We start from the raw sequence: 144179 nt of genomic DNA, 5'->3' as shown, positions 1-144179 counted from the left end.
TTAGGTATGTTCAGAATATTTGGAGAGTAAGAAGTGACTATGTCTGTAAGTTTTGTTTGATTGTTTCCTCATATATCTGTATATAGAATCTCTAAAGCTCGCTAGCAGTCGCATTTGTTTTCTGGTCTGACATATTACTAGAAACTGTTTCTGCCACATTATTTAAACCTGAAAACTAAAAGCAGTTATCTTCTGAGTAACTGCCTGTTTGTTGGGCATGTATATGTAGCCCAATTTTAATGATTTGTAAATTCTGTTTTTCAAAAGCTGTTTCTGTTTTAAAAAGGTCTTATGTCCAAAAGAAAGGAAGTTTCTTTTAACTGCTTTTGATGTATGTTAAATATGTTTGCTATGATATTTTAGAAGAAAATAATCAACTAAAGATGTTAAATATAAGACATATCGAAATGTAAGTACTATTTCAGAAGTCATTGAAGGTGTCGTGGAAGAACACTTGTTAGGCTGTTAAACTATTCAGTTGCATATTCTTAAAGGGAATAAGGAGAAAAAATTTAATAACACATAAGACAAAATGGTTTTTTTTTCTTTATAGGACTTAAGGCAGCTTTTACTCTAAAAATTCAAAGCTATGATATTTTATTTTATAACTGTCAAGAAAATACCATATATGGGAAATCTACATGTGAAAAGACTAGGGATCCACACTAAGAAAGAAAAGCTGCTGTTTGCCTACTCGAGTCTGGTGTGGCGTACTACAGTCTCACTAGCTTTCCTGTATTGACCCATCTTCACACATGTTTGAGCCGGCTTGTATTTAAGTGTAGCCTTTATTGAAAGTACTTTGATGAATTAATTAGTTGGGATTCACACTGCAGATATGGTAAATTTTCTTTGGTCTTTGTGTTAAAATGAGTATCTACTTTTCTCTAATTAAATGTTATTTAGAGGATAATTTTTCATAAGTTTTTTTTTTCATTGCTTGACTCATCCTTGTGGGATCAGATCCACCAGTCTTTTAGATTATGTTCACTGTATCATTTATCCTTTTTTTTTTCTCTATGAATATCAGCCTTTTCTTCAGGCCAGTTTGTTTTAGGAGCATACCGAGGTATTTATCATTTAGTTCCTACTGAGACATAACAATGCTCTGTTGCTCGGCTTTTGCAAACTGCTCTGTGGAACACTTTGCTATTTCAGTGGTGAAGACGAGCGGCTTACAGGTGGCACTTCTAAACTCAGCTTTGGAATAGAAATCCTTTAAATGTGGACATGCCTCAAAGATCAGTTTTGGTCCTGTTTCACCGTCTCTTCTTTTCCTCAGAGATCTCGTTCACTTCACACCTTCATTTATCACCTTTCTGCATTGGATTCCCAAGGTCAGCAGCAGCCTGGACGTCTCTCCTGAGCTCTGGTGGTGCTCTCCTTTGACCTGTCAGACATTTCCACTTGGATGTTCTACAGACGCTCTATGGCTGGAACAGAATTCACATCTGCTGAAACCAGCTCGCTCTCCTAACCTCCCTTTTTCTGTTCATTGTACCGTTGCCCACGCTCAAAACTCTGGTGTCATCTTTGATTCCTTGAGCTCCCCGGGTCCCCAATCCAATCAGGCAGCAAACCTCATCCATTCTTTCTTAACAATGTCTCTTGCAGCTGTCCCCTTCCGTTTCTGCTGCCAGTGTGCTCATTTACACCCTTATCAACTCACACAGGACCACTACAACAGCCTAATTAATCTCACAGCTTCCTAATTGTTGCCACGCTTCCAGACTTTCCAATTCATCCCGCACATTCTCTTCAAATTCATCTTCCTAAAACACCTGTTTGATTATTTCAGTCCCCTGATCAATTCCTTAGCCCGACATTTCAAGCCCCCCACAATCTGGCCCCGAGCTAGCCTTACCCTTGCGGATCTTGGCACCAGCCAGAGCAGGCTGGCCCGGCCCAGCTCTCCGGGAACCACAGTCCTGCTTGGCCTGATTGCCCCCTGGGGAAGCCCCTCCCCCGCCACAGGCTGCCCCTGCCTGGAGACTTCGCTCTGATTAAACCTGCCATTTTTTGGAGCTAGTCCTGACCACTCCAGCTGGCAGTCATTTCTCCCCCAGGGTGATTGGATCTGTGCCCCTTTTCTGGCACTCAGCAGCCATGTGAATGGATTCAGAAGTGACTTTCCGTCCAACAGTGCATCCTCATACCTTTTCTCATCCTAAGAGAACGGGGTTTTTTATGAGTCCGAGCTGTCCTACTGTTCAAGAGGACTTGACGATGGCTAAAGCTATGTTTTGGAAAAGGCTTACATTCTCCTCTTCAAAGGACACCTTTCAAGCACTGGCTTTCCTCCCGTGCTGAGACCTGGGGAGGAGGAAGCAGGCCCAGGACCCAGACAGCAGCAAGGGGCCTGCCTGAGGGGGCGTGTGAGGGAAATGACCCAGCCCATTCCCTGTCCCTGGGGGGTGACTTCTGTGTGAGCTGGGGTGAGGCTGCTGCGCTTAGCACATTGTTCCAAATGCCATGGGGTCCAGCCATCCCTCAGGGTGGGGTGGCTTCAACCTCAGCTGCCCCAGACCATGGGTAGCGGGTAGCCAGTGGCGGGCAAAAGTGTTTGAGGGTGAGCGGCAGAGGGCTGGGCTCTCCGGCCAGAAAGCTTTGGAAAAGGGCCGGTCTGTGGAGAACTCATCTGCCCCCTTGTAATGAGAGGGTTTCGCACTTCCAGCCCCCATGCTTCCTGGGCCCTGGTGACATTGCCACATCTCCCTGGGTATGCCGGTGGCTTTCTGCAGAGTTGAGAGGATTGTTGGGTGTTAGTTTGGAGCCGCAACTCTAACTTGATCCCTGGAAGATCAGCAGGCATTCCATTTCAGCACTGACCGAGCTGTCCTGACCTGGGGAACAGGTTGTGGGTTCTCAGTCAGGATCAGGAAAAAGACTCTGGTACAGCAGGACAGGTATGGAGAGCAGACTGGCATGCCCCCAGGGACCTGCCAACCCTGGGGTGGTTCACAGCAGAGCCACAAGCAGTCAGTCCCAAGCACGGCTGTGGCTGCTAGCATTTCCACAGAAAGCTGTAGTTAAATCCTTTTGTGCCCCCGAAGCAAAATGAATATTTCAGAGTCACTCTGGCGGGATGAGCCAGTAGCCTGAATGGGCTGAGGCTTGGAAGGACTGAGCTCTGTCCCTGAGTGGGGCAGGGCAATTCCCATTTCCACGGATTCTGATTCTGATTCTGATTCAGAGATCACGGAGAAGCTAAATTGAAAATAATGATGACAGTGGTTTTGGGTAAGGAAAAAATACGGCTTTAAAAAGTCTCAAAATCGGGGTGTCTGGGTGGTACAGTTGGTTGGGTGTCCCCCTCCTGGTTTTGGCTCAGGTCATGATCTCTAGGTGGTGAGATCAAGACCCACACTTAGTGTGGAGTCCACTTGAGATTCTCCCTCTCCCTCTGCCACTCCCACTTGTGTTCACTCACACACGTGTGTGCTCTTTAAAATAAATTTTTTAAAATTATTTATCTATTTATTTGATAGAGATCACAAGTAGGCAAACACAGGCACAGAGAGAGAGAGGAAGAAGCAGGCTCCCTGCTGAGCAGTGAGCCCTATGCGGGGCTCAATCCCAGGACCCTGAGATCATGACCTGAGCCGAGGGCAGAGGCTTAACCCACTGAGCCACCCAGGTGCCCTAAAATAATTTTTTTTTAAGTCTCAAAACATCACATTATTATAAAAGTAGGAAATGGCCCATTTGGCCTTGCAAAGCAACTATCTCGTTTATGGGCCATGCGGTCTTCATGGTCTTGACACACCCTCGCCCCACTGCCTTCGCCTAGCTGGATGTGCCTCCTGCTCCCACTTCCCTTCCCCAAACGCAGATTTGGCCATTCCCCAGCACAGACAGTGCTGCCCTTGTACCCTTGAAACCCGGGCTTTCTGGTCTACCAAGAAAACACTCTCCTTCCTTTCCCATTTCTAAACTAGAAGGAAAAAATAACAACCCTGAATCAGACTCTGCTTTCATGACCTGCATCCCATAGGGAGGAAAGTCAGAAGGTGGTGATCTGCTCTGTTGGGGGCAAAACTTGTTTTCTCAGGAGTAGCGGCCAGGCGTGATTGTTTCTCAAACACACGGTGTGTAGACTGGAATCAGGCAGCTCTGTGATAGTTTTGGCCCGGACTACAGGCATTAGCTTACTGAGCTCCAGCTCCACAGAAAGGCCTCTTGTTTTCCAAATGAGGAGGGGTATCATCCCTGGCCAGCCTGAGGGGCAGAACTGTTGCCTGGCTAACTCATGGACCTGAGACTTGGCAGAAGGAAGGCTGAACTAAAGCCATCAGCCCCCAAACCTGGGAGTTGGAAAAGGTGTTACGTGGCTTCCATCTCGAGTTAACTACTCCTAAAAGTAAACTCAGTACAGTGCTCTGCTTCCAGTTAAATGTTCAACATGAGTTCTTTAAAGTCTTTTTTTCTTAAGCCATCTTGAAAATTCCTGGAACTAACTACCTTAATGTTAGCGATTAGACTGCGCTTAGGTCAAGTGCCCTGGATAGAACTTGAAGACAAAGTCTACATCCTAGAATTATGGATTCTCTTAAAGTGAGACACTACATACTTTCTACATAGCTAGAGAGAGCATTTTTTCATTGAAACTACTGTGTTTCTACAGTATACTACTATTTCCTGCCTCAAAACTCATACCCCTCCCCACCCACCCGCCCCCCGATAGTTTCTGTTGGTGAGGAATCCGAAGCTCTCACTGGCTCGCCCTCCCGACCCTGTCCCGGTAGGTATGACAGTGGGGCAGTGCTGGAACAAATACCCGAGGAAAACCAGATCTTGGACAGCTGCAACTCCTGCAGGTGGTGGAGCTGCTGTTAGACGGCGGCTTCCTTGAGGTCCTTGGGGGCAGGTGCATCTCTGAGATGCTGAGGAAGTATTTTTGGATTAACAATTGGATTAAGTAGACAATTTACTTGAAAAGCAATCCTTTCCTTCTTTTGGACTGGACTTTGCAATGTGCTTTCCATGCTGAAGACCGTAGAGAGCTCTGTGGCTAGTTAAGTAGAAGGTGGCAGAGAAGAAAAGCAGTAAGGAGTTGGCAGTTGGCAGTTAGATCTAAACTTGTAGAAAGGAAGGCCAGAGGGCCCTCTCTACATTTCCGTGCATTCCTTTTTGTTGGGCTCTATGGAAATGGATTCAACAGTAAAGAGTATATGTATGTGCCCTCTCCATGGGGGGGTGGTGGAGAGGGGTATCTAGATGCACATGGACCAGGAGTTGAGTTGGATGCAAAATCGGTGGCATCTTACAAACTGACAAGGCTGGAGCTGTATAAGGGTAGATGCGAGGTATGAGGGCTGGGGAAACTATGTTCAGTCACAGATGCCATCATCCTGTTTCCTGACACACTGCGGACTTTCCTCCAAGTATGTGTCTAATTGGACTAGAGGATGTGTCTTCTCTGATGAAACCACGCTAGCCTCAGCCTATTCCACAGTGAGAGTCCGTGCCTCCTGGCCACACCAGGCTCTGTCACACTCCTCCACAGCGGGTGGCACTACGAATTGGTACAGCCCTTTCCAAACACAACATGGGGCTGTGTGTGTGTCTCCGGCACTCCTGAGGCATAATTAAGTATCCCCAGACAAAAAAAGTCACTTAGTATCTCTCTCCATGGGGGCTGGATCGTCTTGGGGCTCGTTCATTCACATGTCTAGTGGTTGAGGTTGGCTATTGACTGGGAAGGTGAGCAGAATGCCCACACAGGGCTTCCACATGCGGCCTGGGCCCCCTCATGACATGGTGGCTGAGGGGCCCCTGGGTGGCTTTAGTCCATTAAGTGGCTGCCTTCGGCTCAGGTCATGATCCCAGGGTCCTGGGATGGAGGCCCATGTCTGGCCCTCTGCTCGGCGGGAAGCCTGTTTCTCCCTCTCCCTGCCTGCCGCTCCCCCTGTGTGTTCTCTCTCTCTCTCAGAAATAAAATCTTTAAAAAAAAAAAAAAAATGGTGGCTGCATTCCGAAAGCAAGTATCTTGAGAAAGAGGCGGAGATAGATAGGGACAAAAGCATATTACAACCTTTTAGAACCTAGACTTGGAAGTTCTGCATTTCTCCCACTGCCCCTTGTTGATCAAGGCAGCTACGGAGAACTATTCTCAAAGGAAGCCTAAACCCTGACTCTCCATGGAAAGATGTCCTACGTCACAGCATGTAGGATGCGTCATACATTGATGTGGCCATTTTGGAAAAATAAACGTGCGCCAGTGGGTAGCAGCCACCCCTCATGATGTGAGCACTCTGGCTCATCGATCCCAGGAAGATCTATCCTAGGAAAATATTCACCAGGAAAAAAAAAATAAGTTCTGCCTAAAGATGTTCACTGTGTACATTCATTTATTGGTTTATCCATCCACCCAGTAAATATTATTTGAGGGATTTTGCTGGGTGCTAGGAATACAGAGAAGACTCAGCATTCCCTTTTTCCCCTCACAAAGTTTCTCGTCCACAAGAGCTAAGAACAAAACCCACCCAAACGTTTAATGATAGAATGGTTTAATAAATTACAGTACCTCAACACTCTGAGATGCATCTTTGAATGAGATACCCACAGACTTATTTTTGACCCCTTTTAAAAAGTCCTACAACTTTAAAAAGACTACATAAAAAGATGGGGGAAATGTTGCATAGAAGGGAAAACAAATCAAAGTTGTACGTCTACTGTGATTACAATTATGTAAAAATATGCACGCAGATCGCCAACTAGAACAGAATATCCAAATGTGAACTCACTTGTTGAGTGGGAATGTGGATGATTATTTTTCCATTTTCAATTCCCTCTCAATGTTATGGTGCTTTTACAATCGAAAAACTCTGGGCAGAGGTGGGGGGTGGGGGGAGGGGATGGGGTGCAAATAGAATTTTAGAATTCTACAGGTCAACGGAAGAGAAGTCTCCGCTGAGTGAGAAGCTCAGGTGGGAGAGGCCGCAACTGAATTTCAGGAGGGGGAGGAAAGCAGCGGGACTCGAGTCCTGAAGACAGGAGAGGAGGAGCTGTCTTGGGAAAAGTGCCGAGAGTCCAAACCCAGATGTGTTCAGAGGAGCGTGGGAAGACGGGGCTTGGAGGAAAGGTGCACCTGCGCTACGGGGCTAAGGACTGCAGACTTTATAGCAGAGACTCCGAAATTTTTTGAGCAGAGAATAAAGTCACAGGTGTGTTTACGGAAAGGGCCTCTGACCACAACGCCGAGGATGACAGGCTGGAGCTGTCACAGGCAGGGAGGCCCGTGGGGAGGCCGGACTCCAGATGTGGCTAAGACACACGGAGCTTTGGTAATGATCAGAGAGCATTTGTGGAAGAAAAGTGGTCACAACTGGTAACCGGGCACGCACAGACACAGCTCCAAGACTTCAATGGAGGTGATTAGGCAGACGGTGGCACTAATAACAGAAAGAGGAGGAAGAACCGGTTTGCAGCGGAAGAGAAATTCTAGACAATGTTGAGTGTGAGCTGCTGTTAGGGCCTCCAGATGGAGATGACAACAGATCGCTAGAAACAGGAGTGTGAATCTGACGGGAGAGATCCCCATTTTTGGGAAAACAGTTTGAACCTACCCCTCTTCCTAGAATGCTCTTCCCCCAGCTTTCTGGAACGGCTGCTTCCCATCTTTCGTTAAGATCTCTGTTCAAATACCACCACCTGGGCCCTTTCCTGCCCCCTGAAAATGGCAGCCCTGTCGCTCACCATCCCCCTTACCCTGCTCAGCTCTTCATCCCACATACGTGAGGTTCTACTTACCCCACCGGCATCCCTTTTAGAGATGGGACACTGGTGTCCTCTTCTATCTGAAGAAGGGAACGTGATGGGCGACTGTGTGCCAATTCACTCTTCTGTCAATTTCTATTGTGAAATAACAACAAATAGCATATATTTTTTCTGACTCCAGATCTTCATCTAAAGATTTAAAACTCCTCTGCTGTGTTACAGATCAAACATACAACTTAGGGGGGCACCTGGGTGGCTCAGTCGGTTAAGCATCTGCCTTGGGCTCGGGACCTACACGGTTCCTTGCTCAGCAGGGAGCCTGCTTCTCCCTCTCCCTCTGCCCCTCCCCCTGCTGTGCGCGCTCGCGCGCTCTCTCTCTCTCTCACTGTCAAATAAATAAAATCTTTAAAATATATATAACACTTAGCAGGGCGCCTGGGTGGCTCAGTGGGTTAAGCCTCTGCCTTCGGCTCAAGTCATGATCTCAGAGTCCTGGGATCGAGCCCCACATCGGGCTCTCTGCTCAGCAGGGAGCCTGCTTCCCCCTCTCTCTCTGCCTGCTTGTGACCTCTGTCGGTCAAATAAATAAGTAAAATCTTTAAAAAAATAGGCATTTATTTAAATAAATAATATAATAAAATATATATAACACTTAGAAGAAAGGACACACCAACGATTTCTTAAGGAAAGCTCCTGGAAGGTGGCCGACTCGTCCAGGCACATCCACCCATCAGCCAGCTACTTCATTTCATGGATACATCAAGCTACACAAGAATCTGGGAAAAGCAGTGTGTGTTCACCAGGATCCTGGCCATGGTCAGCTAATAACCCCAGCACTACAGAAGAAGGAGGGGTTGGACACTGGACAACAGCAGCAGCCTGTCCCCGCAGGAGATGTCCACACAAAGCCCCAGAGCCATACCTGTGTCTGACTCCAAGGACAGCAACTGGATATAGGACTCATCGTCCCCTTGAACAATTTAACTCTCATCAAGTGCTTCTTAACTGTCTCGCCCTCTCCCTGGTCCCCAGGCACGGAAATAAGGCCATGGAACACATTTCTGAATTCCAGATGCCAGGATCTGTAGAGCAAAACATGGCAGGGACAGCTGCAAATGCTTCTCCTTGACCAACATTCTGACTATTTTTGGCATGCACCAGCTACATAACTCATGGGACCCAGGGTACATGAAAATGTGGTGGGCGTCCCTTGTTAAAAATTGCCAAGAATTTCAAGACAACCACAACAGAGCATTAAGCCAATCACAGGGCCCTTCTGACTGCAGGGTCCTGTGCGACCCTCCAGGTGGCAGGCCTGGGAAGCCAGTTCTGTATTCAGCTGCCCAGGAGAAGGAGCTCCTTCCATTGTGACACACCACCTTCGCCCATACCACGTGCGCCCGTGTTTGCTTTGGGGCTGCTTCAGCCTTTAGGTGAGATATTTTTTCCCTTGTCACGGCTTAGAAAACTTGGAATTGGTCTTGCGGACCAAGCAGCTGGACTGTCTAATTTTACAGAAGACCCGGAAGCCCAAAGAGGGCCTGCCCCTGCCGGGGGTCCAGCGTGGCGCTGGTGTCAGAGCCCACTCTAGAGTCCCAGCCCTCAGACTGCTGGGCGGCAGGACAGAGTCGTTTGTCCCCAGCAGGCTGGCTCTGCGATGCCAGGCCACTGACACTCCTGGGACCTCCCACTGCCTACCTGAGCTACAGAGACAAACCCCGGGGCCACTCTGTTCTTGGCCCCTTTTAGGGGATGTGCCACAGGTCACAGCTGAACGATGGCTCAAAGAGCTTGGCCACTGCGCTCTGATACTTCCTCTCCGAAGATGCCTCCAGACTGGGGGTCTGTGCCCTTCCCTGTGCAGGTGGCCAGAGAGGCTATGCCGGACAGACAGCTGGACACACAGCCTAGCCGCCAGGTGCGGCGCGGGAGGGGGTAGGGGACCACCGAGCTGTCCCACGCGGAAGCTGGAGCAGGAGGCGGCAGGCTGGGGAGAGCGGTGTGGGAGCTGCGTGGAGCAGGGGCAGCCGCAAGGGCAGATGACTGTGTCCCGGGGAGCGGGCGGGCGAGGCGTCAGATGGGCACGCTTTTCTCCAGGGGGAGGCGGGCTGTGCGAGACGCGAGGCGGAGGAGAGGGGAGTGATTAGCAAGCAGGCGTGAGTCACGCAGCCGGTCCCCAGGCAGCGGCGTGCTCCGCGGGCTCCCCTGGGTGCGGACCTGGTGCCAGGCGGCGCAGCTGGCGCGGGGAAAGGTGCCAGGTTTCCTGCGGAGGCCTCGCGAGGTGGGGGCTGGAGCCGGGGATCTCAGGGCCACCTGCTCCTGGCGTGAATCCAGGGTCCGCCGGTCTCTGCGCCTGTGAGCCCGGCCGGGGGATCGCCCCGACTCCGCGGCCTGCCTCCCCCCGCCCCGCGCCCCGCCTCCCCCCGCCCCGCGCCCCCTGCGCCCCTAACCCCCCCGCACCCCGCAGGCTCCGGGCCGCCCCCTCCCGCCGCGGGGGGACGAAGCCCGGCCGCCCGCCGGGCCGCCGCACAGGGACGGGCTCCACCGCGGGAGAGAAGGGCGCCCGGCCTGCGCGCCCCCAGAGGCCCTCCCGACCCAGACAGCTGCTGTCCCGGCCTCGCCGCGACGCCTAAGCCGGGGGACCGCTGGCTCTCCGCTGCCCTGGGGCGTCGTGGGCAAAATGCATGCAAGTGCTTTTCGCCCCCACAGTAGGCCGCAGGGCTTCGAGTAGCTCACCCAGCCGCCGGGCCCCTCATGCTGCAGGCACCTGGGTCCCCACGACCGCCGGAACAGGCGCGCTCCGTGGCCCGAGCTTCTAGAAGATTCTTTTCAGAGTCGACTGCGTCTCCCTCCCCGACGTGGGCGCTGAGGAGGCTGGCCCGGGGTGCGAGGGAGCCAGCCCTTAGAAGAGGCCCAGGGCAGCCCTACTCGGAGCGGCAGGAGGCCGAGGAGCGGGTGTTCCTAACCTCGCCCTCTGCCCCCACCGCTGCTGATCCCACTGCTGCTGACCCCACTGCTGCTGACCCGGCGAGGGAGGACGGCAGACGGGGCCTCCGCTCCTTAAGTCCACGTGGCTCCTCAAGCCCCAGCCCCACCGGCTCTTCGAGCTTCTCTCTGCCTCCAGGTGGCCACTCGCGGGGTTACATGCTGGATGTTAGCCTTCCCACAGCTGTACCCGGGGCTCCGAGGGTTCCTCACACCCTTGTGGACACTCGTGTTTGCCCCTTTCCCGAGAAGCTTCTCTTCCCTAGTTGGGGGGTGGGGGAGAGTGGACACACTGGCACGTGTCCTGAAAGCCCAAAGCCACTCTGCCTGGCCAGACCTAGGAGAGGGAGGGGCCAGGCGGGTGTTACCCTGGCCCCCTGGCCGTGGCCCTGGCCCTGGCCCTGACCAGCACACAAGGCCTCTGGAAGAAGGGATCCAGCTTCTTGAGTGTCATTTCCCTGCCTTAGACATCAGTCAGCAAATTTATTGAACACTTAATACGCTCAGCTCAGTGCCTCGCTGCTTTCACTGATCACTTCCCCGTATCCATTTTCTCTGTCTGCAAAAATGAGATCAATAAATCTCAGCTGAGAGGAAAGAGGTTCTTTCACGGCAGAGCTGGTAAAGGAACAACAGCCGGAGGCCTTCACCTCTCTGCGCAGGCATGACCACCGCGAGTGAGCCAATGACGCAGTTAGTCTCTGGTGACAAAAACGTGCAGTGGGACGGTCGTTCAAACCCTCGCCTGCCGGCTGCCTCGCTTACGTGGGTGGCCAGCTTGCCCTGCCTTGAGTCACTGAGGACAGGCCCCTGCCCGGGACTCGGGCTCAAGAGAGGAATGTGGGGTGCGGCGTGTGTCGGGGTGTGTGCGTAGCTTGTGGTGTGTGGTATGGTGTGGTGCATGTGGTGGGGGGTGCGCTATGGCTTGTGTGAGTGTGGAAGAGTGAGAGTGGTGTGTTTGCCATGAGCGTGTGGGCGTTACGTGGGTGGTGTGTGGTCACTGTGAGTGGAGGCTTTGGGAGTGGAAGGTGCTGCCCCATAGGAGTCCTGAAACCCTGGAGAATCTCTTCCTTAATGTTCCCTTCCTGAGGCTGGTCCAGGGGAAGGCCTTGGTTTGAGGTCGTAAAGGACCGATTTCCAAAGTGTGGTTCCCTGGGGCTCTAGCAACAGAACCATCTGCGGACCTTTTGAAAAATGCAGATTTGGTCCCACCCCAAGTTACTGAAGCAGAACCTCTAGGGTTGCTGGGGCTTCATACTCTGCACTTTTAAACAAGGCTGTCTTAAAATTCTTCTGCCCCCTCAAGTCTGAGAGCCACTGTTCCAGCCGGGTGAGCGCCCCCGAAAACCCTGAGCGTAGGGAGCACCAGGAGCACAGGCCACCTTCACACGTGCGAGGCGCACATGTGTGCGAAGGTATGGCCAATCTTGACGCGTGGTCGCAAACATCTCCCCAGGTCACAGTCCTCCCCTACGTGCCAGTGTTTCTGAGCTTTTCATGTCCCCTCTGATTTGCCTCCTCTGCCCCCAGCTTTTCAAGCTTCCTGGTTTATGTACCATGAATAGGCCCTGCCGCTGGGCCGGGTTTGTCCTCAGGCCATTTTGTGGGGGAGATTTGTGTTTCCTGACCTTTTTAGGATATCCTTGAGAACAGACACATTTCCTGTTCCTTTTGTGTCCTTTTGGTGCCCCGGGGTCTAATCGGGGGGCTCGGGACACAGCTGGTGCTAAACTGCTTGCTAAATAAAATGGCGACAGCTTCCTGAGGGTCTGGAGAGGCTCTTGGAGGCCCATGGGGGTTACGGGGGTTACGGGAGAGCTCCGCAAGGCCCCGCCTTCTCAGCACCCTCACCCGGCCTGGCCTGCCCACCCTCTCTCACCCCCTTCACTATGTGAATGTGAGGTAGGGCAGCAGGTGGCCATCTTGCCTCCGCAGGGTTGAGATCCAGGTCGGATGGGCTCAGGCCCTTCGATCCCAGCAGAACGGGGTGTGCCCTGCTGCTGCTGGGCTGCTCAAAGCTCTTCTGAAGAGAGCAGGACCTGACGCTGCACCTCCTCATTGGCAGCAAGACTTAGGGAAGGGCCCAACACATCTTCGGTGCCCCCTCCATACTCCTATGCCAAGCAGCCTCAGGTGGGACTTGGGGGCTTTAAGGGTCAAGTGTCGTGGCAGGCTTCTTGGTCTCATCCCGCTCCCCCTCCTCCAAGCTGAGTCAAATTTTAACTGAAGCCTGTGAAGCGCAAAGTCCTACAGAAACCATTACGAGAGTCTTCTGGAAAATAGGGACTGACAACAGGGAAGAGGATCAAAGAAATCACGGCGCAGCAAGGCCTCTGGACAGCCAGTCCCAGGGCACCCGGCAGACGGCTTCTCCCTCTCTGTCCTACCCGAGGACTCACCCAACCCTGATCTCATTAGAAGGAAACCAAAAGAGCTATATTATTTGGCTTCCATCTGGCCTCTTGAGATTTAAGGACTTTAATCAGTAAAATGTTAAAGAATAAAATAACTCTACAATAACAAGAAAGCCGCCAGCTGGCCCTTCCAGTGACCTTGCCAGAGTGCCTGGGAAACGGATCACGCCATCTGGGCTTGACTTCCCTCCTGGGGAAGAGTGAGCAATTACGCCATTTTAGGATCCAAGTTTACAAAAAATTTACTTCCCCAAATAAGAAAATTTGTTCCCCCAAAACAGCTTGTATCTAATATATCATCTGCTTCCTGCATCCCCCTGCCTCCACCCTAAACCAGCCCTCCTCTCGTCCCTATTCCAAAGGCCCAGAATTCCAACATGGCATCTTTGGGAACGGCTGACAGTTCAAGGCACCACGGAAGGGTCCCAGTGGAGAAACGTGGGAAAGCCTAAGAGCAGGAAATAAATTACACTGTTGAAAAGACAAGAGAAATGGTTGAATTCCTCCTCCAGGTCCAAGTCTAGGACTTACTGTCCTCTTCCTGGAGCCATCTTGCTCTCATGGGGAGAATCTAAACTTAAATCTTTGAAGGAAAGACACAGAGCAGGCAAGGTGCCCAACAGGTGACGGTTGGGGAGAGGGGAGAGAAGAGCCTTGGTGGCACAGGCTGGATTTCCCTTTTTCAAGGAGCCACTGAGAGGGAGCTTAAGTGTGTCGACCTGGGAGGCAGCCCCTACATTCCCACACGGCCTCCTCTGGCAATGGCCGACTAGCTCTTGCCAGCTGTGTCCCTGGGAAACAGAGGCAAAGGGGAGTGGGAAAGACGCTGCAGTAGGCAGGGTAGAACCTGGACCTGGGGCTTGGGCTTTGCAGGTGCTGTGAGGCAGGGGCTCAGGCTCTTCCTCGCCAAGAGGGACGTGGAAGGAGAGGCAGTCTGAGGTAAATCTCCCCATTGAAGGATACATTTGTAGCCTCTAGCCACTTGGCTGGCTCCCCCTCTCACCTCCCTGCCCTCCTCAGACTCCTTTTCCACAGCCTGTGGAAGCCTGTAGAATCTTCTTTCATAGCCATGGAAGTTCTGTCCCTTTCTAATGGCTGGACACCTCAAGCAGACTCGGCAGGTCATTGGCATCTTGGCCATTAGTCCCCTTTCTGAAAGAACTGGCCATCATCCTCCTAGGAGCACCCCAGGCTACAGGGGTTAGGGTGGCCAGACGGTGGTGAGAAGAAGCAGTAGTAAGGAAGATCATCCTCCCTGAAGGGCAAGAAGCAGACCCCCAGAGAGACACCCTCGGAAGGTCAGTAAGAGGCTTTGGGGGTGAATAGAGTGAGTGGCACCTGGGTGGGTGGCGGGCGTAGCTCTCGAGTCTAGGATCAGAACTTCTTCCAGGCTGTTAAGTGGGATGTCAATTGCCCAGGAAGTTTCTAACCATACAGCTATCAATGTTCTGGCACTTTCCAGGTCACCCCAAGTCTCATCTTCACAAGTTTGGGGGTGGATTTTTCTCATTTTAATTAATTAATTAATTTTTTCTCATTTTAGAGGGGAGGAAGGCAAGGCCCAGCAGACCACATTCTAAGCAGAGTCACTTGAGCTCCAAAACCATGTATTGTTTAAAGCTCACGTGACTAACGTACCCTGGCCAGCTGGGTCCAGGTACGCACAGGGCATCAGAGCCCCCCAGGGGGCTGCCAGCTTGTTCTCTTCTGATGAAGTTCTAGAACCTAGGTGAGGTTCAGTGGGCTGAGGTCTGGAGCCGATGACCAAGAAAGAATTCTTGAGACATCTTTGGTCCAAAATGGTGGTTTATTCAAGCACGGGGACAGGACCCATGGGCAGGAAGTGCTGCTGCCCCGGGGATGTGAGGAGTGGCTGGTTATATACACAGGAGTTGGGTAGGTAAGGACAAAGGGGATGATGTTAGTCTCTAAGGAATTTTGGAAGCAAGGTCTCCAGGACATTTGTAAACCAAGGGAGACTCCTGTCTTGCAGGATTGTGATCTCTGCAAGATAACTATTTGTTTCTCATTTATGGCAGTCAGGGGTGCCTGAGGAATGTCACACATATTACCCAGGGGAGTGGGTGGAGAGGGGGTGCAAGGTGCCAGCTTTTCCTTTGTCCTCAGCCAGCCTCCTGCTCCCTCATCATTTCCACGCAGGCTCTCCTCAACCCGAGGCCACTGGCCCCCGTGGCTCCAGGCTCAGAGCCGATCTGGTCAGCAGCCCCAGGAAAAAGGACCTGAGTCTTTTTCATTCTTTAAAATATTGTAGTACCTACTGCCCGGATTTGTCATATCTTTATATTCTGTCCTGAGCTGGTGCTTTAAAAAAAATGTTTCTTTAAAGAAAAAAAGTGGAGGAAATGGATAAATTGTGGTATATCCAGACAATGGACTGTTATTCAGCACTAAAAAGAAATGAGCTATCAAACCATGAAAGGACATGGGAGAAACCTCAACACGTATTAAGTGAAAGAAGCCAGTCTGAAAAGGCTACGGACTGTAGTAATTCCAACTCTATGGCATTCTGGAAAGTGGAAAACTATGGAGGCAGTAAAAAAAAAACCTGTGGCCGCGGGGGTTGGAAGGAGGGGAGGAGGAGGAGGTGGGACACAGCATTTTGAGTGAAGAGACCCCGCAGGAGATCACACCACAGCGGTAGACATGTGTCTTCAGACATCTGTCCAAAGCCACGGAACGCACACCCCTGAGAGCGAGCCTGAAGGGAAACCACGGACTCTGGGTGGTGACCGTGTTTCCATGTAGGTTCATCCATTGTAACAAAGGTACAGCTCTCGTGCCGACGTGGATGGTGGAAAAGGCTGAGGGGGGCACCTGTGGGAAATCTCTGTACCTTCTCAATTTTACCGTGCTCCTAAAACTGCTCTAAAAGAGCAAAGTCTTTTAAAAACACACAAAAACACAGGAATCTTCTTCTTTTTTTTTTTTTTTAAGATTTTATTTATTTATTTGACACAGAGAGAGATATCACAAGTAGGCAGAGAGGCAGGCAGAGGGAGAGGGGGAAGCAGGCTCCCCGCTGAGCAGAGAGCCCCATGCGGGGCTCGATCCCAGGACCCTGAGATCATGACCTGAGCCGAAGGCAGAGGCTCAACCCACTGAGCCACCCAGGCACCCTATAGGAATCTTCTTAAGAATGATGACACCCAAGTCTCCATGATGCCCTGCTGAATTATTTACTAATTCAGCCATAACAAAGTACCACAGACTAAGTGGCTTAAACAAGAGAAGTTTATTACCACGCAGTTCCGGAGGCTAGAAGTCCGAAATCCAGGAAGGTGTCAGCAGTGCCTTCCCAGGCTGTGAGGGGGAATCCGTTCCCTGCTCGCCCACCCCCCCCCCACCTCTGGTGGTTGGCTGGCAATCCTCGGTGTTCTAGAAGCATCACCCCAATATCTGCCTGCACGTTCACGTGCCATTCTCCCTGCATGTGCGTGGGTGGGTTTTCAGATACGCTCTTTTTTTTTAAGATTATTTATTTATTTATTTGAGAGAGAGACAGACAGTAAGAGGGAGAACACAAGCAGGGGGAGTGGGAGAGGGAGAAGCAGGCTTCCTCCGAGCAGGGAGCCTAAAGCCGGGCTCGATCCCAGGACCCTGAGATCATGACCTGAGCTGAAGGCAGACGCTTAACGACTGAGCCACCCAGGTACCCCCAGATACTCTTTTTATAAGGATATCAGTCATACTGGACTGGGACCTATGCCAGTGAGCTCGTTTTTAACTTGATGACCTCTGTAGAGACCCTGTCTCTGAATGTGATCACGTTCTGAGGTATGAGGGATTAGGACCACAGCATATTTGGGGGGAGGGCGGGGGGGACAAATGTAACCCATAACACCCACTGAAGACACAGCCTTGCCCCGACATGTGGCGGCTGACTGAGGGCTTCATCGCGATGGAACCGTTGACTGCCATGACAATGGCCCAGCCGCGCTGATTATGTTCTGTCCCCGAGTTCTCACAGGTAATTTCACAGGCCGGCTGCAAGTCACACCCGGCTCTCCCTCCAGAGCAGCCTGTCAACGCACGGCGTGGTTAGACACATTTTCCAGGTGTCACAGGACAATTCAACACGTGGCGGGGCAGCCTCACTCAGCAGGTGTAGACCAGCCTCCACCAGCAGGTCTCAGGGAGACTTGGGCCCTCCTAGAGATTTTCTCCTCTTGTTATGTCTCTGAGCCACAGAAGCCACCCCAGACACTGCACGGGGTAATTCCGACAAGGATTCTCTCAAGATCTATTGCCCAAAACACACTTACTGTCTGACACAGCCATTTTTATTCCTCTTAGAGTCCCTTTTTGCCTTGCTGACTCCAAGAAAGCTAATTAATTATTTGAGACACCAACTATTAAATTGACACAGTGATTAATCTGATAATCCTTTCTATGAAATTACCTCTGAAATGCTAACTTTTCCATCTTTTGAAACTCACTGTGTAAATTACTCTGAAGATTACACTGTACCAGCTTTTGGCTCTGTAAATCTTAATGGCAGTTTTTTGCCAAAAGCAATAAAAGCTGTCCTGAATTTATCAGGTCAATCAGGAAAGAGGCAGGCAGGCAGGAAATTGAAGGTGACACGCCGCAAGTGGGGGGTTTGTCTGATGGACTGTTAGGACCTGCTCTTGTCCCTTCACTCTAGAAGACTGAACGGCAGGAGCCTCATGAGGCAGAAGGACAGGAGCTCCTGGTTGCAGGACAGAAGAGCCTGTGTGGTTCTAAGAGGTGGGTCCCTTCCCACCTTGTCCCCACCGCCATCCCATCTCCTCCCAGTGCACCTCCTGAGCATCTCAGCAGTGGTGGAGACCTCCCAGCACAGGACAGAGACAACACCTGCCCTCCTGGTGCTTCCATTCTAATAAATAAAGTCGGACAACAAACAAGAGAAATGACAAGCGAGAGGGTGTCTCATTCTGTGGGGAGAGGATGAGGGAGAACGAGTGGGGTAGCAATATACAATTTTGAACCAAGGGGTCAGGGAAGACCGTGTTGCCTCTCTCACCTCACTCACCCCTGCCCTGGCTCTGCCTTGTTGAGAGGGTGACTTTTTTTTTTTTTTTTTTTAAGATTATGTATTTATTTATTTGACACAGAGAGAGATCACAGGTAGGCAGAGTGGCAGGCAGAGAGAGGGGGAAGCAGGCTCTCCGCTGAGCAAGGAGCCCGATGCGGAACTTGATCCCAGGACCCTGGGATCATGACCTGAGCCGAAGGCAGAGGTCCAACCTACTGAGCCACCCAGGCGCCCGAGAGGGTGACATTTGAGTAAAGAATTGCAGGTGTGAGATCGGCCACATGGATACTGGAGAAAGAGACTTCCAGGGCACAGCCAGTGCCACAGACCTGATGTGGGAGCCTGCCCGGTCAAGGAACAGCAAAGGGGAGCTGGAATAGAATGAGCAAAGCGGCAGTGGTGGCAGCTAAGGCTACAGAAGTTTGGAACCTATAGGCCATGGAAAGAGCTGAGTAAACCTGGCACTTCTGGGTGTTTTGCAAGGGAAAAGCACGTCTGTCAAGTCTGTCTTCCGCGGGTGTTCCCTCCCACCCCTGGGTCCTGTCCTGAAGGCGTCTCCCACGCAGACCACAACATCTGAGGGCTTGTGCTAAGAGAAGGGTGTGGGCTGCACAACGTGTGGGTGAGCATTTACTGGGCCTGTAGCCCCACCGACAGGATTCCCTATAGGGCTGCAGGGGGAAACCGAGGCACCTCCCTCCAGTTTCCCAAAAATCATTGCTGTTGCTGCTGCTTCTCCGGGCTGAAGCCATCCAGGTTCTTTCTGCTTTGTGGGAACGGGAAGCTTACCACCTCCCACCTCCCTCTGTCCCAGATTTTCTCCCATCCCTGCCTGGACAAGTGAGAGGACTCCCCCCCCCCCAAACCTTCAGGCCAATTCCTGAGGTAGAGCAAGTTTCTCACGAATCCAATATGAAGCCTAGAAAACAGAAGAGGTTTCTGATGCCCACAGGTTGCTCCTGAGAAACGTCCTCAGTGCGAGGGAGAGTTGTAGTCAGCAGCAGGACAGTGACGTGGTGAAAATGGACAGCCCTTGTCCTCTGAAAGGGTGAGGGGGGCACCCCTGGAGCCACCTTGCCCGTAATCCTGTGAAGCTGTTCTGTTATTCCATCACACGCACCCCTTCACCAAAAAGATGACTTTTCCACAGTCATGAGGCCTCATTGAGGTGCCAGCCTCCCAGGAGTCTGAGGGAGGTTCAGGGAGAGACTGGGAGGTCTCTGAGGGGAGCACAGATGGGGCAGCAGTGCTCCCCCCAGCTCTGCAGCTGGAGAACAGTGGGCTTCTCTGCTTCAGACAAAACCTGTCTTTGGCCTTGAGGCTCTGGGTCCAACCTCTGTGGCTGCCCTTTGGCTGACTGGCCTGCCCCATGGAAGGATTTTCTGGAAAGGGACAGCTGGGTGTGCATCTGGGGGAGGTTCTGAGATCTCTGCCATCTCTGTTTTGTGCTCCCTGGGTGTGAGGATTGAGCCAGTGATGGACAGCTGTTGCAATAGCGTGCGTGGCTGCTTTTTTGGTGTCCCCTAGCCCTTCTGTTCCTCTGCCACTGCACTGATGGCGCGTGACTCCTCTCAAACCCTCCTCCTTTCAGTCAGGCCCTCACCGTGTTCCAGAACAATCCCCCACCGTGTGCATGGTGAAGGGGCCCCTCTCCCCGTTGCTTTTCTAGTGAGCCTTTTCTTCCCCTGAAGCACATCCCAGAGAGCCATATCGACTGCCCTCTGGGTTGCCATGGAAACAGAGCATTCTTCCCTCTTTCCTCTTCTGTTTACCTTGGTCAGGGACTGCGGCAAAAACCAGCCAGTCGCTGAAGGAGAGGGAGGGCGCCGGTGGGGGAGAGGGAGGAGGGAAAGGCAGCCGCTCTAAACCAGATCATTCTGGTTCGGAGCGGTTCCCGCTTCACTCCCCGAGAGGCTCTCGAATTAGGCGTGGGCTGCGGAAGCAGGCTCTGGGCCTTCGGATGAGTGGGGAGGGTCTGGAAGCTACTGTGCAAATGCCCCCCCCCCCGCGCCCCGCCCCAGGTTCCACCTGAGCCTGCTCTCCTCTCCTGCCCCAGCTGCCTCCCTGCCGGGGCGGGCTGTTAGCAAAGCCTTTCTCCTACCGCCTGGGCTTGCTGGGCCTCTGCTCACTACCCAAGGGCGCTGGCCCAGGGTGAGCAGTGGCGGGAGCTGAGATCCAGCCCTGCTCTGTGTCCTGGCCCAAAGCACCCTCCCCCTGCCCGGACCCCTGCCAGGTCCTCGTAGCAGAGGGCCCTGCTTCCTCCTGCACCCTCCCCGCCGAAGCCCGAGGGGCCGCTTCGTCCCGTCTCTGGCTTCCAGCTTCCAGGTGTTCTTAGGATAAAACCCGGACTCTCTGTCCAGCTCTTTATCATCCGCCCAGCCTGCCTCCCCTTCCTTGCCTCCCACGCCTCTTCCCCTGGGTCCCTGTTCTGCTGCCACCTGGCTTCTGCCCCTTCCAGAAGACTCCAGGAGCTGGGTTTGGGCTCTGTCTGGAATGCCCGGCCCCGGTGTAGTGACAGTGTGCCTCGCGCGCTTTCTAGCTCCTGGTGCATGTTCACTGCGGCCTCTGAGAGGCTCTCCCTAACTTTTCTGTGTCCAGCAGCTCGGAGTCACTCCCCCAGCTTCGCTAGCGGCCTTTCCCGGGACGGTCTCCCCGCTCCCCACAGCCCTCGGAAGCTGCCTGCAGTCAGGCGTGCTCCCCGCCGCCGCGCCGGCTCCGCGCAGGCCGCGGGCGCCTACTAGGTGCTCAGTTAGTCGGGGGTGCGAGCGGGCGCGCACCGGCCCGGGCCCCGGCCTTCGCCCCGCGCGCTCCCTTCTTTGGGTCGGGGGCCGAGCGCCCCCTCCCGGCCGAGCTCCGCCGCCGCCCGCCGCCCGCCGCCCGCCAGGGGTAGGCCGAGAAGGCGCTGGGTCGGGGCCGTTGGCGTCGCGGGGTCGCAAGGCACGAGGCTGTTCCGGCCGGGGCCTGGCTCGCGGAGGGGAGGCGGCGGGGGGCGCTCCCGCACGGCTCGCCCCGCCAGCCGGGGGCTCCACAGCCCCCAGGGTGGCCGTTCTGCGGGGGGCGATTACAGGCAGGGCCAGCCTCCGGTGGGCTTCGCGGAGGTGGGGAACTCCGTCGGCGCGGGAGTCAGCCCGCCAGGCTTGCCCGCCAGGCTTACCCTGCAGTCCCTGTGTGCGGAGGAGGGAGGCGCGTGAGAAGGTGCGGTGGAGCCCGCGGGGAGCCCGACGCTGGGCTCTGAGGTTGGGGATGGAGGGAGCAGGGTGCCTCGCAGGTGCAGGCCGCTCTGAGCGACCTCCAAGTTGCCGTTTTTAGGGATCCCGTGGTTGTGGGCGGGAGGTCGGCCTCCTTTCCAGGGAGTCGGCCGTGCAGGGGGAGCTAGGGGCAGGGGCCAGCGCTGACTCGTGATGGGATCCTGGCTGCCCCAGGGCACACTCTGCCTTGTCCTCCAGCGTGAGGCTCAGGGAGGAACCAAGACCCGGGAGGGCTGCACGTATTCCTGTGCGGTCGCCAGAGCACGGAAGTTTGCTCACGTCCGGTGGGGGACATGTTGTCGACATTGTTGGCAGTCACCGGGAGGGCCACCTCAGCCACAACAGCCAGGATGAACTGACCAGTCCGTCCTCTCTGAGGCGACACAGAACCTTAGCTGCTTTTTCTTCCTTTCGCAGCTGCCACTTGCACTAGGGCTGTACAGCTCGCGGCCTGCGGTGGGCTCCAAAATAGTAAGTGGCCAGAGCTCCCATCTGTCCCTGTCCTTCTGTCCTCCATAGCCCGGGTTACTGCCCTGCCTGCATGTGCCGTGCTGCTGCTGCCTTCCTTCCTACCAGAGCTGCCCGGCCGTCCTGGAGGCTGGCTGCTGGGCAGGAGCTCAGACATGCTCAGATACTTGAGAATCAGAAAAGCATCTCACTGCTCCACTGGAGACTTTGGGGCCAGACCCCGAGGCCTGTGCAGGATGGGCGGATTTGCCGGCTCTGCTCTGTGTACCGCTCAGAAGCCCTCGGTCTCCTCTCACCTCACTGTGGAATATAGAAAGAAAAAGCCTCCAAAGTAATGTTCTTGCTTGATTCTATGAATGGACAGCATGGTGAGGAAGGGACTTTGGGCAACCGAATAAAATCACATCTAAACCTTGAGAGATTGGTGTTTTGTTTTTAAATTCTCTCCCTCCCCTGCCTTTTTTCCTCCTACTAGCTCCCAAGATTGGCTTTTAAATCAAAGATTTCCAAATACTAGTCAAGCTATGACTTAATCAATAAAGAACTTAAAAACACTAATACTCCTGAGGCACCTGGATGGCTCAGTCCATTAAGCGCCTGACTTTTGATTGGCTCAGGTCATGATCTCAGGGTCATGAGATCAAGCCCTGTGGAGCCTGCTTGAGATTCTCTCCCTCCCTTTGCCCGCCTCCCCATCGTGTACAGCTGCACTCACTCTCTTTAAAAATAAAAAATACGAATACTCCAGCCCTACCTTTGGAATTACCCAGTTTTTTACAGCCTGATTTGGTCAGAAGGGACCCAGAAGCACAGTATCCTGAAGAAGGCCTCAATCCAAAGAGCTGTGAAGGGTTGGGCTTTATAAAGGAGAAAAAGGGAAAAAATGAACAAAAAACCATGAACGTACTTTAAAAATCCAGCAGTCCCTGCTTTGGCCCGTCACACCTCCTAGGCCATCTTGCTCCTGTTAGCTCTATGGGCTGTTTTTTGTTTTGTTTGTGATACCTTCCTTTATGCCTCTAATTAATACGCTTTTCTGGTTATTGCTTAATTTGAGACATTCTATGTATTACGTTCCTGTTATGGAAGATGAGGATTTAGCTCACTTATATCACCACTGAACCTCCCGTCTCATCCTCTTCGTTTCTTTACTGGTTAACTTTGTAACTTTGAGTAAATACTTCATCTTCATTTCTTATGACAGCAGCTAGAGAGCAGTAGCAGTAAACACCTAATCGCGCTTCCTATGTGCCAGGCATTCTTCAAAGCACTTCACATGTGAGTTAAGCCACACAGTAACACTGACTGAGCCCAGAGCTAAGCTTCGGTCCCCCAACTCTCCAGATCACCTCCTTCTACAGCTGTGCTGCGGTAGCCACTAGCCGTGTGTGACTGTTCACGTTTAAGTAAGTTAAAATTAAATAGAATTAAAAATTTAGTTCTTCACATGAACCACATGGAAACTGGATGGTTTTATCAATGTTCTCTCCCCTCAAGCAATTACTGCAGAAGATTAACCATAAGAGAACTGTTCAGTTATAATGGCTTAGTGACAGCATTTTGACAAACTAGAATTTTATCCATGGAACTGGAAGAAGAAAACCCCCCAAACCAACTAAGCCACTGAAACCTCATCCCACCCAACCCAAGCTGGGGCTTAACTAAGAACCAAATCAGATACAAACAAAAGAGTTCATTTCAAAACTCTGGCTGGTCGGAAGTCGAAAAGGTATAAGGTCCATTTCTTATTCCTGGTAGGTTTCAGGGGAGTAGACCTCAGAAGAGGTAGGAGAAAGAAAGCAGGGGAAACAAGACTGCTCTGCCTAGTAAGTGTATTAACTGTACCTTATACACTAAGGGGTAGAAATTACATGTTTTCCTCTTGTTGGTTTATATTGTAATATCTAAGATTATTAGTCCCCAGAGGGTATATTTAATCCAATGGTTTGTCGATGGAAACACTGAAAGCTAAGAGGCATGTGTGCAGTTCTGGATGGGAGACCTTACAAGTGACCAGCCTTGGAGTGTCCACACCGATGCCAGACTGCAGAGCTCGCAGAAAAGCACTGCTGGGAGAGGGATCCTAGTAGACGGTGAAGCGACACAAAGCAGAGGTTTTGGATAAAGAAGCATCTGGAAGACCAAGGCCAGAACTGGGAACTGTGGTTTCATCGCTAAGGGACCCCTGAGAAGGGCTCAGCTCCTCCTGGGTCTCTTCCCTTGAATCGTAAACAGTTGTGACTCCCTATGTATTGATTCACATTTTCCCTTTGAATTTCCTTATAGCTCCCCAGCTCTTCAGAAATGTCCTGACACATCCACACAAATTCGGTTAGTGGTAGTTCGGGGAGTACGCAGGGTGGGACAGGGAAAGGAAAAGGGAGCATGACCTGCCCCCATGGTCACTCACTCTTCTGCTGATGTCCTGAGGGGAACAGCGTTCTGTTGAGGGGGCGGCTGTGTGTCCACGAGTTCCAGACCGTAAGCAGAGGGAAGGAGCCACAGCAGGCAGGGGTGGAAGGCAGATGACTCACAGGTATTACAAAGAAAAGTGGGCCCTGCTGGGTCGGGAAAGGAGCGGCCGAGGTGGGTGGACCGAGGCTTCCGTCCCAGTGGTGAGCTCACATACACGCAAATGACCGTCAATCAAGGTAGCCTTGCGCCAAATCGATTTGGATAAGATTTATTGATCAGATTGTTTTTAGAAAACCAACAGCAAAACACTGACAAGGTACATAAATACAGATTGGACATTTTAGGGTAAATTCACTATTTTTCCTACTTGCCTGTAGGAAACCAGGTAAGGTGGAGAAGCTGTCCTGATCATATGGCATGCACACCAGACTGCAAAAGGACTTCCACACTATTGAACAGGACTGTGGCAAATAGCTTGAAAAGTAAGGCAAGCATCGTGTGTGGCCTAAGCGCACCCTGTACGGAGAGCCAAGCCCAGGCCTGCCCTCAGAGACTGCGTGACAGGTTTCCCTTTCTTGCCTAGGTTCTTCAAATCCTCATCAGCAGGTGCCTTTACAGGGAGATGCCTGGTGCTGTCCCTGCTCAGACTCTGTGTACAAGGAAGTGGCTCTGGAGAAAGTCAGTGTGTTTCTGATGCCTCCTTTGTATTCTAAATGTGCAACTAGTAAAACAGCAATTACTACACCTTGGTGAACCTGCCTCTGACTCACCCTGTACACTGACTGAGCAGGGCCTTTAAAAAACTTCTAGCAAGTGGAAAAAAAAAAAAAAAAGATAGAATCATGAAAATTAGACTAAAAAGATGGTACCACTTTTGAAGCACACCTCAGAACTTCTTTTTGTAACCCCAGGTAAGAGAAGAGGTCGCTTTCTGGCAAATCCAGTGACCTCGAAAGGGAAACGCCGTCGCCAGCACGGTCTGCACAACACACACGGAGAGTACGGAGCCCTGCCGAGCCCGCCTCAGGCACTGCCAACACTCCGGGGGGCCCCGAGGAATCCTCGGAACCAAAGCACTTGAAGCTAACAGAGACCAGTCTGGGGAGCTCATGATCACGGGACCATAAACCCTCATCCATCCTGGAGCTCAATGCCAGAACAATGAAGAGAAGGAAAATGGCTTTTTGTGCTACATCAGAGTGCTGGCAGCTAGACAAATGAATAACGGTGCCACTTTCTAAACATCTGTAAGACCACATAAAAACAAACCGCTTTTACAGAATGAAGACCAACACAGACTTCCAGGATAATTCAACCTTTCCTACATGCCAAGCTATATGGCTGGAAAGGGTATTTCCAAAGGGAAAATAAGGCTCCTGCAAGAACAGAGGAAATGCAAGTATTTGTCAAGAGCCAAAGAAATGTGTTCAAATAATGGGATTTCCTCTGCTTCACACACAGTAGCTGCTTCTTCCCATAGGCGCTGAGAGCTCTTTGGTGGTTAGAGGAGAGACAGCCTAGAACTCAGGGCAGGAACACTACGCCGAAGCAGAGGAGTGAAGAGTTAACATCTCAACTCAGGATTACCACCCATGGGTCCTAATTTCAGCGTTCAACAGCTGTCATCAAATTGACAATTACGGCTAATAGGGCTGCTTATATGCTTGCTGGTTTCTAGCCCTCCATGATTCTTCTTTTTCATTTCTAACTACTTATTAGCCCCACTCCACTAAAAAGGAGGTGCTTGTGGGAGAGGGCTAGGGAGGAAGAATATAAATGAATCAATTGTTTGATAGAAAAGTTGAAACACTGATTAATTATGAATTTCAATTATCTGTGCTTTACCCTAGCTACCCTGGGTAACCAAAGGTCACTGTTAATAAACCTTTTGCTTAGAAAAGTTAATGTTTATTATTATACGTTTAAATCTAGCTATGTAATGGAAATGAATAATTTAGACCAAATTTTTACGCCAAGTCACTAGGGCCCTGAAAAAAAAAATTCTGCCAGTGGAAAGGATTTCAGTTTGGCCCCTGAAGAAGAGTTAAAATTTCCATCTATTCTATATTGGTTTATAGATTTTCCAGAATGTGGAAAATATTTTATTAAATGAAGAAAGCATCATTGTCTTCATTTAATAACGTATTATGTTCACAGATAAATTAGTATATACATGGGAGAACTGATAGTATTAAATATTAGGCTTTAATTCTCCATTTAGGAAATTCCTTACAGGTAGACTTCCCTTTTTGTGGGCAAAGAAATGTAGGAAGATACGCACACATGAGATAGTACAAAGATGACTGGGGAAAAGTCTCAACTCTAACGAGCCCAAGAAATAAAAAGTCTTTAAGAGTTGGAGTAAGAAAACACAGACTTGAAGATCCAGACTGACCAAGAGTTGGTTTATGCTAGCTGATCACATCTCACATTCTTGATATAAGTTGACTCTAAAGCAATGAGCTGGCTTCCCCAAGGTAGATCAAAAAGAAAAAAAAAAAAAGTAGTCTACCTGCTTTATAGTTACACCCTATATATAATCTGTATATATTCATATGTGTTTCTATATATTGCACTTTAATTTACAAGACTGCAGTAAGATGGCAGGGAGTGCCTCAAAGAGGCAGAGAAGCAGCAGGCATAAACTTTCCTAAACCAAGTAACAGTGTCAGGAATTCAGGGCGCTGGTTACAGGTATACTAAATGGCTGGGGACCCCCCTATATAAAATTCTAGTCATGTACATTTAAGTCATCATACACACAGTCTCATTTGGCATCCAGAACATGTGCATATGTGCGGTTCTATAGCACTCTGAGCTGGTCACACCACATCCTTTTCACTAGTATTATATTAAAAGAAGACACTTTAGACCAAGGATATGTACTTTTATAAAAACATCACATACAAGGTCTTGGATGTCAGGCCTCCAAAAGTCTACCTCAAAGAAGACTGCCCTCAGAAGGCTTAAATCCTTTTTTGCTAGCAAGTGTGGATTGAACTAGACCCTCTTTCTAGCTCTCCAGTGTAGCAAAGCTAGAGATCTGTTTATTTCCCAAGGAGCACGGGAAGATAAGAACAGAGGCTGAGCATTCAGGCTTTGGTCCCTATATAAATTCATGACAAAAATCCTTTTACCACCCTAGACAGCACAGCTTATTGAACTGGATATATTCCACCAAATATCCAGAGACCAGGCTGGAGTCATGCAGCAAAGCCTTGTCTTGAACTCATGGCGCTGCTCAAACTGACTTGCTCTGGAGAGAGCTCCTCACTGGAGTAAGCTAAGCAGTGGGTGGTAAGAGGCTAAATGTCAAACAGACTTGGTCATGGCAAGATGGGGGGGGACCTCTAGAGGAGTTGCTCCTTCTCCTCCTCTGGCCCTTACCCCTCAGTCCCCCCAAAAGGACCCAAACTCACAGGGGAGTGGTATTCTAAGACCTTGCAGACTATGGGCACCATGAACTCAACCCAACATGGGTGGGATGTTCTAATAAGGCATGGAAGTTGAAAGTCCAAGTCTAGAGACCACAGTTTTCTCTTCCCCGGAACTCAACAATGGATGGTAACTTTAGCTACAACTCAAAAGTGATTTCAAATCCACACATGAGCCAAAGAGATCCTTCTGGGATGAAGGAAAAAAGAAGAGTAACTTTAAAAGCTAAGTGGAAAAGAGGCACTTAAAGGAAAAAATGTGTCCCAAATCTCCCATCTGAGTCTCCTGTTGTGAGGTGACCGATGGGATGATCAGCACTGTGCCTTCTTGTACACCTGCAGCACCTGGCGAACACCTGAGGACTTCCAAATGCTCACATCTCAGTGACTTGCTCAACTATCTAGCAGCCTGATGGCAAAGAAGTGAAAATTTAGGTCACTCCTTTCTTAGAGTTAAAATACAAAACAAAACAAAACAAAACAAAACAAAACAAAACAAAACAAAAAAACCAGAACTAAAACTTCACACCAAAAAACTAATGATCCTCAGTTTCATTCCTTCCTCATGCTAGCTTTTAAAATGATACTTAGTTCATCGGGAAGGATGACTTGTGGCTTCCCCCACCCCACCAAGACCTTTTATCCAATAACTAGACAATTACTCACAGCACCATGCACATTAAAAGCAGACAAAAAAGGGAGACAATAAACTAAGGGGAAAATCAAGGACCAGTTGGCTTTCCAGAGATAAAACCTATTGCCTGAGCAAATGGCAGGTGTGTGGCCCAGTGTCAGAAAAGAAACGGCTGTGAAAGGGAAGTGGCCAATATGAACGCTGGGCCTCACAGTCTGGCGCCGAGGCCCTCCCTGCCCTGCTCTTCTCTGGCCTCTTACAAGCTTCTTTATGTCCCATGGCATTTATGCCACACATTTAGGGTCTACAAGTCCCCCCATGAAGAAGTCAAAGAGATACTTGAAACCAGGAATAAGCACAGGAGAATTTTGAAACTGCCCAGAACGAAGAACTTTGACCACCATAAATTCCTTGATTCGAAACGTTGTTGGTGCCATAATTTCTAAGAGCCACAATAAACCACACAACTACAACACACACATGAGCCTTGTGACGAGCCAAATCTAATCATTGCTGGCACCATAAGGATGAGAAAAGAAATCACTAATCCAGAGTTGCTGAGCTGCTTGACTTTCCTCCAAAGTCAAAGGATGGGTTGGGGTATCTATGCAGCAAGACATCAACCAGTGCTGCCACCAGACCCAGCTACTCAATTCGCAGCATCTTGGAAAACAGTAAGTTAAACATCTAGGTTTGCATATAATCCGCACGATTCTCAAGGTTAGCCTTCTTGTTCTATCCTGAAACTTCTCATTGTTGTGGCTAAACTTAAATATTTAAAAATTTTATTTTTTTTGTCAATGATGCTTCTTTAATTTGTAGAGCATTGGCTAACATGGTCATAGTTTCAGAGTTCCTTTAAAAAATTATCCTATCTTGATTCACAACATTATTAAGGTACCTTCAGACTTTCCCTCAACTCCATCAAGGAAGAGGGAGTATGTGAGTATGTGTGTGTGTGTGTTGGGGCAGGAGGGAGAGAAGCAAAGAAAGAAGCACAAGGGAAAGTGAGATTTCCATAAACTTAAAACCAATTTACAGAAAGGCATCTGATGTATTTTCTGAATAAGGCCTTGATCAGGGTAACCAATCCTCTTTGTAGCACATTCTACACTGCCCATAAATAAAGGAGTCTCTTTAAATTAACATTTCCAGTATCAATGAACAGTCCAGAAATCCTCATTTCAAGCGCTCGATGAGTCCCTGTGTGAGTCCAAGGTGCAGAAGCTGTGTTCGGGAGAGGTTTGCTAGGTTAGGGAAGGCCGCAAGCAGCTTCTCCCATGCCAGTTCCAGCAGGCTAGGTACCACCAGCCAGATCTTAAACAATGACCCAGTCCGTTTGTTTTCATGGATGTTCACCACTCCTCCATGAATGTACATGCAACCAGCCTGTGAACAAATGGCAGTCAAAAGAGGATAAATTCAAATGGGAAAGAAACAGATACTGAGGCTGAAGAGTCAGCAAAAAATTGCCCATTAGGCCAAAGTGAGATGAGGTGAAGCAAAAAAGAATTTCTCACCGATCCCAACACAGAGATCAAGAAGGGTTTAAATAATAAAAGAGTTACTAGGAGAAAACGGTAGCTTTTTTCTTTTTCTTCCTTTTTCCTTTTTTTTTTTTTTAACCTCAGCAGACATTAAACTAACATTATATGAAGTATTCACAGTTTTTAACTTCAGCAGACATTAAACTAACATTATATGAAATATTCACAGTGACAAATACTGGGAATACAAAGATGAAAATAAAGGCCCCTGCCTTCGTGAAACTAGTGGGATCTTTAACAACAGGCTTTGTGGGGATAGAGCTATTCTGTCCTCCCAGAAGACAGCCTTTCTGTCCCTGCCAGGGCCTGAATGCCACACACAGCCTTCCTTTCACATTTCTGCTGCTTTTAAACTGTGTATATGGTTTCTCTCCCCTTTTCTCAGAGGGAGAGCTAGCTTTGTCTTGAAGAAACTTGTAGAAACCCATTCTTAACCCAAGATTGCTAACTGCAGAATCTTTTTCTCTTGCTAACTTTGCTGAAAAGATTTCCTTATCACCTGCAACTATGTAAGGAAGGTAAGAAAACAGAAACTTACCGGTGTAACAGCTGCACAGTGGAAATAAACTGGCTCGGGCATGGTAGCCGGGAGCTTCACCCACTGAAAAGTCTGCAGATTCAACTTCCAGATATCTCCCAGGATCACTTCTCCGTTATAGCCCCCACAAATAAACACATCTATCAAGAAAAGAGAGACGCCAGATCACACAAAAGAAAAGAGACACGGGAACAGCATGTTTCGTAGTAGATCACCCGGCAAGCTGACAGCTGTGGCTGGGTGGTCCTCTCCGGCTGCTATCTTGTCCCTCAGTAAAGTACGGACACTGTGCTGGGATCTTTGCTAGGACTAGGGATGCAAGTCTCTAAGCAGGCTTCATGTCTGGGTCCTCAGATCCAAATACCTATAGGTGGCAGGCACGGGAAGTGAATGAACAAGAAGGTCCAGGGAAAATAAGCCAACAAGAGAGCACACACTCTAAAGGGGGAGATGGTGATGCAGCGCCAGCTGACCGATACCATGTGGAACTTAAGGCCCACAACTGCCAGATCTTCTGATTTTTCCACAGAAGTTGGAAATCTGGATTTTTTTTTCTAAGGGAAATATTTTGATTTTTAAGTGTTATCCGCTAATCCAAAAAATTTTAAGACACATACGAGCCAGACAAAACATAACTACAGGCCACCAGTTTGCAAATTCTTCTTTCAAATAATGTTCTAGAAAGGATGGATATTTGTCTGCCCATAAAGACAAACGTCCTCTATGCAGACATTTAACCTGAGGAGAAACATTCACTGCAATGTTCAATTCGGGGGCATAAAAGTGGTTCTTCCAAGCTTTCTTTAGCCAAAGGAGGACAGTGTGAAGCCCCATTTGATCTACACAGTTCTTTCTTTCAACCTTCCCAAAAATCAAAGGTTTTTCATCATTGTTGTCATTTTGTTTCTGTAAAGTTAGATAGTTATAACTGGTCAGCTTGTAACATTCAAACGAAATGCCCCAAACTGAGACTGAATTCCACTGGTACGGTATCCGGCCTCAACGGATCAAATGAGGAGATGTCTTCATTCAGGTCTAGATCAAGCTCAAGCCAATACTTAATTAAACTATAAAACACACTGGAAACTTTTTTGGCTAAGATTCAAGAAAAGTTTGGCGCCAAGGCAATACTTTGAGAGGCAAAGCTGAACAACGCCACGATCTACACATCTTATCCAGAAAACAGAAGCATCATAAAAAGCAGCTCTGTACTGGAGATGGCAGCATAATCCTAGTTAAATCCCAACTAAACTGCTGAAAGGATATGGGCTCTCAAACTCACTTATACACACCTTCCCCCCAGGAAAAATGGAAGGGGGTGTACCAAGCTATAAAATAAGCTGTAAACTAGAAGACAGGAGGGTTGTCCAAAGAGGAGTCATTTATCACACTCGGACGAGGTAGGCACAGCTGCTTTGGGAAGCCATACAATGCCTCTGTTGTAATACAGCCAAAGAATGAGCTAAGAGTCCTATTTGCCATCAGACAGAGCACAGAATAAACTTTATGAAATACCACTCTCAAGGAGTTACTGTAATTTTAATACTATGTCCACCAAGGTCTCAATTACATGTCAAGATTATCAGTATTACCCACCATAACCACAGACAGCTTTGGGGTGGGGTGCTGAAAGGTCAGCCCGTATAAGAAAAACTTATTTATTGCCAGTCTTTGAGTTCTCTGGTAACTGAGGGAACCCAGACACCCCACTCATGTACCTGATGAAAACCACTAAAAGAAGCAAATCTTTATGGATTTCCCTTAAGTTTAAACTATAAGAAATAGACTCTTCTCAAAATTATGCCCTTTATATACACATAAAGACATTCTCAGCTCATACAATTATAAAAATGGAACTAGAATGTTCTTTAGAAAACTTACCATTTTTTATTTGAACACAACTGTGACATCTTCGGGCTGCAGGAAAACCTGCCAAACACATAATAAACACAGGAATTCCATTATTCACAGAAAAATTAAGACTAACGCTGAAGTGCCATGGTGAAAGACACACTAGGAATAACTCTTAAATACTTAAAACAATCCCATTGTTGCATTAAGCAAACACTGACTAGTCCTTCCAATCCTTCCTTATTTCACACTAAAATAAAGCCATCCAAGTCTCACTGTAACCATACAGCATTCAGGTGCCAGGGGAACAAAACGGGATGGTAGGGGAAGGAGTTACTAGCGGCTTTTCCAAGTCCTTTTACCCACAAAAAGATGGGTGGATCTTGATTCAAGTGTCTGCTTCCTAACCCACCCACGTTTCCCTTCTTCCACAGAATGCAACAATCCCCATTAAAAGTCTCTGCACAATTACAGAGGAAGAATAATAACTGGACCAGCATAATATATTTTACTTGTCATATAACTCAATAGGAGTACTTCCCCCCCTTCAAAACAAGTAAAAATTAAAATATATTTATTAAAGATAAGTGAATCAATATTTTAAATTTACCTATTTTTTCATGGGGTTTTGTGGCAATTTCCTCCCATGCATTCGTTTCAAGGTTGTATGCATGGATCTTGGGGAGAAAAAAAAAAGAAAGAAGAATCACACACGTAATTTTAGCTAGCCTGAAAACCGGATTTTTTAATAACAGCCTATACAAACACGTATTCTTAGTTGGAAAGTCTTCATTTCTTTTGCCTTTCTCCAATCTTCCCTAATTCTAAAAGAAGGCAAAACATTAAATGATACAGTTGAAAGTTAAACAGATATAGGATTCCAATTTTTTTTTAATCACAGAAAAAAAAGAAAACAGTGGGAATTCTGCAATTGTCACATTTTTTACAATGAACATTTATCATTTTTATACCAGAAAGAAAGTAAGTATTGGTAAGAAAATCTGAGAATGCAGTTTTGACAAAACTTGAAAAAGACCAATAAAGTGCCAAAACAGCCCAGGGGCTCTGTAGCCTAATCTAGATTTCTCCTGGGAGATGTTGATTTAGCAACGCCACAGGAGTGGATGAATAAAAACCCGTCAGAGTGCAGCTTCCTACAGATGCATAGTCCTAGACCTGCAAAGTTCTTTCTAGATACACAGCACTGACGATGACAGAGCTGTGACATCCTGAGCATCATGGTTCCAGTTCTCATTAGTTTCTCCATACGAGCTACTATCTCTTCCTTTTAGTCACTTCCCCCATCCAGCTTATGCCGGGGATAATTCTCATGTATTTTCAGAGTGTGATCGATACAATGGTCAACTGGAAAGCTTATCGGGGACAGAGTTTGGCCATATGTTATAAAGAGCATGTAACATAAAACAGGTTTTAAGGGGCACCTGGGTGGCTCAGTGGGTTAAGCCTCTGCCTTCGGCTCAGGTCGTGATCTCAGGGTCCTGGGATCGAGTCCTGCATTGGGCTCTCTGCTTGGCAGGGAGCCTGCTTCCTCCTCTCTCTCTCTGCCTGCCTCTCTGCCTACTTGTGATCTCTCTTTGTTAAATAAATAAATAAAATCTTAAAAAACAAACAAACAAACAGGTGTTAAGAAACTGTTCCAAAATTCAAGTATCTATAGTCACAGAATTATCTTACTTAGTATGAAACATGCCTCTCTCTGTCCTTTTCTCTCTCATTATTATTATTTTTAAATATACCTTGTTTAAGGAATAAGCTGTCCAGGAAGTACCACCTCCCAAGATGTAAATCCTCTGCCCATCATGTGCAATTTCATGTCTGTATCTGAAAACATACACAAAATCTGTTTATAATGAAGTGAAAAATGATCTACCTAAGATTTTGCCATAAGGCTTTTGTTGGATAATTATTCATAGTAATAAATTGTTAGAAATAATCTGTTTAACAATAGTGAATTGGTTAAATGAATTACAGAATAGACATAAAATGGATTAGCGTGCAACCAATAAGAATGTAGGCAGAGAGGACAGTTAATATATCAAGAACTTCTTTCCATGTCATTAACTGGAAAAAAAAAAAAGTTATGTAAAAGCAGATAGGCTCTAATCCCATGAAAAATTTATACATACACAAATATGCACAGAAAATGACTACAGAGATAGATCCAAAATGTTAACCCTGGCTATCTCTAGATTTACATTTTATTTTTTCATTTTCTTCATTTTACTTATTTGTATTTTCCAGATTTTCTAAAATCTTTTTGTGATAACTTTGTATAAGGTGGGAAATTATTACAGAATTTTTAAAAAGTGATCTGTCTACATTTCATTAGAAACCCCACAGTATGGACTTTCAAATTAAGATACTTATTTAATAGATATAAAAATATCAGAAAAATTCTGCCACATAGAACTGTGATTATAATGTGAAACACCTACCAGGACTTTTATCCAAGCAGTCTAGCTAGAAGCTGAAACAATTTATAATATGTCCATAAAATGATTCAAGAAGGCAACCATGTGAAAATGCTTTGAAAACTTAATCTATTTCCTCCTTTCCCTGAAGGCCCTGGTGCTGATAAAATAAATTACATCAAAATTATTCCAGCAGCAGCCCACCCCCCTGAGTCCTCACATGGTAGCTCTGCAAACATCAGCCCACTGGCATACTACAACAAAGATAAAGCCTTCCTTAGAACCTCTAGGCCATTTTGTTTAAAGGAAACGAAGAGATAACTGGATTCATCTAAACAAAGTGAATAAAAAAGTATTTACTGTCTTTGCTTTTAAACTGGAGAGGAAAGAAGTATTTCACAGAGTTTAATTCTAAGAGGCAAGTCCTAGTAGGAAAGAAAAGCGAAAGGCATAGGACTGCTCCCAGAAGGTGGCTAGGAGCATCCTGTGATGTCTGCATGCTTAACAGGGCACTTGAAATGAATGTCCTCCCTTCCTCTCATCCACCCATCCAACCACCACGCCCACTCCCCCCCCCCCCCGCCCCCAGCAATCAATATTCACTGAGTACCACTATGGGAATTGAGTGCCACAGGCTCTCTGGGTATACAGCTGCGAGCAAATGAGCCAAAGAATCCCAATACGCAAGTTAAGAAGGCAAATCAAAAAGTAACTAGAAAGTGATTGTTTTGTCTGTAATATGGTATTTAATTACATTTGCTACCACTGGTTTCTTCTTCAAAGTGTTACTATCTTCCTAATGCAGGAAAAAATGAGATATTAAAGGAAATACTATGAGAAAAAAATCTATGGGGAAATATCATTCCTTAACCAGACGACCTTTCTTTAATGCTGAACTGGGATCTACCAGCCAGTTGGCTATTTTAACCAGGCTGTAAGAGTCTTCGTCAAACCATATTAGCAGTATTCAGAAAAAAGTCAAACTTAGCAAGAAAGAATAAATATGCTTTGATCCTAGAACCTCACCTCTCTTCTGGCAGATCACAGGACAGGTTGTTTGGTTTTAGTTGTGTCCACTCTCTTGTATTGAGATCTAGTTTGTGCAGATCTGTGCTGTAAATGTAGCCAGTTGTCCCTCCAAAAACATAGAGGGAGCCATTGATGATCGCCATGGCCTGGAGGGCAAGGAAAGGTGAATACCATTGATTCACTAACGCCTGATTAAAGAATACAAATGTATTCAATACCCCAAAATGAGACTTCATGAAATTCTCTTCTACTTTTTAACCTTCTAAAATAGCAGACCTTTAAAAGATTATAGATTTGGGGGGAACCGAGGTGGCTCAGTCAGTTGAGCATCTGACTCTTGATTTAGGCTTAGGTCACGTCACGGTCCTGGGATCAAGCTCCATGTCAACGTGCTCCCTGCTCAGTGGGGAGTCTGCTTGTCCTTCTCCCTCTGCTCCTCCCCCAACTCGGGCTCTTTCCCGCTCTCACTCAAATAAATGAATAAAAAATAAAAATTTTTAATAGATTTTATTTATTTATTTCACAAAGAGAGACACAGTGAGAGAGGGAACACAAGCAGGGGGAGTGGGAGAGGGAGAAACAGGCTTCCTGCCAAGCAGGGAGCCCAACGCGGGGCTTGATCCCAGGACCCTGGGATCATGCCCTGAGCCGAAGGCAGACACTTAACGACTAAGCCACCCAGGTGCCCCTAAAAAATAAAATCTTTTAAAAATATACCTAAAAATAAACAAATAAATAAAAGATTAAAGATTTTTAGAGAACCCAGGGATTATTTTTAGAAGGGTAAAGCTTTGGGGTGCCTAGGTGGTACAGTTGGTTAAGTGTCCCGCTCTTGGTTTTGGCTGAGGTCATGATCTCAGGGTTGTTAGAGCAAGGCCTGCATCGGGCTGCTCAGCATGGAGTCTGCTTATGACTCTCTCTCCCTCTTCCTCTGCCCCTTCCCCACCATATGCACTCTAATACATAAATAAACAAATCTTTAAAAAGAAAGAAAGGTAAAGCTTTGCTCAACTACGAAGCAGTTCTACCTAGATAGGCAAGAGGACTGGATATCATTTAGGGGTCCTGGCCAACCAAAGAATGTATATATCAAGGACATGAACATTTCCACGCAAAGCTGCTTCTCTTTCTAAGCAGTGTTAAGAAAGACGCTCTCAGGAAGAAGTAGCAGATATGAAAATAAGGCACCAGAACCCCTTAAGTAAAATGTCTAAAGTTGGTAGTCCTAAAAATGTCACATTTTCCACCAGACTCCCTTCAGCATAAATTCCGCTTTTGTTATGGTCATTTCTCAGAGTTTTAATACCTCCTCCAGTGGAATAGAGTTATCCAGTATGTACCTCTTACACATAGCTCAGGAGGTATTTATTATCAGCACTAACGTTGCCCAGCTGAAAAAGAAGCTAAAAATGCTTTTAAGTTTAGCCCATTACTCTCCAAGGGTCGCTGATGTTGGAGGGTTGCTCCCTATCTTTTTGGATAGAACTTTTCAGACCTAAGGTTTGAAGCACTGGAATCTAACTAGAAACTAATGTCCACATAATCTGTGTTTTAGCTCAGATTAGCCTGTATTAAGTCCCTTCCAAGTACAGATATTATCTACTCTACTACTTAGGTCAGAAAGCTCTCCAAAGAATCATATCATTTTAGGGATGACAGCACCTTGACCATATGTAGAGCCCAAACTCATTGGGGGTGGGAGTGGAGGCAGGGTACGTACTGACATTTAAAATACTTCTGTAGAGGGGTGCCCAGATGGCTCAGTCAGTTAAGCGGCTGCCTTTGGATCAGTTCATGATCCCAGGGTCCTGGGATCGAATCCTGAATCCGGCTCCCTGCTCAGCAGGGAGTTTGCTTCTCTCTCTGCCCCTCTCCCTGCTCATGCTTTCTCCGTCTCTCTCTCTCTCAAATAAATAAATAAAATCTTTAAAAAAAAATACTTTGTATAGATCAAGGTCATGATCCCAAATTGGATTAGAAATAAAGAGTGAGGAAAAAAAGGAAAGGAGGTAAACAACCAGATTTGCAAATTATGACTTCACATCAGAACTGAAAAATCAGGGGGCGCCTGAGTGGCTCAGTCAGTTGAGCACCTGATTCTTGGTTTCAACTCAGGCCATGATCTCAGGGTCTTGAGATCAAGCCCTGTGTGGTGTTGCGTTCAGTGGGGAATCTGCTGGAGGATTCTCTCTCTCCCTCTGCTCTCACCCCACTCATGTGTGTGCTCTCTCTCTTTCAAATAAATAAATTAAGGAAAACAGAAACAAAAACAAAAACCCTAGGGACCTGGGTGGCTCAGTCAGTCATGGGATCCTGGGATCGAGCCCCTTGCTGGGGAGACTGCTTCTCCCTCTGCCTCTTCCCCTCCCCACAGACTCATGCTCTCTCTCATCTCTCAAATAAATAAATAAAATCTTCTTGAAAAAATGAACTGAAAAATCAAATATTAAACAGTGAATTCATTCTCTGTTTTAAAAAAAAGTGGTAACAAATATTCTGACATTGTCCCTAGAACTAGAAAGATCTGCACTAATACATCCACCATGATTGGCCACAGATTGGTACCTGTCCATATATACGGCTGGGTTTCTTCCCCCGACAGCTGAGTAAAGCCCATCTCTTATACTTCACGTTACACACATGGACGTCATTGCCGTTGCTCTCACCGAACGGGATGCCTGTACCTCCAAACACCAACAGGTTGTTTCCATGCAGCACAACTGGGGAAAGAGACGCACATGTCCATTATGTACTGGCTACCTGCAGTATGTTCCCACGTAAACCCAGAATAACAGAGAGACTAAAAAAATGTCTGCTTTAATGCTCTCTCAGAAGGTAACTCAAACCACTGACATCTAACTACTATAAAGTTCTGCAGGAAAAGGCTTACTTCAAACTGTACGGACTAAACCATAAGGCCAGCTCGTTGTTAGGTATGTGACATGTATTCAGTACGTGTTTGTGGAGTTCCTGAAATACTGTGTCTAACACTACTAAAGGACATGAACTATGGCACACCACTGTCACTGAAGACAGTTCAAGTATGCAGCGAAGCAGAGGAAATGAAGTATCATCTTTGCCTCAGCAAAGACCCAGCAGGACTCTGGATGAAGGGATAAAAGGATCATTCTGTTTTTGCCAGGGGAATGAATGATCTCTACATTTTAAATTATGCTTCTGTCACCTTAATCCTTCACCAGATAAAAAGAAACACCAATATCCTGCTGGTAACTTTGGTGTTCTCTATATTTCTTCTGTTCCTGCCACCACATGCACACACGCACGCACACACACACACACACACATGCACACACATTCTTTCTCTCTCTCACGACAAGTACTCCCCAAATCGTGCTACTATTTTACTTCAATGACATTTTAAGAAATCAGTTGTTCAGCTGATATAGTTTGAGAGCCAGCATGGCTCTGGAGCTGCAAGAGCCAGGTTTCAATTCTTGTATGACCTCAGTAAAGTCCCTTAAGGCCTCTCTAACATCCTGTTTTCCATTTGTACAACGGCAATAATTCTAGTAAGTGCATCACAGAGATGCTGTGAGGTAAATGGATACTACGTGTGCAGTACTTTGCTCAGAAGCTACTATCGTCATTATAAACCCCCTCTGTTGATCCTCTACTACATTTTACTTTGCCTATATCTGCTACTTTCTATTGAACCCTCTGAAATATTACTAATCCCATTTTACAAGTAAGGAACTTGAACCTAAGAATCATCAAGCAAGGAAATGGTATACAGCTAGATTCAAACTCAGGACTAGCCTCCCAGGTGATTTTGAATCACCATGCTGCATTACTACCACAGTAGCAAGTCTATCCTTAACAGGGTTTAATCGTATGACAGTATTATTACAAATTATTAACAAGAACCATGTGACACTGACCTGTCCTCATAGACATTTCATAAAGTCAAAAGTTCAGAACTGCTTGCACTCACGTGACATAGATGCCAATTCCCGGGGCATGTAGCCATCTGTGCCCATCTGGTGCCATACTCCTGTAGCAAAATGATACCTCCAAAGCTCCCTGAAGAGAGGATAGTCTTCATTATCTGGCCCTCCAGATTCATCATAATCTGGGTTATAACCTCCAAACACATAGAGGTTGGTATTATCTGCCACACAACGATGTCCACTTCGTGCTGGTGGAGGTCTGTGGCCTAGGAGAGAAGAAGACGGTTTTCCACAGATGGCCAAGCAGATTGAAAGCACAAACAAATTCGGTCACAATCATTTTAGCTTTAAAAGGGAATCAGGGAAAATTTATAACATTGATTTACTTTTTATTTGCTTAGGTTATTTTTTACATTCACACACGACTACTTAAGTTTTTAAGGAGCTAGTCTCCATTTCTATTTCATACGACTAACTTTCAGATTTTGGTAACTGTGAGAAGTTTTTTTTTCCATGGGAGGTAAAATAGCATTATAAACTCAAAAAAATGGCTGACAACTTGAAATTTTCAAGAAGGAGGAGGGGTTTAATAAGCAAAAAGCTAACAGGACAAATTTTCTTATTTCCTTAGTGGAGAACAAAAACACAGGCCAACTAAATTAAACTGAAAATATTAGAGAACTACATAAATATAATCACAAATGTGAATGAGTCATGTATAAATAAAAATACACACACATAAAACCTATGATTTGTCCACACTATATAATTACACACTTAAAAAACTGGCTTTCAAAGAGTTATAGAAAGATTTAGAATTAAATACCACTCCAGACAATACGGCAGTTAACAAAAAATATCCTTATAGTTATCTCAAAGAGCATCTTTCATCCTACTGAGAGCTTTACTAAGAAAAGCTATTTCTACAGTTTATATTTGGGCTATCTGAAGTTTAAATTGCATCAACTAGTTCACTAAAAACTACATCAAGATTAGAGTAAAAAACCCTAAATTTTTAGATTATTTCTATTATCCTTACAATTTTTCATACCAGTCTACACAAACCCTTACATACCTACAGAACCAAAGACGCTTAAATCCATAGTGGATGGAATAAGAAGGCATAACAGTTGTCTGTCACCCTAAAGACTTACCTACTTTCCTATATTAGGAATAGATACTAGTATAATGTTAATTAATATTTAGGATGATGTTGGACACCTAACAAACATGTTATATTAAGAAAAAAGCACTTATTACCAACCTAACATAGGCCTTATGTATTTTGTTAATCAAAATCTCACTTCCTAGGGTATAACTTCAAATAAGAACAGAAAAGAAGTTGCACCTATCTAGAGAAACTAAAAAACAAATAAACCACGAATCAATCACTGAATCCCTCAACTCTGACCTATCAGTCCTGTCTGAGAATCTTTGATGACTCCTTCCTGTTCAAGTACAGTTTTCAACCCACAATTTAGAGCCTTTCACAACACAACTTTGGCCTGATGGCTCACACTTCTGCCTAAGTTTATCTCTCTGCTTATAAAGCCAAGTCCTTCCCTTAGCCCTTGGCCTGGTCTCCTACCCTTCAATGCCTACTTGTGGAAATGCCTCCGAATCCAGCCCTTACAGCTTTCTCATCAGTTAAACCCTAGGGCCCTTAAAGTTCAATACCCTGCAATTCAAATAATAGGATATACACACACAGCAAGATTATTATACTGTATCTATATAAATACATGAATATAATATTAGGCAAACTATAACCAGTTAGAAAATTTATTCAGGGACGCCTGGGTGGCTCAGTTGGTTAAGCAGCTGCCTTCGGCTCAGGTCATGATCCCAGCGTCCTGGGATCGAGTCCCGCATCGGGCTCCTTGCTCAGCAGGGAGCCTGCTTCTCCCTCTGCCTCTGCCTGCCACTCTGCCTGCCTGTGCTTGTTCGCTCTCTCTCCCTCTCTCTCTCTCTGACAAATAAATAAATAAAATCTTAAAAAAAAAAAAAAAAAAAAAAAAAAAAAAAAAGAAAATTTATTCATAAGCTGTGATTTACCTCAACTGAAGAACTAAATTTCTCTTTCTAGGAATCTCGAAACACAGAAAGTGTGGTGTGGAAGAAAAAGCAAAAGCTCCTACAAATATCTAGATTTGAATCCAGGTTTCTAACTGCTACCTTGAGCAAGTCACTGACCCTCACTGTATCTCAGATTCCTCGTCTGTATAAGGGGATATTATGCCTATACCTCACAGATTTTTCATACTTCTATTAAAATGCTTATTGGCTTATATATTAATCTTTCCAAGTGTGTGAACTATTTGAAGAAAGAGGAATGTACTTGCATTCACCTTTTTAGTACCAAGCCCAAGGCACACAAAAAACACTAAACAAAAATTTACAAATTTTTCTCTACTCATTTTGTTAACATTTGTTTTTCTTCTCCAAATAGGTCAGAAGCTCCTCAAAGGCAAAGATCATGTATAACAATTGTCCTGTATTACCCATAACACCTGAAACCAGTGGAGCGATATAAAAGACACTAGGAGACAGGGCATCTGGGTGGCTCAGTTGGTTAAGTGACTGCCTTCGGCTCAGGTCATGATCCCGGAGTCCCAGGATCGAGTCCCGCATCGGGCTCCCAGCTTCAAGGGGAGTCTGCTTCTCCCTCTGATCTTCTCCCTTCTCATGCTCTCTCTCACTCCCTCTCTCAAATAAAAATAAATAAAATCTTAAAAAAAGAAAAAAGACACTAGGAGTTTCATGATTCTAGTTTCAGCTTAAAGTAAACAGTGACAGGGATGATCAAAATAGTGTACAGCTCCCAATGGACTTTGATATCATTATACTTCAGAGATATACAATTTCAGGGGCAGGAGCTGGATTATGCAATGGTCTTCTCAAAACAGAAATGCTTGGGACGCCTGGGTGGCTCAGTTGGTTGAGCGGCTTCCTTCGGCTCAGGTCATGATCCCAGCGTCCTGGGATCGAGTCCCACATCGGGCTCCTTGCTCGGCGGGGAGCCTGCTTCTCCCTCTGCCTCTGCCTGCCACTCTGTCTGCCTGTGCTCGCTCGCTCTCTCTCTCTAACAAATAAATAAATTTAAAAAAAAATGCTTCTAAAAATTAGTGAGACAAATTTAAGGAAAAAACAAAACAGAGTTGTTGTGGTTAACAGATGGGAACTTTGAGAATCTTTATAACGTCATTTGCTTTCCTCCCTGAAGTCAACAGATACTTTTCTAAAACTGCTTTTGGACAAATATTTGAAAAGACATCACTATATTCTAGGATTTTCTCTCTATAATTTTCCACTATGAGTTACTTGACAACTATTTTTGTGACAAATGTAACTCAAATGGATTAAAGGTTGAGGAGTTAGTGAAAAGACCGTTTCATATTTATTCACTCATTCATTCACTCATTAAGCCAAAAATATTATTGGATACTTGCTATGTACCAGGTACTGCCTAAGATGCTGGGGATACAGTGATAAGACCATTGCCATTTCTGTCCTCTAGAGCTTAAAGTCTAGTCCTGCACTTTCAATGCAGTAGCCACTAACCATGTATTAATGCTGAGCACTTGAAATGAGGATGGTCCAGAATGAGATATGATTTCAATGTAAAATACCCACTGGATTTCAAAGACTTAGTATCCAAAAATGAATATAGAATTACTAATTTTTGTATTGAATGTATGTTGAAATGTATTTTTGATGTCCTGAGTTAAACAGAAGTATTAAAATTAATGCCACCTTTTACTTTTTTAATGTGACCACTGGAAATTTTTCAATTTGTGGCTCATGTAACATTTCTATTGAACAGGGCTGGTCTGACTCAATTGCTGGCTTTTGTAATTCCATTATCTATGCAAATTAAACTGCTGGGTAAAGAGAATCTGATCAATGTTTGATAAATATTAAACGTGCTGCTGTTAGGAAGTCTGATAGCTGGAAGTAAAGAGGTAACTCTTCTTTCTCTTCAGTTGGTAACTAGAGATTTCTTTGTACATATTTATAGCCCAAGAGTGACTAACATATCAGAAAGTCAAATTTTACTTTGAATAAATCATGGGAATTTGTCAGGGCTAATGCCATGGAGACTAAGCACTTATTTTCATCATGTGGGATATAGCACAGGTTCATCAGCCTTGACCAAAATAAAATTGGGTTTTAGATTGTTAAATAGTTCTCTGAATCCTCCCCCAAACTCTCCATGTGCAAATCCCACTTTCCTAAAAATGACTTGCTACTAATAAAATTACCCTTTGAATTAGATTACCTGATTCAGAAACTTCCACTAGAAAATGTAAAAAACTGAAGCGTAAAAAAGTCAAAAATTAAAACTGAACTAGTATGCAGAGTTGACTCCCAATATCCACAAGGCAACATCCAGCTAAGGGAGTGTGTACCTATGACGTCTGAACCATATTCTCTTCCATGGGCTCACCTCATCACAAACACTTGCTCTTTAACCCAGGGCAGAAGCAAGAGCTCATGGTAAGCAGGGAAATGGGCTTTAGTTTCTACTCCAGCCCAAAGGAAGAGAGAAGCTAGCTGCCCAACATTAAGGTGACAGATGATTAGCCAGATTAGTCAATGTTTTCACCATTACAATATTTTAACAAAGCTTCCTTTACATATGTTCACATGCAAATGTCTGAGTACTTCTGCGTCAAAGGAATATATGCTTTAAAGTGTTACAGATGGCAATGTGATAGAGCCATATTGCTCTCCAAAGAGTCTGGAACAATTACACTCCCAACCATCGGAAGGGTACAAATTAGGGTCAGGTATCTGTATTTCTCCGATTTTTCACTAGTGTACATGTTAACCAGCCCATTTATATTTCTTCTGTGGGGAGCTGCCTGATCATACCCCTTGCTGACTTCTCTATCTACCTAGTTGTTATCTTATAGATTTGTAGAAATTATTTATTTATAACACTTCTTTCATCCAATCTGCTACTTGTCTTAATTTTATCTTTTAATGTATGTAAGTTTTTGTGTTACCAAATCTCTCAATCTTTTAATAAAGGTTCCTTTGCAAAAAAAAAAAAAAGAAAGAAAAGAAAAGAAAAGGTGCTTTATATCTCATTTATCTCTGAATCATAAAATTACAAAAATATTTTCATTTAGTTCTAGTAATTTTACAGGTTTTTTTTTAATACTCAGAAACTGAATATATCCAGAACTTATTTTTGTGTATTATATGAGGTAGGGCTCTAATTTTCCTCCCAAAATGGATAGGCTTTTGCCATCAAACCACTTCTGGAAAGCCATCTCTTCTATACTGAGTTGAAACGCCAACTTTATCACACACTAAACTAACATGTTCTAGAGTAGAATTAGGAAAATCCCAATATCCAGATCTAATCACAAACTTGGATACAAAATCTATTACTCTTTAAGAATGCACACAACTGGGGCACCTGGGTGGCACAGTTGGTTAAGCATCCAACCCTTGATTTTGGCTCAGGTCCTGATCTTAGGGTTGTGAGATCGAGCCCCGTGACCGGCTCCATGCTCAGCACAGAATCTGCTTGGGAATCTTCCTCTCTCTTTCTCGCTCAAATAAATAAATAAATCTTAAAAAAAAAAAAAAAAAGAGTGCACACAATCAATATAAAGCAAAATCACAGAATCTTAAATGCAAAAGCTTGCAAGTAAAATAACATATAACATTTATTACTTAGTAAATCTATTACTTACAAGATGTAGCCACCTCTAAATGTTATATTAATTTGTGGGGAGGCCATTAAAAAAAATAAAAACCTTTACTGCTGAAAGTATTAGCTAGTTATAAATATCAAATAGCCTAAAGGATAGATTTAACTGGTCACTTTTTTCCAAATATAAAGCTTTCCATTACCTCTACCAGAGAAGACAGGTCTTCTATTTTACATCTGGAAAACTGGACAGGAAAGCCAAGGAGGACTGAGCCAGCTGGCTCCCGCCCCTGACCAGCAAGCAGACCTTTTTACTACTCCCAGAGTCCAAGCTGTTCAGGCAAAAGCAATCTATTCATACCAGCAAGCATTATTATACAGTTATATATGCATTTCCTACCAGAGGAACTCCATACCCTGTATGAGATGCATATGTAAAGATCTGGCTTCTCAGGGCAGATAATCTTAGTGTTGAAGATAGCAGCAATAAAATAAATCTGCTTTGACAGACCCTGGTGTTATGATGAGTTGATTTCAAGTACTGAACACAGCATACTTGAGGTAGTTGTTACACTGTACCTAGTTATATATCATCATTGGCTTCTGGGCTCTATTCAGTTCCACCAGCTCTGCTATTTGTCAACTCCTATACCATTATCACACTGTTTTAATTATGATAGCTTTGAAGTATCTTCTCAATATCCAGGAGAACAAATTCCCCTTTCTGTTACTTTTTCAAAGAACTTCTGGGCTGTTTTTCTCCATCTACGCTTGCAATCAATTTTGGAGTCAGTTTGTTAAAAACAAAACAAAACAAAACAAAAAAAAACCCCCACAAATGTAAAAGTCCCTTGAGGGATGCCGGGGTGGCTCAGTTTGTTAAGTGTCTGCCTTCGCTCAGGTCATGATCCCAGAATCCTGGGATTGAGTCCCACATGGGGCTCCCTGCTCAGCAGGGAGTCTGCTTCTCCCTCTGCCTGCCACTCCCCCTGCTTGTGCTCGCTTGCTCACCTGCTCTCTGACAAATAAATAAATGAAATCTTAAAAAAAAAAAAAAGTCCCTTGATATAAGACATTATCTTATCCAGGTGATCAAAATTAACATCATCATAACGGGAAAAATCAACACCATCTGCAAGGGACATGAACACAACATTACTTCAGGATGGGCACTGTGGGGTGGCTCAGTCAGCTAAGCATCCAACTCTTTGCTTTTTGGCTCAGGTCATGATCTCAGGGTTGTGAGATCGAGCCCTGGGTGGGGATCCACGCTGGCCGTGGAGCCTGCTTAAGATTCCTGCTCTCCTTCTCTCTCTGCCCCTCCTTGCTTGCTCTTTCTCTAAAAAAAAAAAAAGAAAAAACAAAAACAAAAACAAAACGACTTCAGCATTCCTACCAAAAATGCATAAGCTGAATGTAATCATGAAAAAACATGAGACAAACACAAACTAAGGGATATGCCACAATATAACTAGTCTATAATGTTGAAAATATCAATGTCAAAGCTAAAAATACATGAAAACTGAATGCAACACATGATTTGGCATTTTCTTTTACTACAAAGGACATCATTGGAGTAATTGGCAAAATCTAAAGGTAAGGTCTGTAAATCAGATACTAGTGTTAATTTTATCCATTCCTTATAGTGTTAATAGTGGTAATTTCCTATTTTGGATACTTGTTCTGCAGTCAAAGAGAATATTTGTTTTCCAGGGACACTAAAGTATTTAGGGGTAACAGGGCATCATGTCTATAGCTTACCCTCAAACAGTTCAAACAAAAACAATATACATATGTATACATATACATGTGTCATACATGCATAGAAAGAGGGGGTGAAAGGGGAGAGGAGAGGGAAGAGAAGAGAGGGACCAGGATCAAGCAAATGTAATCAAATGTTAATATTTAGAGAATCTGGGTAAATGGTATAGAATTTTTTACCATTCTTGTTGCTTCTCTGTTGAGTCTGAAATTATGTCATGAAGGAACATAGTCTCTAGCCATTTATCCTCATCTTTTTTGATAGCCATCAGTATAGATTGTTTTCTTGTTTTTTATTTCTAAGTACTTTATAATTTTCCACACAATGGTGAATGGTATCTCTTTTGTTCTATTTTTTAACTGGTTGTTGTTAATATATACAGAAATAATTTATCTTTGCAAGTTCAAATTTTATCCAGTCAACTGTCTGAATTCTGGTATTAGTTATCATTAATTATCTCAGATTTTACAGTAGACAATCATGTACATGTTATTAATGACAACTTTCAGCTCTTTCTTTCCAATACATGTACTTTCATGTTTTTCCTTGTCTTCTCTGGTATTGGTTGAAACCTCTAGAACAAGGTTGAAGAGTGGAGATGATACTGGGCATTTTGTCTTTTTTTTTTTTTTTTTTAAAGATTTTATTTATTTGACAGACAGAGATCACAAGTAGGCAGAGAGGCAGGCAGAGCGGGTGGGGGCGGGGGGAGAAGCAGGCTCCCTGCTGAGCAGAGAGCCTGATGCGGGGCTCAATCCCAGGACCTGAGATTATGACCTGAGCAAAAGGCAGAGGCTTTAACCCACTGAGCCACCCAGGCAGTGGGCATTTTGTCTTATTTTCATTTTAAATTGGTAATGTTTCACCATAATGTATATTTGCGATTGGTTTCTTATACATAGCCTATACAATAAAATAAATTTTCCTTTATTCTTGGCTGTGTGCCAATTTTTTCCTTACCAGGAATGGGTATGGTTTTTTAAAAATTAAATTTTTATTGAAATGGAAAATACAGAAAACCGCATATAAGAGTCTAGCTTGGTGCATTTTAACAAAATGAACACACTGAGAACCAAATTTTATTAAGCTTTTTTGATATCAAGAAAATCTTATTGGTTTTCTACTTTTCTGATTTTGCTGAAATAATTAAGCTTTCTTATTTTTCTTTCCTTTTCTCCTAGGAAGATCTACATCCCATTACCTCTAATATTTTTTTAAAACCAATAAACTTGTGGCACCTGGGTGGCTCAGTCAGTTAAACAGCCAACTCTTCATTTCAGCTCAGGTTATGATCTCAGGGCCCTGGGATCAAGCCCTGGCTTCCCAGCTCCTCACTCAGCAGGGAGTCCACCTGAGGATTCTCTCTCTCCCTCTGCTCCTCTGCCACTCGCAAGCACACGTAACTTCCCTCTCTTTCTCTCTTTAATAAATCTTTTTAAAAACCATAAACTTTTGTTTTCCTAACAATATTAAGAATAAACCACATATAGGGACAACCAGGTGGGTCAGTCGGTTAAGCGACTGACTTGTGATTTCTGCTCAGGTCATGACCTCACGGTGTTGCAATCAATCCCCTCATGGGACTCCATGCTGGGCTGTGGAGCCTGCTGAAGATTCTCTCTCTCCCTCTACCCCTCTCCACCTTCCCCCCAGGCTCCCAAGCTCATATTTTCTCTCTCTCAAAAAATAAACAAATGAACAAGTCAACCAACAAACCAACTACATACGGAAAGAAACTTGGCTATTAACAGTGATTACTTCTGGAGAGGGGAATAAAGTGAAGAGTAAAGATGTGAAGGAGGTCCTTTGTTTTTTTAATTTAACATTGTTGTGAAATATAACACATGTACAGGAACACATATAACTATAAACGTATAGCTGAACAAATTACAAAAAAGGCAATCGTCACTCAGGTCAAAATAATGAATACTGCCAGCACCCAGATGCCCCCTTACCTGCTCCTTTTGGCCACAACTCCCTGCAACCCACCTCTTTCACTTCTAGAGGAAGAACACATTCCCTATTTTTATGGCAATCATAAAACTTGCTTTCTTTTAATAGCTCTATCATACCTAAGTCTGCATCCCTAAACAGTATTGTTTATTTTGGCCTAGTTTTGAAGTGTATTTTAGTAGAATGATATAGTATATATATTCTTTCTGGGCTCTTTCATTCATAATTATGTTTGTGAGATTCATTCATGTTGTTGGGAGTGAAGTGGTCTGTTCATTTCCATATTTCCATTGTCAAATAGTATTTCTTTGTATGAATATATACCACAATTTATCCATTCTACGTTGCATGAATAGACATTTGGGCTGTTTCAAATTAGTGACTCTTAATGCTGCTATAAATATTTTTGTACATGTTTTCAGGTGCACAGGGACCCACATTTGTTGGCTATAAAATCCAGAAAGGTAATTTGTGAGTTACAATATATGGAAATCTTTACCTTTGCTAGAAAAGTTCAAACTGTTTACAAAATACTTATTATTGGTATTGTCAATCTTTTTAATTTAGCAATTCCTCTCCGTTTGTTTACCTATTTCATTGTGGTTTTAATAGGCATTTGTCTCATTACTAATGAGACAGGGCACCTTTTCCTGTTTACTGGTCAACTAGATTTTTTTCTTTTGAGAAATATCTCCTCAAGCCTTTAATACATTCTTCTATTGAGATGTCTTTTTCTTACTAATCTGTTCAAGTTTGTTATATACAGATAAGGACATTCATTTTTCACTCTATGTATTTCCATATTATTTGAATTTAAATAAGCCCATATTACACTTGTAAATTCTGAAACAATAAGATGATCTTAAGCAGTTTTACTTTCTCCCTACCCTCAATTTGTTTAAATCATCTGAAATGCTATAGAATGTTACTTGTATCTATATATACACACATATAAATACACACACATATGTATTTATATTATTCTGTATTTTTAGTTACAGAATGTTATATATATAAAGTAGACATATACACACATTTATTTCTGTATTTTTATAAATCTTTTCTTAACAATTAAACTTGGGCTTCCTAGTCCCTCTACTTGGATGCAACTCTTAGAGTTTTACTGGTTTCTTTCCACACCGTAGCTTCCTATATCCCAATCTCCTCTTTCTTGGATTTGTTTTCATTTCACTGGGAGTATCTCTTCAAAGTAATTTTCTCAAAAAGGATATGTGTTGTAAACTTTCAGAGTTCTCATTTATTTTAATTTATTTTTTTTTTTAATTTATTTATTTGTTAGAGAGAGAGAGAGAGAGCGAGCACAGGCAGACAGAGTGGTAGGCAGAGGCAGAGGGAGAAGCAGGCTCCCCGCCGAGCAAGGAGCCCGATGTGGGACTCGATCCCAGGACGCTGGGATCATGACCTGAGCCGAAGGCAGCCGCCCAACCAACTGAGCCACCCAGGCGTCCCGAGTTCTCATTTATTTTCACCCCCACTTAAACACTAGTGAGGGTGGGTACAGAGTTCTGTTCAAAATAATTTTCTCTCAGAAGACGCCTGGGTGGCTCAGTCGTTAAGCGTCTGCCTTAGGCTCAGGTCACAATCCCGGGGTCCTGGGATTGAGCCCTGCATCTGGCTTCCTGCTCGGAGGGAAGCCTGATTCTCCCTTTCCCACTCCCCCTGCTTGTGTTCCCTTTCTCGCTGTGTCTCTGTCAAATAAAAAAATAAAATCTTTAAAAAATAATAATTTTCTCTCAGAACACTGAAGGTACTTATCTTCTAGCAAATCGTGTTGCAGCTGAGAAATCCAATACCAGTCTGATTCTTAGTCTTGGTCTAAGACTAAGAAAATGTAAACAATTTTCTGTCCCCGGAATCATAAAGAGTTCACCAACGTATAGATAGATGCTTTTGTTTTTGTGTTCTTCCTGCCTGTTCCTTGGTGGGTCCCTTATACTTGAAAAGTTAGTCTTTCTTCAGTATAGGGAAATATTCTGTGTTTCCTTATTTCTCCCTTCCACTATCCTTCTGTAATTCCATGATATGGACAGTGGAACACTTAGATTTATCCTCAAAGTATGAATTTCTCTCATGTATTTTCTCTTTTGGTGGTCTTGCCTTATGGTCTCTATATTGCCTCTTTCTTATTTTCCTTAGAATTGGTCTTAAGCTTGTCTTTTAATACTCAAACTACATTTTTATGTCAGCAATCAAGACTTCAACACAGAAATAATTCTTTTTTTTTTTTTAAAGATTTTATTTATTTATTTGACAGAGAGGTCACAAGCAGGCAGAGAGGAAGGCAGAGAGAGAAGGGGAAGCAGGCTCCCTGCTGAGCAGAGAGCCCGATGCGGGGCTCGATCCCAGGACCCTGAGATCATAACCTGAGCCGAAGGCAGAGGCTTAACCCACTGAGCCACCCAGGCACCCCCAGAAATAATTATTTAATCATTCACTTTTCTCCACGGCAGTTGGTTTTTTATTTATGGATCCAATTCACTCTTGATTCTGAGGCAATCTCCTATGATCAGATCTTCTTAAAGTTCCATCCTACTTCCTCCTGTTGTTTCCCCCATGGTCAGGTATTTCATTTGTTCATCTTAGTCATCCCTTTTTCAAATCTAATCTCCCTCAGATATCTGATGGGCCTCGATCACCTATTTATATTAATAAATGAAGGACTACATTGGTTGGTAATTGTGAGAGACAAGGATTTCCTCAATAGTTTTAGTACTTTGTCTCCAAACCTCCAAATGGGAGGTCCCTCTCATGGTGGGCCTCTGCAGGTAGGTGGCAGACTGACAGACAGGTTGCCCTTTAGAAGGAGAGAAAAGGTGAGTAGCTTTGCCTTGGTATTGCGCGAATGAGAAAGGCTGTGGGGTTTTTTTTTGTTTTGTTTTTTTTGAAGATTTTATTTATTTGACAGACAGATCACAAGTAGGCAGAGAGGCAGGCAGAGAGAGAAGGGAGGAAGCAGGCTCCCTGCTGAGCAGAGAGCCCGATGCGGGGCTCCATCCCAGGACGCTGGGATCATGACCTGAGCCAAAGGCAGCGGCTTTAACCCACTGAGCCACCCAGGGGCCCCAAGAAAGGCTGTGTTTTGATGGTATGGTCCTTTAATGTACATCACACCTTGATGGAGCTCCCTTTCTTTTCCTGTCCCTGTTCCACCTCCCTCATCCAAAGTTCTGCTTTGCGCCCCCACTCTCTCTCCAATTCCAGTCCATGTGAACATAGCTGCTCAACCTTCCCCAGAGCAAATCCCTTAACTCTGCCTGAGCAGCTGTCCTCATAGCTTTATCCTAGGAACTACTGCTCTTGCCAAAGCTCTGTATGTGAAGAGAGAGAAGTAAGGGAAATAAGTGTTTTGGAGGAAGACCCTTAATTATTTGCCTTGATGTTCCACTTTTCCTACACCTGCTCCCTATTCCCATACTTGCTGACACCGTACCTGGAGTTTCAGGAAAGAGGCCCTACTAAGAATTCTCTGCAGCATGCGGCAGGAACACCTACTTTGGCTTCCACTTTGTTCTGTTCTGGTTTCTCAATCAATATAATTCCAACTGCTTTCTATTGTCCTGAAATTCCTTAGACTTTCTGGCATTATAAAATAATAATGAAAGTAGCTAAGATTAATTCAATGTTGGCTAAATGTAAAAACTCAAAGTGCTTTGCACATAATATCTCTCTTGATCTCACAGTAACCCTAGGAGGCAGGTACTACCATCATCATCCTTATTTTACAGATGAAGAAATTGAAGACAAAAAAAAAAAAAAAAAAAGAGTAAGGAACTTGCCCGAAGTCACACAGCTGGTAAACGGTAGAGCCTGGATTCAGACATAGATAATCTGGCTTCAAAGCTTTCCTTTTCTACAATTATGATTTGTTATTTTTCTTATGTCTATTTTGTCTTTTACAACGATATTAAGAAGCATGGAAACATAAATGGGTACATTTAGGCCACCATTTTGTAATGGAAACCCATTCTTTTTATTATACCAGTATTGTTTCACACCACACTTTTCATTGCTTTATGAGAAATGAGAAATAGCTTTAAGAGAAAATGCAGGATCTAGTGAAGGAATCCAGTGACAGAAAATGAGCCCTTTGAAACTATTTAAATCAGAATCAACAGAGGTAATGCACTGGATTCCCAAAATGAGAGTCTTAAAAGTGGCAATTTCAAAAGCACAGATTCTTTTTAATCTAAGAAAACAATAAACACCAGCATTTTCGTGTTCTCAACAACTCATTAGCTTACTGTCACACCACCAGAGAGAAGTTGAGAACATATGAAAATTTTAGTTCCATCCTATTCCCTGACAGTGGCCTTTTAAGTAATTGAGTTGGGGGATGCCTGGGTGGCTCAGTAGGTTAAGCAACTGCCTTCAGCTCAGGTCATGATCCTGGAGTCCCAGGATCGAGTCCCACATCAGGCTTCCCTGCTCAGTAGGGAGTCTGCTTCTCACTCTGACCTCTCCCTTCTCTTTTTTTTTTTTTTTTGACCTCTCCCTTCTCATGTGCTCTCTCTCTTTCAACCTCTCTCTCAAATAAATAAATAAATCTTTAAAAAAAAAATAATTCAGTTGGACTGAAATAGACATGATATACCTACCACAGGTACTGTGCTACAGACTGGAGATAAAGAAATGAAAGGCACTGTCCCACTACCCCTGCCCTTACAGAGCTTACAGTCTAACGGCAGGCACAGACAAGGAAACCAACAACTATAATTCAGTGTGATAAGTGCTATGATACAGGCAGGTACACCAAGAGTGGTATCAGAACAGAGACAGGCCTTCCAAGGAGATTTTCCTGGAAATAACTCTTACACTGAGGGTTCAAGGATACATTATTATTGGTTTGAGGAGATTGTAAACTGAATGTATCATGTTTTCTCTCAAATCTGCCCCACTATCCACCTATATAACACATTTAAAGAGCACAACAGTCCACACAGAACGCTCCTCCTCTTTAGTATTAGCCAAATCAATCAAGTCTCATCAAATTATTCTCTCTTATGTTTAAAATCAATTCCCTACCCTCTGCCTTCACTGCAGCCTCTATCACTGCTCACCTTGATAACTAAAATAACCTCATAGCTGGTCTTTCAGTTAAATCTCTTCACTGGTTAAAAAAACAAAATGATTCTGAAAAGTTCCCTTGGGTGGTACCCCCACTTGATCTGGGCCTTCTCCAGCTTCTTCTCTCCATATTCTTTCCCACTATGCTGAACTCCCTACAGTTCTCTGAGAGTCTGTGCTCCATTTTGCCTAACTGCCTTTACTTAAGCTGTGTGGTCCCTATGACTGAGATGTTCTAACCCTCCCTTGCTCATTAACACCTACTCAGCCTTTAAGTACATCTCCTCTGAAGTCATCCTGCTGGCCAATCCTTTCCTTGCTCCCCACAAGTTGAGTCAGGTACCTCTTTCATGTAATCCCATACCATACTACCTCATCAGGACACTTATCACAAAGAATTACACTCAAATTATTTTCTATAATTGCTCCTTTATCTGATTCTCTATTATCTAGATATTGAGCTAGTACACTGCCTGTTGCACAGGAGGCAATCAAGAAATACTAAAAGAATGAAAGAATGAACGAACGAACGAAGAGAATTAAGTCTGTGAAAGCTGATGAGAGAACCAAAGGAGATAATGGAGAGAAGGACAGAACGTTGGAGGAATACCCACCTCTAGTGGGTAGGAAGTAAGAAGCTAGTGAGGGAAACAGAATGAACAATCAAAGAGAAGAAGAAAACATCTAGGATTGTACAGTAAAGTAACCCAAAAGAAGAAGGAAATTTAAGAGGTGTAGGTGGTCAACAGCATCAAACACTACAAACAGGTCAAAGAAGGCGAGAACTAAGACAAGACCACTGACTTAGAGGCAGTCACTGGTGACTGATGATGGTGATGCTGGGTTTACCCCCGCCTCCCTCCGCACTGGCAGAGACATCTGCCTCAGCCATTGTTGGAGGCAAGTTAGGGCTTACAAAATAATAAAAGCTGTGCAACTTACCTGTGCTAATCTCTTTTTTCCATTATTAAAAAATTGAAAAACAGAATATTCAAAAGAAAATAAAATCTCACATCCAGATAATGATGCTATTTCACTGCTTCCTTTGTTTTTTTACATTTATAATTGTACAAAATTGGTACTATACTAAATTCTACATCCTAATTAAACAATTTCTTAATTGTACTTAAATTTAGTCAGCCTGAGTTAGCTTTCTCACTGTAAAACAATAAATTAGCATTCTAGTTCATAAATGGAAAAAAAATGTTATAGAATTTGATGTGCCTGCTTGGCCATGGATGCACAATGGTTCATGTCACATAATACTAAAATTATATCTTCTTAATTTGTATCAATAAAATTATTATTTATTCTAAAAGATAGCACACCACCCTAAGTATCTTATCCTGACCCATTCAGTCTAGATTTTATTCTTTCCATGCTGTGGAACATGGCGCTAGAAATAGATTAGGTACTAGATATAGAAAATCTCTAGCAGCTGAAGACTTTTTTAAAAATAATCTTCAGTTAAAATTAGACATAGTGGCTTATAATTTAATGAAGTCTAAAGCACATTAAGCATACTTGTCTGACAATTTGTTATACCTAGAAAAAATAGTGTGAACCAGTTCTCAACCCTCTTTTCAGATTTTTTTTTCCCAGTGTACAGTATGTTTTGGTGGAAAAAATAAGAAATAGAAGGAATGCAACATTTCTAAAAGTAAGAATTACTAGGTCAAAGGATGTCACCATTTTTAGGGTTTTTTTACATTATATTGCCAAATTGAATCCAGATAGGCTGTGCTAAATGTTCACTTCCCTCAGCATATGAGCTTCATGTCCCCATACCCTTGCCAACACTGGGGTATTCTTATTTTTAGTCTTCAGCAACCTCATAGGTGAAAATGATATCTTATTATTTTAAGTATCATGTTTATATAATAGTAAAACTAAATATTTGCTCATAGTTATTGACCTTTCCTTTTTATGAATTGATTATTCATGTCCTTTTACCTATTTTTCTAGTGGGCATTTGCTTTTTAAACTATCGATTTATAAGAGCTCTTTGTATATTCATGATAGTAACCATTTGTTAAAAATAGTACCCTCTTTAATTTATCTTGTTATTTATTTATTTAAAGTTTATTGAATATACTGCAAGGGAATGGTGGGCAGGACAGCAAAGGAGAGATTGTCTGCCATTATTTATAGCTTTTGACATAAGAGGTTTTAAATTCTATAAAATCAAACAAATTAATCTTTATTTCTTCCTCAGAATATTTAGAAAATTCTTTCCCACACCCATATTTTACAGAATATTCACTCAAAGTTCTTTCTCATATGGTTACAGTAGAATAATACTGATGTCCGTTAGATGATTTATTTCCACCATCTACAATCTAATACACATTGACTCTAACTCCCTAAAGCTTATAATTATAATTCCAACAGTGGTCAATATGAAACACAAGTTTAAAATTAAGTTCTAGACTTTTCTTACTCCAATTTTAGCTGTTTAGACAATTTTTTAAAACCAGATATTTGAGTTTAGAAAATTCAAAGCTCCCTTTACCCCATCCACACGAAGCAGAGATCTCTTGCTAGTTATCACCCACCTCTCAAAAACCTGTTAGGGATCCTTATGATGGGACAGGACTGAATGAAGCGCCTCCTAACTGGGTCCCATCGTATTTTCTTCTTACCTGTCACCACAATTATCAGCAATCAGTCAGACACATACAACACATGGCAAATAATACATAGTTACTGTAGTTATAAAGACAGAAAAACAGGAAACAAAACAATACTTGAATACAGAAAGAAGTGATGTAAAGTCTCATTTAACCCTGTTTTGGAAGTCAAAACAAAATTAAATTAATATATAAGCAGTGATGAAGGTATTAAACTCATCCCCAAAGGATACGAACAACATGTACACCATTTTTCAGAATTCTGGTTCAATAGTACATGCATTCAATAATCACCAATGCCATCTTGTGGCAAAAATTCACCAGGAGCTTTACAAACAGATTAGGAATTATGACATTTTTAAAAACCAGTGAATGTCAAAAAAGCAGCTCTGGTTAAAATTAATTTGGCATAATGTAGGCTTCTGTTTTCTTCCAGGTTTGGTATTCTTTTATCAGTTAAATGGTTAAGAGGGTAAAGCAAGGGGCACCATTCTTTGCATATGAAATAAGCTGATTAAAATGTTATGGTGACAACCAAATAAAGCAAACATTTAATATCTCGGCACTTCCACTGGGGGAGACAAAAAAGGAAATTCATCTGCCTTCCCAGGAAGCAAATCAGCTCCATATTAATCCCAATTAAAATTTGCTTTCTTATAATATAGTAGAAAAATATAAAGCATTATTGAACTGGTAAATGGGATAATTTTGTCTCTTCCCGAAGTTTGATAGCTCCCAAAGATAGCTTTACCTGGCAATACAATTAACGTATGTATAGAGTTAAAAGTTTACAAAAGAGCTTCCACACATATTACCTCATTTGATCCTCACAACAATCCTATATGGATTCAACAGTCATTTCATTAAGCATCTGCTATGCCTTGAACCCTAGCCTAGGCCTTAGGGTAGTGCAAGAAGGAGATGACTCCTACCCTCAACAGCTCTTCGTCTTGTGAGGAAGGCAGATGTCTAAACAAATAATTATATTACAGTGAAGTAACTGCCGTAACAGTAGCCATAAAAACACTTTGAGGAAGATATTATCATCTTCATTTTACAAGTCAGGAAGCCAAAGGAAAATTAAGTGACTTAATGCTCGACCCAGCATCCAAGCTCAGCTTGCCTGACTTTAAAACCAGCCTTCTATTGACTTTAAAAACAAAAACAAAAACAAAAACCAGCCTTTTATCCACTATACTATACCACACTTACCCTGTCTCAAATTCCTTAGAAAGTGTACAGTTTTTGGGTTTGGCAACTGAAAATACATTTAGATGTTTATCAGCAAGGTCTGGTTTGTTTACTGTGGTACTTGTACATAGAGACACACAAACAGTGTGTAATGAAATCGCATTACTGGTGCATATGTACTTATTATTGTGGAGAAGACAGACTCCTTGGCAAGGGAAAGAAGTATTCATTTTTGCAAAAGGGTTATCTTTTAATCGTCCAAGTCTTTTAAATCAGCAATGCCCAAATGTTGGTCTACAGACCATTGCTAGGCTAAGATAAAGACTGACCAGCCCAAAACAAAATGAGAAAAAAGTGGACAAGGCAGTGTTTTGTTTTGTTTTTTTAAAGGTAAAATGTTCCATTTAAAGGCCTGTCCTTTTTTTCAGGGATTGGGAATTTTGTGTTATTAAATATGCTTTACTTTATGAAATGAAGGTGATAGGAAATGCATAGTTGGTTTTGGTTTTATCATTCTTTCTTGGAAAAATAGAAAATTTACAAGTCTATGTGTAGCCCCAAAATACATATATTTTTTAAATTACAAGTTAATGACATCCAAAAGTCTGAAGAACCACAGCTTTAAATCAACACAATTTTTGTTGAATAACTCCTAAGTCCAACATTGTAAACCATACTGTCAAAGGATACATAAAATATATGAAAAACTTCCCCTGACCTCAAGAAGCTTATATTCGAATTAGGGAGACAAGACAGACACATAAAACAGTTAGATAGCAATACAAGACAGAATATAACAAGTGATTAGCTTAAAATTTGACATTTTTATGTATCAAAAGTGTTAAAATGTACATACCCTTTGACCCAGCTATTCCACTTCTAGGAATTTATTCCTAAAGAAACAATCACAGATGCATGGAAAGATGTATGGACAAAGATACTCACTATGATATTATTTATAATGGTAAAAAATTAGAAACACTTTCAATGTCCAACGACAGGGAGATGGCTAAGTAAGTATGCTAAATAAACATACTTAAATATGTTCAAATTCCATACACTAAGAAGTATATACAAGAAATTTATTAACGTGAGAAAACATTCATAATATATTGCAAACAAAAAATGCAAATACAAAATAGTACCAAAGTATGATACCATATTAGTAAAGAAAAAAGTGCTTATATAGATCCGTGAAAAATACAGGTAGCATATACATAAAATTTTAATTGTGGTTATCTTTGGGTGGTTATTATGAGTGAGTTTTGGATTTTTCTCCTTAATGCTGGTCTTTATTTTCCAAGCTTTCCCATTGAGTAGGCATTACTTTTGGACTGGAAGAAAAATAATATCATATTACTTTTTTTTTAACTGTGTTAAAAAAAATACTGTAAAGAAACATACCAAAGTGTTAACAGTGGTTATGATTAGGGTTGAGGATTATTGCCTCTTTTATAGTATCCAAAAATTTCATGATTTATTTTATAAAGAAAAAGATATAGAAATTTAGAATAGCACTAAAGGAATAATATTGAAAATTACTGAACCAAAGTTACAATAAAAAAATCTTTTTGATGTTTTCTCAGAGCTCTGTCAAACATCTTTGGCCTGTTTCTCTCTCAGCCACCAACATACGTCTGTCATAGGCACAAGCTAATGTTGACTCTACAGAGGTTAGGCACTGGCTTCAGAACCCACGTTTTCTTCCTTCACCCGAAGACTAGAAACAGAGAGAAAACTAGCAACAGAGCAACTATATGCCTTTCTAATTGCACATAGGTACATTCCTGGTCTGAAGTTTTGTTCAATAAAGCATTGATTTTTTATACATTCAAACTGCCAATCTTCATTTGTGATTGCTTCTACCCTTCAAAACAAAAACAAAAAGCATAATTTCTTCAATATTTATGTTTTGCTAACGTTTATAATTTTTTTAAAGAAATCTCTATGCCCGACATGGAGCTCGAACTCAGGACCTGGAGATCAAGAGTCACATGCTCTACCAACTGAGCCAGCCAGGCACCCCTATTTTTTGCTAACTTTTAATTTTTTTTCCTTTCTATTAAATTTACTTCTTTATAAATATGACATAGGCATTAACAGAAATGGGGGATAGGCTGAGCACACTCCCCTTTCTCCAAAGCCCAGCAAATAACACAGAAGCTATTTTTTTAAAAAAAAATCCATAATCAAAAGAAGAAATGTTTTTTGGTGGACTAACACTATGAGGAATCACTGAAATAGAAAAACATGGTCCTATACACCTAGAGTAGAGGGCTACTGCAAGTGGTCGGAGCAGCCCCACAGTAAAATAATCCCAGAGGTGGAAAACAGCAGGAAGAACTGAAACAATTTACAGAATTTACAGGTTGGGGGGGTAGCACAGAAGTTACAAAGCAGATCAGCCTCTCCCCCATTTACCTCTTTGGGATAAGCATTGTAGAATACAGAGAGGTATTCCCAGATGGGAATAGTGGCAATCAAACAAGACTGGTGTCCCTCCCCAGGTAGGACCACGGAGTATAAACACGATCAGAGAGATAAGACAGAACCCTGGATGGATACTAACTTCCAGGTAGAAGAGGAGACACTACTACAAAGAAGACTGGCAATGGTACACACCATCCCATTCCATCTCTACCCACTATCAGCGGAGACCTGCTGCAGTAATAGATGTAACACTTACTGGAAGGCTAACAAGGACTCTGAAACAAAGATAAATGAGTATAAAACCAAGATTCCAACATGAAAAGGAGGCATGAATGTGACAAACAGAAGAACTCACACCCAAAGAGAGTTGACAGGTTAAATAGGGTAAGACCTTAGATCAAGTACAATTAATATCCTCAGAGGTATGCAAGATAATAATACTTTTAAAAAGAAATCAATTGGAGCCCTCAGAAATTAATTTTTGATCACTTACCTAAAACACCTAAGAACTGAAAAGATATAGTTAATGAACAAACTAAATTGGTACAATGAAAGATGGAGCCAATAAATTCACAATAGAGTACAGAAGGAAAAAGAAGTAGAAAGCATTTCACAAAGTTAAGATATAAAAGATTTAAGCAATTTCAACCAAAATTCCAATTGCCTTTTTTCCAGAAATGGACAAGCTAATCATAAACTTCATATGGTAATTCAAGGAACCCAGAAAACCAAAGCAATCTCGAAAAAGAACTAAATTGGAAGACTCACACTTTCTGACTTCAAAACTTACTACAAAGATACAGTATTCAAACCAGTTTAGTGCTGGCATAAGGATGGACATATAGATCAATGGAATATAATTTTTTTAAAAGATTTTATTTATTTATTTGACAGGGAGAGACACAGAGAGAGAGGGAACACAAGCAGGGGGAGTGGGAGAGGGAGGAGCAAGCTTCCCGCTGAGCAGGGAGCCCAACGTGGGGCTCAATCCCAGGACCCTGGGATCATAACCTGAGCTGAAGGCAGACGCTTAACAACTGAGCCACCCAGGCACCCCAATGGAATAGAATTTTTGACAAAGGTGATAAGACTACTCAATGGGGAAGAACAGTCTTTTCAACTGATGGTCCAGATACCTACTCAAACTCTCAATTGTGAGAGTGAAATTAAGACACTTTTTAATGTACAAGGACACAAAAATTTTGTTTCCCTCAGATTTCTGGTGAAAGAATTACTCAAAGATATATACCCGGAGCTAAAAAAAACTAATCCAGAAACAATAAACAAGGTATAAGAAAAGGGTAAGGAGAGAAACCAGTAAGGCCTTAAAGTTAAATGCTGATTGGAAAAAGAACAAAACACGGTTTACTAATTTTCAAAAAACTACAATCTCAGATGATATTGACAGGAATAATTGTGAGGATAAGAAGGGGATTGAGGGAAGGGAAGCAGAAGAATGATGAAGTCTTTCCCTTGTTCAGAAGAAAGATATAGAAAGTGATTAATATAGACATTGATAGAAAAATACAAATTTGGGCATTGTGCAAAAAATTTAAGAGTACTATATGGCTTCACTCCAAACACTGAAGGAAGATATAATACTTATCTTACACAAATGCTTTCAGAGAAAAGAGAAACTCATGTGTGAGACTAATAGAAACTTGATATCCAAATCTGATAAAGACATTAAAAATAACTACAGGTCAACATCCCTTATAAACGGGCACAAAAATTCGAAACAAAAGGTTACCAAATAAAATCAAAGTTATATAAAAAGGATAATACATCATGATCTAGTGAAATTTATTCCAAGAATATAAGACCAATTTAACGTTAAAAAATCAGTATAATTCACCACACTAACAGAATAAGGAGAAAAACCATATGATCATATCAATCAATGTAGAAAAAGCATTTGATAAAATTCAACATCCAGCAAACTGGAAAAAAAGAAACTTAGGCTCACACAAAAACCTGTACACAAATGTTCATAGTAGCTTCATCAAGAATAACCAACATCTGGAAACAACCTTTCAATGAATGAGTGGTGTAACTGTGGTATATGCATGCCATGGCATAATGCTCAGTATTAATGAGCTACTGATCTGTGTAACAACTTGGATGGCTCCCGAGGGAATTGTGGTGAATGAAAAAAGTCAATGACAAAAGGTTACATATTGTAGGATTCCGTTTACATTACATTCTTGAAGTGACAAAATTTAGAGATGGAAAACACATTAGTGGTTGCCAGGGGTTTACCAGGGGAAGTAGCTGTGGCTATAAAAGGATGATTCAAGGGATCATTGTGACAGATTTGTTCTATATCTTGACTAGATGGTCACACAAACCTACATACGTGATAAAATTGCCTAGAACTCAATACAAACATACATACAAATAAATGCATTAAAACTAATGAAATCAAAGTAAGGTCAGTGGGTGGTATCAATGTTAACTTTCTGGTTGCATTACATACAATAGTAACAAGATGTTATTATTTGGGCAAACTAGATCAAAGGTAAATGGAGCATTCTATATTATTTCTTATAACTACATGTGAGTCTACAATATCTCAAAGTAAAAAGCATAAAAAATTTAAAATATGAAAAAAACTAAAAAAAATATGAAAAAAACTGTGTTTATATGAGACAGACTACATTCAAAATGATATGTCTGAAACAATTACAAATATTCTAACAAACAGAACTATTCAACATGACCTAAAAATTCTGATTTAGATGACTATGCCACACGGTATGGTCCTAATGCTTTATACAATTCAGTGTCATTTCAAAAGAGAAGCAAATTAATACTGTATTCAGAATCACAGTTGTGTAGATTGCTTACTTCATAAGAGCTTCAGGCCAAGTGACTAAGTGGGGCTAAAATCCAGCCTCCATTCTACTCTCCAACGCACCCAAAGGACTATGTTTACCCAAAAGAGGCATTTTTACTTATTTACTTATTCTTAAGATTTTTTTTTTATTATTTGTAAGTAATCTCTACACCCAATGTGACGCTCGAACTCACAACCCCATGATCAAGAGTCACATGCTCCACCGACTAAGCCAGCCAGGCATGCCTGGAAGAGGCATTTTTAAATAATTTGCACAATGGCACACTTTGGGCTAGCAGCAACCTACCCGGTAAGTAAATCACTTTCTTTTGCACTTCACGAAAATTACTGAGAATCTATTCCTAGCACTTTAAGTTTTTGCCTTTCAAAGCAAGAAGATCTGAAACCATATCTTAGTTCTGTTGTTTTGGTGGAATATAGAGTGTTCTTTAGGAGGTTTTGGTTCTGTCTCAAATCCTTTTTGAAACAAAGTGGTATATAAATCAATACAAACCAAAATATGAATTAGAGTGCTATACTATACTGTGTTACGGCTTAATTAGGTAATCATAGCATTTTACACATATATACGTATACATACATATGTATGTTTGTGTGTGGTATAAAAACAACTGCACTCCCTTAATAATAATACTATTCCAAGAACTCATTTAATCCTTACCACAACTCTGAGATAGATAATATTATGACTCCCAATTTATAGATGAGGAAACCAAGAAACGGAGAGATTAATTTTCCCAAGGTCACTTAGCTAAGCAAATGAAAAATCTGGGATGCAAACCCATACAGTTTAGATCCAAATCACTCTTTAAATTTTTAAAAGGATTTTATTTATTTATTTGAGAGAGAGAGAGAGTGCACTCATGAGACAGGAGAAGGTCAGAAGGAAAAGCAGACTCCCCACGGAGCTAGGAGCCTGATGCAGGACTCGATCCCAAGTCTCCGGGATCATGACCTGAGCCAAAGGCAGTCATTTAACCAACTGAGCCATCCAGCAGGTGCCCTCTTTAAATGTTTTTTTACATTTTATTTATTTAAGTAATCTCTATACCCAATGTGGGGCCCATACTCATAACCCTGAGATCAAGTGTCCTATGGCTTCCAACTGAGCCAGCCAGGTGCCGCTAGATCGAAATCATTCTTAACCACTCTATATTAATGCCCTTAGTCATAATTCAATTCAGCACCCGAGAAATGTGTCTAATAGAGGCACTTGATAAATACTTGTTGAATGAATGAATGAACATTAAGGCAACGATTCTCAACTAAAAGTACATTCTCCCAACCTTCCAAAGAATTTGTTCTCCTTTCCCAAGACTTTGGTATTCTCTCCCATTATCTCATCATATTGCCACCTTATTAAAATAAAAACCACAGTAAATCACTTTAATGAATGAAATAACTAGTGTTTCCCAACCCTTAGGTTTTTAGGAGTCAAACAGTTATGTATGAAACTGTATGAAACATGTAGTCTGATTCTTTTAAGGGCGTGAGCAGCTATTGACTACTTACTGGCTTACACAAGAATGTATCTTTACAGAGGAGAGAGAGCAAGCACAGGAGGGACAGAGGGAAGAGAGAGAATCTCAAGCAGACTCCCCGCTAGCACAGATCTGATGTGGGGCTCACTCCCAGGACCCTGAGATCCAGACCTGAGCTAAACCCAAGAGTTGGACCCTTAACAGACTGTGCCACCCAGGCACCTAAGGGGAGTTGCAATATTGAGGCAAAAGCAGCTATATATTCCCCCAGATATCAGATATGTTATATTGCCTGTCTTTAAACCATTTACTTATTTATCTATTTATTCAAAGCATTCTTTTTTCCTCAGATTTTTTTAAAGTTTTATTTATTTAATCTCTACACCCAATGCGGGACTTGAACTCTGGACCTCAAGATCAAGAGTCATACATTCCACCAACTAAGCCAGCCTGGAGCCCCTTTTTATTTAAAACATTCTGTTTTCATATATATCTCTGTCTATATATAAGCCAACACTAAGAGAGGAATAAATGGTTAAATGAATGAAAATCCTGGTTCTTGGGGAGCTTGGGTGGCTCAGTGGGTTAAAGCCTCTGCCTTTGGCTCAGGTCAAGATCCCAGGGTCCTGGTATCGAGCCCTGCATCGGGCTCTCTGCTGAGCAGGGAGCCTGTTTCCCTATCTTTCTCTCTCTCTGCCTGCCTCTCTGCCACTTGTGATCTCTATCAAATAAATAAATAAAATCTTAAAAAAGAAAAGAAAAGAAAATCCTGGTTCTTGCCATCTCTGTTGCTCACCATTTCTGTTGTTTATTAAAACATGTTCATTTTCCCCTGCTGCATCTTCATTATTCTGTTTTCTTTCACAGTAGTCTCTTGTCTCTTCTGACTTTACTCCTCTGACATTTATAGCAAAATGTGTGCCTATCATAGACTTCTATAAAAGTGAAGTAATCACAGCACATTGAGAGACATCTTCAAATCTTAAGAGGCTTTTTGTCATTTGGTTTATGTTGTTAGTTATTCAACTAAACAAAAGCGTTGTTGGTTGAGGAGTTTTGTCTTTGGGGAAGGGGGGCAGGCACAGGAGGCTCAAACTGTTCCAAAATCTAGATGAGATATTGAAACCAGTGTTCATAAATGACTGAATGCTAAGCCATAGTGTCCTTCCTTAGGATTCATAAAAACCAAATAGGCTAAAAATTTTACAGATTAAAAGTTAATAAAAAAGAATAATTCATAAACTTTGTTAGATTAAAATATTAAATATAACAAAAAAAATCTTGAGAACACTTCTGATTTAAAACAGCAACACCACATTCTTAATGTTAATGAATGCTGCCAAGACTTTGAAATACATTTTTTAAAGATTTTACTTATTTATTTGATAGAGACACAGTGAGAGAGGGAACACAAGCAGGGAGAGTGGGAGAGGGAGAAGCAGGCTTCCTGCCGAGCAAGGAGCCTGATGTGGGGCTCAATCTCAGGACCCTACAATCATGACCCAAGCCAAAGGCAGATGCCCAATGACTGAGCCACCCAGGCGCCCCTGAAATACATTTTTAAATAAAAACTTCACCCTTTTGGATCAGCTTAATCTTTTGATAGAAAGAAGTAACTACAGTATGTATATTAGATGGTCTCTAACGCTCTAAAAATTCTACAATTCTCAATGGAATCAGAAATGCTCCAAGAATCTCAGAAAGTACCTAGAGCAATAGTTCTTGAGGTGCTGGACTTGCTGGCTCACTGCAAACTTATTACAAACAATAAAAATAAAGACAAAAACAAAAAGCAGATTACCAGGTCCATCCAGGTATGTCTGGCATATTAATTTTGGTGGGGAATCAGGTACTATTGAGACTAATAAAAATTATTGGCTCTCTTCCCCAAAAATGCACATATATACTCACAATTTTACATCTGATACAACTCCGTGAAGACCAGCCACAGACTCCAGGTTAAACTGTAAACCCCAGGTTAAAAAGTAAAAAAAAAAAAAAAAAAATTCAGCCCCAGAATGTTATAAATGTTTTTTCTAAAGGGTGGTCAAATGGAAGAAGAAATAGATTTACTCTATACTCCAGAAGAAGACACAACTGGAGAAAGTCATAGAACTTGCAGGTGAATTAAAAGCAAGTCTTTGTAATAATTAGAGTCAACAAATAATCTGACAGCTTTCTCCACAACACAATGAGCAGCCCATTAATCTAGGAGGTCAAAATAAGTAGACCTCTTTAAAATAGAGATTTAGGGGCACCTGGCTGGTTCAGTTCCTAGAACATGCAACTCTCGATCTTGGGGTGTGAGTTTAAGTTTCATGTTGTACACAGAGTTTGCTTTTTTAAAAACCCAATACAGTAAAATAGAGATTTTTTTTAAAGTTTAGAGCTATTACAGTAAGGATTCCCACATTGGATAGAAGACAGGGTAAAATAATTTCTAAGATCTTTTTCAATGTTAACATTTTATGGTTCTAAAAAGTTCTAGAAAAGGGGAAAAGGAAAAAAAAGTTAATTTTAAAACTTTTTTTTTTTTACTGCTTAAAAGGTGTTTTCTGTGTTTAAGATTTAAAAAAACAAAACAAAACAAAACAAAAAACTGCCTGCATTTGACTCTGCGTATCTGTGTCAATGTGCCTGTCTTGAAATGAAAGCCATAGCTAGAGGGCCTTTTCTTTTTAATTTAATATCACTTTTTTTTTTTTTAACCCCAACAAAATTTTGTTTAAAAAAACAATGACCTGGGGCACCTAGGTGGCTCAGTCATTAAGCATCTGCCTTTGGCTCAGGTCATGATCCCAGGGACCTGGGATTGAGTCCCACATCAGGATCCTGCTCAGCAGGAAGCCTGCTTCTCCCTCTCCCACTCCCCCTGCTTGTATTCCCTCTCTCACTGTGTCTCTCTCTGTGAAATAAGTAAAATATTTAAAATATATATATGAATAAGTAAATAAATAATTAAAAATTTTTTTTTTACTGAGCTGAAATCAGTATTAAACTGTATGTCGGAGCACCTGGGTGGCTCAGTCATTAAAGTGGCTGTCTTCAGCTCAGGTCATGATCCCAGTGTTCGGGGATCGAGCCCTGCATCAGGCTCTCTGCTCTGCAGGAAGCCTGCTTCTCCCTCTCCCACTCCCCCTGCTTGTGTTCCCTCTCTTGCTGTGTCTTCGTCAAATAAATAAATAAAAATCTTTTTTTAAAAAATTGAACTGTATGTCAACTAACTAGAATGTAAATTAAATAATTAATTAAAAAATAAAAACAATGAGTATGACATATATCCTACAACCCTAGAAAACAATCAGTTTCTTTATGTATAGTAATAACCCACTTAGGAGTCAGAGTATATGACTTGGTCTTTTCCTGGATTTCCTGCACTTAATGAGTACCCAGTACCCAGAGAATGATCCCTCTTCCCAAAAATTATCCTTGAGGGATAACGAGAAAGACTATGCATTGGGGGCATGTAGATATAAGAGACTAAATATGAAAAACAGATTTGTTTTTAATCAACACACTGTGACAATTATGAACTAAAATTTTGCAACCTACCTCCTTTAAGGACCACCAAAGATAGGTAGCTCTTTAGAAACACTGAATCCTCCCTATTTCTGCAAGTGAAACTGAGGAACCAAGCAGATAGAAATTTGCAAATTTCTCATTTGCAAATGAGTCTATCCAGAAATGTCATTTATCACTTTGCTACTGATTCTGTTCCCTGATTAAAATTAGAAAAGTAATCAATTTTGAAGTGAAGATACAACTGCTCTTTATGAACTCACTTTCCCTTCTCTTGGGTTACCATTTTCTATTGGCAAATGCAGTGTGTTCAAAGAAAATACCCAGACTTGACCAAAGGCAATAAAAGCTGTGTTGAACCAAATCTGGCAAAAAGCAACAAAATATTCACCAAATAACAAAATTTTAATGTCTTCTATCTAATTTAAAACTGTGTTTAGGGATGCCTGGGAGGCTCGGTCAGCTGAGTGTCCTACCCTTGATTTGGGCTCCAGTCATGACCTCAGGGTTCTGACATCAAGCCCCGTGTTGGGCTCCATGCTAAGAGTGGAGCCTGCTTTGGATTCTCCCTTTCCTGATCCCTCTGCCCCTCCCTGCTCGCTCGCTCGCACTCTCTCTCTCTCAAATAAATAAATATATATTTTTTAAACCTGTTAAGAGTTTAGGGCACCTGGGTGGCTCAGTTCGTTAAGCAACTGCCTTCAGCTCAGGTCATGATCCCAGAATCCTGGAAGGGAATCCCACATCAGGCTCCCAGCTCCATGCGGAGTCTGCTTCTCCCTTTAATCTCCCCTCTCAGGCTCTCTCACTCTGTCTCTCTCTCGAGTAAATAAATAAAATCTTAAAAAAAAAAACAAACCTGTTAAAAGTTTAACATTTAAAATCAAGCTATTTTGGGACACCTGGAAGGCTCAATCATTAAGCATCTGCCTTTGGATCAGGTCATGAACCCAGGGTCCTGGGATGGAGCCCCATCCCACTCCTCCTGCTTGTGTTCTTTCTCTCACTGTGTCTCTGTCAAATAAATAAATAAAATCTTTTTAAAAAATAAAAATATAAATAAATAAATAAAATAAAGCTATTTTGAAACACTGGTAACAATCCTATTATGTAACAAGCAGAGAGCCAATAAGAAAAACTTCAGTGCAGAAGTAAAAAATATATATGAATACTGCCAAAGTAGACATGACTGCCAGTAAGATACCTGCCTGAAGCATTATATTAAAAAAAAAAACAGCTATTCTAAAAAACAAAATAAAATGTTATTTTTTACTCAGAAATAAAAATTTCAAGATACCTTTTTTTCCAAAAGATACCTTTTTAAAAAAAAAAGATACCATTTCACAAGAACGTTTGCATTGTAGCATTTATTTATTTCCATAAATGCACAGTGAAGTTTCATACATAAAATTGAGTATAAAAATTTTTGATGTAGCTTTAAAAAGTTATTTTTCTTCCTAAATGGTTTTCTCAATGGTTAGTTTCGTATATGCATGCGTATTTAAAGCTCAATATGTTACCTCTTTCTAAAGTATCCAGTTTGGAATGCACATTAGAAATTCCATATTTCTGGGGCACCTCATGGGTTAGTTGGTTATGTGGTTGACTCTTGGCTTGGGCTCAGGTCATGATTTCAGTGGGGAGTCTGTTTGAGATTCTCTCTCCTTATCCCTCTGCCTCTCCCCCTGCTCTTGAAATAAATAAATCTTAAAAAAAAATTCCATATTCTTGCATGAGGTTTATGTGTTTGTATGTGTTTTAAGGAATTGGTCTTATGTGACATCAAGATGTTGGCATTTTTTGACCAATTACACATCTGATTCAAATTAACTGAGCTGACAGTTTGTTGATGAAACTATATGACAGGACCTACTGTGGGTGAAAAGGCAAATAAGAATAAGCTCCAAGTTCCAATCAACTCCAAAGACTATTTGTCTCATTTTTTGTTAGTCATCATACTTCTAATTTCCCTATCTATTAGACAACTCAGTGCTAGTATCTTAGATAAAACTTGGAGTAAATTCGCCTCTACAGTGTAGCGAATACGAAAACGAGGAGCATGGGATCAGGTTGAATTCTAATGCAGCAGGAAGCCACTGAAGGATTCTGATCTGGGAAGCACATCCTAAATAACCAGTTGTGCTTGAGGAAGATTAACTTAATTCAGTATATAGGTTAGAATAGGAGAAGACAAGAAATGACAAAACCAGTATTAGCATAGTCCAGTTTAAGGCAGTAAAGGCCTGAATTACATTAGTAACACATAGAACTGGGGAGGACAGGCAGCACAGAACACACTATGGGGTTACGAGCATGGACCTGGCTCTGTCCCTTGCTAGCTAATGGTCTTAGACAAGACTTTCAACTCTGGGCCTTAGCTTCCTTCTCTGTGAAAAGAGAATAACAACAGTACTTACTCCTTACTGGGTTATGTTTATAAAAGTTCCTAGCTAATAATATTATTATGGGGATAAAACATAAAGACCCACAGACAAGCTGGATGGGAAAGCTGAGTAATATAAAGGAATAAACAGAAGTATGGGTTTTTAGTTTTGTAACTTGTAGAAAACTTTAAAAACAGACATTAAATGGGCAAGCTGTCAATATTTATCACTAAGCACTGCAGCAGTGTTTTCAAATGTTGAAGACCAGGAACAATGTAAATATCTATTTCATGGACGGCAAATTATTGTGCATCCATATAACACAATACTTTCAGCCATGAAGAAGAATCAGGTCAATCTAAATATGGCAATACAGAACTATCCCCAAAATATATTTTTAGTTAAAAAAAAAAAAGGACAGGTGCAGAAAGAATACTATATGTTGTACTCTAATTACTTAAAAATAAAGATAACATGTATCTATATGCATATATATGCAAACTCTATTTCTGGAAAGATACACTAGAAACACCAACAGATGATACCTCTGGGGAAAGTCTAGAGAACTAGGGATATAGGGCAGAAGGGAGACTTTGTCTCCTTTGTATACTACTTGATTTTACCATATTTATGTAGTACTATTTAGTTTAAAAATTCATGGAAAAAATATGAGGGGATAGGGTGGAATGAGTTCAGTAACTGGGGGATGAGTTAAATAACAATTTACATATTTAGCTGAGCATAACTTTTATGTGTTCTATAAGCTTGCCCAGTATAAACAACTGGAAACAGTCTAATGATCTAAGGGTTTAAAACCACTAAAGACTTCTTTCAAAAAGGCCTTAAAAATAGTTCAGGGAGAAAAAAAATGAAGTGAACCTTAAAAAGTATAGAGGCCATTAAAAATTAGGCTGCATTTCAAAATTCTAAATTTATATGTCAATTTGTGATATGAAACCTAGTATTTTTCCCACATTATAAATAGTTAATAGGTCCCTAGACCACCCCACAAAAGCCTACTACACCAACAATGATAACTATAGTACTGCAATAATAGTATTACACAGCCCACAGTTTTAGAGCCTTGGACAAGGTGACCTCTCCCTCCTTCTTGACATACTCTCTTCTCCTGGCTTCTGTGAAATCAAGCAGTCCTGGTTTTCCTCTTATTTTACTGACCTTCTTTGCCTGTTTGTCCTTTCCTTCTCACCTTCAAGTTACAGTTTTTTGCCCTTATTTCTCTTTAATCCTCCTTGGTGATCTCATCCAGTCCAGAGGCTTTTAAATATCATCTGTATGCTAATAATTCCAAAATTTATATTTTGAGCCTCTACCTCTCCCTTGAGTTTGATTTATATATGAAGATTGCCTACCCTGTATCCTCCACTTGGAGGTCAAATAGGCATCATGCTTAATATAGTCAAAACAGAACCCCCACAATCCTGCTCTTTCCAGTATGTTCCATCTCATTTAATGACACCATCATCCACCTAGTTGCTCAAGACAAAAATGTGTGAGTCATCCTGATTCCTCTCTCCTTCATAACTCACTGTAAATCCTATTAACGCTACTTTGAAAATACATCACATATTCAATCACTTCTCACCACCTATACCACTGTACCCTAGTCCAAGCTGCCATCATCCTTTGAGAAGACTACTTCAAGTCTTCTAAACAGCTTTTATGCTTCACTTTTTACCAATTCCCATACTCCATTCTCCATCCAGCAGCTACAGAGAGCTTTTATAAATGTAAATCACGGGGCGCCTGGGTGGCTCAGTGGGTTAAGCCTCTGCCTTCAGCTCCGGTCATGATCTCAGGGTCCTGGGATAGAGCCCCGCGTCAGGCTCTCTGCTGGGTGGGGAGCCTGCTTCCCCCTCTCTCTGCTTGCCTCTCTGCCTACTTGTGATTTATCTGTCAAATAAATAAAATCTTTAAAAAAAAAAAAAGAAGAAAGTATATCACTGACTCATTTTGCTTAGCCTAATACTCTCCAGCTCCATCCATGTTGTTGCAAATGTCAAGATTTCATGCCTTTTTTATGGCTGAGTAACATTCCAGTGTATGTGTATATGTGTGCGCGCGCGCACACGCGCGCACACACACACACACACACACACATATTCTTTATCCATTCCTCAGCTGATGGACAGAGAGCTGTTAAGTCAGTCAGAGAAAGACAAATACCATATAATTTCACTCATATGTGGAATTTTAAAAAAAATTTTATTTATTTATTTGACAGACAGAGATCACAAGTAGGCAGAGGCAAGCAGAGAGAGAGGAGGGGAAGCAGGCTCCCTGCCGAGCAGAGAGCCCAATGTGCTGCTCGATCCCAGGACCCCGGGATCATGACCTGAGCTAAAGGCAGAGGCTTTAACCCACTGAGCCACCCAGATGCCCCTCATATGTGAAATTTAAGAAACAAAACAAATGAGCAAAGGGAAAAAAAAGAAAGAAAGGCAAACCAAGAACAGACTCTTAACTATAGAGAACAAACTGATGGTTACAAGAGGGAAGTGGGTGGGAGGATGGGTGAAATAGGGGTTGGGGATTAAGGAAGGCACTTGTTAGGAGTACTGGCTGATGTATGAAGTGTTGAATCACCTGAAACTAATACTATACTGTCTGTTAACTAACTGGAATTTAAATAAAAACATCTTAAAAATGTATGTTAATCATATCACTCCCCTGCTTAAAACTGTCCAATAGCTCCCCTTCACCTTCAGAATAAAGAAAGGTCACAAATTCAATTTTAGATATGCTGAACTTGAGGGGTATAAGGCATGTAAGTGGAGGCATGAAGAAAGCAAGTACATTTCCCTCGAGAAAGATTTGAGCAGAAGTTACAAAGTGGCCCTACTTACTAGCATATGGATAGAAACTGAAAACCAAGGATTTGGAAGAGAATACTTGAAATTTAAGTGGAAATAAAGAAGGTGGAGGTATAGGATCAAGATGTGAGAACTCACATTAAGGTCTGGTAGATAAAGAAGAGTTGACAAAGAAGACTAAGTATGAGAGGCCACAGTCATAAAAAGAAAATCAGACCTAATACCTGAGAAGCTGAGGGAAAGAATGTTTCAAAATGAAGAGAGGGGGGTGCCTGGGTGGCTCAGTGGATTAAAGCCTCTGCCTTCAGCTCAGGTCATTGATCCCAGGGTCCTGGGATCGAGCCCCAGGCTCTCTGCTCAGCAGGGGGCCTGCTTCCTCCTCTCTCTGCCTGTCTCTCTGCCTGCTTGTGATCTCTATCAAATAAATAAATAAAATCTTTTAAAAATAAATAAATAAATAAATAAAATGAAGAGATGGGCACCTGGGCGGCTCAGCCAGTTAAGGGGCCAACTCTTGGTTTTAGCTCAGGTTATGATCTCAGGGTCATGGGATTAAGCCCCATGTAGGGCTCCCTGCTCAACGGAGAGTCTGCTTTCCCTCTCTCGCTCCCTCTCCCTTTGCCCCACCCCCTGCTCACATGCTTGCTCTAAAACAAATAAATAAATCTTAAAAAAAAAAATAGAACAAAATGAAGAGAGAGTAAGATGGAGGCTGAAAAGCATCCATTTGATTTGACAACACATATGTCGTTTGTGACATTAACAAAACCAACTTCAAAGATGTGATGGGGAGGTACGGTGATGAAGACAGCAACTCTAGTCGATGCTTTCACAAACTTGGCTATGAAGGGAAAAGGAGAGATTAGAAGAGACGAAGCTGAAAGCTCAAATGCTAGAGGAATGATTTGATGGAGAGAAAAAGGTTGAAGACACAGGACAGAGAAGTAATAATGTAAATTTTCTGAATAAGCAGGAGGGGACAGAATAAAGGCACAGATGGAAGAATGCTACAACTATTTCTGATAATATTCAACATAAAAGTATACTTGGAAAAAGAGAATATTTAGAAAAGCCATACAAAAATTGTATGTGCTAGGGGTGCCTAAGTGGCTTAGTCAGTTAAGCATCTGCCTTCAGCTCAGCTCATAATCCCAGGGTTCTGGAATCAAGCCCCGCATTGCGCTCCCTACTCAGCAGGGAATCCACTTCTCACTCTCCTTCTGCCCCTCCCCGCCCAACTTGTGCACATGCTCTCTCGCTCTCTCTCTCTCTCTCTAATAAATAAATAAAATCTTTTTAAAAAATTGTATGTTCTAAATTCCTTAGTTAAAAAAAAACATATTTTAGACTATGTAATGTAAAATAGCTCTCTTGCATGAATAACCACAGATGTTGGTAATTATTCATTCAATACATTTTTTTACTAAAAGCCTACTAAAAGCTGGACAGTGTTCTAAGTTTCTGTAGAATATGATAAGGAATAAGACATTATTTTTGTCTTTAAGGAACCCACACTTAGTAAGCAGATAAATTGAGAAACAATTGCAATTCCGCATACTTAAGTACCGTGATCCTTTGTATATATATACAAAGGAAGGTGGCGACACACAGAAGAGGCACAAGAGCATAGGCTTTGAAGTCCAACATACTGGCCTGAATCTGAACTCTGACATTTATTAGCTATATAACTCTGCACAAGTTATGTAGTTTCTCACTTAGCCTCAGTTCCCGGTCAGAAAAGAGGATGTAAAAGTTACTTACCTCAAAGGGTATGAGGAGAAATAAGTTGATGGCTATAAAACACCTTGAACAGGTGTTTTACAGATACACTGTGACCACTCTGTACAAGTAACCTATTTGCACTAAAAAAGAGAATTTTAAGAAGCTGTATAAAGTATACTTGAGTGGGTCTTAGAAGACAAATAGGAGAATGGAACTCTGGGAAGAAGAAATGGTGTGCACGGAATAATGACAGTGCAGGACTGCAGTAAGTTATAAGTCTTTTCTTTTTAATCTCTCTCCCCACCCTATTCTGAGAATTTAAGTTACTAACTACAAGTACTTCTATATAGCTGAAATATAAAATGAAAGACATCGATGGTGAAGCTGGAGAGGTTAAAAAGGGACAAACAGAAGAATTAGGGTAAAGAGGAGAAATTCGTGACCAACTGGATAAGGAATGAGCAAAAGGGAGGAATCTACTGTGATTCTCAGGTTTCTAGCTTGAATCACTAAATTGATGAGTTAGCCATGAAATTAGTTAGGATAAGGAGCAAAAAGGAAGAACAGGTTTGGCAGGAAAGGTGATGAAATTATTTTTGGACATGATGAATTTAAGACACTCTTCAGTAACTTGGGTGGTAATGTCTAGTAGCCACTGTCAAACAGACCAGGAGTCTGTCTGGGTTGGAGACAGATTTAGGCATTGTTGGGAGATTAGTATATCACCCAGGGAAATATCTAAGAGTAGGAAGGGAAAACAAATAAACAAGCATATATTCTCTGATACTAATATTAAGGGGCAGATAAAGGAAAACTAATGAGAAGTTCAAGAGCTAAAAGGATAACTAAGAGCTCTTCAGGAATAGAGACTTTGTCTAATTTTTTGTATTCTTAGGCTCTATACCTAGTATTATTCTTAGTACAGGAGGTAGTCAAAATAAAAATCTAGAAAAGTTGGGCAGGATGAAGACTACAAGAAATCTAGTGGATTTAGCAATTAGGAAGTTATTACCTTAACAAGAGCACTTGAGTGGAACAAAGGAGGCAGAAGTGCGACTGCAATAGATTGAAGGGAAAAAAAATTAAATAAGAGTCTATTATTTCTGAAAGCTTGGCTGTAAATGAGAGAAACAAAACAGGGCACATCAGTTAGAAGAAAATCTAAAAGGTTATTCATATAATAAATTGAGGAGGAATAGATTCTTCCTGATAAAATAAGAGAAAATATAAATGAGTGTTTATTAGTAAAACATTTTAAAATACAACAGTTTTGAACAGAATCCCTAGTTGTTGCTAGTCATACATAATTATTTATATAGTATTAAGTAAAACATAATTCACTGATAAAGAACTAAAAGGAAAGCAAAATATCAAAATGTTGATCTCTTGGTCTTTAAGTGGAATTAGTATGGATGATTTTCAAGTTCTCACTCAATATTTTCCAAATTTTAATAATGAGCTTGTATTCCTTGTATAGTGGTCATGGTAGGAAGTGGAAGATGGTAAACTGTACTATCTTAAATTAATGGTATTTCAAAGGCAGAAAAGATTTAAGAGATTCTGACTCAAAGAAGACAGACCATAGAAGAGATGAAATATAAGCAGGCAGGAAGCAGGAAAGAAATGGAAGGAAAAAATAAAGCCAACACAGAAATGAAATCTTCATTGCACATAGCATAAAGGAGTACAAACACTGCTGAAAACATAGTAATGGACATGGACAACAGGACTGAGAAAAGCAAGCAAGATACAAATGAACCCTGAAAACCATAAAACATTGTTGAAAGTATTCAAGAAGATCGTCTCCAAAGGCAAGGGAAACAGACAAAAATGAACTATTGGGATTTCATCAAGATAAAAAGCTTTTACGCAGCAAAAGAAACAGTCAACAAAACCAACAGAATGGAAGAAGATATCTGCACACGATATATATCAGATAAAGGGCTAGTATCCAAAATCTAGAAAGAACTTACCAAACTCAATATCCAAAGAACAAATAATCCAATCAAGAAATGCACAAGACATGAACAGACATTTTTGCAAAGAAGACATCCAACTGGCCAAAAGTCACATGAAAAAGAGCTCAACATCACTTGGCATCAGAGAAATACAAATCAAAACTACAATGAGATACTACCTCACACCAGTCAGAATGGCTAAAATTTTTTTTTAGATTTTTTTTTTTTTTTTTTGACACAGAGAGAGAGAGCTCACAAGTAGGCAGAGAGGCAGGCAGAGAGAGCGGGGGTGGGGGGGGATGGGGGGAGTAGGCTCCCTGCTGAGCAGAGAGCCCCATGCGGGGCTCGATCCCAGAATCCTGAGCTCATGACCTGAGCCGAAGGCAGAGGCTTAACCCACCGAGCTACCCAGGTGCCCGTGAACGGCTAAAATTTAACAAGTCAGGAAATGACAGATGTTGGTGGCAAGGATGCAGAGAAAGGGGAGACCTCTTAAACTGTTGGTGGGAATACAAGCTGGTGCAGCCACTCTGTCAAACAGTAAGAAGGTTCCTCAGAAAGTTGAAAATAGAGCTACCCTACAACCCAACAGTTGCACTACTGGGTATTTACCCCAAAGATATAAATGTAGTGATCCAAAGGGGCACCTGCAATCCAGTGTTTATAGCAGCAATGTCCACAATAGCCAAACTATGGAAAGAGAGCAGAGGTCCATCAACAGATGAATGGATAAAGAGGTGGTGAATATATAATGGAACATTACGCAGCCATCAAAAAATAAAATCCTGCCATTTGTAATGATGTGGATGGAACTAAAGGGTATTACGAAATAAGTGAAGTGAAATAAGTGAATCAGAGGAAGAGAATTATCATATGATCTCACTAATATGTGGAATTTAAGAAAGAAGGCAGAGGCTCATAGGGGAAGAAAGGAAAAAAAAAGGAAACAAGATGAAACCAGAGAGGGAAACAAACCATAAGAGACTCTTAATCTTAGATTAAACTGAGGGTTGCTGGAGGGGAGAAGGGTGAGGGGTTGGGATAACTGGGTGATGGACATGGGGGGGTATGTGTTGTGATGAACACTGAGTGTTATATAAGACTGATGAATCACAGACCTGTACCCCTAAAGCAAATACTACACTATATGTTAATTAATTGGATTTAAATTACAAAACTTAAAAAAAATTATATGAAGAATTAAAGAAGATCTAAATAAGTGAAAACATCCCATGTTCAGGGATTGGAAGACTTAACATTATTAAGATGGTAATACTCCCCAAACTGATGTACAGATTCAAAGCAAATCCTTACGAGAATCTCTGAGTTCATACAAATTGACAGGCTGGTTCTCAAATTTATATGGAATTGCAAGGGACCTAGAATAGCCAAAACAATCTTGGAAAAGAATAAAGTAGGAGGACTCACACCTTCTGATTTCAAAACTTGCTGCAAAGTAACAGTATGAGAGGCAGTGTGGTACTGGCACATGAACAGACACACAGATGAACAGAACAGAATCGAGAGTCCAGAAGTAAACCTGAATATTTATGGTCAACTGATTTTTGGCAAGAATGCCAAAACTATTCCATGGAGAAAGAACAGTCTTTCCAACAAATGGAGCTGGAAAAATAGGACAGTCACTTGAGATAACCCTTACCTCACACCAAACATTAAAACTTACTCAAAAAGAATCAAAGACATAAATGTAAAAAACACAGGGATAAGTTTTTATGAACTTGGATTTGGAAAGACTTTTAGATAGATAAACTGGACTTCAACAAAATTTAAAACTTTTGTGCTTCAAACAAAACAATTAAGAAAGTAAAAGACAACGCAGAACATGAAAAATACTTACAAATCATATATCTTGCAAGGAACTCGTAACTAGGATATGTAAAGAGCTCTTAAGTTCAATAGTAAAAGATAACTCAATTAAAAATGGGGCAGTGGGGGCACCTGGGTAGCTCAGTGGGTTAGGCTTCTGCCTTCAGCTCAGGTCATGATCTCAGGGATCAAGCCCCGCATCGGGCCTCTCTGCTTGGCGGGGAACCTGCTTCTCTCTCTCTCTGCCTGCCTCTCTGCCTACTAGTGATCTCTGTCTGTCAAATAAATAAATAAAATCTTAAAAAAAAAAAAAAAAGGGGCAGGGGTCCCTGACTAGCCCAATCAGTAGAGCATGCAATTTTTGGTCTTGGGGTCATGAGTTTGAGTCCCACACTAGGTGGAGAGTTTACTTTTAAAGATTTTATTTATTGGGGCGCCTGGGTGGCTCAGTGGGTTAAAGCCGCTGCCTTCGGCTCAGGTCATGATCCCAGCGTCCTGGGATCGAGCCCCGCATCGGGCTCTCTGCTCAGCAGGGAGCCTGCTTCCTCCCTTCTCTCTCTGCTTGCCTCTCTGCCTACTTGTGATCTGTCTGTCAAATAAATAAAATTTAAAAAAAAAAAAAAAGATTTTATTTATTTATTTGACAGACAGAGATCACAAGTAGGCAGAGAGGCAGGCAGAGAGGCGGGGTCGGGGGGAGCAGGCTCCCCACCGAGCAGAGAGCCCGACTCGGGGCTCAATCCCATAACCCTGGGATCAGGACCTGAGCCGAAGGCAGAGGCTTTAACCCACTGAGCCACCCAGGCGCCCCAAAAGTTTACTTTTTAAAATATTAATTAATTAACTAATTAATTAATTAAATGGGGCAAAGTAGCTAAAAGACATTTCTCCAAAGAAGACATACAATTAGTCAATAAGCACATGAAAAGAAGCTCAATGTCAATTACACCTCAAAAAAGTTGGAAGAGAAACAAAGAAAGCAAGAAAGAAATAAAGAAAAAATGCTTGACATCTTAAGTCATCAGGGAAATGCAAATCAAGAACCACAATGAGATGCCACTTCATACACACTAGGATGGTCAGCATTAAAAAGTCAGATTGATAATAACAAGTGTTGGAGAGAGTGTGATGAAATTGGAACCCTTACACACTTATGGTAGGAATGTAAAATTCCAGCCAATTTAGAAAAATTTGACAGTTCCTAAAATGAATATACATAGAGTACAGATTACCATATAACCTAACAATTTCACTCCTAGTTATATACCCCAAAGAAATGAAAACCTATGTTCACATAGAAACCTTTATTCAATTTATAGCAGCATTATTCTTAATAGCCAAAAAGTAGCAACAGTCTAAATGTTCAATGGATAAATGGATAAACAAAATGTTGTTTATCTGTCCCACCAGAATATTATTTAGCCATAAAAAGGAATGAAGTATTGATATCTGCCACTTTAACATGTGTAAACTTTGAAAACATTACGCAAAGTAAAAAAAGGCAGTCACAAAAGACCATACGTCACATAATCCCATTCATATAAGAAAGTCCATAATAGGGAAATCTACAGAGACAAAAGGTAAATTAGTGGTTACTTAGAGGTGAAATGGGGCTGGGATGGGGAACCGAAATGGAGGATAAGGGAATAGTAGCTAAAAGATATGGGGTTTCTTCCTGAGGTGACAAAAATGTTCTAAAACTGACTGTGGTAATAACTGCACATATCTGATTATACTAAAAACCACTGGTTGTTAAATGGTGAATTTAAATGGTGAACTGCATGGCATTTGAATTATATCTCAAGCTATTCAAAACATAAATGGAAATATTAAGAAAAAGTTTAAAAGATTAACTACTCTTGTACTAAAGAAAATAAATTAAAAATGGAATTGCAAGATATTAAGAAAAAAAATGCAACCGAAAGCCTATAACCTACAGAACACAACTAAAGCAGTATTCAGAAGAAATCTTTTTTTATATTCTTCTTAAAGATTTTTATTTATTTGAGAGAGAATGAGAGTAAGAGAGCATGAGCAGGAGACTCTGGGATCACGACCCTAGCAGAAGGCAGATGCTTAACTAACTGAGCCACCCAAATGCCCCTAGAAGAAATCTTATAAACACTTAGAAAGAATAAAAAGAACATTAAGCATCCAACATGAGAAGATAGAAAAACAATCACAAAATAAATCTAAGAAAAGCTAAACAAATCATTAAAACAATGAAAGAAAAATAATAAATAAGAGAGCAGAGAAAACAGTAAAACTAATTTTTTAAAAATCCAAGAGCTGGTTCAAAAATCCAAAGACCAAGGAAAATAACCCAGGAAATTTTTGTTTTGTTTTGTTTTTAAGATTTTATTTATTTATTCGACAGAGAGAGACACAGCGAGAGAGGGAACACAAGCAGGTGGAGGGGGAGAGGGAGAGGGTGAGGGAGAAGCAGGCTTCCTGCCAAGCTGGGAGCCTGATGCGGGGCTCCATCCAAGGACCCTGGGATCATGACCTGAGTCAAAGGCAGACACTTAATGACTGAGCCACCCAGGTCCCCCCAGGGAATGTTTTTAATCGTTAAAGAATATCTTGCTCAACTGTACACAAAATAACTTTGAAAACTTGGGTGAAACAGATTATTTTCTAAGATGATGTAAGTTATCAAAGCTTCCCCCCAAAATACACATTGTAAGCAAATTATCATAAAAGTAGACATACTGGTCAAAGAGATCCTCTTCCCCACACACTCAAGGTCTAAAGAGTTCACAGGCAATTTAATCAAACCTTCAACTTTAATGCCATTTAGCCAGAGACAGAAACAAAACAAAACAAAACAAAAAAAACAAAGAGAATTTTGAAATAATTTTTATGAAAGTGGCATAACTGAACAAAGATAAAACACAAAAAACTACAAAGTAATTTAGCTTATGAGGAGCGATACAAAATTTCTAAATAAAGTTTAGCAAATAGAACCCAGCAGCACATTTAAAATAATAATACACGGTGACCAAGTGAGCTGATTCAGGAATGCAAGGATGGTGTAGTAAATCTATTGTACAATTCATCACAATAGTAGATCAAAAGATTAAAATTACATAATTTCCAAAGAAGCTGAAACAGCTTTTGACAAACTTTACTTCCATATTTTTTTTTTTAAGATTTCTTTATTTCAAAGAGAGTATAAGCAGGACGGAGAAAGGGAGATAATCTTAGGCAGACTCCGCGCTAAGAGTGGAGCGGTATACAAGGCTCAATCTCATGACCCTGAGATTAGGACCTCAGGTGAAACCAAGAGTCGGACGCTCAACTGACTGTGCCACTCAGGCATCCAAAAATTTACTTCCATATTAAGAAATCTTAATAAAATGGCAATAACATGATAAAATAGGTACACTTCAATCTAAAGTCAGATCTAACTTTAACAGGAAAGCACAAAAAAATCCCACTGAAGTCAGGAATAAGAGAAAGATCCACTACTTTCTTACTGTTTAATGAAAGTACTAGCCAAATTAATTTGACAAAAGAAAGAAGTAAGTATAAAAATTGGAAAGGAGTAGATAAAATTATCTTTATTTGGTAATAATGTGATCATTTAACTGCAAAGCCCTAGAAAAACAACTGGAAAACTATTATACATAGTATTAGAATTCTAAAGGTGGCTAGGTACAACAAGATAAAAGAGATAATAAAAGTAGAAACTCCATTTACAATAGCAACAAAAAAGATAAAAAGCCAAGGGCTAAACATAACAAGAAATGTGGAAGGTCTTCATGAAAAAACTTTAAGATGTTATTGAGAGATGCAAAAGAAGACTTAAACAACAAGAAATGAATAATATCCCCTGTTCTTGAACAGAAGTTTGAACCTCAAAAAGACATCAAATATCTCTAAATCAATCTGTAAATATAACATTCTACCAATAACAACAACAACAGAATAGGGGAGAGGAGCTAAACAAGCAAAAGTATCCAGGAAAACTCTGGAACTAGAGTAGGGAAGACTATACTCAAAGAATGAGGTTATTAAGGTACAAACAGGTGAACTTATCAATGGAACAGAATAAAAGTGCCAGTAAGAACCCCAAATCATATGTAGGAACTAAGTGTACCTACAGACAATATTTCAATACTGTGATAACTCTATAGCCACTTGGAAAAATATAAGATTCTTACCTTAATACTTTACATAATTTATATTTTGTATAGATAAGTGCATTTAACTTAAAATCATAAAAGTACCAAGAGAAAACATAAAAATTTTCATTTTAATCAGAAATAATAGTTAAAATAGGGGAGGCCTTTCTTATGATGCAAAAAGCTAAAATCCAACGAAGGATTGATAATTATAACTACAAAAAATTTTTTAATTTCTGCTGAAAAAATATACCAGAAACAAAGTAAAAGCTAAATGACAAACTGTGAAAAATATCTGCAACACATATCAAAGACAACTAATTTCCTTAAAATACAGAGTTTCTATAAAAAATATTCAACATCCCAACAGAAAAATGAACAAAAAAAAAAATAACCAGGTGAATAAAAAATATAAGCAAATGTTATAAATAAAGTTCACAAATACAGTTCTTATATCTATTGAAAAGATGAAGAAAAATACACCTACTAGTTGGCAATTTTAAAAAAGTTTGATAACCCACTCTATTACCAAGGGTGTGGGGGGTCAGCACCCAACACCAACAGTGAAACATACACTGCTACAACTTCTATGGAAGGCAATTTGACAATATCTATCAAAATTTCAATAGTACATAGCCTTTGACCCAGTAATTGCACTTCTAGGAATTTATTCCAGACAGACTTACTCATGTGTAAAAAGGTATAGAGGGATATTCATTGTATCATCATTTACATTAGCAAGACTGTGGCCATTTTAAATGCCCCTCCAAACAAAGAAATGCTATTGTTTTTAGACACACACACACACACACACACACACACACACGAAATTTCTCATTGGTTGCTTCTAGGGAAAGAAGCCAATTATCTGGGGTCAAAGGTAGAAGGAAAACTTGCCTTGTATCATACGTTCTTTAGCACCATTTGAATTTCATGTCATGACCATATATCACATTTCACATTTTAAAATTAGGATTTCAATGCTATTTTTGCCCAGCTTTACCAGTTGTTACATTTTTCCTTCGTCAGATTTTCAGTTTTCAGTGGCAGCAATGTTAACCGTTATCCCAAACAAACATTGTATTTAACCAAATTCACACAGTGAAATTACAATAATAACTTTTGTTCTATTATCCCCAGGATCTTCTTTCCCCATGAGCTCTACCTCTGCATACTTACTGTATAAAAATGTTCCCTGTTCTATACTGAGCATATACAGATTATGAGTTAGAAATCCAGGACCAATAAGCTATGAATTTCTTGGTCTAGGGGGCAAACACATAACCACTACTGCATTTTAGGAGACAGCAAAAAAGATAAGAAGCAAGGTTTCACAAGGTTTCACAAGGTTTCACAACAAGGTTTCACAAAATATCATTTGTGCTCTCACCATGAATGCAGAGTCTAATCTATTTTTATGTGTAAGAATTTGATTTTATCCATTTGTCCAGAGTCAATGGGTCTGTAGAGGATTGAACCCACTAATCAATCAAATTCACAAAAAACTAATTGCTTACATATAATGCCAATGCACTCATTTAGAATTTGAGAATATATATGTGTATATATGTACACATGTACATATACACACATAATTAGTGTGTGTATCAAGAGTATCAAATCCTGCACATCAAGGAATCATGCATAAATGGTAAGTATCCCCAAGGAAAACCACATGGCCCTACGAGTGTGTGTATAGGGAGAAGAGAATAAATCAGGGAAGATCCAAGAAGGCTTTCCTGAAAACACAGTGTGATTGAGCTAAGTTCCAATGGAAGAGAAGTTTAAAAAAAAAACAACAGAATGAGGAGTAAGAGAGTTCTTGTATGATGGGATAGCATGTGAAATGGCCCTGTGGCAGAAGGGAGCATGATACATCTAATGAAACAGAAAACGATCAAAGAGCAAACCATGTGATGTAGAATTAACTCGAGAATTAGACAGACAATGCAGTACCTTTTAGGTGGTGTTTAAGATTTCTGCCTTACCCTAAAAGCAACGAAGAGCTAGCAAAGGGTTGTAAGCAGAGTTCAGAACAGATCTGTACTTGCAAAAGATGAATGTGCTGTATGCACTGGAGGGCAAGAGTAGAAGCAGGAAGACTGCTTAGGAAGCTACTGCAGGGGAAAAATAAAGAAAAAAAAAAAGCTACTGCAGGAGACCTAAGTGAGGGATGATGGCAGACTGGACTGGAGTTATAGCAGAAATAAAATAAATAGAACTGGGTGATTAATCACATCTGAAATGCAAGGGAGAAGAAAATTTAAGGAAGAGGCCCAAGGTTGCCTGACTGCATGGATAAAGTTGCTATCACTGAAGGAGAGACAATACTTCCGGAAGATCAGGTTATTTTGTTTCACCAGGAACTGGATAGTGGGTGTGCAAAAAGCAAGAAAGCGTTCTGGAAGTTCTGGTAGAGAAGGATGAAAAAAGGAAAATGGGATTAGAGTTCAATGGAGAGAGAAAGTTAGCTACAAAAACTTAAAAAAGAAAAAAAATTTAACCTCAGGGTCAGCCATAAAATGGGGCTAGATATTTCTAACCCTCGCCATCACCTAAAATCTTTTTAAACACCTCAATATACAACCTTTCATTCCGGGGGAGCAGGAGGGGGGGAGAGACTTAAAATGTCATGCTAGGGAAAATAATGAATTGGTGTAAAAGAATTCCAAATATATTGAGATATCAGATGTTCCTGATTCTGAAAGTAAATAAATGGCAGAGGCTGCCTATTTGGGAAGGAAGACTGAAGCTCCAATCAAGGGGAAAAGAAAGTAAAAAGAAAAGGCTGATCACCCCATCACATGAATTTTCACACCTCAAACACGTTTATCTTTACCTCTGGACAAATGGCTGTTCTTGGCCTTGTGTGCTAAGGAAATGCAGAAGTAGCTCCACACCTAAGCCCCATCATCAGAAATCATGGCTTCCACTGCCATCAGGTGGTGGCAGTGAGGAAGTGCACCAACCAGGTTCTTGGAGCCTGGGAATGCCTATACCCAGCCCATGGTATAATCAATCTGAGATCAAAGACCTAAATATAAGTAGTAGTAGAGGGCAAACTGGTAACAGTCTTTGGTAAGAGATTTATCTTCAAATCTGCCAATATAAAAAATACAGGTTTTTACTATTCATTTGGGGTAAGAAAAAGGATTTCTCCTTTTTTCCTCTTTTTAAAGATCACATATTTAGCAATTCCAGAATACCCAGTTTGATACTATCACGACTCAAACCCAACTCCTAGTATATTATATATTTAACTATTTAAAACTGCTTCATTGTTAATTTTAATGGCACACAGAAATGGTTAATGTGCATTTCTAACACACATCAATAACTTCATCACAAACAAGTGACTGTCTCATTCAATGTGCAAAATTCCCTTTGTTATCTTCTAATTAATCAAATAATTTTTGACTACTTGGAAGTACAGTCATGGTAGTAAAAGGAATTCAAAAACCATCATGTTCTCAAAACTCATTGGTTAAACAAATACATCCCTGATAAAATCAACTTCAACATTATTCACAAACAATATGGTGAATGATTAACACATCATTCCTGATAGTTCTCTTCAAGGTAGAAATAAGCTTGCCCAACATAATATTTGATATTCTGGCAGTATTTACTTCCCTATCTCCCCCTACTATACTTAACTTACAAATGTTATCTTTTTAAAATTGTCTGCACACACGCACACATCGATTTGATTTGTCTTTGTTTTTTTAAGGCATCTGAACTCAAGGATAGGAAATTGTAGGCCAAAACGTAAAATAATCACATTGGGCGCATTTTTCCAATTCTCAATCAGCTGTTTTTATACAGTAAAGGCAGCATAATTTTATCACTAAGTATATTCTTGATCTTCATTTTCTCCCCCCTTAAAATCCAGATTCTGCTCTGGATATTCCAAAATATTAATAATTTAACTAGTTTTTCTTAATTCTCTTGGCTCTGTTTCCCAGCCACATCCCAACACCCCCTCCCGTCCCCCCTACCCCACCCCGCGCCTTTCCTCCTCCTCCTTTCTTGTCTCAGAATGCCTAACTCTTACACACTCGAAGTGGTTTTTACAAAAGCACCCTTTGGAATGCTCTTCCCTCTTCTCTCCTCAATCTAGCACCCTTTTAAAAATAATTTCTCACAGCTAGGCGCCAATGTCTTTCTTTTACAAGATCAAACTGCGGAAGAGGACGAGCCTGGGAACAGAATAGGCGAAACATTTGGGAATGTCAATGAAACAGCGGCCTCTCCTTTGAAAAGAAAACACAACTCTCAGCACAGAGCTTTCAACAGAGCAAAAATACTTCTTTTCGCTGTGTTCCTGCTCCCTCCCTGACCTCAAAGATACCCTTCCTTTTCTCTATGCCCCAATCCCTCTGCTATGCGTGGGCCTGCCTTTCCTCCTCCCAAGGAAAAGAAAGCCAGGGAGAAAAAGAAAAGGTAGCAGTCGCCTTCCCACCGCGCCCGCGACCTGTCAGGACCCAGTCCCACGACTCACCTGGCAGGTGCGGCCGCCCGGAGAGTTGCACGAAGCGGTTGAGCTGGCCAGTCCCCCGACCCCCACTGCCCCCACTGCCCCCGCCGGCCCCGCTACCTCCGCCGCCGCCGCCACTGCCAGCGGCACCTCCTCCCCGCCGGCGGTTCCTGTCCCAGCCCTGGGCGGCCGACATGACCCGCTAACGATTGCCGCAGCCGGGTCCCAGCAGCCCCTGGCCCGGCGACACTAGCCGAGCCTCCTTCCTGGGCTCCTCGAGAGACCCGGGAGACAGGGGAAGGGGGAGCGCCCTGTTATCACCAGTGACCAATGACTGGCTTACTTGGTGACAGGCAGCCAATGGGCAGTCGCCTTCTTGGTAGGTGGAGGGAGGCGGGGAGAGACGTGGTAACCATAGCTATGGCTAAAAAAAAAAAAAAAAAAAAAAGGTGGGGGGGTGAGAGAAAGGCAGAAGCAGCCACTCAACACACGCATCAACCGCGAGGAGCAGGCCCGCGTCGCGGCGACTCCTGCGGGATCAGGAGGGCCAATCGAAGGCCGAGTGAGAGAGGCCCCTCCTGCAGCAAGAGTCCCCGCGACAGCGGGTCCTACAGGCACGGTTAGGGTTCAGGAACTCTTTCCATAAACACCGAAATCAGAAATAGGATATGCACATAATACACATATTTGGGAGCAATACAGTGTTCCGCCGGCTTTGCAGACTGAGATCCCTTTCCCTGACCGTTGACATACACAAAGGGCTCTGTTGGTGGAGGAAAAAAACAGAGGCGGAGTCGAAGCTTAAATTTAAAAGTGAGGTATTCCTGGATTTATCTTGTCTTTGAGTTGACTGGCCGAGCTCCTCCCTAATGAAATACAAGCCACCTCCGAAGCAAACAATTTTAAACCTGGTTAATAAACATGAAAAATGTTCGAGCTCACCAGTAGTCAGAGAAATACAAATGAAGACCCCAATGAGAAACCATTTCTGGCTTATTACGTTAGTAAAGATTTTCAATAAAAAGGTACTTTCAAAAAAGGTACTTTCAAAAATGACTGATGGGGGCGCCTGGGTGGCTCAGTGGGTTAAGCCTCTACCTTCAGCTCGGGTCATGGTCTCAGGGTCCTGGAATCAGGTCCCTCATCGGGCTTTATGCTCAGCAGGGAGCCTGCTTCCCTCTTCTCTCTCTGCCTGCCTCTCTGCCTATCTGTGATCTCCCTCTGTCGGATAAATAAATAAAATCTTAAAAAAAAAAAAAAAAGACTGATGGCCATATGAAAATGTTTTTGTTCAAATACTCCTTTGCTCGTAGAAAATTTGAATCGCCTTTAACACAAAAACACAGAAACAGGTACGAAAGATCAAGGGGAAATGCAGATATACAGATACACTATTCCAAAATTAAACAGAAAACTTAGCTTTGAAATTACTGGGCACAGTGCTAAGCAGGAAAATACAGATAGTTTACAGATGTTTATCAATGATAAGGGAAAAGCGGTTGTATTCTTCAAGGAAACCAAAACTTTTCAAGGTTCTTAGATATGGTGGCTTTTCTTTTCTTTTAATGTAAACCTTTATATAGGAGAACCTTAAGTGATGCAAGGAGAAAAAAAAGAGAGAAAATCTGCGGTAGCTAAGGACGCATGTGTTTTTGGTCAAATTTCATCTCACCACTGGCCCCGCCTCCTCATTTTCCTATTTGCAGTCCCTCTCCGCAGGTGTTTTACCCAATAAGCACTATCACACACTGCTCATGAAAATATTTGAGACCTAGGGGGGGAAAAGTTGATGGCTCTAAAATATGAAAGTCAAAAATCAATGTGCTAATCTTTCTAAAGAAACTGTACCATTGAGTAAACCAAATAGTAGGTGAAAGAAATTTTATTTTTACAGCAGTATTCCAAGTAATAAATAATGATACAATAGCATCATTTTGCAACCCAGTGTATCAACCCATTGAACATCCACTGCTAGCATCACAAAATGAAAGATGACATATATGTACCTCTGGAACATAACTACAACGTAGTTTTGTCAAAAAAATTGAACCTGAATCTCATCAGATATCTATATCTAACTACCAATTTATAGGAAATACAGAGGACAGAGGAATATAAAAAAATACTACAGATGCAAACAGCAAAATCCAGACTACAGAATTTCTACAGGATAAACAAATTTCTTCAACAAATAATTATAAAGGAAAAAGAGATATTTGGAAGGAAAAATCTATAGGATAAAAAGAAACTTGGGTTGATCGTATAACTCCATGAATATACTAAAAATCATTGAATAGTAATGGTTGCACAACTTCTTTATTAAAAACCACTGCATTGTACCCTCAAAAAGGGTGAATTTTGTGGTGGATTTTATGTGGATTATATCTCAGTTAAAAAATTTAAAATAATATGGGAAAGGAGAAATGAATGGGGAGCTAGATGAAATACATTTAACCATAAGCTGAAGCTGGGTGATGAGGACATAAGAACGGTTCATTATACTGTTCTGCCTACCTTTGTATATTTTAAAAATTCTTCATAATAAAAAGGAAAAGGGGCACCTGGATGATGTAGTTGGTTGAGCGTCGGACTCTTGATTTGGGTTCAGGTCATGATCTCAGGGTCGAGCCCCGATTCAGGCTCTGTGCTCAGCATGGAGTGTGCTTCTCCCTCTCCCTCTGCTCCTCCCCCTGCTCATACTCTCTCTCTCTCTGTCTCTCAAATAAATAAGCAAATAAAATCTTTTTTTTTAAAGTCTACAAAATAAGATTAAATTAACCAGTCAGCTGAAAACCATCTCATGTAGTTATATAGTATCTATAATACACATATGGTATGTATGTAATAAATCGCTTTTAATTCTAGAAACAAAATGAAACTTTTGTTCCTAACTAAATTTAAAATTATTAAATTATTTTAGAAACCTTCTAAACAGATTACAACCAAAACTTTTTAATGTGGAATATAAGTACACTTTGATGGGTATTGACATTTGCTAAGGGGTCTTCATAATAAGTGGGTGCAGGGGCACTTAGGTGACTCAGTCAGCTGAGCCTCTGGTTCTTGATTTCAGCTCAGGGTCATGAGATCCAGCCCCACATTGGACTCCACACTCAGCGGGAAGTCTGCTCGAGATTCTATCTCTCCAGGTCTCTCTGCCCCTCCCACCCCCCCCCCCGGCCCAACTCTCTCTTTCTCTCAAATAAACAAATAAACTTTATTTTTTAAAAAAGATTTTTATTTATTTATCTGACAGAGAAAGCAAGCACACAAGCAGGTGGAGCTGCAGGCAGAGGGAGAGGGAGAAGCAGGCTCTTGCTGAGCAGGGAGCCCAAATGAGGGGTTTGATCCCAAGACCCCAGGATCCCAAGACCCCTGGTGACACTTAACTAACTGAACCACCCTGGTGCCCCTAAATAAATCTTTAACAATAAGTAAATAATTAAGTGTGTGCAGGCACACCTGGCTGGCTCAGTCATAGAGCATGTGACTCTTGATCTTGGAGGTGTGAGTTGGAGCCTCACACTGGATGTAGTGATTACTTTTTTAAAAAATTAACAAATAAGTGTGCACAGACAATATGTACGTGCTAACGTAACATAATATGAAGTACCTGATACCACCCATCAAGTCATCATACACATTCACTGGAATCTAATCAAGATTTAAGCTCCAACATCCAGTTTACAGGAACTTTCAGGGCACAAAGGAACAGTCACATGACAGGTAAAACAATCAAACAAATCCAGGGAGACAAACTTTGCCATGCCTAGTCTGATTTCATCAATAAGTCAACGTCATGAAAAACAAAATGGAATAACACAAGAACGCAGTGGGCAGGTGGTGATCCCTAACACAATAATAGAGGTAGGCAATGATAAAAAGGGACAAGCAGACAGTATGTGTGTGCTGACAAGTACAATCATCAGTGAGGTATTCTTGCCAAAAAAATGAATCCAAATAAAGTCAAACCTGTAGCTCTATCAGTTTACAGGAAATACACGAGACAGAGAATATGTTAAATAATATCTTGGGGATGTAATCTGCAAACTATAGAATGTGGATAACTCTATAGAACAAATAGTCTATTTTCTTCAACTTGATCTTTGAAAAAGAGGGAAAAGGAACCCACAGATTAATAGAGTTTTAAGAAATATATCAACAAAAAGCAGGGTGTGGGCCTTGTTTGCATTTTGGTTAGAATAAGCCAACAATTTTTTAATGGGAAAATTTGATTGGATGTTGGATTATATTTGGGAATCATTATTAAATTTTTAAGGTATTATGGATGGATGGATGTATTTTTTAAATGCATAGTTAAAATATGTTTTTTAAAAGCCATCTTTTAGAGAAAAGATACTGAAATATTTATAGGTAAAAAGACTATGATGTCTATGCTTTGCTCCAAAATCATCCACGCAGAGAGGCATGGGAGACACAATGAGAATGTAGATGGAGGAAGGATGGCCTGGAGTTCATGCTTCATGTAGACAGGTGATGGGAATTGGAGTTGGTGGCACTATTCTCTCCTTTGCGTATATTTTAATTTTTCCCTCGTTACAGTGTTTTTCAAAATGTTCTCAAAAGAACAGTGCTAAATGAAACGGGACTCATAGCAAAATGTATGGGATCCTCCTGAACAAATCAACCTTAAAAGACAATTTGGGAACAACTGTGAAAATTTTGAAATTTGGAACAGTTACTAGAGGATACTGGGGAAATAATGTTATATTTGTTAGGTATGATAATGATATCAAGATTTTTAAAAATCTATTTTTAAAATTATGCCTAATTAAATATTTAAGGACTGACTATCTTAACACCTCCAGATGGCAGGACCATCTCTACCCTCCTTGAGGCTTACTCATGAAAATAGCCTTATAAGCAGTTGGAGCTTGCAGTTCACCCTAACTTGGAAAACAGGTCAGTTGGAATTAGCAAGAAGTCTGCATTGACAATATTTTCCAGGAAACTGTTTTATAAATGGTGAACACAAACAATGATTCAAACAAATTTCCAGGATTGTTTTCCAGCAGAACTTCTATAATTACAACACTGGATGCAGTTAGAGAGTAGAGGATTGGGGAGGGGTAAAAAGTACATACTACGTTAGGAAATCTAGGAGTATTTATCATACTGACATCTTAAACTCAGCACTGTGTAACCCGGTGCCTCTGAACCCTGACTGCACACTGGACTCGCCTGAGGTTGTTATGGAAATCACTGATGATCAGTTTCCACACAGGCCATTTGGATCAGAATCCCTTGGAGCACAGGCACTTGGCCATATTTTTAACTTTCCCTGAGTTGTTCTAATTTACAGCCAGGATGGAGAACACAAGTGTAGTCCTCTGTTCCCCACCCAATTTTATCACATGCAAAACGGCAGTAGTATCTTCCTTTTTAACAGCATGTGAGTTTTCGTGGGAGACCAATAAAAGAGTATATGTGAAAGCTCATGGAAGGGTGCCTGGCTGGCTCAGTCAGTGGAGCATGTGACTCCTGATCGCGTGGTCCTGAGTTCGAGCCCCACGTGTGGTGTGGAGCCCACCTAAAAAAAAATAATAAAGTACATGGAAAAGTGTAATGTTTTATGTAAATATAACATCATATTCTCACATTAGCAATCAACGTATAATAATCCTTTAAAAAGGTTTACTTCTTGGACTGTTCTTTAGTTTGTTGCAGTTTAAGTATGACCCAGAATCATATAAATCATATAAATTCCTTGGTGAATAGTCAAAGGTGACTAACTGCTTGTCATTAGCCCAGATCAAATCAGCATTGATATTCAGAAGCCCAAACTAATTAGTCCTTAGTTTACTTAATTACAAAAATTGCAAGCATCTCTACATATAAGCATTACACACGTAAGCATTACACATACAGCTTCATAGAAACACAATAAATAAAATATAGCTAAGGTTAGGTTTGGCTGCCCATGGAAAAGAAGGAAGGCTCACATTTACTGACCACACTTTGCGAACTAGGCATTTTTTATGTATATTATCTTTATTAACAGGAAAATTAACCTACCATAGTATTTTTTTTAAGATTTTATTTTATTTATTTATTTGACAGAGAAAGAGAGATCACAAGTAGGCCAAGAGACAGGCAGAGAGAGAGGAGGAAGCGGGCTCCCTGCTGAGCAGAGAGCCCGATGCGGGCCTCGATCCCAAACGGGCTCGATCCCAGGACGCTGGGATCATAACCTGAGCTGAAGGCAGAAGCTTTAACCCACTGAGCCACCCAGGCGCCCCTACCGTAGTATTTTTAAAACATTAAGTCATGAAATCAGTTCAATGGGACATGACCAGTATTTCCTGGAAGAAGAATGAAAGTATAAGAGTGCAAGAGAAAAGGGGGTGAGGGGACAAAGGGATCCAGGAAGGTCTTGAAACACCTGTCTCTAGGTATTCAAGTTGGAAAGGGCCTGCTCTGAAGCATTATACAAACGTTAAGCTCCCCTCTCACAATGTTTAGGCAGGCATTTGATCAACCTAAGGGTAGGTGACCAAAGTGTTTACTGACGTTTCAGTTTCTCAGAAGCCCAGTAACTCCAGCCCTAAGAAACTGATGTGGAGGGGCGCCTGGGTGGCTCAGTCATTGGGCGCCTGCCTTCCACTCAGATCATGATCCCAGGGTCTCGGGATCGACCCCCCGCATGGGGGTCCCTGCTCGGTGGGAAGCCTGCTTCTCCCTCTCCCACTCCTCCTGCTTGTGTTCCTTCTCTCGCTGTCAAATAAATAAACATATCTTGAAAAAAAATAAAAAAGAAATTGATATGGAAATTCTGAAGGCAACTCTTTGCCTTTACCCCATGCCCATTTAAACACACACACACACAACTTCAAAGCTTCCATGTTTCTTTGTGTTGCTCTAAATATAAAAGCCTGAATTTGCCTTTGACATTTGGAAAAAAGACCTTGGGCTTTACAAATGTAAAACCAAGATTTCATTGGTTAATTCTGGGAATAGGGAAGCAGTTAATTCTGCTTGAGGGGACACTGGAAAGGCAAACTTTGTTAAGGAGCTTAGACTGAATCCTAACGGAGGGAGGAATCCTTGAAGTCTTTAAGAAAAGAGGTGACATGATCAGATTAATCTTTTCAAAGATCATTCCAGTGAACTGGGTTGAGGATTTCTTTTTTTTAAGATTTTATTTATTTATTTGAGAGAAAGAAAGAGAGCGGGCATGCATGTGCACACACTCACACACACACACACACACATAAGCAGTAGGGAGAGGCAGAGGGAAAAGAAAACTAAAGCCCAATCCCAGTACCCTGGGATCACGACCTGAGCCAAAGGCAGACTGACCAAGACCAACCAAGCCACCCAGGTGCCCGGGGTTGAGGATTTCTATGGGAGGCTATCCATGGCCATGGGTGAACCTGCCTACAGGCAGCAGCCTCAGGAAAAAGACCTCTGCTCCCAGGTATCCTCTACCGGCCACACTAAAGATCTATCATGGCACATTATGCATATTTGAGAGGAGTATCACAAAAGATTGGAATTCTTGTTTAGGCTATGATTTAAATGTAATATTGTTCTAGCAGTAAACCATGTAGTCTTAGAATCATCAATTATAAAGACAATGCTCTTGGGGCATGTGGCTAGCTCAGTCAACTCTTGATCTTGGGATCGTGAGTTCAAGCCCCACATTGGATGTAACACGTAGGTTAAAAAGTACAAATAGGGGCGCCTGGGTGGCTCAGTCAGTTAAGTATCTGCCTTTGGCTCAGGTCATGATCCCAGGGTCCTGGGATTGAGCCGCATATCAGACTCCCTGCTCAGCAAGGAGTCTGCCCCCACCATCTGCCTGTCCCCCAGCTCATGCTCTCTCTCAAATAAATAAAATCTTCAAAAAATAAAAGTACAAATAAATAAACCTTTTAAAAAAGCCCTTTATAACTGAAAGACTGAAACAGAATTAAAATTTATTGTTATTTAATAAGTTTGTTTTACACTTGACATCAGGAAAATGACATTATGAGACACAGTGATATATTATGTTAGTTCTTGCAAGCTAATGAGAAGAGGACAAGGGCTGCCATGACAGGTGAATATGCATTTGTGTCAAATGAAGGCTACGTGGCATTACAGCAAGCAATGCAAAAGCCAGTTTCACAGTGGTTTTCATGTTCCAAGTCCAATAAAAAATTGAAGTTTCTAAAGAAAACTGAATAATGGTCAATCATTTTTATTTTTATTTATTTTGGCAGGGGTAGGGGCAGAGGGGGAGAGAGAGAGAGAGAGAGAGAATCTTCAGCAGGCTCCACAGGGGCTCGATCTCAGGATACAGAGATCAGGACCTGAACTGAAATCAAGAGTTGGATACGTAAATGACTGAGCCACCCAGGCGTTGCCCCCCACCTTTTTTATGGTCATTCATTTTTAAAGTTATGTGACTGAGTCATTTGAACGTTTACTTATTTCCTTTAATAATCTAATACAAAGTTCTGGGCTAAAACAAGACATTTTTTTCTCTAACATCTGCAATATTGAACTTGAAGTCCAGATATGATTTCCTGTTACCAATTCTAGCAATAATTGTTATATATACATTTGATTCAGATTAAAGTGACACTAAGTTAATCATAAGGGAACAAAACACTTTTATGAAAATATTGAGATATCTCATTAAATTGACTTTAGGAGCACATTCTCTGGCAAAGATTTGTAAAGTATTAAGTCTGATTATCCCAAACAAGTAAACAAACCTTGAAACTATTAATATCATTTTGCATTTTTGGTGTGGTAAGCTTATATGTACAGGCACATTCTGTATGTGTTAATACTACTGAAAATAAATTACACTAGGAGATTAATTAAAGAACCTAAACTGGGCCATATTTTTTCTACTTTTCTCCAACATCGGTGATTGTAGCTTAGCAAACATCACCCATCAATGTGAACTGTTTTGAGTTTATGGTTATTTAATTTATAAGTTTATTCTGATTTTATCTTATAAGCACTAGAAGCAAAAGAAAATTATAAATAATTTATGCATTGAAGTAACTTTTGATAAAAATAACATGTCATCATTGAGGAGGAGGTTTTTTCTGTGTAAAACAGGATGAACAAAATCAAAAGGTGGAACGAACATTAATCATTTTAAGAAATAGTGTTCTACCAAATGCTCAGTCTTGCTTAAAATAGATTAAATTGGGTTTGTCACCCAAAGCCAGTAAAATCCTAATCAATATACTATCTCTAGAGTTGTAAGAAACAGATGCAAACCATACAGTTATGGTCTCATTACAAATGTGAGATATTGTCTGCACAGAATAGATGCTTAAGAAGTGCTTCTACTTAGGTGGGAGATGGTGATATAAGATAGTAATACATAATGTTGTAATAGTCCCAAGATTGGCCCAATAGCCATGAGTAATGATTTTGAGTCTTTAAATCAAATTCTAGGGGCGCCTGGGTGGCTCAATGGGTTAAGCCTCTGCCTTCGGCTCAGGTCATGATCTCAGGGTCCTGGAATCGAGCCCCGCATCGGGCTCTCTGCTCAGCAGGGAGCCTGCTCCCCCCCTCCTCTGCCTGCCTCTCTGCCTACTTGTGATCTCTCTCTCTGTCAAATAAATAAATAAAAATCTTTAAATCAAATTCTAATTTCTAAAATGATGAGTACATCCTTACTGTATAATCTTCTGTACATAGAAGAACATATAGAAAAAGTGAAACTCTCCCATTCACTCGTCTCCTAATCCTACTCCCAGCCCAAAAGACTGTTAATGGTTTGATGTCTGTTCATCCAGACCTTTTTCTATGTATTTACAGATGTGTGCAGGTATTCCATTTTAGCTTGTTACATAGATGGGATTATACAGAGTGTATGCTACAGGTAGCTTTTGTTCTTCTTTTTTTTTTTTTTTAAAGATTTTATTTATTTATTTGACAGACAGATCACAAGTAGGCAGAAAGGCAGGCAGAGAGAGAAGGGAGGAAGCAGGCTCCCTGCTGAGCAGAGAGCCCGATGCGGGGCTCGATCCCAGGACCCTGGGATTGTGACCTGAGCCGAAGGCAGAGGCTTTAACCCACTGAGCCACCCAGGCACCCCATGCTTTTGTTCTTCTTTACAGTATATCTTGGACACTTTTTTTTTTATTTTATTTACTTATTTGAGAGAGTGTGTGTGTGTACAAGCAGTGGGGAGGGACAGAGGCAGAGGGAGAAGCAGACTCCCCGCTGAGCAGGGAGCCTGACGATGACGCAGGGCTCTGTCCCAGGACCCTGGGATCATGACCTGAGCTGAAGGCAGATGCATACGACTGAGCCACCCAGGTGCCCCATTGCTACCCAGGCGCCCCATTGTTACTATTTTTTAACAGAACTTTGTTTCTCTCTCTCTTTTTTTTAACCTGCTGCCATTCTTCTGTCTTTGGTGGGCAACAGTAAGAATGAGGATCTCTTAGTCCCAAAGCAGTACGTTATCTTTCAGGATATAAGTTTACAAACACAGCAACCAAACAAAAATTATTGATGGAAATGCTAAATTTCACTTAGGGGATTGTGAAAATAATGGTACTTTTTTCCCTATCTCTATTTGTTTCCTTGGTGTATTCGCTTGCTAGGATTGCCAAAATACCACATCCTGGGTAGCTTAAACAATAGAAACTTACTTTCTTACAGTTCTGGAGGCCAGAAGTCTGAGATTAAGATGTCATCAGGACTGGTTTATTCTGCAGGTTCTGGGTGAGAATCTGTTCCAGGTCCCTTTCCTAGTTTCGGAGGGTGGCTACCAATCCTCGACTTCTAGCTGTATCACCCCAATCTTATCACGTGATGCTTTCCCTGTGCATCTCTGTACCCAAATTTCCCTTTATCTATAAGAACATCAGTCATAATGGATTTAGGGCCCACTCAAATCCAATATGACCTCATCTTAATTATATCTGCAAAGACCTCATTTCCAAATTCATAGGTTCTAGGTAGACATAATGAGGGGGGACACTATTCAATCCAGTATACTATCTAAATTCACAGACTCGGGGCGCCTGGGTGGCTCAGTGGGTTAAAGCCTCTGCCTTCAGCTCGGGTCATGATCCCAGGGTCCTGGGATCGAGCCCCGCGTCGGGTTCTCTGCTCAGCGGGGAGCTGCTTCCTCCTCTCTCTCTGCCTGCCTCTCTGCCTACTTGTGATCTCTGTCTGTCAAATAAATAAAATCTTAAAAATAAATAAATAAATAAATAAATTCGCAGACTCCCTGGTTTAAGTGGAATCTGTACTAAGTCTGAAAGAGAGAAATGAAAAAAAATAATAAATAAAATGAGAGAGATGATGAAAACTGCTAATGGTTTTTGTGTGAAATTATGGATTTTTTTCTTCTTATCTCTATTGTCAGAATGTTCTAGAACATGATTTTATTACTTTTAGAATAAAAAATAAAGAATAATATATTATTGACTTTAAGCATTGGCAACTTTTTAGATAATAAAATTGCCTTTGAACTTGGCCTTGGATAATTTTATTGGCGTAAAGGCAAAGGGACCCGGGGAGGTAAAAAGGGTCAGGCTCCTGGTTTATATACCTGTGAAGTTACAGATTAACCTGAAAAGTCTCTCTCAAGGAAAAACATAACAGTTATGTCTAATTCTTTTAGTGTAAAAAGAAAATGTACAAAGTCTCATAGACTTAAGGGATTATTGGATAAATACAAACTCCAAATGCCATATAACAACGAAATTTGAAAACATCTGTAAAAATACCTCATTAAAAAGAGGTAGGGACCCCTTTATTTGTGTTCACTGAATTTTTGGCAAGGATGTCAAGTACATTCAATGCAGAAATAGTCTTAACAAATGGTGCTTGGAAAACTGGATTTCCACAAGTTGGACTTCAACCTCAGACCTATATCTAAAAATAAACCCCAAATGGATCACTGACCTAAATATAAGTTCGAAAACCATAAAACTATTACAAGAAACAGAGATGAGTCTTCATGATCTTGGCTTTGGCAAGAGATTCTTAAATATGACACCAAAAGCATAAGTAACAAAAGATAAAACAGATAAATCGGATCTCATCAAAATTTAAAATGTGTGCATCCAGGAATGTCATCAAGGAAGTAAAAAGAAGGGGCGCCTGGGTGGCTCAGTCATTAAGTGTCTGACTTCAGCGCAGGTCATGATCCCGGAGTCCTGGGATTAAGCCCCATGTTGGGCTGCCTGCTCAACAGGGAGTCTGCTTCTCCCTCTCCCTCTGCTCCTCCCGACTCGTGCTCTTTCTCTCTCTCACTCACTCTCTCTCTCTCAAATAAACAAACTTTTTTAAAAAGGAAAGTAAAAAGGCAACCTACAGAATTGGAGAAAATATTTGCAAAGCATGTATCTGAGGATATCATAAATATATATTAATATATCAGGAATATATAAAGAACTCCTAAACTCAACTAAAAGACAACCCAATTGAAAAATAGGCAAATGATCTCAACAGAAACTTCTCCAAAGAATGGTCGATAAGCACATGAAAAGATGCTTGACAACACTATGATTAGGGAAATGCAAATAAAAAAACACATAAGATACCACTTCACATTCCTTAGGACAGCTAAAATAAAAATGATAGACAATAGGGGTGCCTGGGTGGCTCAGTAAGTTAAGCCTCTGACTCTTGATTTCAGCTCAGGTCATGACCTTAGGGTCATGAGATCCAGCCCCACATTGAGCCCCATATCAGCTCCATGCTCAGTGGAAAGTCTGCTTGAGATTCTCTTTCTCTTTCCCTCTGCCCCTCCAACCTCCCCTGAGCAGTCTCCTTCTCCCACTCTCAAATAAATAAATAAATAAATAACCCTTTAAAAAAGAGGGGGGAGGTAGACGGGGGAGCTTGAGTGGCTCAGTCAATTAACCAACACCATCAGCTCAGATCATGATCTCAGGGTCCTGGGATCAAGCCCCGAGCCAGGCTCCCCACTCAGCAGGGAGTCTGCTTCTCCCTCTCCCTCTGCCCCTCCCCACCCCCGGCTCATGATCTCACTCTCAAATAAGTAAAATCTTTTTTTAAAAAGGTAGACAATAATCAGTGTTGACATAGATCAATGGAACAGAATAGAGAACCCAGAAATAGACCCTCAACTCTATGGTCAACTAATCTTTGACAAAGCAGGAAAGAATGTCCAGTGGAAAAAAGACAGCCTCTTCAACAAATGGTGTTGGGAAAATTGGACAGCCACATGCAGAAAAATGAAACTGGACCATTTCCTTATACCACACACAAAAATAGACTCAAAATGGACAAAAGACCTCAATGTGAGACAGGAATCCAACAAAATCCTTGAGGACAACACAGGCAGCAACCTCTTCGACCTCAGCCGCAGCCACTTCTTCCTAGAAACATCGCCAAAGGCAAGGGAAGCAAGGGCAAAAATGAACTATCGGGACTTCATCAAGATCAAAAAGCTTTTGCACAGCAAAGGAAACAGTTAACAAAACCAAAAGACAACTGACAGAATGGGAGAAGATATTTGCAAACGACAGATCAGATAAAGACCAGATAAAGGGATAGTATCCAAAATCTATAAAGAACATATCAAACTCAACACCCAAAGAAAAAATAATCCAACCAAGAAATGGGCAGAGGACATGAACAGACATTTCTGCAAAGAAGACATCCAGATGGCCAACAGACACATGAAAAAGTGCTCCACATCACTCGGCATCAGGGAAATACAAATCAAAACCACAATGAAGATACCACCTCACACCAGTCAGAACGGCTAAAATTAACAAGTCAGGAAATGGCAGATGCTGGCGAGGATGCAGAGAAAGGAGAACCCTCCTACACTGTTGGTGGGAATGCAAGCTGGTGCAACCACTCTGGAAAATAGTATGGAGGTTCCTCAGAAAGTTGAAAATAGAGCTACCCTATGACCCAGCAATCACACTACTGGGTATTTACCCTAAAGATACAAATGTAGTGATCTGAAGGGACACATGCACCCAAATGTTTATAGCAGCAATGTCCATAATAGCCAAGCTATGGAAAGAACTTAGATGTCCATCAACAGATGAATGGATAAAGAAGATGTGGTATATATTTATTTATAGGAATACTATGCAGCCATCAAAAGAAATGAAATCTTGCCATTTGCAATGACGTGGATGGAACTAGAGGGTATTATGCTGAGCAAAATAAGTCAATCAGAGAAAGACAATTATCATAGGATCTCCCTGATATGAGGAATTTGAGAAGCAATGTGGGGGGTTTGGGGGATAGGGAAGGAAAAAATGAAACAAGATAGGATTGGGAGGGAGACAAACCATAAGAGACTCTTAATCTCACAAAATAAACTGAGGGTTGCTGGGGGGAGGAGCGTAGGGAGAGGTTGGTGGTGTTATAGACATTGGGGAGGGTATGTGCTATGGTGAGTGCTGTGAAGTGTGTAAGCCTGATGATTCACAGACCTGCACCCCTGGGGCAAATAATACATATATGTTAATAAAAAAGTAAAAATTTGTTTAAAAGAGGGATAGTTTTGAAGAAATTTTAAAAAAATCAGTGTTGACAAGAACATAGAGAGATTAGAATCCTTACACTGCCAGTAGGATTCTAAAATGGTACAGCCACATTGGAAAAGTTGGAGAGTTTCTCAAAGTGTTAAACATAGAGTTACCAGATGACTCAAAGTTTACTCCTTGATATATACCTAAGAGACCTGAAAACATACGTCCACACAAAAAAATTGGTACATAAATATCCATAACAGCATTATTCATAATAGCCAAAAAATGTAAACACAAATGTCCATCAATGGATGGATGGAAAACCAAAATAAGATATATCCATCGGTACAATGGAATATTATTCAGCCATAAATAACAATGAAGTACTAATACATGCTACATCATGAATGAACCTTGAAAGCATTATGGGAAGTGAAAGAAGCTAAGCACAAAAAAGCCACATATTAGAGGCACCTGGCAGGCTCAGTCGGTGGAGCATGTGACTCTTGATCTCACTGTTGTAGGTTCAAGCCCCATGTTGGGTGTAGAGATTGCTTAAAAATAATTTTTTTTTAAAAACCATGTACTGTATGACGCTATTTATATGAAATGTCCAGAATAGACAAATCCATAGTACCAAAATAGATTAGTGGTTACCAGGGACTGAGGGAAGGAAGGATCAGGGAATCACTGCTAATAAGTATGGGGTGACGAAATGTTCTGGAAATGTTCTGGAATTAGATAGTGATGATGGCTGCATAACCCCATGAGTATACTAAAAACCACCCTATGAAAGGGTGATTTTTATGTTGCGTAAGTTACACATCAATAAAAAGCCCATAAGAAATCAAAATGTTTGATAAATGTGTACCCAGTTAAAAACCTATTGTCATGTTTTACAGAAATTAAATTTCCACTAGAAATGTAAATTTAGCTGCTTGACACATTTTTGTACTTCATGAAATAATTATACTAGCAAACATAGTATGTTTCACTCATTCTTAAGAGGTCCTACATAGCGTAAAAAACTTACAGGCAGAAATTTTTTTATATTCTCACATTGAAAAAAGCACACATGCGGGGCACCTGGCTGGCTCAGTCGGAAGAGCGTGGAACTCTTGATCTCGGGGTTTGTGAGTTGGAGCCCCACACTGGGTGTAGAGATTACTAGAGAAAGTGAATTTAAAAAAACCCATGGGTGCCTGGGTGGCTCAGTTGGTTGAGCGACTGCCTTTGGCTCAGGTCATGATCCCGGGCTCCTGGGATCGAGTACCACACTGGGCTCCCTGCTCAATGGGGAGTCTGCTTCTCCCTCTGATACTACCCCCTCTTGTGCTCTCTCTCTCTCTCACTTTCTCTCTCTCAAATAAATAAATAAAATTAAAAAAAAAAACCCACACAGACAATAAAGACCGTCTGGTAGCTGCAGCTATCAGCAGAGCTCTCAGCTTCCCTGGGATAAACAAAATGAATAAACTGACCCTGGAGTGAGATTAGCATGCCAGAGGGTCTGGGAAAGGGCACTTGGGATCAACACCATGGAAAGGAGGGGAAGGAAGCATGATAGGGCAGGGGGAGAAGGTGGACTGTGATGAACTCTCAAGGTTGGCCCCAGGGAACCCCAAAGGAAACTTTAAAGCTGGATGGCCCTTCAGCATTGTCCTAAATTGGGACAAGGAGGCTGGGCCTTTTATATTATCACCTTTTTTTTTTTTTTAAGATTTTATTTATTTGACAGAGAGATCACAAGTAGGCAGAGAGGCAGACAGAGAGAGAGGGGGAAGCAGGCTCCCCACCGAGCAGAGAGCCCGATGTGGGGCTCAATCCCAGGACCCTGGGATCATGACCCGAGCCGAAGGCAGAGGCTCAACGACTGAGCCACCCAGGCACCCCTATATTACTATCTTAATTAGTCCCTGGATACAGGTGCCTTGGGGGAAGGCAAATAGCTCCTTTCATTCAAGGAACTCCTAAAGGAACGGACAGCTGGAGGCTTCTTGCTGGTGGCACTCCCAATGACTGTAGGATTTATTTAGTTCATTCTTAAAGGTGGCCCTGGATGGTGCATCACTGCCTCCACAGCCTATGCGAGAATGCTTGGGAAGAAAACTAGCACTTACCAAGAACTACGTACCAATCATTTTCATAGACATTATCCCATTTAATCTCATAACCAGAGGTTACTCAATCTCAAGGCCACATACCTAATGATGTTAGTGGGAGGAGGAGCCATACCTGACTCCAAAGCTCTTTCCTCCATATCACATTTGCCAAGGGACTCTGGAAATTGGATGTTTCAGAAATATTTATTGATCCATGTCTTAAAATTGACATCTTTGGGGCGCCTAGGTAGCTCAGTTAGTTAAACCTCTGCCTTCGGCTCAGGTCATGATTCCAGGGTCCTGGGATGGAGCCCCACATTGGGCTCCCTGTTCCCCGAGGAGCCTGCTTCTCCCTTTCCCTCTGCCTGCCACTCCCCCTGCTTGTGCTCTCTCTCTGTCAAATAAATAAAATCTTTAAAAATTTTTTGACATCTTCCTGGGGTACCTGGCTGGCTCCGTGGGTGGAGTGGGCAATTTAAAAAAAAAAATTGATTGATTGATTGATTTGTCAGAAAGAGAGAAAGTGAGCGCCCAAGCAGGCAGAGTGGCAGGCAGAGGCAGAGAGAGAAGCAGGCTCCCTTGAGCAAGGAGCCCAACGCAGGACCTAATCCCAGGACCCTGGGATCATGACCTGAGCTGAAGGCAGCGGCTTAACCAACTGAGCCACCCAGGCGTCCCTGAGTGGGCAACTCTTGATCTCAGGGTTGTGAGTTCGAGCCCCATGCTGGGTGTAGAAATTACTTAAAAATAGAATCTTTAAAAAAAAGAAAAAAAAACCTGACATGTTCTCAACATCTATTATGTACCAGGCACTGGGAAATTATAGAAAAAAGACAAACTTTCTGCCATAGAATTAACAGCCCACATGAGGTCAAGAATATAGAGACAAGTCAGCATGTCCCAAATTTCTCTTTAGCCATATTCAGCTGACTGGGTACAGAAGCAGAGTTGTGGAGAATTGAACTCAACTGGGATTGAAGTTCTGCCAAATGAGTACTATAAGGCAAGAGAGGTTAAAGGAAATTGAGAGGATATTCATGAAAATGTATTATTTTTCGCTTATTTATTTTGTCTTTTATTATGACATTGTCAACTATGCTCGGTAGTAGAAAGAATATAATGAACTCCCATGAGTCCATTACCCAAATCCAACAATCAAAAACATTTGCAACCTTCTTTCATCTATTCCTCCACACACTTTCTCTTCAAGAACTTTTTTTAAAGGGGCACCTGGGTGGCTCGGAGGGTTAAGCCTCTGCCTCCGGCTAAGGTCGTGATCTCAGGGTCCTGGGATTGAGCCCCACATCGGGCTCCCTGCTCAGCAGGGAGCCTGCTCCCCCCGCCCTGCCTGCCTCTCTGCCTACTAGTGATCTCTGTCAAATAAATAAATAATTTAAACCCCCAAAAAAGAACTTTTTAAAAAGATTTTATTTTCTGCATGAGGCTCAAACTCACAACCTCGAGATCCAGAGTCATATGTTCCATTGACTGAGCCAGCCAGGCACCCTTCTCTTTTAAGAATTTGAAAGCAAATCCCAGTCATCCTACCAGTTCACCCATAAATACTTTGAGATACATCTCTCATAAGTCCTTTTTTTTTTTTAAGTGAGGACTTTTTTTTTAAAGATTTTATTTATTTGTTAGAGAGAGAGAGAACAGACCGGCAGAGTGGTAGGCAGAGGCAGAAGCAGGCTCCCCATGGAGCAAGAAGCCCAACGCGGGACTCGATCCCACGATACTGGTGGGATCACAACCTGAACCGAAGGCAGCAGCTTAACTGACTGAGCCACCAGGCATCCCTGAAGTGAGGACTTTCAAAAACCATAATCAAAAGGCCTTTATCACCTATGACAAACTAACAATAATACTTCAATCTTAACTAATTCTCAGTCCATGTTCAAATTTTGCAAAGAAATGATGATAATGATTGGCAATGAACTTAAACTGGCTAGGGAGAGAAGGAATAAGGGAGGCTCTGGAGTTAGGGATCCTGGAAAGATGGCTAGATCAATAGATTGAAGGTCCCAGGGGTGGGCACATTATTGCAGTTAGAAGCCCTCAAGGAGTGAGCTGGAGGGGTTGGGGGTGGTCCCACTTTCATCTGGGTCTGTGGTTCAGTCACAACAGTCTTCTTTTCCAGTTGATTAGATGAGACCAACTCCTTCCAATCTAATCTCTTTCCCACAATCTCATCCATGTTAACTCCACCGCCTTACAGCCCGGGAGAATCTGCAGACGAAATGAGGTCCTCCTTGTATACACTTGGCACTCCTTCGGAGCACTTCTAATCATAATCTCAAAACTATAGGAACACGTGTTTGTTTGAGATCTCACTCCGTTCAGACCTGTCTCCTTTGTTCACTGCTGTCACTGCCAACGCTTAGGACAGCGTCAGCAGAGCACACTCCATAAATACTTGTTGGACAAAGGAGGGAGGGTGTTCAATAACGGCAAATGCCACAGACTTCTAAACCCACCTGTAACACGGTTTCTAAGAAAGCTTCTAAATTATTTACTCTCAAGTGACAGTGGCCATTTCTTCACTTGTAAAAGGATATAAGGTAGGAGGGCCGTGTCAGTTAATTACTTTAAGACTAAATTTGGCCCCTCCTCCCTGTCGTATTTGGAGAAACAACGCTCTAAAAACCCCTTATCAGCCCCAATACGCTCGTGCATATGGAAAACGGTTAATCTGGGTTTAAACACCAGGGCCTCATTCTAAAATGAGGGTTTACGTAGTTCTAAGATGGCCACGAAGGAGTAGGCCCCGCGGTCAGATTCTCCGAGTCGCGTGGGCAAACGCGCGGGACCGCGCCTCCGGAGGAGGATCTTAACCGCGCAGAACGGAAGTTCCTGAGCCTTCAAACCCGCGGGGAAGCAAGTCGGCAACGGACCAAGATGGCGGCGCCCAGTGAGGGGCAAGCTTTTGCCGCGGGGGTTGAAAAGAATTGGGGTGCAGTTGTTCGCTCCCCAGAAGGGACGCCCCAAAAAGTCCGGCAGCTGATAGATGAGGGGATTGCCCCGGAAGAGGGAGGCGCGGAAGCGTGAGTTCGCGAGTCCATCGTGGCTCCGGCGCCGGCAGATTGGACAGGGTTTGGGGAACGCAGGCCTGGGGGATCCCCTGGGTGCTACTCGGTTGGCGGGGTTGGCTACATCCCGGATTGTGAAAGAGAATGGGTTTCCTACATTTACTCGGCTTTAATCTTCTCGGGGTGTACTGCCTTCAGCACCACGCGCGGAATTTTGCCCCCAGACAGGTTTTGGAGGGAAGGAAATAAAAAAGAGGACCGCTAACTGAATATGCACCTGACATCTCAGTTGGGTTTCTTCAGCCTTTCTTGAGCCTTAGACACCTTTGGCAGCCTGATAAAGCTTATGAACCCCTTCTCAGAATATTTTTAAGTGTATGAAGTAAATTACATAGGATTATTTAAAAAACAACAACAACAACAACAGTTACGTTGTAGTGCAGTTATCAAGATAGTAGAATTTAAAAAGTGATGCAGTGGGGTGCCTGGGTGGCTCAGTCGATTAAGCGCCTGCCTTCTCGTGGGGTGGTGGTCCCAGGGTCCTGGGATCAAGGGCTCCTTGTTGGGAGGGGAGCCTGCTTCTCCTTCTCCCTCTGCCCCTCCCCCAGCTTGTGCGTGCTCTCTCTCAAATAAATAAAATCTTTTAAAAAAATAAAACAAAATAATAAAAAGTGATGCAGTAAAGTGGTTCATTATTAAAGAGTTAGTTAACATCTAGGAATGTCTGCGATCTACCATAATTTTGAAGTAATCATAAGCATTAATGACATTTCAAACGTGCAACCTTAATGTGGTGACAAAATATCTGATTTCCATTGGTTACATACTCACAGGTACTGCTGATGCTACTATATTTTGTGGGGTTTTTCTTACTACTTTCATTCATAGTTGAAGGAAATGCTAAATTTCAGTTAAAGGTTAGTAACATAAATGTCACTTTTTTCTCATCCAAGTTTATGGATCCTCTCAATTTCTTTAAAGAACCACACCTCCCTGAGGCTCTCTGACTCTCCATGAAAGAGTCTTTGAGTTTATTTCTTTTGAGTTATAGTAGTTGGTGTCACCCTTTTTTTTTTATTAAAATGACTTTTGTTCTCAGTAGTTCCTCCCTCTGCCTCTCCCACACGCTGTTGAAATGCCTTTCGCTGAAAATAAGATAATTGTTTTGTTGGGGTTTTTCTTCCTAAATATTTTTCATGAAATTGCCTGAAGATCTTTACTTTTTTTTTTTTTAAGATTTTATTTAGTTATATGACAGAGAGAGCACAAGTTGGGGGCGTGGCAGGGAGAGGGAAAAGCAGGTTGCCCTCAGAGCAGAGAGCCCGATCCGGGGCTGGATCCCATGACATTTAACCACCCAGGCACTGCTAAACATCTTTACTTTGATTTGAATTTTCAGATTAGTTCTTTTTTGGGAGAATGGGTACCAAGAGTCGACCCAGGTAGAAATATCAAATTATTCTCCCTGTGTTAAAAGAGTTAAATTTCTAAGGTGGTTCAAATTGTATAATGCATAGAAGCCTTGAGTCTAATTTTGTGTTTACTGAAATTGTGTGAAATACTATTGGAGACCAGTGAGTGAGCTAGAACAGTTTGTTGGTATAAATTAGTAGGTATGGCCAAACTGTAAAGAGATTTGAATGCCAGACTGAACAATGTGGATTCTATTTAGTAAGTATTGTGAGGCCATTGATAATTTTAAGCAGAGGAATGACATAACTGAAGTAAGTTTTAGAAAGGTTAAAATCTAGTGTGGCGTGATTGATGCTATGATGTGCCACAAAGTGAGGTGCAAAATGTTTGGGCAAAGTGATGCTCTGGAAGGATTACCAAGAGTTCTGCCACTTTATTTTAGGAAGGACACATCTGCCACATTCCAGTCAGTTAATGGATCGCCCCAAGCAGAACAGCCTCCGTTGGAATCTACAAGCAAAGAAGCCTTCTTTAGCAGAGTGGAAACGTTTTCTATATCCTTTTTTCTTGGGTCATGTGAGCTGCACTTTCTCCCTGTTCCTGGAACTGTTACTCCTCCCCTTACTCTGATGTTTTAAATTCAAGAATTAAACTTGGTAAGGGGCGACTGGCTGGCCCAGTTGGTAGAGAATACAATTCTTAATGTCAGGGTTGTGAGTTCAAGTCCCATGTTGGGCATGGAGCCTAGTTAAAATTTAAAAAAAAGATAATTTGGTAGGAAATTTTATAGGAAAATTAGCATCATAAAATGTTATTCCTCAAAGGAGTATTTGAGATGACCTGACATCGCTTCTCGGCCTTTTAACTACAATCAAGTGTTGAGATGACCTGACCTTTTCACAGAAGAAAACACTAAGAGCTTGAGAGCAGAAGAAATAATAATAACTAACACTTTAATGTAACATGTTTTCACATATATTATCACATTTGATCGTCCCCTTAAGCCTGTGAAAATAGACATTATTATTATTATACTCATTTACAGAAGAAGAAACAGTTTCGGGTAGGTTATGTGACTTGCCTCTGGTCAAGCTGCTGGCAAATGGCAGAGTCAGAGTTATAGCGTAAGGCTATTGGTACCTAAACCTAATGTTGTTGTTGTTTTTTTTAAAGATTTTATTTATTTATTTACAGACAGAGATCACAAATAGGCAGAGAGGCAGACAGAGAGAGGGCCGGGGAACCAGACTCCCCGCAGAGCAGAGAGCCCAATATGGGGATATGGGGCTCGATCCCAAGACCATGAGATCATGACCCAAGCCAAAGGCAGAGGCTTTAACCCACTGAGCCACCCAGGCGCCCCAAAACCTAATGTTTTTTGAGACTGCCTACTACACTTCCTGTCTCTTTCTGGATTTTCCTCTGTTATTATCTATTATGACATAACGAAATTACACTACAACTTAGTGGTTTAAAACAATCAACCACTTATGTCACAATTTCTGTGGGTCAGGATTGTGGGCACAGCTTGTTTGGATCCTCTAGTTTAGGGTCTCTCACAGGCTACAGTCGAGATGACAGTTGACCTGTAGTCATCTTCAGGCTCCACTAGGAAAAGATGCACTTCACGTGGCTGTTGGACTGAGGGCTTCAGGTCTGTAGTAGCTGTTAGCTAGAGACCTCCCTACATTCCTTGCAACATGGGCCTCTCCACACAGACATTTCACAACATGGCAGCTGGCCTCCATAAGAGCGAGCAAGTGAAAGAGAGCGTGAAAGAAGCTAGACTCTTTGTGACCTGATCTCAGAGGTGACATCCCATCACTTTTGCCCTTTATTCACTAGAGTGATTTTTTCAAAAATATGAAACAATTACCGACTTGCAGACTTTATTGCATGGGTTACAAAAAACTTCCTTTCTGAGCTACTTGTAAGTTCCCAGAGTGATCCCTCACTACCACCAAATGTTTCCTACAAACAAGGACTTTTTCCTACATAACTGCAACACAGCCATCAAAATCAGGAAGTTTCACTTAATAAACTACTACCATCTAACCCTCAGCCTCTAGTCATTTCAACAGTTGTCCTAGTAATACTCTTTATAACAAAAGGAACCAGTTGAGATTCCTGTTTTTCCTTGAGTTTCATGATTGTGATGCCTTTTTTTTTTTTTTTAAAGATTTTATTTATTTGACAGAGATCACAAGTAGGCAGAGAGGCAGGCAGAGAGAGAGAGGAAGGGAAGCAGGCTCCCTGCCAAGCAGAGAGCCCGATGCGGGGCTCGATCCCAAGACCCTGAGATCATGACCTGAGCCGAAGGCAGAGGCTTAACCCACTGAGCCACCCAGGCGCCCCGATTGTGATGCTTTTGAAGATGACGGGCCCATTGTTTTGTTGAGTGTCGCTCCCATCCGTCTGCTCTTTCCTTCCAGTTAGATTCAGGTAGTGTAGGAGCCTCCCAGAATGGCGCTGTGTCCTCATTGCATCTCATCACGTGGCACAACGATTTTGACTTATCCCTTTTCTGACAGTGATTCCTTTGATCACTTGATTCAGGGACTCTCTGTCCATCTTTTCCACCGTAAAGTAACTCTCTTCTTTCTTTGTAATTAAAAAAAAGTGTTTTGTGCAGAGGTGAAACTATGCAAATATCCCATTCCTCATCAAACTTTGTTAAGTAGTAATTTATTCATAGAAGCCTGGGCTGATTTTTTTATTTAGTGGGTTATAATCCATTACTCTCATGATATATTTTGATACTCCAGTGATCCCTGATTTGGTAAGTGGGGGTCCCATGGGGATGTTCTTTCCACCCTACTTGGCTTCAACACCTCAAGGTGAGCAGCCCCTTTTACCCACCTTGGGTACTGACACCTGGCACTGAGCTGCCTCCCCTTACCCTCCTGGCTGTCCTCTTTGCTCACCACTTGATGGTTTTATGAATAAATTGCTCAGGAAGAGGAAGGTATTTTAAACATCTTTCTACTGCTGCTCCTTGGAATAATTCCTGATTTTTTAATCATAATTTTTTTTAAGATTTTATTTATTTATTTGACAGAGAGAGAAAGCAAGCAGAAGCAGGGGTAGGGGCAGAGGGAGAGTGAGAAGCAGGCTCCAGGAGGCCTGACATGGGGTTCGATCTCAAGACCCTGAGATCATGACCTGAGCCAAAGGCAGACACTTAACTGACGCACCCAGGCACCCATAATTCCTGATTTTTGCTTGGTACTTAGAACCATTTTCTTTGGGTCTTTTTCGTTTTCAGCGGATATGAATTGATTACCACTGTAGATGTGACAATCATTTATGTAACACAGCTGGTTAAGTAATTCTGTTACTTTTATTTTAATTTTATTTATTTATTTACTTACTATTTTTTTAAGTAGACTCCCAGCTTAGAGCCCTTTAACGTTCATATGTAAATTCTGTTTTCTAGCCTTCCAGCCCTCTTTTGCTGAAATTGAAATATTTTCAAATTCTTACATTTTGAACATATAAAATACACAGGTCTTTGTAGAGAAAAAATTCATAATTGTTCCCTTCTGGTCATTTTTCAAACAACTTTCATTATTCTGTGAAGTATGTGTGCTTTAAAAATAGTTTTTTCACACTTTTCTTAGTGCTTTTCCTCTTAATCTGTTTATCCCTGTATATACAAAAGAATGAGTTAAAGTTTTAATTTCTGACTTACGCATTTTAATATGCCTGCAGCGTTGTTTTTCTTAACGCGAATACTCTCTGAAATGGGCAGGTAAGCCCTCCGAGCTGTCTCCACTCGTCTGTGCGAAATACGGCTGGGTCACAGTGGAGTGCGACATGCTGAAGTGCTCCAGCTGCCAGGCTTTTCTCTGTGCCAGTTTACAACCAGCTTTTGATTTTGACCGATGTAAGTATAAAGCACAAGGTACATTTTCCTCCATGTTCACAGATACTCGAGTTTTTCCAAAAAGACCAGGCACCTGCGTTTGATCGAAGAATGTGTACTGTCCCATAGATCAAGGTGAATTTGTGATTGTCTTCATCTTAGTTATTAGCTTCAGTTACTACTTTTTTTTGAAAACGAAGCTACTTTAGAGTGAACCTGACTTTATGCATTCTGAGAACCTAACAGCAGGGTATGTTTACTTTATGGTTCCAAAATGTATATTCAGACAAAGAGACAAGGCACTTTGATGAAAGCCTGGTGCTTGGAAATACCTCCTTTGTTCTTGATCTTAGGATCTTGATTTAGAACTTGTTTTGGGAAAAACACTAAGATTATATAGTTGGTAATATTTTCATATCTTTTAACATTATCTTAGTCATTTTTGTTTTTAATTCTATCTATATTCTTAAAAGTTCTTGGCCATTCGATTTTGAATCTGTATAATGTTTTCTAAGGCAGTACTTCCTTTGTGGGTTTCAGATAAGGACCGATGTGCTGAGCTGAAGAAAGCCTTGTGCACTGCCCATGAGAAGTTCTGTTTCTGGCCAGACAGCCCCTCCCCAGGTACTCAGTTCCAGGATCTCCCATTTACCATGTCTTCTTGGTTATTGCATTTCTAGTATTGCCTATATCTTTGTGAAAATCTAGTCTTTGAGGTTTCTTTTCTTCTTTTCTATTTGTGCTTTTCAAGAACTTACATTCATCCACTTGTTATTACTAAGCTTAACTATAGGCATTCAACATGCCAACAGCTCAGCCATATAGACATTATCCCACATAATTCTCTCAGGGGCCCTGGGAGCTAGATTCTCAACCCAGTTTTGGGGGTGAGGAAGCAGAATCAGAGATCTTAAAACCAACTGGTGAGGAGGCAAAACTATGGTTTTATCTGATTTCAAACTGTCTGCTTTTCTCACCATAGCAAGCAGCCTCGTGTTCTCCCCAGGCTTCCTTTGGTGCACTAATGGTGGCAGTTAAAGGGGGTTCCGTTGCTAAAGCAGCCTCACAGGAAGCCAGATGAGAGTGATTACAAACATAGTTTATCACAGTGAAATGACACAATGTGACAGCAGCACTGAAGCCAAAGACTGCCTGTAGAAGGGCCTTGGAAGGCACACTCCCTTGAATCTGGTGACTTTGTGATTGTCTTCACTCTAATTATTAACTTCAGTCATTACTTTTTTTTTTTTTTTTTTTTTAAAGAACTAAGCTACTTTAGAGTGAACCTGACTATGTATTCTAGGAAACTAACATCAGGGTATGTTTTCTTTATGATTCCAAATTTTATACTTAGGCTAAGAGACACAGCAGGTTTATAAAGCCTCACACTCTAGAATGCCCTGCCTTATAAGATACATGATAGCTCCTTTGTCACTGATCTTCAGATCTTGATTTAGAACTTGTTCTGTGGTGGCGCCTGGGTGGCTCAGTGGGTTAAAGCCTCTGCCTTCGGCTCAGGTCATGATCCCAGGGTCCTGGGATCGAGCCCCGCATCAGGCTCCCTGCTCAGCAGTGAGCCTGCTCCCCGCCCCCCCCCCGCCCCGCCTGCTTCTCTGCCTACTTGTGATCTCTGTCTGTCAAATAAATAAATAAAATCTTAAAAATAAATAAATAAAAAGAACTTGTTCTGTGAAAAATAGTAAGGTGATGCAGTTGCTAATATTTTTATATATTTTGAAGTTATTTTAGTTATTTTTAATCGTGTCTGTACCCTTAAAAGCTCTTGGCCTTTAAGTGTTTGTATGCACAAAAAGCCCAAAATGTAGTAACAAGTGGGATTTTTTAAAAAAGATTTATTTACCCATTTTAGAGAGAGAGAGTGAAAGTGTATGCATGAGTGGGGAGGGGGGTAGAGGGAGAGAACCTTCTAGCAGACTCCCACTGAGTACGGAGCCTAATGCAGGGCTCGATCCCATGAGCCTAAGATCATGACCTAAGCTGAAATCAAGAATCAGGCACTTAATTGACTGAACCACCCAGACACCCCAGCAAGTGGGATTTTTAATTATTTCACTGGTTGGGGCACCTGAGTGGCACAGTTGGTTGGGCATCAGACTCTTGGTTTTGGCTCAGGTTGTGATCTCAGGGTCATGAGTTCGAGCCCTGTGTCAGTTTAGCGCTCAGCACAGAGTCTGCTTGAGATTCTCTCTCCCTCTGCCCACCCCCACCCCGCTCTCTCTCAATAAATCTTTTTAAAATAAATAAATATATCTTTTACTGGTCACATAGGCTTATTCCTGCTGAGTAACCAGCCTCCACAGTAGAGCCCTCCAGAGGGCTCACCAAGACCAGGGGCAAAACTTCATGCCTGCAGACATTAGTGCCATGTAGGTCTACCTTTTGTTTCACTAGGACAGCTCAGGCCAATTCTAGGGTCACTGATGCCTGGGAATATTCCATGAATGACCACTAAGGGGAAGAAGTAGATTGAAAGTGAGCGTGCCTGGGTGGCTCAGTCAGTTGGGTGTCTGCCTTTGGCTCAGGTCATGATCTCAGGGTCCTGGGATCAAGCCCCGAGTTGGGCTCTCTGCTCAGCAGGGAGTCCTTTTCTCCCTCTCCCTCTGCCCCTGCTCGTGCTCTCTCTGTTGTTCACTCTCTCTCAAATAAATAAATAAAATCTTTAAAAAAGAGAGAGGGGGCGCCTGGCTCAGTGGCTCAGTCATTAGGTCTCTGCCTTTGGCTTGAGTCATGATCCTGGGGTCCCGGGATCAAGCCCCTCGTCGGGCTCCCTGCTCAGCGGGAAGCCTGTTTCCCTCTCCCCACTCCCTCTGCTTGTGTTCCCTCTCTCACTGTCTCTCTCTCTCTGTCAAATAAATAATAAAATCTTTTATAAAAATAAAAAAGAGAGAGATCCAAAGTATCTATAGAGTGCCATTTACTGATAATGAAGGGAAGATAGAAAGGGACTATTAAGGAATAACATTCTTAAAGTGAAGATGGTGTGTAACAAGGAGATTCTGCTGTTGGCCTAGCTATTTCACTGTGTAGTAGGACTAAACTCAGTCCCATGAGGATGTAAATCCTCCCAGTGTATCCAGTCCAGGTTTTTAGAATCTGCCCAGGACTCTATTGGTGTTTCCCAACTCTTATCACTATACACTATGATTTCTTGGTCCACCTCCTTGCCGACCTCTAACTCCTATCCTGACTTTTTTTTTTTTTTTAATTTATTTGACAGAGATCACAAGTAGGCAGAGGGGCAGGCAGAAAGAGAGGGGGAGAGCAGAGCAGAGAGCCCGATGCGGGGCTCAGTCCCAGGACCCTGGGATCATGACCTAAGCCAAAGGCAGAGGCTTTAACCCACTGAGCCACCCAGGTGCCCCCTGACTTTTCTTTTGAGCTTAACTTATTTTCAACTACCTTCTAAACATTTTCATGTGATGACTTGTTGTAGGCACCTGGAATTCAATATATGCAAAACTGAATTCTTCATTTTAGACCTAAACCTTACTTCTCATATATTTTCTCCATCTTAAATGGCACTAACCCCACCTCCCCAAGTTATCCTAGCCAGAAACCTGGACATCGCCTTAGGAGCCCTTCTCTATCTATCATCACCACCCACGCCTGTCCATTCTACCTCCTAAATAGATCTCAAATGTGACCTTTCAATTATGCCACCCTTGGTTTGGTTCTTTCCAGAGACTTGAGTGTGAAGAGAGGAAGACCTACAACTATTTATACTTTAATGCTTACATTTATTAAGCATATCTAATAAATACAATTTTGAAGGTAATTTTTTTCTAACATTTACCAACTAAATTAAATCCCTTTAAACATTTTAATTTATAATTACTCATTTATTGGACTGATTATTTTGAACATATCAAACACTGAAGTAGACAGAACACTCACATATGTTAATTATAAGACATAAATTTTAACTTATGTTAAAACATTTTCATGGTGGGTTTAAAATCTTCATTGCTCTTTTGCCTTCATCAGTTTTTACTAATATTTTCTTAGGATTGTAGGAATCAGACCAAATCGTAAAGATAGAAAGTGACCAGAAAGATGTTGGTACCTGGTTTTTTTCTCCAAAGTTTTGTCAAACCTGAGCCACTGGTCATCAGAACATGTTTCCTTCTTATTGTTAAACCTCACTTGATTTTTTGTTTTATTTTTTAATTTTTATTTATTTTTTTAAAAGATTTTTGTTTATTTACTTACTTATTTATTTATTTATTTATTTTTAGAGAGAGAGAAGACAGAGCAGGGGGAGGAGCAGAGGGAGAGGGAGAAGAAGGGAGAAAGAATCTCAAGCAGACTCCCCCAAGGAGCACTGAGCCCAGTGTGGGGCTTGGTTCCACAACCCTGAGATCATGACCTGAGCCAAAACCAAGAGCTGGACACTCAGGGTTCCTGGGTAGCTCCATCATTAGTAGGTCATGATCCCAGGGTCCTGGGACTGAGCCCCACATCAGGCTCCCCGCCCAGCGGGAAGCCAGCTTCTCCTCCTCCCGCTCCCCCTCTCCTCGTGTTCCCTCTCTCACTGTGTCTCTCTGTGTCAAATAAATAAAATCTTAAAAAAAAAAACAAAAAACAAAAAACCAGGGGCTCCTGGGTGGCTCAGTGGGTTAAGCCTCTGCCTTCCCCTCAGGTCATGGTCTCAGGGTCCTGGGATCGAGCCCCGCATTGGGCTCTCTGCTCAGCGGGGAGCTTGCTTCCTCCTCTCTCTCTGCCTGCCTCTCTGCCTACTTGTGATCTCTGTCTGTCAAATGAATAAATAAAATCTTAAAAAAAAAAAAAAAACAGTTGGCCACTCAACCCACTAAGCCGCCTTGGTGCCTCTTCACTTGATTTTTTTAAATCCATACCTTTTTTTTAAAGATTTTTTTATTTTTATTTATCTGACAGAGGGAGAGAGATCACAAGTAGGCAGAGAGGCAGGCGGGGGTGGGGGCGGGGCGCAGTGGGAGAAGCAGGCTCCCTGCTGAGCAAAGAGCCCAATGTGGGGCTGGGTCCCAGGACCCTGAGATCATGACTTGAGCTGAGGGCAGAGGCTTAACCCACTGAGCCACCCAGGCACCCCTAAAATCCATACTTTTTTTGTCGGTTGTAGTTTTTTTTTTAATTGGACTTTTCTAGTAAAATGATGTATCTTTTTAAATTGATGGCAAGTGTCTTGACATATTTGGTTACTTGCAACAACTTTTAATAGTTTGAGTATTTGGGGCACCTGGGTGGCTCAGTCGTTAAGCATCTGCCTGTGGCTCAGGTCATGATCCCAGGATCCTGGGATCGAACCCCGCATCAGGCTCCCTGCTCAGTGGGAAGCCTGCTTCTCCCTCTCCCACTCTCCCTGCTTGTGTTCCCTCTCTCGCTGTCTCTCTCTCTGTCATATAAATAAATAAAATCTTTAAAAAAAAAATAGTTTCAGAATATTTAATAACATTAGAGACCAAAATCTGGTTGCTAATGATATAATAAATGGTGAACAAAAGTGTTATTTTTACTGCTTTTGCACCTCTTAATAACAAAACTAGAAAAGAGATTTTTTTCTTTCTCTCTTTTTTTTTTAAAGCATCCTTATGGTTGAGGGATAATTGACATAAAATAAGCGGCACATATTTAGGTGTACAGTTTGGTAAGTTCTGACATATTTGTATGCTCGTGAAACTGTCACTGCTAGATTTCTGTTTAATATCATGAGTTTATTCATTTTCCCAATTTAACACTGTATATTACTGTACCCTATTTTTCTTACAGTATGAGGTTTCACTGATCATTAAAAGTTTTTTAATTAATGAACAAATATCTTTATTAACTAAAGTCAGTATTAGACATTAGGTTTCACTCTGTTGTACATTCAGTGGATTTTGACAAATATATAATGAGCTGTACCCACCATGACATTATGGTATAGAACTGCCTCACTGCCCTGAAAATCCCCCGTGCTCTACCTGTTCATCACTCTCTCCTCCCCTCCCCCTGAATCCCTGGCAACCACTGATCATTTTACTGTCTCCATAGTTTTACTGTTTCCAGAATGTCATATAGTTGGAATCCCACAGCATGCAGCTTTTCAGACTCTGCTTCTCTCTACATAGCACTATATATTTAAGGTTCCTCAGTGTCTTCTAGAATTCACTTTTTTTCATTGCTGGATAATATTACATTGTATGGACGTGCCACAGTTTAATGTTATTGCATTCTATTTCATTAAAATAACTGGCTTATAAATTAGGTAAATGATAAACTGATTTCAGAACCTAAGAAGGGGTCATAGCTGTAGTTTTAAAGCTATTGCCTAAAATACAATATTAGGTTTTTGCTGGACACAGGGTCCAGACAGCTTGATCCCTGTTTTAAGAGGGGAAAGTTGGGGGAAAAAGTCTATGTATATGAGATATTTAGAAACAAAAGGGTACCAACAAAACAAAAGTAAAGGAGCTATAAGAAACTAGGAATTTGGGGCACCTGGGTGGCTCAGTGGGTTAAAGCTTCTGCCTTTGGCTCAGGTCATGATTCCAGGGTCCTGGGATCTAGCCCCGAGTCTGGCTCTCTGCTCATCAGGGAGCCTCCTTCCCTGCCTGCCTCTCTGCCTACTTGTAATCTCTCTGTCAAATAAATAAAAATAAAATCTTAGGGGCACCTGGGTGGTTCAGAGGGTTAAAGCCTCTGCCTTCGGCTCAGGTCATGGTCCCAGGGTCTCGGGATCAAGCCCCACATTGGGCTCTCTGCTCTGCGAGGAGCCTGGTTCCTCCTCTCTGTGCCTGCCTCTCTGGCTACTTGTGATCTCTGTCTGTCAAATAAATAAAATCTTTAAAAAATAAATAAATAAATAAATAAATCTTAAAAAAAAAAAAAAGAAACTAGGAATTACCTAGTACTGTTGAAGACTAGAGAGAACTGGCAAGTGCTGTAATAGAAACTCTGTAAAAGCAGGAGCTTTTGGTCACTCACTGGTAATGAGACCTGGGTATGTTACTTTCGTATTCCTCAGATTCCTCATCTGTAGAATTTGTATGATAATATCTATTGCACTGGGTACTTTTTTAAAATTTAAATTCAATTAATTAACATATAGTGAATCATTAGTTTCAGAGATAAAGGTCAGTGATTCATCAGTTGCATTTAACACCCAGTGCGCATTCCATCATGTGCCCCCCTTACTGCCCATCACCCAGTTACCCATCCCCCACCTGCCCGGTCATTAAGAGCTTTGTAACATTGATGTTCCTTCTCTCCATCCTTCTGCCGCTGGTATCTTACAGGGATTATTACCTTAAATCACTTTAATGTCTGCTAAGCTTATTTTTTTGCATCCCAACTGACCCCTTACAATCTCTACTCTAAACTAATGCATATTGTCTCTAATATCACTGTTTCAGGGGTGATGATCCCAGTGACCTGGAATCAAGTCCCGCATCGGCCTTCTTGCTCGGGGGGCGGGGGGGGGGCCTGCTTCTCCCTCTACCTGCTGCTCCTCCTACTTATGCACGCTCAAGCTCTCGCTGACAAATAAATACAATATTAAATAAATAAAGAAATAGAATATTTTTAAAAATTATGTGAAATTAAAAAAAAAACTTTCAGCAATTTCTCATCACATATGTTAGTAAAGTTGTGGTCTAGTTACTCTCTACACTTTAACCCCATCTTCTGCTCCTTTCCATACGTGTCCATAGGCACATTTTGTCCCAGTCCTGTGAAGCTCTGTAGAATTCCCCACCGGGGCCCTTCCTTTGAGCCTTAGCTTTTACACACTTGTTGTTGGTCTTCATATTCGGCTTAGCCTGACTGCTTCTGAGAAACCCTACTCAGCTTCAAATATTTTATCAATTTCATCGGTACCTGTCCCATATTGTTTTGTACACATATTTTATTTTTTACAATGGGCACCAAATAATCTTCCAGTGTACTTTGTCTACAGATCGATTTGGGATGTTGCCATTGGATGAACCTGCTGTTCTTGTTAGTGAATTTCTAGATCGTTTTCAAAGCCTTTGTCACTTGGACCTCCAGCTTCCTTCCTTGAGGCCAGAGGACTTGAAAACTATGGTGAGTTTTTCTTAGCTAGCCTACAGTGGCCTTCAGTTGTCACTGCCATTTGTACATGAAGGATTTCTTTACATGACAGAGGATTTAGATTGCTATGAAGAGAACTAGTTGTTTGTCCCTCAACTGACCTTTTCCAGTCTCCACCAGAAGGGCAACTATGGAGAGATTAAGTAAATGTGATCCATTGAAACTTATAGATAGGCTTCTTTAAATGGCATTACGTTCAATTTTATCCTGATTTGTTACTTAAACTATTTAACAGAAGATACTGAAATGTGACCTCGTATGATTTATTGCATATCATTTCCCAAAGAAAATACTACAGGAGAAGTTACAAACTCCCTTCTCCCCTGTGAATAGAAATTAGAAATGCTCTGGCCCATGTGTACTTTGAAACTGAGTATCTAGTGTCCTGTTTCCTCACCCTGTAGACAGGCCAAAGACAAGCTTTACTATAAGAAATAGAAACTATTATTTTGCTTCTTCAAGTTGAGAGGCTGTTTGGATTTTAACCAAAGTTTAACTTCTGTGTCTGTATTACTTATTTGTTTATTTAAGTTTTATTTATTTAAATTTTTTTTTCAAGATTTTATTTATTTGCCAGAGAGAGAGAAAGAGAGAGAACACACAAGCAGGCAGAGAGGCAGGCAGAGGCAGCGAGAGAAGCAGGCTCCCTGCTGAGCAAGGAACCCGATTTGGGACTCGATCCCAGGACCCTGGGATCATGACCCGAGCCAAAGGCAGCGGCTTAACCAACTGAGCCACCCAGGCGTCCCAAGATTTATTTATTTTAGAAAGCAAGCACGGAGGGAGGGGCAGAGGGAAGAGAGAGTCCCAAGCAGACTCCTTGCTGAGCACCAGGCTTGAACTCAAGACCCCAAGATCATGCCCGAAGCCAAAACCAAGAGTCGGGCACTCAACCAACTTAGCCTCCCAGGTGCCCCAACTCTGTGCCTATTTTAAATGTCCCTTGTCCCTAGCCAAGGTAGCTTTTCTGTTCCCCTTGTCAGTTCTTTATTATTCTTAGAACAAAAATAAAGACCTTGGCAAGCTCTCTTGTTCTGTCAAGAAGTAAATCCAGTGTCAGGTTAAGATATAAATAGTAATCTGTAGAAGTTTATAGGTTTCAGAGAAAATCTGCAATTGGTAAATTGAAAACAAATTAGAACTAAGAAAAGATTGGGTAGTTCTAGGACAACTGCTACCTTTCTCAGTCAGCAGATGCAGGGCAATTCAGAAAGCTTCTGTGTAAAACCTTATCCCTGTCCTAAAAGTGAGCCTTCCGTAATGAAGAGAATTATTTTCGTGTCTGGGATTTCCTTCATGATTTTTGCCTTATACCGTCTAGATAATATCCTCATTTGTGATTTTTGTGGTTGGAAATTTCAGTTTGTTACCTTGGTTCCATTGTAGTGCTTGACAGAAGACAAGATCAGTCTTCTCCTGCACCTGCTTGAAGATGAACTTGACCACCGAACTGATGAGAAAAAAACTACAAGCAAATTAGGCTCAGACATCCACGTCCACTTCACTGCCTGTGTCCTCTCTCTGTGCGGCTGGGCGTGTAGGTTAGTCAGTGACTTTGCAGGGGCACACGAGCTCTGACAACATCATACGCTGTCATACATCAGTCACTAATAGTATTGGAGGTCCCATGATGTTTCCTGTCAGAAAAACAGACAAAACCTGAGCAAGTGGCGAGGGGACAGTAAGAATCACTAACAGAATTCGAACTCAGGAATTCTTGGATACACCTGAACTTTGGTTTGTTGTTTTTTTTTTTTACTATCACTTCCCAGCTGAGAATCTGTGCTCTTGGAAACAGTGAAGCTCCTTTCTGTCTATAGAAAGGAAGAAAAATCAGTTGAATTCATAAAAACTACCAAAGAAAATGCCAGCTGGAGTCCTCAGGCCCCCATGTTGGTGTTCCCATTCTAGTTGCTCAATTTGGTTTACACTCTCTCTGATATAGAAAACTGTTGGAACCGGGTGGGAGGAGGAGGTGCAGGGGGGACCTGACTGGCTCGGGCGGTGGAGCACTGAGTGACTTATCTCAGGGTTGTGAGTTTGAGCCCCAGGTTGGATGTAGAGATGACTTAAACATAAAATATTTAACAACAAAAAAAAAAAAAAAAAGAAAGGAACCAATCTAGATTTACTTTAAATATACTTTCTTTGATAGATTAAGGAATATTTTTCATTTAAAAGGAAAAAGTTTCAAAAGGAATAGGAGAAATTTATAAAACATAACCTTCAAGATAGTCTTGCCTTAGAGGTTATACACCAAGACCCTTAGATCTTTCTCTAGGAACTTTGTGAGAGACGATGGAGTTGGGGGCCTGAGATGACATGATTCCCAGTCCACTGGGCTGTTCTAGAGATTTGTTTGGCAAGACAAAGCGTTCTCACGAATGATTACACTTAGTCCCTTGGAAATGTTACCCTTTGAGAAAACTCTTTTTTCTGTTCCTGCCTAGTTCTTCTTTGGAACCCCTGCAGCTCTCCCTGATAAGCTGCTCACAGTGCATGAGGAAGGTGGGGCTCTGGGGCTTCCAGCAGATTGAGTCCTCCATGACGGACCTGGATGCGTCCTTGGGCCTGACCAGCTCTCCCCTCCCAGGCCCTGAGGGGAAGCCGGAGCGCTTCCCTCTTGTGCCCGAGTCTCCTCGGAGGATGATGACCCGGAGCCAGGATGCCACGTGTTCCCCTGGCTCAGAGCAGGTATGGACTTCACTGGCTTGCTCGGGTGGCCTTTGTAAAGGCAGCACTCTTACCAGAAGTGTTGTGGCGGAGAAGTTGGAGATTACCCGAGGGAGGTGGGCTTCACTTCTGACCCATTGATCAGAATACCACGTGTTTTTTTGAGCCAGCTGCGGTGCAGAAGCTGAATTCATGATTTGGTATCAAAATCGATGATTTTTTGGGAGAGTTTAGTTTTGTTGACAGTTCAGAAGGTAAATTCTTAAGAGTTTAAACTATAAAGCATTAGCTTTCACCTGCTTCTAGGACAACTGACCATTATCTGTCATCTTCTGACCATTATCCTTTTTGTCATCGGTGTACTCCTGTTACCCCTTCTTTCCTTCAGGCTGAAAGGAGCCCCGGTCCCATCGTCTCCCGAACTCGGAGCTGGGACTCTTCCAGTCCCGTCGACCGTCCTGAACCAGAGGCTGCCAGCCCCACCACCAGAAGCCGGCCGGTGACCCGCAGTATGGGAACGGGAGACAGCACTGGCCTGGAGGTGCCGTCTAGCCCTCTCCGGAGAGCCAAGCGTGCTCGCCTCTGCTCTTCCAGCAGCTCGGTGGGTCCACCTGTGTGTAGACGTCCCTGCGCGCAAGCAGCACACAGGGCCCTCACTGCGTAGCACAGGGAAGCAGGCAGGAGCCCTTCCTGGGGCCTGTGACTCTACGGGGATAATGTGAATTAAGTTTCAAGGTGGGACAGCTACAGTTGGGTGTCGCATCTTTGCAGTGGATTCCAGAGAGGTAGTAAATATTTCAGACCCATGGGGGTGGCAGTGAGATCAGGGGGACAGACCTGACCACGTACTGTTGGTTTAACACAGAGGGAATGAAAGTATTTATAAAGAGAGTCGGCATGACATACCCAGTGTTTAAAGGAGAACATCAAATTGGAAATGGGGGCACTTGTGAGATTCTGGACTGGATGACTCCTGAATTGACATGGCTTCCGCCCTTCATCAGCACTGTTTCTCTTCACCCTCTCAGGATACATCATCCCGAAGCTTCTTTGACCCCGCCTCTCAGCACAGAGACTGGTGCCCTTGGGTGAATGTCACACTTGGCCAGGAAACCAGGGAACATGGCGGAACGGAGGTAGACGCCAGTGCCACCGCAGAGCCAGGCTGGAAGGCCGTGCTGAACATCCTCCTGGCCCACAAGCAGTCCAGCCAGCCGGCCGAAACAGACTCCACGGTGAGATAAGCCGCTGCCTGCGTGCGCACAGCCCTTGTTGTTTGTGGGATGAGGAACAAGAGGTGGTCCTATAATTAGCCCCCTGCCTGTCCTCAGCGTTCGGAAGTTAGGTTAGACTCAGGTTGGGTCCTAGAGACTCGGCATGGAACTGATTCAGTCTTCCTGCAGTTGGTTAGCATTTGGCATTCCCTCAAATTCTGGTAAATTCTTTGTCTCCTCAACTAAGATGACACAAAGTAGAGAAGGAGTGTGAGAACAGAAACAGGGTCGCCTGGGTGGCTCAGTGGGTTAAGCCTCTGCCTTTGGCTCAGGTCATGATCTCAGGGTCCTGGGATCGAGCCCCACATTGGGCTTTCTGCTCAGCGGGGAGCCTGCTTTCCCCTCTCTCTTCCTGCCTCTCTGCCTACTTGTGATCTCTGTCTGTTGAATAAATAAATAAAATCTTTAAAAAAAAAAAAAAAAGAACAGAAACGGGGGTGGGCAGACAGCTGCTCTGGCCTCATGTTGCAGACCAGCTGCTTTTTCTGCCAGTTGCTGTCACTTGCATTTGGAGCCTGGCCAGACAGACCTTAGCTGTCTGGAGCTCTGTACTCCAACCCCCAGATTACAGTTTCGTTCTGCACAGGGGGCATGTTACTTTGCTCTGTTCCACAGCCCCGGGCTCGTGCACTGAGCCTCAGCTAGCTGTTGGAGTCGTGATCGCTGCTGCTTAGGGAATGTGGGTAGATGTGAATCCATCGTGACAGCTGAGAAAACAAGGGTTCACTCTGTGTAGAGGGTGCACTCTGTGATAGGAGGGTGGGCATTAAGGGATCATGGGAACTGGGTTCTCTTTCCTCTGCTGGCTCCTTCCCAAATTTGCCTTACAGCGTGGTATGAATAGAATAATTTCTGACCCCCGTCCCGTCCAAGGACAAAGTAAAATAATACTCGCCGGTAGATGTTTACAAGAAGTACTCCCAGGTTTGTGGGATTCTGCTGGAGAGAACTGTAGAATTGCTAAAAGCCCAAGAATGTACATTTGTACCCTTAGTAAGATAATGCAGATGAAGGCTTCCCACGTTTTTCCACAGGAAAAAAATCTTCATTTCTCCAATTTAAAAACTTTTGAGGATATATAAAGCTATCTGAGGGCAGATGTCTGCACGTATATTCTGTCCCCAGATCTTCCTGAAATAGAGTCTTACTGACTGCCCTCTGTCACTGTTTTACGAACAAGCAATCCCACAGGATTTTTGTGGGGTTTTTTGTTTTGGTGGTTTTTTCGTTTCATTTTGTTTTGTTTTTATAGTGGGAGAAGTTGGCCTCATAATTGGCCCTGGGTTCCAGGACTTTTGAGATCCTTTTTGGTGGTTTGTCTTTAACCTTTCCACAGCTGCTGTGACTGGAAAGTTGAGAGCTTAATGAGGCTGGTTAAAGGATCTTGATGTTAGAACAAAGTTTATGTTGTTTTTTTCAACTAACGTTTCTTTTAACTTTGTCACTCTATTCACTAAATTCCCCTCCATCATTAGTAAGAGCTCAGATTCTCCCCAGCCCCTACCCCAGGACTTTTATTGAAACACTCATCCACAAAGAGGATAAGAAGACAGTGAAAATGTCTTCTGATAACCGAAACTGTGGTAACTTTATGGATTATCTTGCTAGATGATTATTTATATTCTCACTGAGACCCTGTGCTCTTCATTGTGACTCTCACAGGCAGAGGGAACCAAGTGTTCTGATTCTCTGAGAACTTTTATCTTTTAGTGAATTGCTTTGTCTCCCTGTAACACCATTTCTCAGAATCTCAGATCACTTCATAGGCATGATCAAGTGGCCTTGAGAATCTTCCTATTATTAGCTCTGCCAGCTATAAATGGAGCTGAGAAGTCCAGGGTCATAGTTTAAACTTTGAAAGAGTCATTTAACTTTGTTTTACCCCTTGGTCTTGGATTATACTGTTAACCCCAGCGAGGTATCATGTGAATGTGAATCCTTATTCACAAGAAATAAGGCCCTGGGGCCAGTTCAGCATCACGAATGGAAACCAGTGCAACCTGTGTGCTGCACTAATGGTGGGTCCCAAGTGTCTGCCTCACACACAGAGATTAGGACATATGCAGATACTTGGAGGGAGGACATGAGCCATGTTTGACAGGCTCAGAATGTGTTAGCAGTGATCTAATTGTAGGATGCAGGCGTTTTGATGTTTAGTCTGGTTTTAGGTGTATATTAGGTATACAAAATAAAAGTAATAATATAAAATTAACTTGTTTTTCTCAATCCTAGACCCCATCCCTGTGAGAGAAATGTACAAACCAAGCCTTAAAGCTGTTACCCCACCCTTCATCTCTGTAAAAGAATTTAATCTCTAATAATGAGCTTTTCTACCTGCAGAGTCTCTCGGAGAAATCAAGGAAAGTATTCCGAATATTCCGGCAGTGGGAGTCGTTATGTTCATCCTGAAGCAATTCCAGCCCTTCCTGGAGAGAAGTGGAATGAGTGACTTTGAGAAATAAAGTCTGAATTCCTTTTTGGCCAGCTGACGCTAAGTTTTTCTCCGTTCCTGTTCAATCATAAGGAACCCCTGTCCTTGCAAAAGGCAGTGAATGTCACTGTGTGCATCTGACTGAGGGGGAGCCTGTCTCCATGCTGGGGTGGGGGGCAGGTGGAGTTCAGCAAGCCCGCTTCTGTTAAAGGAGTGTGGGGTTATTCCACCAGACGGAAGACCAAGGACTTGAGCACTTTTACCCTCTTTCAGTAAGCGGCAGTGTTTTGAGGACTCTTCTATCCCGAGAATATGACAGTATGTATTAATAAAACATTTGTTAAGATTCTTACTGCTGGAGAACTGCCTTCCTTCTTGCCGTCTGGGCTGATACAAACAAGGCAGACACTGAGAAAATTCCAGAGGAGCACTAAGCAAAATCAAGGTTTCAGTTTGCAGATTGGCTGCAAAGCCAGAAATTTATTAATATATTTGTGATTCTAGTCAAAGAGGTATTTCTTTTTTTTTTTTTTTTTTCTTTTTTTGGAGGTGGGGGAGGAGCAGGGAGAGAATCTCAAGCAGACAGTGCTCTGAGCACAGAGCCCTACACGGAGCTCGGTCTTGCAACACTGAGATCGTTACCTGAGCCGAAATCAAGAGTCAGACGCTGAACTGACTGAGCCAGTCCTAATTTCTAAAAGGGTACATCATGTTGCTATCACTCCTAAGTCAACCCTCTCTGAGGCCAGTAGAGCTGTTTCCAGGTTATGTTTGTAGGGGTGCTCTTTTGCCTTTGGCCTGAATGCTCATGGTCACTCTCCATGGTCCCCTTAGCGGTTGACTGGTGGGGAGCTCTCTGACGTTCGCAGAAATGAGACTTTGGGCCCCGGGTGGAAGCTTTTTGTTCACTGGTGACTAAGTGAGTTTGGAGTCTGCCCTCTAGACACTCATATCCTCCAGATCACCACTTAGGGAATGGGGTAGAATCATTAACACAAGGTGTTCAAAAGGACTACAACCCTAATTCCAGGTTATAATAATGTGGGTAAATTTTTTTAATTCCACTGTAATTTTTTTTTTAATTTTTTAAAGATTTTATTTATTTATTTATTTGACAGAAAGAGACAGCGAGAGAGAGAGAACACAAACAAGGGGAGCTACAGAGGGAGAGGCTCCCCTTGCTTGTGTTCTCTCTCTCTCGCTGTCTCCACCAAGCAGGGAGCCTAATGCGGGACTCGATCCCAGGATCCCGGGATCATGACCCAAGTCAAAGGCGGACACTTAACCGACTGTGCCACCCAGGTGCCCCTCAAGTCCACTGCAATTTTTATTCTCTGCCTGCCTCCAACGAAAACACTCACATTTCTTTAAAATAGGCAAAGCTCCACAAGCTTGTTTTGTGTGTGTGTTTCAAGTATAAATGGAAGCAGATTGTGATAGACTTGGTGTAATTTAAGAAACGGTCTCTTCCATGTGAGAGGCACCGTGCAAGCCCTCGTGTAATGCACACATAATCACTACCCATCTTGGTCCTCCAGAAGTCTATCATCCAGGCTGGAAAACACATCTGTACACAAATGTTGCACAAGAATGCTCAGTATTGGGGCGCCTGGGTGGCTCAGTGGGTTAAAGCCTCTGCCTTTGGCTCGGGACATGGTCCCGGGGTCCTGGGATCGAGCCCCGCATCAGGCTCTCTGCTCGGCGGGGAGCCTGCTTCCTCCTCTCTCTCTCTGCCTGCCTCTCTGCCTACTTGTGATCTCTCTCTCTGTCAAATAAATAAATAAAATCTTTTAAAAAATAAAATAAAATAAAATAAAAGAATGCTCAGTGTTGGGGCACCTGGGTGGCTCAGTGGGTTAAAGCCTCTGCCTTCGGCTCAGGTCATGATCCCAGGGTCCTGGGATCGAGCCCCGCATCAGGCTCTCTGCTCAGCGGGGAGCCTGCTTCCTCCTCTCTCTCTGCCTGCTTCTCTGCCTACTTGTGATCTCCGTCTGTCAAATAAATAAATAATATCTTTAAAAAAAAAAAAAAAGAATGCTCAGTATTCTGGGAGAAGTATAATAGAAGAATTGAGGGGCACCCGGCAGGCTCAGTTGATAGTGTGTGACTTTTTTTTTTAAAGACTTGTTTGAGAGAGAGCTAGCATGAGTGGGAGGGGCAGAGGGAAAGAGAAAGAGAGAATCTTAAGCACACTTCCTGCTGAGCAGGGAGCCAGTGTGGGGCTGGATCTCACAGTCCTGAGATCATGACCTGACCAAAACACAGAGTCAGATGCTCAACCAACTGAGCCACCCAGATGCCCCAAGCATGCGACTCAATCTCAGGGTTGTGGGTTCAAGTCCCATGTAGGGTGTAGAGCTTATTTAAAACAGTTTTTTGGTGGGGAGAAAAAAGTAAATTCTCATGTATGGAATTGGAGAGAACTTCCAGAAAGGTATAGATTTGAGCTGGACTTGGAGATGAGTGGGAGGTGTAGGCTCTGTGAGAACTGGGACATTGTCCTTTTTTTTTTTAGTGAACTCTGCCCCCAACATGGGTCTCTAACTCATGACCCCAAAATCAAGAGTCCCGTGCTCTACCTACTGAGCACCTACCTACATACCAACTACCATGTTGTCTGTCTTGTTTAGACAGCACTTGAAACTGCCTGGCACACAGTAGACGTTTAATGAAATAAGGACATTTGAGGCTGAAGGAATGTTGTGAGCAAATGAGCAGAATTTCTTATGTTCCTGAAAGAGCCAGCATCCTGCTGTGGCTAGGCCTGTACACTGAGGAATAGAAGAGAACAGGTAAGAGAACAGAAGTCGGGCCAGACTGGAGTCTTGTGTGTTCTGCTAAGGAGTATGGTCTTGATTCTGTGGGAAAAGGGAAACTTTTTGAGCAGGGAAATGACATTTGTACTCAGGAAGATCATTGTGGCGTGTGTGGATAGCACCTTAGGGGAGACAGAAAGGCTCTTAAGGGAGTGTGATGGCAGGGACAGTGGATGACTTGACAGGAAGGTCAGTGACAACTTCAACGTGAACAATCTGGGCGTGAGGAAGAGGGAGGAATCCAGGGCGACCTCAAGGTCTGCAGCCAACCATTCCAGATTGAGACCCCAGGAGTGGAGGGAACACAATAGTCGTATTTTTAACATTTTGAGTTCAGTATCTGTCTACAAACGATGTTCTAGAGGTCAGGAGAGGAGGACCCCGTGTATTAAAGTCGAGGGTCGTTGTTTCAAATGCTTCAAATCTAGAGACCCACATAGAAGTAAAGCCATCCACCTTATGGTCAACCTGTGTAGCTACATACCCAAGGCTCGAGGCTATCCGTCTGAGTTTCTGTTGAACACGCTGCTAGGCTGGACTGAGTGTACTTTCAAGCAGTAGTGGTTGTTCTCAGATGGGGTGATGCTCAATTTTATGTGTCCACTTCACTGGGCTGAGGGATACCCAGATAGCCGGTAAATTATTATTTCTGGACATATCCATGAGGCTGTTTCAGGAAGAGATGAGCTTTCAAATAGGTGAAGAAGTAAAGTAGATCACCCTCACCAATGTGAGTGGGGAGCATGCAGTCCACGGAGGGCCTGAATAGAACAAAAAGCAGGGGAAGGGTGAATGTGTTCTTTGTTTGAGCTTCGACATCTGTCATCTCCTATTCTTGGACCTCAGAGCTCCTGGTTCTCGGGCCTTCAGGCGTGGGTTGGAGTGGCACCACCAGCTTTCCTTGGCCTCCAGTTTGCATGAGACAGATGATGGGGTTCCTCGGCCTCTATGATTGTGTGGCCCGATTCCCATAGAGAAGCCCTTTATGTATCTATACATATCACACCAATTCTATTTCCCTGGAGAACTCTGACTGATACAGATGGAATTGAGCTCATGAACTTCTTCCCAAAGCTGCTGTTCTTGTCCACACGCTAGGACATCACTCCAATCCCAGGCTACTCGTTCTTCTTATGAGTTGTTCCCATCAAAGTTATTGGTGTGGCCTTTCTAGGAACCCACTTTTCCTGATTTGAGTCTCCATTTGAAAATACAATTTTTCTTCTTTTGGCAGATACTTTGAAGAGAGGTAATTGGGATTGCTCAGTTGGTTAAGCATCTGCCTTTTGCTCGGGTCATGATCTCGGGGTCTTGGGATCGAGCCCCGCATCGGGTTCTCTGCTCAGTGGGGAGCCTGCTACTCCCTCTCCCTCTGCCTGCTACTCCCCCTGCTTGTGCTCTCCCTCTCTCTCTGTCAAATAAATAAAATCTTGAAAAAAAAGGTAATTGCCTAAAATTTCATTTTTTGCTACTTTACCATCCTCAGAGTTGGTGCTATAAATCGTCATGGTAAGGAATTTACCTGCTTTCATGAGCCACACTAAGTCGCTTAAAAGGATGCTGTGTAATCTCTGTGCTAATCATCTGCTGACAAATAGAACTTCCGACGCCCTCCTCTCTACCTCGCAGGTGAGAACCTTCTTTTGCAGTCTTGGTCCCAGCATCAGGATGAGCAGCAATATCCTGGAGACTCCCTAGTTTGGCCAGTCCTCCCTGCCTTCGGACTCCCTTTTACTGTTCTTCTCCACTAAGGATCTCTAGGATCCTATGTATGGTTTTAACAAAGAATGTACTCCTTATCCAAGGAGACTTTGTTTTTGCAGAGGGGAAAGACTGAAGTTCAATGCCCTTTAAAAACACAAGTGCCGGGGGCACCTGGGTGGCTCAGTGGGTTAAAGCCTCTGCCTTCAGCTCGGGTCGTGATCTCGGGGTCCTGGGATCGAGCCCCACATCGGGCTCTCTGCTCAGCAGGGAGCCTGCTTCCCTCCCTCTCTCTGCCTGCCTCTCTGCCTACTTGTGATCTCTCTCTCTGTGTCAAATAAATAAATAAAATCTTTAAAAAAAAAAAAAAAAAACACAAGTGCCTGGGCACCTGGGTGGCTCAGTCAGTTGGGCGTCTGCCTTCGGCTCGGGTCATGATCCCAAGGTCCTGGCATCGCGTCCCGCATCAGGCTCCCTGCTCAGTGGGAAGCCTGCTTTTCCCTCTCCCACTCCCCCTGCTTGTGTTCCCTCTCTCGCTGTGTCTCTCTCTGTCGAATAAATAAAATCTTCAAAAAAAAAAAAAAAACCCAGACATACATACACAAGCGCAGTCATACAGCTAGAATGTGGCAGAGCTGCCACTAGACCCCTACTCTCCAGCCTGCTGATCTTTCCATTACAGTACAGCCAGGAATACCTTTCAGAAATGGTGGTTCTGTGAGCTTCCTTTTCTGAGCACAAAGCTGAGATCTGCGTCTCATAGCTGAACAGACTCTCTCACAACTGCTCATGGGATACTGGTATCCAGAAGTGAGTCTTTCACCTGGCTCTTTTTAAATTAGCCAACTTTCACAGACTTAACAGGTGCAGCGTGCTCCTTGGGGGCTCTCCTCTCTCACTCCTCAAACCCTCAGACCAGTTGTGGCTGCCTCAGAGCCCACTTTTAAACCCGTTCCACCCTGTTCCGTCTTAGCAACAAAAACAGCTGCTTGTCCAGCTCGACCAACAGCAAAAGGACAAACACTTCCTCCTCAGCTTTCCTTGCTATTTATAGTTTTAGTCCTACTCTGGGTTTTCTTTGGCTTCCATGTAGCTGTCATCTGGGTCAGCTGACCCATGCCCTCTGCAGTGACTCCCGCAGCTTTAATTAGAGACTGCTCCTTCCATCTCTGTCCCGTGCTCTCTTTTCTCTCACGGTTCCTCGGCCAAAGTGTTGCTAGAGGTTACTGGTTTTCTTTCTACAGTGCCGCTCTGCGAGAGTTGACGGTCCTGTAGCAGAAGCCAGCCAGGAAGAGAGGGAAAGAGGGGAACCAAATCTGTATGAAGGTCTCTGGGAAGGAGGTGTAGGCCATGGAGATGGTTTATCCAATGATTCAGGCCATTTTCATTTTTTTTTAATATTTTATTTATTTATTTGACAGACAGAGATCACAAGCAGGCAGAGAGGCAGGCAGAGAGAGAGGAGGAAGCAGGCACCCTGCTGAGCAGAGAGCCCGATGCGGGGCTCGATCCCAGGACCCTGAGATCATGACCTGAGCTGAAAGCAGAGGCTTTAACCCACTGAGCCACCCAGGCGCCCCCATTTTCATTTTTTTAAAAAGATTTTATTTGTTTATTTGACAGAGAGAGAGAGATCACAAGTAGGCAGAGAGGTGGGGGGTGGGGGTAGGAAGCAGGCTCCCTGCTGAGCAGAGAGCCCCATGCGGGGCTCGATCCCAGGACCCTGAGACCATGACTGAGCTGAAGGCAGAGGCTTAACCCACTGAGCCACCCAGGTGCCCCCAGGCCATTTTAATAATATACTTTTCAGCTTTCTGTCCTCACTTCTGTCAGCTATTGTACTATCACGTAGGTAGATACGAAGAAAAAAAAAAAAAAAAGGACTGTTCCCCACACTAGGTCAGTAACAGCCCTCAAGAGAATGCAAGTAAGGAATAAAACGTCTGACCAGGAAGGAATTCCAAGTTCACCTCCAGGACGCTCACAGTTCTCATGAAATTTGAATTTACTACTGCTACTACTCGTTCCAAGTCAGCCCTATGGGTCCGTACTATTCTAAACACTACATATTTTAACCTCGTAGCAAGTGAGGGAGACACAGTTACTATTTCGGTGTTACAAATGAGGAAATTAAAGCATAAGTTAATTGCTCTCATAACACTCTGTCTGCCTCCTAATCAAGAATACAGTTCAAAGGAGGAAATGCGATCTACAGGAAGACATTCATGACACAGTCGGTTACTTAGAAGAAGAAGAAGCTGGACATGACTTAAACATCTAACCGTTGAAGAGTGATTAGCTCCACAGAGTACAGATCAGTGGAATATGATTCAAACTATTAAAACGATCCCCATAACAAACCTGTTGCGGTGTGGAAAGTCGTTCGTCGTTCGTGACATCCGTGGGAAGCGCAGCCATGCGCCTCTCTCTGCTGTGATTTAGATAGTCATAACTGGAAGAGAACTTGCGAGAATGGAAAGTTAATGTATTCAAGCGGTACACAGGATGTCCTTCAGATTTTTTAAAAGATTTTATTTATTTATTTGACAGAGAGTAATACAGTGAGAGAGGGAACACAAGTAGGGGGAGCGGGAGAGGGAGATGCAGGCTCTCTGCTGAGCAGGGAGACTGATGTGGGGACTCATCCTACGACCTTGGGATCATGACCTGAGCGGAAGGCAGATGCTTAACCAACTGAGCCACCCAGGCCTCCCTTTTTTCACAGTTTATAGACTGGACTGGACAGTCAACCTGTTCTAAATCTTAGGGAAGGGATCTAGAGAGTGCTCAGCCCTCCTACCCTCCCTTCCTTCCATTCACCTTCAATCCACCTTCACTCCACTGTGGAATCTAGTTAATCTTTTTCTGAGCTGAGTCTCTTCCTACCTGTTAGAAAGGAATGACTACGTTCCCTGCAGCATTATTCAAGATAGCCAAGAAGTGAAAGCAAACTAAATGTCCATGGAGAGATGAACGAATAAAGAAAATGTGGTATCTGCATACAATGGACTAGTATTCAGCCATTTAGAAAAAAAAGCGGGGGGGGGGGGCGGAATCCTGTTAGACACTAAAACATGGATGAATATTGAAGGCATTTTGCAGAGTGAAACAGGCCAGTCATAAAGACAAAAGCTATACAATTCTGCCTCTCTCAAAAGGAGTCAGACTCATAGAAACAGAAAGTAGAACGTAGTTACCACGTGCTAGGAGAAGGGGGAAATGAGCTCAGTGGGTATAGACTTCCAGTTGTTCAAGACAGAACAGTTCACTTGTGCAAGACAGAAAAGTTCTAGAGATCTATGCACAACAATATGCATGTAGTTAGTGGTACTTACTGTACCTCAAAAATGGTTAAGATGGTATGTTTTAGATGTGGTTTTACCACATTAAGAAGAAAAGAAATGGCCATTTCTGCAGAACCAAGAGCCACTTGAATTCTGTCATTTAAACTCTTCGCATCTAGGTGTGGGCAGCACCGTTCATCATCCCTTTTTCCTTCCATTGACAGGTCTGGGTACGTCTTTACTCTGAGACGCTCCAGCTGCGCCATGGTCTTGGTCGTCCGTGAGGACTCCTTCTCTAACGGGGGAAGAAAATAGATGTGAAACCTTTCTCCTATAGATATAAGGACATTATCTGTCAAGTGAAAGGCAACTTATCAGATATTAAGTACCTAGAAAATTTCCCTTCCTTAACCATCATGCCACGTCTGCCAGAGCCCAAGGCCCTGTAGCCTACTTAGAAGGTCAAGATCAGGTGTGTGGCTTTGGGGCTGAGCAGTAATGCGGCAGTACCTTTCAAAGCCACTAGATGCCCCCCCTGCTCCACACCTGACTTCCTGGCAGGCTTTCTGAATGCTATAGGAATTGCAGAGACCAGACAAACTACAAGCCTGGCCTCCCGTCTTTATATTCATCACTAACAGACCCACCCTGGCAGGCAGGACAGCTCTTCCTTTCTCACTGTGGCTTATTCTCATTTCCAGCGTCATTCTTACATCATCCTTACTTTGCAACCTGTCTTCTCTCTTAACCCCACGGAGGTTCCTTGAAGGCTGAAGCTGCCTTGCTTCTTCTGCAGGCTTGTACAGAGCTGGGAAAAGAGATGGACAGTGAGCCCAAGACATCCATAGGGAGAAGAGAGAAATGGAGAGAATGGATGTCTACAGAGGAGCCAGGGAAGGAAAAAACTTAAGGTAGGTTTAGGACCCTGTGTGCAAGAGCCGCAGGGATGAGAAGCAGATTTGAGCGGGAATTCAGCCACAACAGGAAACTCAGGGGGCCAGAAGCCATCGGCAGGTATCATCCTCGTGCCAGTCTCAGCACCGGCACTTGGAGCTGGGTCACCCCGGGGTCAACCCACAGAGCCACTAATGAAGCTCTGAGGACGTGTTCCCAGGGGCACGGGCCAGCATGGTGTGTCATGGCCACAGTGCAGCCAGGACCCAGCCGATGACCATTTTCTTGTGAGGATTCCAAAGCCTATGACTAAGACTAATTAACCCTGACTCATTGTGACACTGAGCACAAAGAGGTCATTGTCTCCTCCGAATCCAGTGGGGAAACGGACGCGTGGAGTGGGGAAGCAGCTTTGCTCCCTTAGTCAGTGGCACCAGGCCACGAGTTTATCACAGCCCTGCTCAAATGCCCTTGAAGTTGCCCTTGATGATCAGAAGCAGACACTTCCCAATGGGCTGTCCCGACGAGGAGAGGGGGATCTTTCCTCAGTGCTGTTTCCATGTGGGCTAGAGCCACAGAACTAGAAACTCCTGGTTGCAGGGACTCCTTGGCCCCACAGCCCCCCAACCCCCTCTGCTTCTGCAGGGAGGCATCTGAAGGCCAGAGTGACAGCCGAGATCACGCGTGGGTGTTGTGACTGGGCCAGGCCTAGAATCCTAAGGTTCGGGGTGCAGCCCCCTGTGCGGCCCCAAAGACAGCAGAAGAGAGGAGGGGTGTGGGAGTCACTGGTCCGGCCTTCAGCTCAGCAGCCCGGGTTCAAATTCCAGATTCATGGGTTACCAGCTGTGTGGCTCTGAGCCAGCTAGTCCATGCCCGGGGTTCCTCCATCTGTAAGATGAGACGAGTGCCAGTCGCAATGTCACAGGGGTATTTTGAGAAGCAAAGTAGATACGTAAGGTGCTCAGTAAATCGTAGGGATTTTTAAAAAGTATTATTTAAATAAGAAAGGGACCCCAGTCCTTAACTGCACCCAGGCCCCTCCGCAATCCTACTGGCTTCAACCCAGTCGTCCCTCTGTCCGTTTTTCCGCTTTGCCTGGTCTTCTGGGTCCCCCGAGGGAAGGTGTCGGGCTCCAGAGAAAGAGACACACCAGAATTTCTTCCCATCACCCTTGCTCTGGGGAGGCTCTTCTCGCCCAGCAGCCTCCATGACATCACCCGACAATGCAGGTGCTGCTGGCTCAGCTCCAAGCCCAGCTCTAGAAGCATCAGGAAGAATCTTGGGCAACAAGATACAGACCAAGATAACCGCATTCCTGCCAATCTCCTCGGGCCCTGGCTCCCGGCCTGGCAAGCCCACCCTCAGAAGGTGGGGGGATAATGACGACAGGAGAGCTAATTACTGTCATCACCCTGCTGGGTTGAGAATACTGGCTTGTTTGTCCAGCATGGCTTACCTGAGTCATCCATCCTGTAGCCTGGAGCCCCCTGGGCCTGGATCCGGACCAGCAGGCTGCCAGGAGTCTAGAACGGGCCGCCGAAGCTGGCGGGTGCCTGCACTGCCTCCTTGCTCTCCCCTCAGAGGGTAAGTCGAGGCAGTTGGGCTCTGGAGACACAGCTCGAAACCGCGCGCCAGGAGCCTGGCCCCAGTCTCTTTCTGGGGGTGAGCACAGGCAGAGCGGAGGCCTCACAGCCTTGGGAAAATCACCTTCACGGATCAGAGATGAAACCAGGAGTTAGAGAACTGCCCCGGCCACAGCTTCCTCACCACCTCACCGCTGAGGGGCTCCCTCTGCCCCACTCAGGGGGTCCCCCCAGTACTCCCCAGGCCAGCCTTGAGGGCCAGCAGCCATCGAGGCTCAACTGGGCTTTGTTCCAAAGCCAGATGAGGAAGCAGATAGGTGCGCTCTTTCACAAAAACATTTCAAAGGGAGAACTAGGAAATACTTTTTCAAAATATCAAAAAATGAGAACCCAAGTCCTCTACTCCGTCTCACTCACACAGTGAGAGAAACAAGAAGGATGGGACAGAGAAGGCGTGTGGGCCCCTTCCCTGCGACCGGAGGAAGAAGTTTACAGCCTTGAGGTGATTTCCACGGTAAGAACCATCTGTGGCGCAGCTGGTAAAGGGAACCCGAGAAGGCCAAACGGGGACACCTGTGGGTGGGACGGGAGACACAGGAAGCAGTGTTTGAAGGCAGCAATCCCAGAGGCCTTGGCATGTGGCTCTCTCCTTCCAGAAAAAGAGCAGAAGAGCCCCATAAAATGAAGCACAGGCCAAGAGGCCAGCTTACCCTCCCGACTGCCCCCCCACCCCCACCCCCACCCCCCGTGGGATTGTTTCAGGCCCCACCTCCCCACAGCTGTGGCTACTGCCTGTCTCCCTCTCTCCCTGCAGCTCCCCAAGTAATTGGGGGCTTGGCAGGAGTACCTCCCGCTGTGCAATCTGTCCCCATTAAAGTCTCAGCGTTCCTGGTGCCACCCATCGCCCCTCGTGCTTTCTAGTTTGGCAGGAAGGGCGTCTGATGACAGATTCTCCCCGGAGGGAAGGGAGAGGCGAGGCAGGAGGGCGGAGAAAGACCTAGTTCTGGCCTGGCTCGCGAGAACAGGACCTCCGCGGCGTCACCACGGGCTTTCCGGTGAACCTGCCCGCCGACGGTGACTCCCAGCCCTGACCTTTCCGACGGCCTCGTAAAGGATATTGTGGCTCCTGGTAGGCAGGCAGCCGTCCTGGGCCTCCCCTCACGGAGCTCAGCCAGGCGCTCCTCCTCCACGAAACAAGGCCTTGGGGCTAGACTCCCTCGGGACGGGGGCCTGGACCCTGTGACTCCCGAAGACCCTCCCTCATCACCGCATATGCCGAGGGAAAATTTAGGACGTGTGATCCAACAAGGAGGACCGAGTTCATGAAAACACGGCCATTTAGAACAACCCACACAGACACACAGTCTGTGTGGGCCCAGTACTCTGCAGGCAGGAAATACTGCGGTTCAGGGGACGACAGGGCTGGAATGGGGAGCCTGGCCCTTCCAGGGCCCCGGCACTGCGTCACCCTGGAGACCTTGGGCAAGTCAGTCTCCATTTCATTCTGTCTCTTCAGATACTCAGTAATAAGTATCTCACTTGTTCAGAACTTCCTGTTGATGCCAAGAAGCCTCTGGGAAAATTTGCAAGTGTCTCTCTGTCTGTCTGTCTCTGTCTCTCTCTCACCCCCCACCCCCAACATGAGCTGTGAGGAGTTACAGAAGGACTTGATTTGGGGATGAGAGGTGCTACCACAAGGGCGGGGGTGGGGTGCAGGCAGCAGCTGGTGTCTAAGTCAAGAACAGGGAAAAAGAGCAGAAGTGAGAGATGGCAGTGGAACGTCAAGGACCAAGGAAAAAACCCTGAGAAGTCAGGCCTAGAAGCTTTGGGCTGTGGTTTGGAAGAAGGAGGGGGATCGGGTGGTGCCCTGGGCAGAGGGACGTTCCTTCCCTCAGCTGAGGTTTCCCCTTCCGAGATGCGTGCAGACCTGACGTCGGTGCCCAGCCTGCCCGCTGAGGAACAGGATGTCTGGGTACTGGGCTGTGCCCCATCTCTGAGCACTGCCTGCTGAGCCAGAAATAAACAGAAACCTCTGGACTGTTCCCGGGGGGAATGCTAGAGCCGGTGTTAGCTCTACAGGACAGGTAAGGAGGCGAGAAAGATGATCCTGACAATTCTAATTTTTTTAGAAGATTTTATATATTTTTATTTTTAAAGACTTTATTTTTTTGAGAGAGAGAGACAAAGAGCACTAGTGGGGCCAGGGGAGAGAGGGAGAAGCAGATTCACCGCTGAACGGGAAGCCTGATGTGGGACTCGATCCCAAGACCCTGAGATCATGACCTGAGCCAAAGGCAGATGCTGAACCAACTGAGCCACCCAAGGGCTCTGTAAGATTTTATTTTTAAGTCATCTCTACACCCAGTGTGGGGCCTGAACCCACAACCCTGAGAATAAGAGTCATAGGCTCTGCCGACTGAGCCAGCCAGGTGCCCTGAGAATTTGGGTTTTTGCCCCCTTGACTGCCCAAGTGGGAAATCAGTGCCACCCATGGCCCCTGGATCTCTCAGGGAGTCCCAAGAGGGTGTTTCATGTGCATCCTCAAGCCAGCCTGTCATGGTGTCATGGTGTCATCAGCTGACATCAGGCTCTATGTCTCTGGCTTCTGCTCCCACCGGCTGGCCACACATACCCCAAAGCCACTTGAGGAAGCGCAAACTGCCATGCTTCGGGCTGCCCCGAGAAGTCAGGCTCTCTGTGTAGGGATAATGCCCCTCAGCCCGATTCAGTGCCAAGCATCGTCAGTGCGCCCCAAAGCCGCAGGGCATGGCCCAAGTCTCCCAAAGCCATTCGTAACAGTCTGGTTAAGCTTCCGGCCCCTGTCCTCAAACCGGGGCAGGAACCCAGACCAAGGATCTGCCGGCAGAGACATGACCTCTGACCTCTTCCTCTCCGCTGCCCTCTGCCCCTGTCCTTCAGCACCCTGAGGCCAACTTAGCGGCTGGGAGTCAGGACACAGCCAACATCCCCATTTCAGAAAAAAGCTCTTCCTTTCTATTTCCATATCTATGAGACCAATTTTAGGGCTCTTTTTCCTGAAACAAAGAAACTGGGTACCCTTGAGCAGCTTTCCAGTGATTTTTTTTTTTTTTTTTTTAAAGATTTTTTTAATTTATTTATTTGACAGACAGAGATCACAAGTAGGCAGAGAGGCAGGCAGAGGGAGAGGAGGAAGCAGGCTCCCTGCCGAGCAGAGAGCCCGATGTGGGACTCGATCCCAGGACCCTGGGATCATGACCCGAGCCGAAAGCAGAGGCTTTAACCCACTGAGCCACCCAGGTTCCCTTTCCAGTGATTTTGATTGTTCCCAGGGCTTTGAGAATCTTAGGCCCGAGTTTCCACAGCGCATACCACGTTACAGAAGGGGGTGAGGAATGAAGAAGAGGAAGCATCCAGCAGAGGCCTGAAAAATGTGAAATCACGTGTAAGCTGACTCTCAGCTGTTAGGACTTCTCAGCTACTTCATCTGGTCCGAGTTCCTGTATTCCCAGTATGCAGCCCATGCCTGACCCAGAGGAAGTGCTCAGAAAATACTTGCTGCCTAGGCGAGCAAACGGACGCCGCTGGTACGGGAGTTTGGAGGCAGAGCTCACTTTGTCTTGCAGAATGGACAGCGTGAGCTTGAAGGGTTTCATTCTGGCCCCTTGAAGAACTTATTTTGATGGGGTTGATAGGGGTCTGGAAGACATGATTCCTCTCCCCCCACCCCACACTTTGATGAGAAGGGGGAAGACCAGGTGGGAAGTGGAGGGGGAAATTAGTCAAAAGCAGGGAAGGGGAAATGTGGGGCTAGGTTTAGACTGAGAAGTGAAAGGGGATCAAGTGCCCCAGCAGGTGTGTGGCCTGACTTCCAGAGTGTTAGGAAGCTTATAACATAAGATATACCTCTGTAGCTCCTCTCCAGCTCATGTGACGTTCTCAGCATGGGTGGGGGCATGAGAGAGCTGCTGTGCAAGCTTTAGCTCTTGGTTTTTGTTTGTTTGTTTGTTTGTTTTGTTTTATTTTTTAAGATTGTTTTTTAAGTAATCACCACACCCAACATGGGGCTTGAACTCACAGCCCCAAGACCAAGAGTCCCATGATCCACCGCCTGAACCAGCTAGGTGCCCCATTTAGTTTTTATTTAAAATAAGGGTAACTAGTTTGGCAAAGAGCTTTATCATTCACAAAACTCTCAGAAGTGCATGGTCTCACTGACCCTACAACAACTCCATAGAATTAGGTGAACAGACATTAGTCTCAACTTCCTTTTACAGAAGAGAAAAGTGGAAATGGCAGAGTCAGTATATGGAGTAAGGACCTGGGCGTATCCAACCCAGGACCCTAGACTCTTTCTACTATGGTATACTTTTTATTTATTGCATCACTACTATTAAAACACTACAACAGGAAGTTAAGGAAAAAGGTAGTTTCAAAAGCACCTTATAAAACATAAAGCTTTACATATACATACAATATTTGATTTAATTGTGATACAGCCTATGGTCAGGGTTACAGTGGGCCTACCCCCATGAAGTCTTCCTGGCAGAGAGCATGGGCTTCTGGCATGGTGAACAACCTGCCCAACTGTACAGGGCTTATCTCTGAAGTATGGGGCAAGGTAATAATACATTTCAGGTCACAAAACCTGGGGTTTACTTCCTATTCTGCCCCTATTAGCTTTGCAGCATTAGGCACATCAGTTCCCCTTTCCGAACCTCAATTTCTGCATCTAGGAAACTTAAATATTAATTACACTATTGCCTTTATCACAGCATTATGAGGTTTAAGTGAGGTAAGATACTATATGTTATTTTACAGATTAAGAAAGGCCTGTGTGTGTGTGTGTGTGTGCGATCTATAAACTGTAACTGGTTTTTGCCTTTTGTTATTTTCTTTTGGGTGTGGGGGGATGTTAGCAATGGGCACATTTCCGTAGTTTTCTAGTATAGTGGACCAGTCATCACCTACCCACCACCCATTTCCCTTTTTCCTTTTCCTTCCCAAAGGACCTGGCTTTTCTTGGATCCAGGGGTAGGCTTGTGCATCTACCTCCCAGCATTGGAAGGTAAGGATACTACAGCCTCATATCTATTGAGAGTGTATATTTATTTAACCTGCAGGCAAAGATGAATGCCCTTCCCAGTTTCGGGACTGTGATTTTGCAGGGTGGGTAACAGAGGATCTGCATAATCTGAGTCTTGCTTGCCCTTCATTTAACAAAGAATGACAATCAGGGTTTGGGTGTGAGCTCATAGAAAGGAAAAGATCAAGAAAGGAACATATTTGAGGGGGTATCAAGAGTTTTAATCCTGCCATAGTTAACTTTGAGATACTCATTTGAAACCCACAGAAAGACATCTCCAAAGCAAGTTAAGACCATGGAATTCATCATTCTATCCCTCTTTTCTCTATAGATTTGAATTTTTCCATAATCCAAAGAAAAAAGAAACAGAGAAAGAAAGAAGAGAAAAGAAAAAAGAATTATGGTGTATGATCTGGAACTCCAGGAAGACGCTGGGTTAGAGGTATAAACTTGGAGGAGGTCTGAGTACACTTGGTGTTAAAGTCTTGGGCCTGGAGGAAGTCCCCTGGGAGAATCAAGGAACAGAGCTCTGGGAACCCTGATATTTAAAAGCCAAGAAGATAAGAGGTGGAGGGACACAGGACATGGAAGGATGTGTCCTGAAAGGTGATGAAGCAGTTTTCAGGAGGGGACGATCACTGGTGTCCTTTGACTAAGGTGAGGGCTGGGGATTTACTGTGACCTTGGTAAGCTGGAGGCTGTGGTTTCAGTGCAGTGGTGGGGGCAAGTTTGGATCAGGTGGGGGTAAAGAGACCAATAGGGGGTGTGTGTATGCGTGAACGATGACAGATGCAGATAACGCCACTGATGGGCTTTTGCTTGGAAGAGAATGGGAGTGGTGGCTAGAAGAGCAGTTGGCTTGTTTGTGTTGCAAGAGAAAAGCTATTACTGAGTGTCTTTATGCTGATGGGAATGATCCAGTGGTGGGGGGAGGGGAAACAGAGTGAACAGTGCTGATAAGAGACAGAGGGTTAACTGCAGGAGCAATGCATAGGAGTAGAAAGTAGGGAAGGGTATCCAAGCAGAAAAAAGCCAGAGGGGGAGACAGTCTCTCTGCATTGGCACAGCTCGTGTCTGTGTATGAACCTGGGACCACCAGGGCCCTTTGCGGCCAGCCTGAACATGAAGTCTGTGCTAAACGTGGTGGAATGGAGATGCAGAAAGAACCTAAATTCTCTGACATCGTGGGGTCGCTGGACCACTAACCTACTCTAGCCCGCCCCGCCCCTGAACTTGCTCTTATGGGAGATAATAAATTACCTCACTGTGTAAGCCTATTCAAGTCAGGTGGTGGTAGTTGCTTTTAACTTTATTTTTAAAATAATTTTACTTTCAGAAAAGTTGCAAGAATTGTAAAGAAAACACTTGTAAACTTCACCTAGAGTCCCCAACTTCTAACACTTTGCCATGTTTGTTTTCTTTTAATGTTTTGAAGATTTCTTTATGGATTTGAGCGAGAGAGAGAGATAGGAAGAGAGAGCATGAGTGGCCAGGGGGGTGGGGCACAGAGGGAGGGAGAGAGAGAATCTCAAGCAGACTCCCCACTGAGCAGGGAGCCCAACATGGGGCTCAGTCTCATGACCCTGGGATCCTGACCTGAGCTGAAACCTAGAGTGGGACACTTAACTGACTGAGCCACCCAGGCACGCCTGCCATGTTTGTTTCCTAATCCTCCCTTTATACACACAATCTTCCCTTCCCCATCCCTTGAGAGTGGACTATATATCTCATGTCCCTTTACTACCTATACTCCTTCTTCAGTGTATTCCTAAGAACCAGGATAACCTCTTCCACAATCACAGTCCAGTTATCAAATCCAGGACAGTATACTGATCCAATAATTTTATTTAACCTGCAGTCCATATTTGAATTTTGTCTGCAGTCTCAATGTTGTCTTGTAAAGTATTTGTTTTTCCCAGCACAGGATCTAATTCAGGATGATG

At 42.9% G+C, this 144179-nt stretch overlaps 2 protein-coding genes across 2 annotated transcripts; one reads left to right on the top strand and one right to left on the bottom strand.

Moving 5' to 3' along the window:
- Nucleotides 1-28706: 28706 nt before the first annotated feature.
- On the bottom strand, nt 28707-87833 carry KLHDC10 (kelch domain containing 10). The gene is made up of 9 exons (XM_080818007.1): nt 87587-87833; nt 39705-39926; nt 38318-38472; nt 35750-35898; nt 34049-34133; nt 32902-32968; nt 32322-32369; nt 30441-30580; nt 28707-29744 (listed from the first exon to the last, which is right to left on the bottom strand). Exons 1-9 carry the CDS (start codon nt 87756-87758, stop codon nt 29535-29537), a joined length of 1248 nt encoding a protein of 415 aa, XP_080674133.1. The 5' UTR covers nt 87759-87833; the 3' UTR covers nt 28707-29534.
- Nucleotides 87834-106994: 19161 nt separating this feature from the next.
- ZC3HC1 (zinc finger C3HC-type containing 1) lies at nt 106995-127252 on the top strand. Its single transcript, XM_080818227.1, has 10 exons — nt 106995-107161; nt 109002-109113; nt 112295-112445; nt 112965-113048; nt 120361-120488; nt 121902-122056; nt 122966-123209; nt 123577-123789; nt 124217-124423; nt 126803-127252. The coding sequence occupies exons 1-10, from the start codon at nt 107016-107018 to the stop codon at nt 126869-126871; spliced, it is 1509 nt and encodes a 502-aa protein (XP_080674353.1). The 5' UTR covers nt 106995-107015; the 3' UTR covers nt 126872-127252.
- The last annotated feature ends 16927 nt before the right edge of the window (nt 127253-144179 follow it).

The sequence above is a fragment of the Martes martes genome (genome assembly GCF_963455335.1).
Source record: "Martes martes genome assembly, chromosome: 11".
Taxonomy (NCBI): Eukaryota; Metazoa; Chordata; class Mammalia; order Carnivora; family Mustelidae; genus Martes; species Martes martes.
The sequence above is the reverse complement of the archived record's forward strand: the minus strand, read 5'-3'. Positions and strand labels throughout refer to the sequence as shown.

What these genes read in the sequence shown, in the direction of transcription:
- KLHDC10 (XM_080818007.1), bottom strand. Translation starts at nt 87,758, where the DNA reads ATGTCGGCCGCCCAGGGCTGGGACAGGAACCGCCGGCGGGGAGGAGGT. An exon ending in CGGGCGGCCGCACCTGCCAG is followed by an intron (nt 39,927 to 87,586) that starts GTGAGTCGTGGG and finishes CTTCTCTCCTAG; the next exon opens with GCCACAGACCTCCACCAGCA. An exon ending in TGTGATCTGCCAGAAGAGAG is followed by an intron (nt 34,134 to 35,749) that starts GTGAGGTTCTAG and finishes GTATGTTTTCAG; the next exon opens with ATACAGACATGAAATTGCAC.
- ZC3HC1 (XM_080818227.1), top strand. Translation starts at nt 107,016, where the DNA reads ATGGCGGCGCCCAGTGAGGGGCAAGCTTTTGCCGCGGGGGTTGAAAAG. An exon ending in GAAGAGGGAGGCGCGGAAGC is followed by an intron (nt 107,162 to 109,001) that starts GTGAGTTCGCGA and finishes ACTTTATTTTAG; the next exon opens with GAAGGACACATCTGCCACAT. An exon ending in CTGTGCGGCTGGGCGTGTAG is followed by an intron (nt 122,057 to 122,965) that starts GTTAGTCAGTGA and finishes GTTCCTGCCTAG; the next exon opens with TTCTTCTTTGGAACCCCTGC.